This window comes from Brachyistius frenatus, unplaced genomic scaffold (assembly GCF_029030835.1).
Source record: "Brachyistius frenatus isolate BFR_SWC_R1_liver_20210118 unplaced genomic scaffold, ASM2903083v1 Contig_8, whole genome shotgun sequence".
Lineage (NCBI taxonomy): Eukaryota > Metazoa > Chordata > Actinopteri > Embiotocidae > Brachyistius > Brachyistius frenatus.
Window position 1 is genome coordinate 5808704 of NW_027210607.1, and position 142929 is coordinate 5951632.

Here is a 142929-nt window from a genome sequence, read left to right on the forward strand (position 1 = left end):
TGAGGTTTGTGTTTTTTAAAAGGTTGCTTCCTCAGTAGGTTCAAATGGGTTTGAAGGTGAGAGTCAGTGGTGTGGCAAGGTAGATCTGAAAGTATTTTTGTTTGAAGCATTGTTGGGCCGTTGGATTGGTCGACAAGCACAGAAACATGCACGTTGCCAGTCGGACCATTTAAACCTTCATCCGGGCCACATGGAAAAAGAGCAGGTCAGGTTTTTTTTGCTTCAGCCGTTCTTTTGATTTCGATGCAGACAGTGCATCAACATTACACTTCAAAACCATTCTTGTGTCGAATCCTGCGTCTGCTATTCACTATTACGATAAACTATTTATCGTCAATCAGACCATTGTGGGTGCATTCAACCATTTATTGGATGGACTGATGCAGTAAGAGTGAATCATCGCCACCGGTCTTTCTGATAAATTAAAGGAGTACTCCACCAGTTTTAGCATTGCACCCATACAACATTATCAGAGGTAGCTTCTGGTTGTCAAAACCGGATGTCTACATTACCCACAACGCAGCTCTACAGTTTAGTTTAATAGTACGTTCATGAGCAACTGGGAAGTAGGAAAATTCCTCCTGTGGAACTGGGAATATCCCACCGGGTAAGTGGGAGGTTTTTAAGAACTCAGAGAAGCAGGTTTGATGTCACTTGACATTCAGTGTTTGAAGTGAAAGGAAGAAATGAACCTGGTCTGAAACCTCGAGCTCCGGTTTGTCCCCGTGTTGGTTTATATGGATGATGATGAGGTTGTTTGTCACTTTTCATTCGATGTGTTCCAAATGCGTGCTAATGTACGAACACTCGTACGTTCATTCACACTGACAAGCATTGAAATGCTGTGCACTGACTACCCGGAGGATGTACTCAAAACGGTCCACAAATTGAGAGTGAAACGTTGCACACTTTCCACACTCAACGGTCGCCATCCGGTCAGTACAGTACGGCAGTGTGCGTTTGTGACATCACTATCCTGTACCACACAACTAAGAGTACTGACATGTAAGTTTACTGTACGCGAGTGTACTACGGGAAGTACGTCATTTGGAGCACGGCTGTTATTCTGACGGGGCTGCCATGTTTCCTGTTTGTGAACACTCTCAGATAGAAAGTGGGAACTTTCCTCATCTCCACCTGCCTGAAGGATAAGAGTTGGTTGTGCTAATGTAGCCTCTTGTCTTGAGCAGAAATGAGGAGCAGGCTAGAAAAGTTTGGGAAACTCACTTCTTTCTGACTCCACAACCCGATCGTCAGCCTCAAGCCAACGCTAACCCACGTGATGTGACTTGAGAGGATTTGCCAGATTTTGAGCAGCTTCCATCAGGGAAAATACATATAAACACTCATAAACTACCACAATCAGATTACCCACCATTGATTCCAACTGTTTTTCAGCTTCGTTTAGAGGAACCTATTTTGACAGGCGTCACATGAAGCCTCAGCTCTGCTTTGAAGGAGTCACCACCTCTATGTCAGAGTGGATCTACTGTGCACAGCTGGGACTCCCGAGCAGCACCGCTGTGGTAGCCGTGAGGGATGAACCCAGGGGAATTGTGGGCCGCGGTGATTTCTGACCACTTCTGACATCAGCTTTCTACCAATGTGGGTCAGTTTGGGTGCAGAGCTCCTCCTCGTCGACCTGTGAGATGAAGATCTCTGGTTTAAACTCGTTGTTCGCTTCTTCTATAAAACACTCTTGCTGCTCCACCACACTTTTATTATGAAGCAGTACATCATAAAGGCCTCATAAAGAGCGTGTGTCCTCATCAAACAGCACCTGGCTAAATATTGACTTTTGATAACTTCACACTGTTTATATTTGAGGTCAGTCGCAGTGTATTAAAACATCATAATACTGCTACTGTAAACAGAGACTTCTACATTGGCCAGAACTCATCGTTGTTTTTTTACTGCACGATCTGTTCGCCCCATCAAAAGGCCTTTTTTTCCATTCATAAGTTTGCGGTATTTGAAGGGGAAGCTTCTTCAACGCTCGTGCAACCTAAAGGGCCGTGTCATCATCTCATTCGGCAGGCTCCTCGTGTGCTCCGGGAATGATTGCCCTGCAGCCCCGAGGCTGTTCGTTCAGCATTATAGCCGCGCTTGGAAGCCGGCCATACACCATCATCCCTACTCAGCACAACAAAGGCTGCTTACAAGAAAAAAAAATCCTCTTCTTTAAAAAAAAACACAAAAAAAACAACAAAGTGATTATCCCCGACTTGTAATCAGGCTTTGGAAGATGTGTTTCACCTACAAGTTGTCTTTTGTAGCCCGATGTCGCATTGAAATGTTTCAGTTATTTATGAGTCGCGTTGTTCATCAAAATAAACACTAATGCAACTTATGGATACATGTTCAGAACAATGTAAGTGTTTATTTCAAAATAAAAGTAGCTGCACAATTTTTTTTTTAAGACAAAATACAAAACATACAACCAATGTTTTATGATATACCTAAAAAACAAAAAAAGTAAATTAATCCAAACCAGTCAATGACCGAAATGGTTAAGTTAATAGTTTTCAATACAGACCACCAAACTAAGTTCAAACTATGTCAAAATTGCTAAGAGAGCGCAAAGAGCAAATCTAAAAATGAATTTTGAAGCTTTGGTGTATTTTCAGTCCAGCAGCACGTTAAAGAGTGTAATTCATCTGTCAGTCTACTGGACGATACCGTGTCAGTGTCGTGTTTTGCCTAGCCTAGGCGTAGAAAGTCATGTGATAGAGGTCATTTTACAAAGTACAAAAGTCCAGGTATGTAGGTTTTTTTATGGGGATGGATCAAACCTGTGACTTTTAACCCTGGAAACCAGGATTTGAGTTTGTGAAGAAGCCACATGAATATCGTTTAAGGAGTGTTTTCCTAAACCTAACCACGTGTGGGGTTTTTTCACGCTAAGGCAAAGCACAATGTGACACTGACACAGTATGCTGTAGTGGGTACCAAAGTGTGACCCTGGGTTACAGTTTTCATAATAATAATAATATAATTTCTATATGTGAAGGTTTAACCACTAAAGTACTTTTGGGCGATTAGAAACAACAGCAACGTCTGGCGGCCATATTGGAGGTCTTATCGGGCCTTTGAAGAGTAGCTTCCAGCTCTTTGAGTTTTCACCTCGGCTGTGTCCCTATAATGGAAGTGATGTCGTTTATCTGTGTGCTGTTGGTGATTCCTGGTTGGTGACTGAAACATAGTTTGTGCTTTAACCCTCAAGTCACATCACACTGTGAAGAAAGTTGAGGCAAAATAGAATCGGCTTCCATTTTGCCTCAACTTTCTTCTTGATCATATCTGGCATGAACAGTTCTTTCCTCTCAGCTGTGACTGTGATGTGATGTTTTATCACTGAAAATTACACACAATTCAAATCCAATATTAACTCTTATATGTTTAATTCCATGAGTTGATTTTTAATAATTAGATTTTTGGCTTGTAAATACAAGTACTTGTATGTGCTGCGACTATAATCTGGGAAACTATCTTGGCATATTAAAGCATTAATGCTCCAAGTCAAAATAACACCAGGTTTTCTTGCTGATATGCAGCTTACATCAAAAGTGTCAGAAACTCTGGATGTCAGTCTGAACAGACTTTCCATTTTAAATACTGAATAGACATTTGTTTCAACCTCTCCTTTTTTTCCTGTGTTTTATGTGCTGTGTCCTTGTTCTGTTTGTTGTGGTTGCACATTATGTTCGGGCCCACAGCCAGCGCTCGAGTGGAGTCTCACATGATGGTGCGAAAATGACAGCAACACAACCAAAATACTAGTTTCTGTGAACCAGAAAACGATGTGTTTTGTGGTTGTCCTGGTAGCGATCCGTGTCACTGCACGGATCGCCAAGCAGGGAACACGGCACCGGCATCGAGCACAGGTTGAACCGCACGTTACGCTGTGAACTGTCTGTTGCTCGAATGTAAAAAGAGAGTCTGAATAACATCTATCTGACATGCTCAAAGTACAATAGTGTGGGACATAAACAAATTTATAGTGCTTGCTGAAGGCGAAAGGTAAATATTAAGAGAAGTAAAACTATATGAAATTGTTTTCTTGAATGAAGTGAGAAGAGTTTAGATCACATCGTGTCTGAATAGATGTGACTTGTCAGTTTTACTGTCACTTCATCATTTTATGGAAAACAGCGTGTCAGACCCGAATGGAAATGGATCTTAAATGTCACAGCGGATCCATATCGGAGGGGCTTTCACTCAGCTCCACAGCGGCTCTGACAAAAGTCTACGCTTTTGTGAGTAACTGATGTCTGTGGTGTCACTTGGGGGAAACGTTTCTCCTCAGTGAAAACCTTTAAGCACCAAACTCATCGAGCTGTTTTTGACCAGGATGTTTTTTTATGTTGCTGTGAGTAAAGTTTGGTTTTCATAGATCTATGTTAAGTATTAAAAGAGGCACTGGGTTCACCTGTAAAAAAATACTCTTTATATCAGTGCTCAACTTCTCATTATTAGCTCAAATAATGTTCAGAGAATTACTAAATTAATGCTTCAAAGAGGGAAATGTTTTCAGTTATATTATGAATTCGGCATATAAATATAAATATCTACATTTTTGCAAATTCAAAAGTGAAAAAACAATAGGTTCTAAAAAAAACATTGGCAGCAGCTTTATTATTTTCTCTGGATGGTCAATAGTTTTTAATAAACACTTGGCACATCAGATGTGAAGATCCAAATAAGTTTTCATTAAAATCCCCCCTACAAAAAAAAAAAAAAAAAAAAAAGCACTGAAGAAGAACGTGGCTGGAAATAAAGGCAGAGAGGCAACAGACAGTTGGCCTCGTCAGGCGATCCCTTAAATTTAATTAAGGGATCTGACGAGGGAGAGTGTGTCCGTGACAAGAGCGGTCTCTGCGCTCTGATTGAGGGATCACCACGTTCTCATTAATTGCTCAATCAGCCAAAGGAATGTGATCTGCGCTAATTAGAAGGACTCTCCTTCCATCTTGGGGCTGCAGTGTAATTACAATCAGTCTGGGACTAATGACACACACTGTGCAGTACCACTCTTCGTCCTGTGGGGCTCCAGTTCTCTGCACACACCCCGGCTGCAGTCGCATGATAATATAATTACTGCATTTACTTTGATTATGAAAGTAATTAAGCTGTTTATTTGTAATGCAAGAGAAGGCTTTGTTCATGTTCCCACTTTGTGCCGGTTTGGATGCTGTGATTAGTGCCCCGAGTTTTTTCGAAAGTGCTTAAATAGGCTTACTTATTATTTTCTGCAAATATTGTGTCTTTTTTGGGGGTAATTTATAGTGCCATTAATATAAAAGTGCTCTTTGTATGACCTTAATCAGCGTCCAGATATACAGATCAATGGTTTGCCTGTAAACACAGTCATTCATAATTTGACATTTCATTGCTACGCTGAGTTTCCTCTCAGCTGTGTCTCAGGAAATGCAAAACCATCCTTCCAGACGGTGTTACAACGCTGCGAACCATCGATGTGTTATTGAAAGTCAGGTCTTGTCAGTTTTAGTACAAGCGACAACAACATAATAACACTTGTGTTCTCTGAAATATCATTGTGAGGTGTATTGTGAATAATCAGTGACTTATCAGCGACAGATCAATTGCAAAACAGATCCACGGTTCCAGTGATGTGCAGCAGACATACGTAATGGAGACGCATTAGCTGGGAGAAGGTGGCGACGGTACAGCAGCTCGAGCCGAAATCATGCAGAGAGGAAGCCATGCGGGATAACACCGCTTTTTGTCTTTCTTTAGTTTGGGAACTTAATGCGCTGCACTGCTGGATGTTCACTTATAACCGAACTAAACTTCTGGTTTCCACTTTTGTTTTGTGTAAAGGAGGTAATCAGACTGAAGCAGGAGAGGACAGTGGGATGTATTCCTGGTTTAAACTGTATATTGTGTTTGGACAGGATCATTCTAAAGTATTTTAAAAGCAGTGCGTATCAGAGACAGAGAGGCAGATTGATTTGACTGGCTGTGTATGATTGGTAAAAAGACTGTTAGCTGGTTTTGGTCTGACAAGCAGTTGTGACTCTGAATGTCAATGTCGGTCTGTGAATCGATCGGCCCGCATCTCTGGTGCATATTGAAATATCTCAACAACTATTATTTGTCAAATTTGTACAAGACAATCAAAAAGTGAATCATAATGATTTTGACTTTTCCTGCATGAGGTTGACATTTGTGGTTTCGAGTCAAATGTCTCATTAAATATTGGATTATTATTCGGATCGCCAAGACACATAATGAAGACATCAATGTCCCCTTCAGGATGAATTTTGACGACCTCGTGTTATCCCTGACTTTTTATCATTTCACAGTTTTAATTTGGCCAAAAATATTTTTTATGACCAACTAGGGCTTTTCCATCAGCCTCAGCTGTAAATTTGTTTTGGTGAATGTTGACATGTTATTACGATAAACTAAGGTGGTTAATAATGAGGCGGATGTGGAGCAGATGAAATAGAAATAATAATAATTTCATTTTAATAGTGTGTGTGTGTGTGTGTGTGTGTGTGTGTGTGTGTGTGTGTGTGTGTGTGTGTGTGTGTGTGTGTGTGTGTGTGTGTGTGTGTGTGTGTGTGTGTGTGAGAATGGGAGGCACATTGTAAAGTGTTTTGAGTCTGTTAAAGATGCTGTAAAGTAGAAATGAAAATGAGTTTTAAGTTCATCACACCACAGAAGTATGGGTTGTTAACTACCCATCCAAATTTGAATGAAAACAAACACAGACAAGTTTGTTAAATTAGGGTTTGAAATGGTGAGAAAATCAGGAGTCTCTTCTGCTCTGAGACTGGGGGGGCGTGTCCTGAAGGCGCTGAAGCTCCGCCCACTCGCTGGAAGGTGTTCAGTGTTCAGTAGGACAGTCCTGTGGCTGCAGTTCTTTTCCCCACTAAGCGGTCCGTCTGACATCCAACCTCTCGGTGACTTTATGCATGATGTCCCACTGGTACTCTGTCTCTCTGGTGGACGGAGCAGCCTACTTTATGAAAACACAATAGAATTAGAATTTATTTGTCCAAAGAGTGAAACATACAGATGCATATAAATCAAGCTTGTCCCGCTGAGCTGTAACACAGGAGTAAAACTGGACACCAGAGACAGCAGACAGTGAGTCTCCAACTACTTCTAACCGCCTGCATTACAATAGTGGAGATAATAAGAGCGGAGGAGTTGATTTAGTTCTGTAACGACTGCAACATGAACAACGCTGCAGTATATCACATGTCAACTCATTATATCACATGTCAATTCATTGTGTCACATTGACTGTAGACTTTTAGGGCTCCATCTTATAACCAGCGTATGTGTCTTTGCTGCTTTGTGGTCAGGTGCACTGGTGGTGGTGTCTTGAGGCATCAGGAAGTGATTGTCCAAGAAAAATCCAGCCTGAAATCAATGCTGCAGGATTTTATTAAAGGTATATTATTAACATGTGCCTACATAGGTGGGTGTTCAATGTTTGAACACTCTCCTCACAGAGATGTGCAGCAACACACAAACATGCAAAAAGTTACTCTGTGAAGGATTATTATTGTGTTCGTCAATCTTCTCATGAGCAGATCTGTTTCCTCTGCAGAGAAGTGTTCTTTTCTACTACTTGGAAAATCCGCCTTTATAACAGAAATCCCCTGGGGTGCAAGCTCACCTGACTGTAAAGAGGATGAAAGATGACTTTCTGATTGATTTATTTCATGTTACACCCAAAACACCGACAATTAATTAATACCACCCCACTTTGCGGTCAGATTATCTGTTGATAGATTAGCAAAAGTGGATTTGAGGTGCTTAGGTTGTTAAAATAAAGTCCTTGGACTTGTTTCATACTAACTGGAACAGAGGAAAGTATTTGTGTTCCCGGGGTCCTATCTTCCCCAATTAATTGTAACAACAAGTCCTAACTCGAACCCAAACCCTTCCCCAGTTTGACACTTAAACCCATCTTATTTTAAGTGAATACAGAGTTGGGTTCAGGTTCTCATTATGTGCCATATAAGTCTGGGGAACATAGAAGTGACTCCTGGTGAAGAATGAGTTCCCAAACTTTGTGCCCTGCACTCGGTGAGTGTTCTGTCAAATTATTGCATATTTTGTATGAAAAGTGTCCGAATGTGAAACTAAGTAAAGCTGCTGATATTCTATATGTCTGTTCTTGTCAGGAAATCCCATTAAAAGATCAAAACCAACTGGATAGTTAAAACCTGATGTAGTTTATTCCTCCATGTTACCAAATGTGGTATAATCCACGACAGAAAATAGTTCCCAACAAATACACCACATGCTCCTTTTTGAGTGGCATTTGTTCAAATATACTGTCTCCATTTGTTTGGGGAAATTTCTGACTCTTTTTTTAAAAGGTGGAAATATATAATTGTGAGCTGTTTTCAATAGTTTTACATATTTAGAAGGAATGAATGGAGTTGTGGTCTTAATGTCTTTTCACGGTATTTGGTGATGTTAAGAAAAATATTGAATAGCACCAGCCTTATTGTTCCTTTTAAAGTACACAAATCTCAGCAACTGATATTGATCCACAATCCTTTCTGCATATTTTCATTTTACGCTATGAGATGGTTGAAATAATAATGTAATGGTCCCACGTTTAAGACCAAAGCTGACGGGCAGCATGGCGGATTCTTTGCGCTGTATTTTCCCGTGAGAGCGTCAGTGAGTGAGGTGAAGTGGCAGGCAGGAGGTCAGATGGTTCTGTCCTCCACGTATATCACCGAGTCCTCGCCGTCCCTCTGATGCAGCTGCTGCTCTGGTCTTCATCTCCTGCCTCCCATACTGTAACCTCCCACTCAGCTCCCGAGTGGAAACCTGCATTCACATGCAGTCCGGCTCTACTGTAAAATGCACTGTTTGACTTTGAAGAATACAATGTGCAGCTTTTTACCTTGACGGGAAGACGTGTGTTGTAAGTCCCACACATTTATTTGAGTTGGTTAAGTTCTCGCCTTAACGCCGCTCAGTCACGGCAACGAGCTGTGTCGTCCTCCTGCCTGAGGCTGAGGTAACATCAGTGCAGCAGCCACAGGCCAACACGATGAGTTGTAGACAAGCGTGGTGCTTCAGTGCAGAGCTTACAAATGAACATGTGTCTCACGACTCCTCTCCATGTGTTTGTTTTCAGCTGCCTTCACTGTTATCATCATAATAATATCATCAAATAAACAAATCATTACCATCATTTTTTTCAAGTTTTTCCAAAATTATTATTTACTCTTGACAAATAGACAAATGTACAAGAGAAATATAAATGACCATAAATGTAATACAACTATACAAACAACTTTTTATCTTTAACATAAGCGACTGTAATTCTGGGTGCTTAAGTGTAATGAGGTTGAAGTCAAATGTTTTTTTTCTAATTGTAGTTGCAGTGCAGCTGATTGGTTAAAGGCTACTCCAATAGTTTCAAAATTCACCTGAGGTACACCGAGTAGGATGCAACAACTGGAAATGATTCTGTATGGAGGGTGGCAGACCAACATATTCAACCAGTGATGGGTCTGGTACCACCAGGCTCGTAGTCTCTGGCCCCGTTCACGCCTGGCATTAACATTGACGTGACGCTAGGATCGGATTTCCCTTCCCCACTCTACAAGCAAATGAATACGTACTGTACATTTTTGTTTGCAATGAGCAAATGCATTGTTGTTTTTATTAATCGAAAGAAAATCAAAAGAAGTGGAAGAAATCAAAACGAGTGGCTTCTTGTTGTTGCATCGCACTTTAAAATTGCACCGTTGGTGCACGGATGAGTACGCACTTCAACTTACACAGAGGATGTCAATTGAAGAGACTGTCCTTCAATTTGGGATGCACTCACATACTCACATGTTTAGAGTATGAGGCCATATGCGTCCCACACCTCCAGATGTGGTCTGAGCAGATCGGATCGGATGCGTCCCCAATTGGTCTTGAGTGCTTTCACACCTGTTCTTAGAGCTGTCAACATGTGATCGGATCCCCTCAAACACATTTTAATGACAGGTGTGAACAGGGCATGCCAACCTGTTCAATACAAAACAGAATATACACAGTATATTTAAATCTACTTCATCAAACATAACTAGAAATCAGTTAAAATGATATTTAACCCACGACTTTAACACTTTACACAAGATACTTTGTTTAAGGAAGCGACCATATGATTCATGCCATAAAATGAATCCTCTGGTTTACATTTTATTGAATTATTATTATTATTTCTATTCTGATTATTAAAGTAGAGGGATCAGAAAATAATAAAGAGAAATGTAACAGTGGCTTCAGGCTGAAGTTGAACTTATAGGTCACATGACTGATGAAGTACGTATAAGAGAACTGGAAACCAGCTCAGACAGCACTGCAATGAAGGCAAGATTACATTATAAAGAAAGCATGGAGTAGTGGAGAAGCTTTTTAGTAGCTTCAAAAACATCCTGCACATCATTTAAAAAGATAAACAGTCTGTGATTTGATGTTCAATCATACATCTTGAATTGCTGGGATTTTATTGATAAACATCTAATCACATGTGCCCGTCTTTTTTCCTTTGTCTCAACCTTCCAGGTCTCCAAAGCAGCTGCAGACCTGATGGCGTACTGCGACGCCCACATACGCGAGGACCCCCTCATCGTGCCCGTCCCCGCCTCCGAGAACCCTTTCCGGGAGAAGAAGTTCTTCTGCACCATCCTCTGATGACCTGCTGGTAGAGCTGTACAGGCGCAGGCATGGCGTCGCCTGCCTTCTCTGTCTTCACCACACCTGAAGCTACCGGCCGTAGGCATTGAGTTGAGTTTTGCCAGGTGGACACTCTGTTGTTGGTCAGCTCTGTCCTGGTGGCTGAAGGTTTTGGGGGAGTCAGCTTCCAAACTGGCAACCCAGTGAGAGTATCATGTCTTGTTAAATAGGTTTGTTATTGCTTTGTTATTAGAGAACAACCTTGCTAAGTGCTTAATGAGATGAGAGATGTTTTTCTTTCTTTTATTGTGCTAGATCTTAACTTGCCTCAGGAAACAGAAGTTTGCCCAGTGTCTGTGACTTTTTAAAGCATTTATTCCCATCCAGTTTATCCGAATAAAGAAAGCCAAAATGGTTGTATTATCTCCAACATAATTTGAGTTAGTTTCTCTTTGCTGTCACTGCGCCCGTTTGACTATTTGTGGCAACACTCACTGAAAGCACCGCTGAAATTGGACACTTCCCTCAGTAGTGGTTTCTGTTTCAATTTGCTTCCACAGTCACCAACAATTAACCTGCTCATTTTAGTGCTGCAGTATAGCCGGATGCAGATGAGAGCGCAGAAACGGAAACCTTTTCTCACAGTAAATAATTTCAGTCACAATCTGCTCCCGTAATAAGAAGGAGGCGACTGCACTTCAGTTCTGCTACAAATAAATAAATAGACTGTGTTTATTGAAAGATGCAGAGCTAATGTTTCAGCAGTGCGATGACTTCTTCAGGGTTGTCACCGTGCAAACAACCCTTAAGTCTAAAATTATTTATGAATCTGCCACATCCCATCCAGACCCGCTCTAATGCATTCTACCTTTGCTGCTCTGTTTGATTTACTCTTCATGTCCTTCATCCTCTTTGAATCAGACAGACTATCAGTTCATCCTGCAGCCCCCCCCCCCCTTAACTGGAATATTTTTTGCAGTACTTCTTCTCCTCTTCCTTCCTTAACCGTCTCATTCATTTTTTGGGCATGTTTCCTGAGCCTGATTCTTTTTGCCTGTCCTCGAGTGAATGGCAAGGCCTTTGACATTAATGCCAAACCAAAAGGCCTGCATGTTTCTCTGCTCCTTTTCGACTGTCTCCTCTGTTTCCGAGGGACTGTCAGTCTTTTCGAGTGTACAGTATGTTACAGTGCCAACTTCTGTGAGAGTAGTGTGATCTTCACACTGTGATGCCACAGACTTTTCTTTTTTTTCCGTTTTGTTTTGTTTGGGAAAGAAAAAGCACACTGTCAAAAACATTTCCTTTAAATGACAGTTTAACAGCATTTGCTAATTTTTACGATGAATTGTTATGATCATTATTAATATTGTTATTATCAGTAGTATTATTGAATATTTGTTGCACAGCACTGACAGCTACATGACGTGTAGTGCTACTAAGCTTGTATGATACTTAGAAAAAAAACCATTTATAAATCATGCAATTATTGGTACTATCTAAGTATTTTTTAAAAACAATGGTAAGGGTCGTTTACATATTATGATCCTTTTGGTGGTTCAGGCTTTTTGCGTCATCGTTTCTGTAGAAATTGAGAGAAATTTCCTCTTGGTACTTGAATAGCCATCGCATTAGGAATCAAACTCTGATAGTGGACTGTCACAAACTACTCAAATTGTTTTCAGGATAATTATTGTCTTTATTTCCTATCTGAAAACCTGAGGCTGACCTCAGGGCGCTTTCACTGACCTCATCTGAAGGATGGTGCCAAATCTGAAACAAGAAATACACCGGCCAGAGATGAATATTGCATGGATTTATTTCTATCTATAACAGAGAGAACTATTATGATATGAAATATTGCCTCTTCATTGACTTTCTGGGTGCTACTCTGCACATAATGATCTCATTGGAGGCCGGATATGTCAATAATGTGCAGCTGTATTCATGAATGGTATTATCGTTTTGGGAAAAAAAAAATAGCATTTAAATAGCAGGCTTTGTAAATCCTTTGACGGATCAAATGAATTAAAGGAAAACGGTAACCCAAATGTGCCGTGTCTTTAATGTTTCTGCTCCATGCCTCTCATGCTGATAACACAAAAGGCCACTGCAAATCATCCTGGGTCTCACAGAGGAACGTGATATTCTGGTGTGTTGTGGAGACCTCCTGTGGCTGAGCTGAACCACATGCCATCTGGATGCACTGTTCATGTGTTGGGACTTAAAAAAAAAAAAAAACTGATTATAATTCAATTCAGCGTTGTTTGCCTTCTACAGTGCAGATAGAATAAGAGCAATGCACATGCCGACACTGCACTTTGCAAGAAGAATGGCCCCAATAATAATTCCAGGTATCATCCACTGACATCAGCATTCATATTGTCTGTTGTGGCTCTTTCATGTGTCCATCCAATTACAGCCTCAGCTGGGAAAAGACTGAAATTACCACTTTCTGCCAAATTTGGCTGATAGCGGTCATTTATTTTTAACCACTTTTCAGGCGTTATTTCACTGCACTTAAAGGTCTGATGATCATGTCAGAGGCACAATTGCTTTTTTCTTTGGCCAAACAAGTCAGAAAAACAGGGAAATTAACTTTGTGGGTTCCTATCACAGGTCACAGTGAGCTGTAATGAATGTACAAAGTGAAAGGCAGTTTTGATGAATGACATTGATAAAGTTAATCCAGGTATCTCGCTTTGATTTTTCTAAACCGATTCCAAAGGGGAAGGATGTAATTAAAAACAAGCAAAGTTATAAAGGAGGATTTCTTAAACCTCAGGAGCAGCTGTGCAGTGAATTATTATCTACATTTATCTGAAATTAAAGGCCTAGTAAGAAACAGATTTTCTCAATTAACTTCTTACAATGAATGATGAGGTCCTACGTGAATAAACTAATGTCTTCAAAAGTTAGAACAGTTTTGTTTTTTTCACAGATTTCTGTTTTTCTGTTGAATGTTCACTGGTTTAAAGTGGGCAAGAAATTGTGATGTCACAAATGTCCAATCAGGATTTGTTTGGTCACTGTCAATAAAATCTGATCAATCCACATCCACACGTTTTTATGAAGCAAATTACGTACATTTTTTATGGTTATTTCTGTATTAATAATGCAATTCTCCTAACTTAAAATTTTGTTGATTTGGGTTATAGAGAAATACTTTTTACAATATAATGTAATTTATATAACCCAAAATTAAAACTGTATCCCACCGTGCATTGCAGTCTGCAGCACTCTTTCCCCAGACCTTCAGTTTGGATAAGAATAAACCTTTTGTGGAAGGAAACTTTAAGTACTACAGAGAAAAAATATGTTTTATGAACTAAAATCTAAAATTAGGAATACAAGAAATAGGTCTTGGTATTATGTTGCAGGAGGAGCATGGTTCTCAGCTGGGACCTCACTGGATAAAAAGAAATCTATATAGATCTAGAGAAAAGTGCCGTGAGTCCTGAGTGTTTTGGATGCTGCAAAGCAAAAGAAGAAAAAAATACACGTTGGAATATAAATAGTAGGCTGCAACATATAAATAAAAAGTGGAATCAGAGGCATTAACAACAAACTCAGATAGACGAGGTTTGGACAACCACAGTAGAGCAGCATGTTCGGATGTGTTTCAAGAAACCCTGAACATGGTGTGATCAGCCTTTTCCTTTCAAATGAATGTGGTGTTGCAGGGAGAGAACTACATCATTGTGTTAAGTATATCTATGAATATGAGTCCAAAAAGACTTATATAATGCAGAGGAAAGAAATTATCCTTGGGGTAGTAGGTTATCTAATACCAAGAATCTGTGCTGCAGGAGCAAATTTGCAAATTGAGCAGTGACACCCCATATAGTATGAAAAATGCACACAAGAATAGCAATAATTTCTGAGAAGATTATTTATCTGGAAGCACAGCAGGGTGTTCTGTAGCAGTTTCTCAATGATTTCTACTCATAACACTGTCACACAGTATGTTGCATGCCACTGTTTTCCATTACAATATTATTTTCCTCTAAAAGGGGTGGTAAAGTCTCTAAAATGACATTTATGCAACACTGGAATCCCATTAAAATCAATACAAATGAAATGTTTACAAGCATGGCAGTAGGTGTTCTTGGAGGCACAGCCCGCTTGCTCCTTTCTAGGAGAGACACGGGTGCTCTCAGAGTCAAAGCATCCGTCTCAAGCGTCCGTCTCCATGCACAATAGATTCCATTTCAATGATTCATGTGCAGCACTGCGTCATGGGTTAATAAAGTTATGTTCTAATCTTAAAACAAAAACCTGTCACCTGGGTTTTAAAGAGATAAAGTGATTCAGATGTTAATTTTCTATTCTGCTGAGAATGTTTTCCTCGCTTCATTCGAAATTCACATTGTGGAGTACAAAAAAAACAACAAAACCTGGTACTTCCTAACGTGATAAATACAGGAAGGTCCACCTCAGTGTTTTAGTGTTTCAATTTTCCTCTATGGACATCTGATAAACTATTTATTGTGCTTACCATTCTGTTTACTTTAATGTGGTGGAATCTGAAACTGCACTGGGTTGCATTATTTTTAATGGAGACATGTTCAACCCTAAAATGTGTGGTCTGAACCCGCTGTGGTGCTTACGTTTATTTGTGTTATAGGCCTATATAAATCTACAAAGAATATCAAGTAAAGTTAGAGTACATAGAGAGACAGATATACTTTTATTAGGCTAACTGTATTTTATTTAGATGTGTCCAATCAATTTTACTTTTATTTTATTTGATCAAACCCCTTTGAGTGTACATTATGCATCTATCTCGATTACAACCTAATCATCGTAATAACAATTGTATAAGTATGTTTCTTTTTCATCCCGACCATATTACAGCACAATCATATCTAGTTTTCAGGTTTATGCGACTGTACTCAATTGGCTACCAGGTCGAACTCCACCTCCCAGAGTGCATCGCGGCAGGGCTCCTCGTCTCCCATTGGTCCGGCTCTCCGAGCGGCGGAGGCAGACGTGCGGCGGCAGCAGCAGTGAGAGCCCGGCGGAGAGCTGCGGAGCTGAAATGAAGCGCACACACGGAGCGGCTCACACCGTGCAGCGCCGTGCGGCTCAGGAAGAGGCTCCGCGCCGCTAAAGCTGAAGGCTGCTCCGGCTGAATGAAGGGCTCCGTCCATGCGGAGGCTAGCGCTCATTCTGCTGCCCTGTGCTGTCGCCGTCCTGGTGCACTTGTGGTTGGCACAACGACCCTCCTCCACCCCGCTGGACAACAACACTCACTCGGGTACTTTTTTTTTTTTTTTTTTTTTTAGCCACAACCAACCCCCCCGCCGGGCTTCACCTCCAACAAAGCCTCGCTAACTTTTTTTCTTTTTCCATCCGAGCGGCTCGCTAACTTTGCTTTGACCGCCCCGTTGTGGTCCTCGGCTGCGGGTTGTTAGTTTGTGTGAACAGGTAGTTAACCATTTGAAGTGTGCGTCGGGCGCTGCAGAGTGTTTGTTCTTCACAGGGGAATAACGTGAGTGTGACAGTTCAGTAGTGTTGGGCGTTGCTGGGATAGTCTGGCGTCTGAAAACGGACTGAAGTCAGCCGTGCATCTCTGCCGTGTTGCAGCGCAACTACTGTGCCGCCTTCAGACGGATTATCACTGACTATCAGGGCTGTGCTGCAGAGTGAACCCGCTTTATTTGATCAGTTTAACCACCTTTTCATGCACGAAGACGTACATTACCATGAGGTGATTTACGGGGTGCATCACAGTAAGTCACTGCAAACTAAATGTTGGAGGAAACTGGATTTAGGATCACAGGAATGGGAAGCATTAAATCAAGTGAGCCTCAAAGTGTGGGTTTTATTTTTATTTTTTTTGATCTGCTTGTTGGCTTATCACTGTCCCCAACTGTGGGTCATATTTGATCTCTATCCTGACATGCACTGCCTCATCTGTGGGTGTTATTGTTGGAAAGGACTGTCTGTTGTCACCTGTTGTTGTTGTTGTTGTGAGAGCTTGTCGGTCTCATGCCTCTGCCCTGCTTTCTGTTTCCCATACAGATGAACCGTTACCTTTCTATGAAGTTTTGGTGGGAGTGCTGTCAGCGAGACACCATTACGAACTGCGACAAGCAATAAGAGACACCTGGTTGGGCTACCTCCGAGATCACCCCCACTTCCAGCACAGGTCTGTAGGCTGGAGCTGCAACTTCGCCGCTTGTTTTTCAGCCCAAATTTATATAGTGGCAATAAAGCCTGCAGCCGGCAGCCAATCACGGACTGACCCACCAAAGCCTTTTATCTTTATCCGACCAGCGGCCAATATTGTTCTCTCTTTCACGCTTCCTTTTTGTCCATTTCCTTCTCATTCAGCGATCTCGGCACAGATAAGGTGTGATGGCCTTTAAGCAACCCTCCGTAACCATGGCAACGGAGGGTGCCGAGATGGACAAGCTTTAGAAATTTTGTAGCCGAATATTGCACAAAAGGGAAAAAGAAAGATGGATGCAATTGTTTGTGCTTCTTTTTTTTTTTTCAGAGTGGGGGTGAAGTTTATTGTAGGTGAACATGGGTGTCCCCTTCCAGAGGAGGACAGAGAGGATCCTTACTCCTGCTCCCTCCTGAACTTCACCAAGCCAGGTAATTTAAAAAAGAAGAAGAAGAAGAAAGAATTTGTGGTATCTATCTGCAGCATTAATACTGAGAAATGCTCTCTACAATCTGTTGCTTGCATGTGTAATTGTCAGTGGCAAAGCCGAGGTAGAATAACAGCAGAGGCGTTGGAAGAATGAAAAGAATGCATGTTCAGGAGAAAAGTAAAACGCCTTTATTCATGTTCACCCACAGCTCAAGGACAACTTTCTTTCCCTTTCTATAGCCAAGGCCACAGCAGACATGTCTCTCAGTCAACGTAGCTGCTGCTTGGGTAACAACAAGTGCTTCCTGACACTTGAAAAGGAGAGCCATACGAAGCACAGACGCATCGTATATGAAATAATTGAACACGCTCACCGACAGATAGGACGTCTGCAGTAATTGTATGTCTCTCACCTTCACAAAGCCATTCCAATTCAGCCGTTTCACTACTTTTTCCCGGCCGTTTCGGTGCGAGCTGCCTTCATGGAAACATAATTACTGCTCATCAGAACAGCCTTTTTCAGACGGCGGCCTTTAGGGTCACGGCAATGTTTTATTTTTCCAGCCCATTCTCTGCTCTCCACCGTGTTAATTGCCGTAAGTGTTGACGTGATTTGCTTCAGAATCGGAGGCAGGCGACCGCCGATGCGAGATGCTCAGCGTGATTGGAAGAGAGAGACACACTGGCTGCTTTCAAACACAGTTGGGTACCTGACTCAGGATTCAGGTCAAAGCACATGTTAAGCGAATGATTAATTGTGGCTGAAATATGTTTGTTTGTGCTGCATTCATCACAGGGATTTTTCTTTGGGGAAACAATAACGTGAATGCTAATTAGCTTCTCACTTTGTTGAAGTGATCCTGCTCCCAATTCAAAGTGCTTGTGCTGGAAAAGTCCGATTCTGACTGATACGCAGAGACATGAGAGCCCATATAAACAACGTATTACACTGTTTGATTAATCGGTTTGTTGACATGTAACTAGAGTCAAAACAATTAACTAAGGACATGATTTTGGTAAATCGATATTTGTTCTTTTGTTCATTTAGCAAACAATGACACAAAATTCACTATTTACAGCTTCTCCTGTGTGAATATTTGCTGTTTCTCTTTCCAAATTGAACATCTTTTTGACTGATATGGGAAAAACCAAACTATTTGAAAAGGATATTTTGAGCCGTGGGAAAATGTGATGCCTTTTCATTAGTATTTTATGACATTTTATAGATCAAATGTTCTCCTTCTGATCAAGAAAATCACGTTTAAATCAACCAGTAATGATTTTATTTTTGCCCCATTTCATTTTCTATTGAACCGTAAACAATATTGAACATTATTTGTTGCATAGTATTTAAAATAATCCTCACTAAAAACTAAAGAACAGAAAATCGGATGTTAATAATTTTTTATTCATGCCAAGGTTTATTCATGTTTCCACTGAATAAACTAGCATTGTTGAGATGGCCAGTGCAGAGAGAAGCACTGCTGTTATCTGTTTAGACAAGTGTGCACAGGCTAAGCTTTTATATTTAGTCAGCATAGGAATATAAAATATATCCTGCAGCTCAATGCTGTTCTGTCAATGTAAAAAACATTTTAGTTTGATGAACTGCTGCTCTCTTTGTTTTTGATTCTTCGCCGCTGATTGTCTTTATTTTGGGGGAAGCAGCAGAACTCGTGTAGAACATATATAAAGTCAAAACCCTGCTTCTTTTTAACAGCCTTGATCTTTTCATTGATCCCCGGGGTAATAAACTGCTCTTTTGTAATTAAGAGAGCAGCTCACGAGCAGAAGCTCGCTTTGAAGACCGCAGTCCCAAGAAGCAGCTCCTCAAAGTGCTGATGGTATAGCTTTACTTGAGTCTGCCTCCTTCTCTGAGTGCGCTCCCTCTCTCCGTCTTCCCTTTTCTCTGAAAGAGAGACGGTCAGCATGTTGGGGCTCCAATAAATTTCTCGTGCAGTAACTCCCGACTCTCCCTGTGTCCCAGTGACAGGGCAGGATGCAGAGATCGAGATTGTGACAGTGTCCGACCCCTCTGTGCTCGCCCCGTCCGACGTGTCCACCGTCACCCTGGACTTCAAGGTCCTCCACCCGGTGGTGATAACCAGGCTGGGGGTGTTTCCCAGCGGGACCCGGGCCGAGCTTCAGACCAATGTGACAGTGAAGCTACTCCAGCTGGACCAGGAGGTAACAGAGCCTGGACCCGCGAGCATAATGTACCCCGTATGCTGCTTTTCTGTGGAGCAGGTAGATACACTGGAGGACTCCGTGCTGCTGCTGTTTACTGCCTCAGTTACAAACACAAACTCATTTTGGACCCCTGCCAGAGAGATAACAGTGTAGTGTAGGATTCAGCGTCGATGATGGTTACTAGAGTTTGTTTGTGAATTCTTTATGGGTGAAAACTTGTGATGTTTTTGTTGCAGGAGGCTGTAGTTACTGCTCGCTTCAGTTCCATCAGCACAGGGACCATGGTGAACTGGGTGTGGTACAAACCGGTGGAGCAGTTCATCTTGCCTAAGGTCAGTGTCTTAACTATACTAAGAGTTGTCGCCATGCTAGTACAAATGCTGAGGTCCTGACTCAGTAGAAGTCTCCCAGTCTCGAATGTGTTTCAATTATTTTGATACTGTAGCTGTGTTATTATATTTTCTGCAAGTTTTATCTGAGTTGAGCGATTCTTTCAAAGCAATTTCCTGTGAAGGATAAAAATGAAACAAAACTAACGAAGGTATAATCAAAATATTTTTTATAGAAGTTGTTCTGATAATTAGTACCAGATTATAGCACACAGTTCATTGTAGGCATTTCAGGAAAATGTGTAATTAATTAATACCCAAACAGAAAATTAAATGCTAAATGTGATTTCAAATGTGCCTTTAAAGAATCACGTAAAACCAGTTTAAAAAGCAGTGCTTTGCGTCTCTCTCTGGTTGAAAGGTTATTTTACCATCACACTGTTTGGAAAAGTGGACGTAGCGTCCAGGTCTGAAAGGTGAGGCAAATGTGAAAGTGCCTTGTACTGCAATATCACCAAAGGCCACTAGGGGTTGACTCCAAAAAGGCTCTGGCTCCATATAGATAGATAGATAGATAGTTACTTTATTAATCCCCAAGGGGACATTTTTTTTATACTCCCATTCAAGTTCTCTCATGAATTACAAAGTCAATACATTTTTTCCACAAGTCATAATGATGTTATTTGCTATAATGACTCTGTGTAAAATGTCTGTGCATCCTGCAAAGTTAAAGTCTTTTCTGACGTCTAATTGTTTCATTTGTCGAAATTGTGGTGGAGAAATACCAGAATCAGATGAAATAAAACGTGTGTTTTTAACTGTAAAATGTAAACCTGCTAAACGCAAACCATTCTGAGAAGCAGTATTGAGGACATGATGTCGGTGTCCTCAGTGGGTGCAAATACTGCGGTTCAGTTTAAACAGTTGGACAGAACAACACCACAGGTGACCTGTCTGTCTTTTATCCAGGGTTTTGAGGGGACGCTGGTTTGGGAGAGTCTGGACTCCGCTGCTTTGACCACAGTCAACTCCTCCTCCGTGGAGCTCAACGATGGAGGAGGTGTTCTCAAGATCTCCTCTGTACGTGTTCCCAGATGGTGTTAAAAATAAATGTATGAGGAAAATCCTCTCATGTTTTAAAGTGAAGGAAAAGTTTGGGAAGTTAAAAACTTTTTTTTCTTGGAATTGCAGATTGCAGAGGGCATATTGCCTCATAGAAGTGCACTTGGATTCCCTGGTTTGGCTGGAGGCTTCACTTTTTCTATCTACGGTCGGTCCAGCAACAGAATTAACTTTGAGCTTGTTGTGAAAACTCTGAAAACATTGGTCACTCTGGCAGGTTTTGAGATAAACTCCTTTTCACCTCAGGGTTCTTGCCTTTGTGCCAAATGGAAATGTTTGTCGCTCTCCATCCTGCTGTTTGACATCATTGATTTATCTGCATGTGTTTGGATTTGAGTCTGTGAGAATGGATTTGGAGCCATTATGTAGAAAACAAAATTAAATTCATCATTCATCATCTCTGAAAACGGAACCAATGACCCATTCTGTGAAATGTTATCATTTTCTCATTGTTTTGCCAGCCAGTGATTACATTTATAATCCCTGAAAATTGCTTTAATTTAATCGAAATTTGGATGAATAAAAAGTGAAAGTGGCTTTTTTTTTTTTTTTTTTTTTTTTAAACCTCATTCTCTCCCCCCATTTTCCCTAATTTATCGTGTCTCCTGCCTTTGTCCCTCTCTGTTACTCCTCCCTCTCCCCTCCTGTGTGTCAGATGGAGACGGTCTGTCGGGGCTCCTGCGAGGCCGCCCGGCCAGGATGGAGCACCATGCCTCCCGGCTGAGGCGGGAGGACGCCACCTTGCAGGAGGAGAGCCTTAGGCATGGCGACATGGTGTTCGTTGACGTGGTAGACACCTACAGGAATGTGCCTTCCAAACTGCTTCAGTTCTATAAATGGTATGCCAAGTGCTAATGACTCGATTCTGTGTGTCTCCAAATTGCCTGGGCCCTCTGAGGAAATCAGCAACCTGAAATGAAAGTGTGTCGCCGCCTCAAAACGTCTTGCTGTTAGAATCACAATTGCAATCACCCAGTCAGGGAAAAGGAAAGCACTATCATGAGTCATCAGATACCAAAATATAGAGTGGTCGTAAGCTTTGACTTGAAGTATTTTACTTATTTGCACCTCTTGCCCTGCACTTTCTGTGGTATTTGAAAGTAAATCCTCCGGGATATTGCAAAAAAAAGAAAGAAAGAAAAAAAATCAGAGGGTGGGCTTTAATTAAGGTTGCGTATTCCCTCTCTGGCAGGTCTGTGGGAAACGCTGACTTTAATCTACTGCTGAAGACGGATGATGATTGTTACATCGACGTGGACTCGGTATTAATGAAGATTGACCACAAGGGTCTCAAGCGCAGCAATTTCTGGTGGGGGAAGTAAGTACAATTCAGTGTCCGATCCTGTTGACAATGAATATTTCGAGTCCACTCGTGTTTGGAGATAAACTTCAGTGCACCGTCAGCTGAACTTTAGATGAAAGGAACGGGACCGCTCTGCAGAGTAGTCATGGTGAAAGGCAGACAGGATGTTGTGATAATCTTCCTGCCGTCTCTCACTAGTTTCAGGCAGAGTTGGGCAGTGGATCGCATTGGGAAGTGGCAGGAGCTGGAGTACGCGAGTCCGGCCTACCCGGCGTTCGCCTGCGGCTCGGGCTACGTGGTCTCCCGTGACCTGGTCCAGTGGCTCGCCAGCAACGCAGAGAAACTGAAGGCCTACCAGGTAGAGTACCAAGCACTCAGCTCCTGTGACAGTTAATGGTGATGATAATGTGAGCAGTCTCTCCTGGATGTCTCGTTAACAGGGAGAGGATGTGAGCATGGGGATATGGATGGCAGCTGTTGGACCACAGAAATATCAGGTAGGAAATTGCTTGAACGACTTGAACTGCCAAATTCAATGAGGCAAATAATTTGGTTTGGTTTGTTGCTATCATTCTAATACTGCTATAAAATACAACTTATCACACTGCAGTCAGGAATGATTTAGTCCTCCATGTCCCATCATTGTCCCCAGTGTTGTCACAGTAGAAAATCAGATGGGTAATCAGTGTCTGATGTGAAGAAGTATTGGAAAGAGGATCCGGAAAGTAGAGAAATGAATCATGTTTACAATTTATAATTTGTCCAAGTGACAAAACATCCATCTCGGCTTGATAACCTGCTGATGTTGTGAGTGATGAAGATGAAGTCTCAGGCTCAGTTTTGCTCACAAGCTTTATTTATAAAGCACCATTTGTACAACTTAATGCAGATAAACAAAGCAAAACTTTGGGAGACTAACATAGCGTGAAAAAAAATCTGTCTGGCACTCATTTGTGCAGCCTTATGCACAAACGATTGCACAGCACGAACACATTTTCACTGCACATATTTTATGAGCATGTGGCAAAGATAAGCTCTAAAAATTGTACTAGTGGAGTCTGTGAAAGCAGTTTGACCGGCTGGGTTTAATTTTTGCAACTCTGAGTTCATTTACAGTGCATCAAAGGTGGATATTAACAATTTAACCTGAGCAATACCTGCACCAGTGTGTGGCTAATAATCCAACCAGTCTATACACGTCAACACAGCTACTGTCCTGCTCCTTTCCTGTCGCCAGGACTCCGGCTGGCTCTGTGAAAAAGAGTGCTACCTGGACATGCTGTCGTCTCCCCAGCACACGGCCGAGGAGCTGCACGTCCTCTGGGACAGAAAGAGGGTCTGCGGAGACCCCTGCGGCTGTCCCTGGGACCCCTAAATGTGGTTCTCGCCACACGGCGCTGTGGGTAAAATGCACTCAACACCGGCTGTCCATTCAGTTTCTGTGATTTCCTTAAAAACACCTAACTGAGCCATTATCAGTTCTTATTATATGATACAATTGTTAAGATTTTTTTTTAAATGTGGGACTTTCTGTTGGAAAATAATCTTCAAAACTTTGCAGGTACAAACATAATAAACCATTTGCAGCTTCAGAATACGTTCAAACTCGCAGTTTTGCTGTAGCATCCTGTCAGTATTTGTATCATGAACTCAGTTATTCGATTTGAAAAAGTGGAACAGAGAAAATGTGGTAAAGACTGTGGATTAAAAGATGCTTTATTGATGTAACTGTCGGGGATGGACGAGACCCATGTGCAATACCAGTATGTGATGTCATCAGTCATCGCTGTAAGACTTACTCCGCTCATGGTATTGGTACAGATGTAAACTTTTTGGTTTAAAACCAATATATTTGATGGCATTTTAAAGATGATTACTCCACATTGCTATATTTTGTAAATTATTGTCTAAAGCTTTTCATCCCCTTCAATATTTGTAGATTTACGACGAGCTTTCTCACAAACACACACACAGTTTGTACTGTAACCGTTCTTGTGCAAATAGTGATGTGGCCTCACTGTATTTGTTAGGCGTCATACTGTACGTATGTTAACACTTGTGATACCAACACAGACTTTTGGAACCCGACGCAGCAGTCGGATTGACTGTGAAATAGACTCACTCGTTTAACACGGTTTTATGAAACCCTCAAAGGTAATAAAGAACACTTAAGAGAGATTAATGGCTTGTTTGTTTGTTTGTTTGTTTGTTTGTTGGGGACGATGCACACAGTAAACGTCCCGGTGCTGCTGATTCTTGTGTTGAGTGTGAAGCTGTGTTTTAGTTGTTAGTGCTGCTCAGTCAGCCCCAGACACACGCAGTCGGCAAACAGACTTTGTTCAGGCTGTTACAGAAGCCCTTTTTTTTTTTTTTTTTTTACTTAAAAGGGAATGCGAGATCACGTTGGTCTCTGTCAGTGATTGTTTTCCTGAGACGGTGAGCTGGACACCGCTGGAATTTTGATCAGAAAAACCTGCGTTTTTGAGCCCAGACTGATCAGTGTTTTCATGTTAATCAATAGGACCGAACGCATCCAGACAAATGTTGTACGTTTTAAAAAAAAAAATTATGCTTCTTTGAACACATGCTCTTAGGTGCTGCAGTGATTTGTTTGTTTATTGAAGTATAGCCATGTGATTGATGCTGAGTCACCTAAATTAGATTGCCTCGCATTATTTTTTTGTAAATAATGAAAGATGATGCTGAATATTTTACTAATGGAGGATGATGCAAGTCGTTTGTTTTATTTAGGCCCGCCCCACTTGCCAAGAAATCTGTTCCTGCAATTAACCTGACATGGGAGCAGACATGCCTCTCCTTCTGGCCCCCCTCCCTCTCCCGCTCCTTCCTCTCCTTTTCACCTCCTCTGTTTCAGTGAGCTGCATGATAACAAAGTCATATCCGCATCTGTTCCACTCTCCTACATAGATAAGCACGCCGTTTTTCTCCCCATCAGCCTTTCCCACCGATTTGTCTCGAAGCCTTTCATTGTAAACCGAGGGAAGCGTGAAAATGACACACAGATACAAACAAAGAAAAAGAAACCCTCACTTGTACTTTCTGTGCTAGTGCTTCTTTAGAAGATTAGAGTTATTGAATTTGCCAAAATTTTGATGAGGGCTGAAGGGATATTGCCACTCACTGATGTAAAATGTTTAAATTATAATTTATATTTCCTGAGATACGCTCCAAATCCTCTGAATCCTTTATTCCAGTCCCGCTCCCTCATACATACCCACCCAACCAGGAGATCAAATCAGGCGCATCTACCTCTGCCATGATAACTAGAACAAAATTGCACCATGTTAACCTACAAAGTGCTGTTATGTTTTCTCAGTCTCTTCAGGTTTCTCTCTTATAAGAATTTCTTGCCTCATTCCTGCCACCATTAAGTATTTATTCATTAAATAACGTATCATTCGATGTGCTTATATAATGGGAACTCCATAGAGCAGAGAAGGCGCAGGTATTGGCAAAAGCAAGAGTTAGATGGGGTGAAATAATGTTGTGGGGAGGATGAACAGTACTCAAGAATTCCTTTGTTCTCTGAGAGATCAATACTTGTGAACATAAAGTAGTTTCCAAAGCTCGATGCATGAAGACTAAAGAAGCAGAACTGGAAAAGCATTACAACAATGAAGCAGGACGTAATTACAGATCTCAGCTCATCTTACTGACCCAGAATATCCGATTCATCCACATGTTTGATATTAATAGACCCCACACGTCTTGAATATCTATGCTTTTAGGCGTGTGTGGTCTTTTCTAAGTGACGACAAGAGTACAATTCCCTGAACCACTGACTTATTTTCACTCTATTAATATTTTGCCATGAAAGTGCAGTCACCCGTTTAGTCGTGACAAGCACAGCTGTGAGAAAATGGAGAGAACTTGGGCGCTGGAGTTAATTGTATTTATAAAATCCTTTTCGTGTTAAGTCTCACCTCGTCCCAAAACTCATCTTCTCGGGATTGAACACGAGAAAGTGTTGACATTATAATGTGACTCCTATTGTTTTGAGAAGTTTGGCAGACACTTCATTTTACTTCAGTATTTATTTTAGAATTTTTCATACGTGCTCGTTGTTCATTTTGGTGCTTTTGGCATTTTTGCATTCACACTACCACTGAAGGGGCATAAAGGTGGGTGGTTCACTGCTTAGCTCGTGTCTTTTAACTAACTAGTCACGCTTATTTGGTCGTTTTGGCGTGAAGAACCTTTGTAGTTCTAATAAGTTAAATATTTCAACTGTTTACTTTTTACTTTTAAAGTATTTAAAGTGTATATTGAATATGTTAAGCTACTTGTTACTTTTTTTTTTTAATCTTTAGGTGACTGGCTATTTTAACGTTTAATTTTTTTTTTATTAGCTATAGCTTAACTATGTCAGCTATTTGTACATTACTTTTAGCTGACTATTTATGTTAAGCTAACTAGCTATTTCAACTTTTTGTCTGGTACTTTTATCTAACTATTTCAGCAAAAAATTTTAAATAATTTTTTTGTCATTATTAATAAATTTTAGAATTTGAATTAGCTATTCCAACAGTTTATTTGCTACTTTTAGCTAAGTTGACTGTAAACTGTAAATCCATTACATGTAGATAGATGTGTTTTTAAACTGTCGAACAGTATATTAATTTCCTTTGCCATCGGTTAACTGTTTCAGCAGTTCATCGTGCACTATTTTAACTGTTTCTTAAATGTTTAGCCATACGTAAACTCTTTCTTACTTTTATCTGTTGATGCCTAACAATTTAGGTAACAACCAGCTCAGTTGTTTATATGTTCATTTTAAGTTGGCTAACTATTTTCAACTTTCCAGTTTGCTTGTATTTGCAATTGAAACTCGGTGAAAACGGACTCGGGCCGGCGGCGGTTATCGTGGAGCGGTATTCAATTCAGTTCATTTGATCTACTTCATGCCTAATCAAGGGAGTCGGCGTTCATCTGCCTTGACCGGCTGGGGTGAGAGGAGAGGAGAGCAGAGAGAGAAAAGAAAAGCAAAGAGAGACGGCGAACATTAGACATTGGGTTGGTTGGCGGGGCCAGGAACCACCGATCAGAATTGCGCAACTACGAAGCCAGAGATACCTGCAGATACGTGAAGATCAGCGTTACGCTGGTTTGTGATCCTGTTTGGCTATTCATCTTGATTTTAAATATATGTAGAATTTCTTTTGTCAAATTAGTTTCTATCAGTGAAATGGCGCGTTGTAACTGCGGAGATATTGAGGTTGGTAGTATCCCCTGGAGTGTGCCTGCTCCTGGTAGACATTCAGTCTTACTCCATTCAGAATGATCATTTCAACACAATGACACTTTGCAGATTTTATGCATCAGTGAACGCCTGTGTTTTATTTTTACAGCGCTGTGCAAACACACAGTACATTATGGATGAAATGAAAACTTACCTGTGGTGTGAGAGTGAAGGACATGATTGAGATCAGGCACAGGTGTCCCGGATCTTAGGAAGAGGAGCTTTCAGTCTGCTGAGTGCTGTACATCTGCATACCCATTCAAACAACTCCAGAATCTTAGACTCTCCTCGCTGAACATTACACATCGCTGTCAATCAGCCTCCTCTTCCCCAGCAGCCCCCTCTTCTGCCTCCTCTGTGTGCCCTAAAACGAGGAGGAAATCATTTATTCATGACACCTGGCATCCAAAACTAGCATTTCTGACTGATTCTGATTCACAGGAATGAGGAGATATTATTAGACACACAACTATACTCTAATGGGGCAACATTTTCATCCCTGATTTGAGATTGCACCCACAACTCGCTCTCCCTCATTTCCATGGCAGCCAGTGTCTCAGCATGGTGAGGTTACGGCTGTCACTTTTTGCAAACATTTGCAGAACACAGCTGTGAAATGTGCGACTGTCAATTGGTTAGATGACACATTCGGAGGAAGGTCGGCTCTTCGACTGTACACGTAATTACGCACGTCTTTGATAAAAGTGATGAAAAATGAGGAGTGAATCACCGAGTTTCATAAGCCCACTTGACCCCTGCTGCAGTAACATGGCATTGATCATGAGCTCAGTCATTACCGAACCATTACTGACAGTCATTCCGTCTTAAGAGGATCATGAATTAGCTCATCGGGCTGGTGATGGGATTCTTGGAAACCACTTTGATTTGATGTAATATTGATACGACACCATGTATGATATGTCATGATGTTAGCTGAGTGAATAGAGCTGCTCTCAGCTCAGCATTAAAGTGGTGCTCCACTTATTTAGTGCTGCAGGTTGGAAGAGCCCAATTTATTGAAGAAGAGAGGCTGAGATATCCTGACTTTTAGTCCTTTAAAAAAAAAAAAAAAAAATACATTTCCCATAATGCAACTCAAAATAATCTTTTGTTGGACTTCTCCCACCTGGCAAACAGCCACATCTCCTAGACTGTGTGCCCGGGTTTGTAAGACAGAACTTCTGTTGTAAATGATGGCATCATCAAGCTCCCTTCAGAGTCCCAGGCAATAAGACACAACTATATGAATGACTACTATGAATATATATATATATATATATATATATATATATATATATATATATATATATATATATATATATCATATATATATATATATATATATTCATATATATATTAATATATATATCATTATATATATATTCATATATATATATATATATTCGTATTCATATATATATATATTCATCAATATATATATTTATCTATATTAATATATATATAATTCATATATATATATTCATATATTAATATATATTTATTCATATATATATTAATATATATATATATATATATATTGGGTGGAAACAAGTGCCTACTTTGTTGTTGTTTATCCCCAACGGGACACAGAGACGCAGTGAGGGTTTTAAAAACAACTGAGTGCTGGCAGAATTATGCATGAGAACACGTGTTGTTCTGGGAACAGTGACATGAATATGATGATAACTACGCTGACATGAATATCATAAAGTGAAGGAAGCTTTTTATGAAGCCTATGCATCGAGTGACATTAAAGTAGAAGTCTGTTTTTCTTATTTTGAACAAATGCCAATAAAAGAGCAAACCTACAGCAAACTGATCGCAACAACAAGAATTGTCTGTGCATCTGGAGCCCGACTTATTTTTATGATCTCCACTGTTGTCCAGAGTTATTGACAAAACATGAGCGTGCCACTCTGTTGCACTAGGTGACATGTTTTTTTCATTACCATCAACACTCAGTCCTGCCTGCTGTTATTGACTCTCTGCAGTTCACCAAACCTGCAGCTGAATATCGTCCCCGGCATCAAGTAGCCAGCTGGTGTAGAAGTCACGCACCCTTTTCTGAACAACAACAATGAAAAAAACATTTTAAAAAAGAAAAACAAGTGCAGTAATTGGAAAAGTGGCTTTGGGATGTGAGCAACAACCGGGCAGGAGAAGTCAGAAAGGGTTAGGAGAACAAACGCTGATGGTTTTTGTCGTTTCGTGGGATTCGATGACAGTAAAAGTGTTGAATGTTTCCAGCCCTATAAAGAACAAATGATTATGTGCCTCAGACATCTTTCATGGTTACCGTCACGGAACACGTGCGCAGACTGCTTTAAGAAAACACTGAGCAGCGGTGTGGGTGGTTTCCCTCAGAGGTTGTTGTGGAGAAATAAAATGTCCTGTCAGGCACCCCAGTGAAGCAGCTCAGCAGCTCTACACTGAAGGACTGTGGTGGTGCTGCCAGCTGGGAGAGGTACACGTGCCAAAGGAGCGCCTGAAGAAAAAGGCAATCTGATCAACAAAAAAAAAACTAACAAAAATAAAAGCAAAACTTCAAGGTTTCAATTCAGCAGCATCCGTTTACATTCTCATTAACAAGCCTTCTCAAAGTTTTGTTGTTGCCACGAGAATATTTATGAAATATCCATTGGAGTGCTACCAAGCAACACAAATGTGTAACGCGCATCCCAGTGATAAATAATCCAAAGATTGCAGGGGATCGGGCAGACAGTGAGTGAGCTATGTCGCTCCTCGCACAAAAGCTATTCTGTTTTGCTCCCAAACACGAGACGCTGTGGGGGAAGAAAATCAATCTAGTCAAGCCAGAGAGGAGAAATGAGAACCGTGAGGCTTTGATTATTGTGATGGACTCAAGTCAGCTCCGCGTAAGCCACTTCATACGTCTCGTACTGTTTATCAAATCAGAAATGCATTTGCATTGCATTTCCCCGCACTTGTGGCTGCCTGGAAGGAAAATTAGCGGAAGAGCCGCTCCCCGAGATTCTCAAGAATTTGACATTTTGACGAATGGATGTATTTTTGAGAGGAGCCACAATTCAATCCAAAAGACACATAATTAATTGAATTGCAGCTGTCAAGAGCAAGAGCTTCAGTGAGTCAACAGAGCTGTCTGGGACAGATAGCCTTTGTCCACACAGGGAGCGCTTTCATCTCATCAGCGGAGGGAAAAACTCACAACAGTATTAACAGAAGCAGCACAAAGTAGGAGGCTTAGATGACTGGCAGCCAGCGTTTCAGATCAAACCGAGAGTAAACCACAGCCAGTGAAAGTAACCAGTGAGAGCTCCTCAAAACAAATCACACGGCTGGCAATTCTGTTATAAGTTGCACCAGCTGGCTGGACTCGCTGCCTGTGCTGCTCAGCATGTAGCTGTAAAAATATTGCTCACCTCCGAATGTCAACACAGATGTGGTGCAACAGGGTCACGTGTACTATGAATAATGAAGGCTCCCTCTTTAGTCACGATGGGGACATCTGCGTCGGGTGAATACTGTTAAAGAGATGTAAAGTAACAGGGAACGTGCTTCTATAAGGCATCAGATCCAGAGGAGAAGAAATCTGTAACTACTGAAAAAGGCAGAAAGTATCACAAACAACTTGTGTTCAGTTCCACCTGTGCCCTCAGTAGGTGGTGCTGTTATCTTCGCCATGATGAAAATCAAAGCAACCTCCACGCCGCACGGAGATTTGAAAATGTGCTTTTAGAAGTGACGGGAGCCCACACGCTATCTTTGAAGTTTCTTTTATTTAATAAATGCAAACTCATTTTTCAGTGCAGCTTCGTGTCAGCCAACAAATAACAGAATCACGCTAATAGAAATGTGAAGACCTGTGTTGAATTTGAACCAGACACATCAAAACACACAGCTGAGCGTGAGCACTACTTTGCATATAACGCCTGCGTGTTGTATAATAATCAGACTACTGCATTGCAGAGGTCATTTCCATTGGATTGGCACTCTGGCGGCTTAATGATTAAGGATCCTGAAAACACGCATCAAACGCTCGAGACATCCACGTCTTATTTAAACACCGACTCGAGAAAAAACATCCAGCAATTCACTCGGCCCTGAATAAACTATTTTCATTTGGTGGCAAAACAGGGAAAACAGACATTTATATGCATTGTAGTACACATCAGAAGGAAGGCTCTCAAAGCTTTTTGTGCTGTACTGATTATTTTTCATTTTCAGAAAAGCAAAGTAAACCAGAAGTTTTCCTTTTTAAGTCATTCTTTTCACTGGCTGCACAGCTACACTTACATACAAAAAGTTAGACATGAATATTGTTGAAGGATATTGTCAACATTAAAAAAATAGAAAGGCAACAGTTGGGGGTGCTCTGCGGTCTCACAGCTGCTCACTGCAGTCCAGCAGAATTCAGGTGCTCATGATCGGTGCGTTTGTTGTGATTGTAACATCCCGTTGTTTGTTGAACTTTTCAGGAATGTGTTTGTTTGTATCAGTGCAGCCTCTGTGCGTGTCGGGCTCGTGTGTGTGAAAGGTAAAAGAGGCTAGTAGTTTTGGCTGGAGTTAGCCTCACTGCTGGACTCTGCTGTGGCTTCAGCCTTGTGGTGCATTTTGCTGAGGTGTTTGACCAGGCTCTCCAGTTGCGGGTTCCCCCCAAACTCCTTAATGAGCCGGTACGCCTCCACCTCCAGATCCCGCAGAGTGTGACGGGTGTAGGCAAATGAGCCTACCTTCTCCAGGTAGTCCACACAGTACCGTTTGATGTCCATGTTCTCCGTGCGCTGCCTCAGGATGTTCTGCACCTGCGTGCTCTCCGGACGCGACCAGATGGCGTGAATGGTGGGGAAAGAGAACTTGCCTTCGGTCAGGTCCTCGCAGAAGCTCTTGTTCTCGCTGTACTCGCGGGAGCTCAAGTTGGCGTAGTCATCGCGGATCTGGAAAAAGAGGCCCAGCGTGTCCAGGAGCGGTTTCAGGTCCTGTTTCCAGTCTGAGAAGAGCTGCATGAGTCCGACGGCCAGGCCGAAGAGCCCTCCAGTTTTCTGCAGCACCATGTTGCGGTACTCCTGCTCGGTGGGACAGGTGTACGTGTCCCTCCAGTGGATGTCCAGGCCCTGACCGCGGTGCAGCTCCAGCAGCTGACGGGTAAACACTCGTACGGCCTCGGGGTGCTCCAGGATCAGGACCTTCTCCAAGCCCAGGAAGTAGACGTAGTTGGCCGAGTTGATCACGGAGGGAATCCCGTAGATGCTGTGTGCCACGGGGAAGCCTCGACGCAGCTTGGAGCTGTCCTCAATGTCGTCTATGAGCAGGCTGGCATTGTGCAGCATCTCAGTCACCTCGATGATGACCTGAACGGGACACAAACACGTCTGCTCAGTAACATATAATAACGCAGAAATGACCAGGCACATTTTTTTGGTGATTGTGAGAAATATTTTAAACGAAAGAATCTCCTCTTCTCACTTCTTAAAGTACTAACAGGCAGTAAAAGGTTCACTGGAGCTCTCTGTAAATAATGCATTTCAATTTGTGTACAGCAGAGGGTGCCATGTCTACACTCCTGCCAGCACGACTCCACTCCTCAAAGTCTTTATCAGCAGAGAAAATAGTTGGAGCTGAAACAAACCAGGCAATCAGAGAGAGAGCATGAAGACACTGCAGCCTGGAGCGGACTCCGATTCTGATTCCTTGTCTGCTTCGACGCAGATGTTGTGCCCGAGAGAGGGCAACGGTGACTTGATGAATTTATGAAGTGTAGTCACATGGTTTAGCAATTAGAGAGGTCACTGCAGGGCTTGGTGCACTTTCACCTCCTCTGAAGAGAAAATGACAAAGGCTGCGTGCTTTATCTTAACCGTTATGACAAGTTTATGGACAAGCTCCAGCAGCGTCAACACAGTATGACCCTCTATCAACTGTAACACCAATGTACTGCTCTGGTGAGGACAGAGGACAAATTCTAGTCGAGACTTTTCCGCCGGTGCGAGGCAGCACACGACCCGCTACATAATACTCTTGTTTGCTAGAGAAATGATAAATAATGTTAGATCTCATTTATTTACAGCCACAGTGCACCACCTTCCGTACACCAGGAGGAGCCCCGACGCAGAACCGGCTTGGTTTCATGTCCGTGTCTGACACTGAACAGTCAGGCTTGCCATCAGGTGTCCTGAGCTGACCGTGCCGCCTGCTGGAGTGCTCTGCTGATTTAAACGACAAGTGGTGTGGCCTGGTAATGAAAGCTGTTTGTACGCCGCCCGCGAGCACAAAGAGAGACTCAGTGGGTCGGGCAGATGGCCAAGGTTGGGCCAGTTGAGCAGTCTATCCGCCAAACACAACCTTTCCCTCGGCAGGGTCCCGACACTCGCTCACCCTGCAACCTCAGCGAGCCACTTACGAGACGGGGCGGCTGCGGGCGCGGCGACAATGAATGCACACATGAACATGAAAACGGAACAGGATTAGTAAAAAAACGTAATCCCGGATTCAAAGGTTCAGTGCAAACACACTGGCGTCTTTGTGAATTACAATTCCCTGTGAAGGAACAAGGCAAGGTTTGAAAATCACAGCTTCAGAGAGCAGCAGCAGCTATCAAACCCAAACACAAGCTCAGGCCATTTTCACGTTCTGGACTTTAAGTGTCTGAGTTCCCAGAGGAATCTAATTAGTCGGGCTGTCGGTGTATAACGCTGCTCTTTAAGTGCAGAGTGCCATCACTGCTCCGCCGAGACTTCATTGATTATCACCAGACGTTTCTGAAGCAGAAACGCACCGTGTTTTTGTCAAAGCTGCAATCAGTGACCCCTTCAAAACGCAGAGAATCCTTCACAACCAACAAGTGTGCAGAGTTCGATGTATCGAGTAGAAATAATTGAAAAAAGACAAGTCAGTAATGTTGATGGAAAGATTCTTTTATATGATGGAAAGATTCTCTTGTTTTTTTGTTCCTTTTTATGTACATGTTATGTTATACTTTGTATAAACAGGAGGGATATGATGGAAAGGAAAGATTCGTCTCTTCCTCTTGTTTGCATTGTGGCTCCGGAAAGTCTCAGGCCCCGAAAAGTTTCCTTTGCTTTCGGTCTTATTTGCAAGTGATTCTTTCCGCATCTAATTGACGACTATCTTGTGACCTACAACCAACACTGTACTACCATACAAAAGCAGGTAGAAAGGGAATGGGGGTGACGGTTTACTGTTTGTCCCACTGTATAAAAGCTGACCTACGGGGGAGGGAAGGCTCTCTTCTTTGCTGGACACCTCTCTTGGAGGGTGCATGTACGTGTTCCTTCTTGCAAGAATAAATGTCCGATGTGTTTGATTTTGAACCAAGCCTCTTGAGTAATTTCTCTAACAAATGTGCTGGCGTTAACCCGTCTCACTTAGAGGGAATACAGGAGGTGCAAGTACACCTGAGTTAAGACTCAATGCTGCATTGCACAGACAGCAATGCCGAAGGAGGATTTAACGCGATCGTCCCGTGATGACACAACTTATCGGGTCCAGTGAACAAATAAACAACATATTGCAGACGTCCTACCAATTTTTAATGAAACCACAGTATAATCCTAACCTGGGATTTATATGCGTTTAAATCATGTGGCCGTTCTCTTCCTGCTTCATCGATTGCCGTATTGCTGAGGCCAGGCCGTGTATTGGTTTGATGCTGTGCAGTGAAGCCAAAGACAAATTTCCACTATGTGTATATCTGTCAACATCAAGATTTAATACACTTGTAATTAAATAAAACATTAACATTTAAGCCAAAGAGCAGAGGAGCAATCTCACACAGCAAATGTCATATTTAATGAGTGTGGTTATTGTTTACGTTGTCATCTACTGATTCAACTGATCCCAGCTGCGGCTACACTATTTCCTGTGAAAACTGTAAATTACAAACGCATTATCTAGCCTGAGTCAGGCTGCACTGTGATACAATCTGCACCTCCTTATCACCTCCCTGTAATGATAACCCTCCAATGCACTACAGGTAGTATTCAGGCATTTGCAGTGTTTTCCTTAAGTTGGTGAAAGACTTTTTGGGGCTCCTTCTTGAGGCAAATTGTATGTTTTTTCATTTGAATTTTGTTACTTTTGGCCATTACAAGTACCAAATCTGCGCAAAAATGTTCCACAAATTTGAAAAAGCTACAGCTGTATATAAATAAAAACACCCAAAAACATGAGAGAAAAGTCATTTCGTTTATTTGATGTTCTCCACAATGATTCTAGGTGCTGTTTGAAATGGCTCGAGTGCAGGACCTAAGCCAGATAATGGTAAGCCCTGATTTAAAATATAGGCAACTTTGTTATTGCACTGTCCAGCCGTTAAAGGTTGCTCAACATCCAATCTTAAATGTGAATCTGACACTCAGTTCCTGGTTATCTACTCACAGAGGCAGCTGTTATAGACTCAGTGCCATTATAACACCAGGAAACTCCAAGCCCGAGGCAGACATTAACACATGTATTCAAAATAAAAAACGGTATATAAAAACTAACCTTTCCACAATGTCAGGCAGAACAAAAGGAAAGCAGTAAGCGAAAGGTCGCAAGGCAATGATGAACAGGGGGAATTTCCCCAAACAGTTACAACCTGTGCGGTACTGCAAAGCACAGAAGCACATGTGGGCGTTGATTAAAACAAGAAAAAAATAAAAGCACTGGCAAATGAATGAGACAGAGTGCCACTGTCACTGCCTCCATCTATCTGAGGGCACGGTTGTTTCCATGGCGGCGACTTCTTGGCAGCAGTGTGCTAATGATGCCGGGAGGAGTGCTCTCAGTCTGCATGGTGGGTTCAGCAGGAGTTTACAGAGCTGCTGCACAGAGACACAGAAACAGAGGGAGCCATGGAGGGAGACAGGTCTTTAACACGGGAGGTCGATTTAGACCTCAACTCCCCGCTGCACCATAATCGTGAAGAATCATCGAGGGGACCATAAGCAGATCTGGATGCAGTCTGCGTATGGATGTAGGTCACACGAGCAGCCGACAGATCTGCATCAACAGCTGATCAGTCAAAGGGAGATTTAAGTAACACGTCATTTTAGCTTGGAGGGGAACATGAGCTCTCGAAGTGAAAATGCCAGCACTTCATTCAAGAGCCAGAGCTGCATCTAATGTGAATATAATCAAAAACGTCACTTTGAATGTTAAATCGCTCCTCTGATTATTTTTGCAACCTGAATTCATTCATTTGAAGTCATACAAGATGGTGTAATAGCAGCAGAGTGATTAAATAGCTCTCTGCGGTTGCAGAGTGTGAGATGGATGTTGTAGGAGGGGAAGGGCAGACACGACAGGATGAATCTATAATATCCAGTAATTCCTCAGCAGAGACCGACAACTTTATTACTCTTTCATATGTATGCACCCTCTTATTCTGAGGCGTGAAAACAGATGTGACAACTGGGGAGAGTTTTCTTTGTAGACTGGATGGTGAAATGACCACAGGAGACAACAGACTGACCTCTGAGCTTTGCTGCAAAACTATGACTCCTTTGTTTGGACAGGGTTTATAAAAGATTCAGGACAAAAGGAGACCTGTTGAGTAGCAACATAATGAGACCTGACAGTATCAGCATTTAGCATTCTGCACCATGAGAAGCATGTACATCCAGAAAACACAGATTAGATAACGTGTCCATGTCTTTGTCACTACACACAAGACCTATACTGAGTCACTACAATGCTAATGCTATCAGTATAATAAGGTCAATAGGTTGAACTCCCAGAGGGGACAGTGGCGAGGCAGCTGCTCAATGAACCCAATAAATCCTGAATGGCTAATCTGAAATTAATTGAACTGAGGAGAAGCAGGAATGTCAATCAGCCTGCGATCTGTAGAAATGCTTCAATTTTTCTGTTGCAGTCCAATCGGGCAGCATCCAACAACATGTAACGAAACTGTAAAGGATGAGCGGAGACGGAGCTTTTTATCTCGGACTTGAATCGCTCTAATCCTTTTCTCATTAAAAGTGGTCGGGAGCACAAGATGCTGAAAAAGCAGGAGAGTCTCACTGGAGATTCATGCGGGTACAGTATGTCGGAAATACATTAACAATCTCTAAACGCTGCCACACATCTCCTTTAAATATACTGTAGAGAAGAACAAATCGCGACCAGGACCTACACACGTTCAGTCAAAAAAAAACAAAGAAAAGCCTGCAATCACACTGTACCACCACCAGAGCCCTTTCAAACTTAAGTGTGACATGAATTTTATTATACAATTAGCATACCAAAAAAAAAAAGAATATCCTGGTGACTTGCCCCATTAGACTCCCTGCAATACAAACAACAGCTACTTCTACTAACATAATTCCCTACAGAGTGACTAACAACAATTTCTTGTCTTTTTCCTTTTTCCATCCAATGTTAATGACAAATCTGATGCAACTCGGGGGGTGGGGGGGGGGGGGGGGAAAACAAACACACAATGCTTCAGAGTCTTGGAGTCAAACTGATTTCCCAGCAGGTAGCTCAACAACAGCTCACATGTAACAAGTTAAACTGCTTCGGAAATCTAATATAAAAACCACCTCCACTCACACGAAAGTTTAGCTTTCCTCCCTCTAGAAACACCTCTCTCTTCTCAGTTAGAAATGTCTTTCACCATCTTGTTTCCCTGCACTGATCCACTTTAACACAATGTTTGTCCTGTTCAGATGACTTGGAGGAAGAGGAGAATGCATCGGCAGATGACACAAAAATCTGACTTGGCATGAGTGAGTATTGAACTTGCTCATCCAGTCCTCTGAGTCGCAGTAGTAGGAGGGGTGTGGGTTGGGTGTCACGTGACCAGCATGCACTCAAACACAAAAGACAAATACGTGTCCACAACGCAGAGCAGGAAATAGAAACGGAAATGAATGAAAATACAGAGAAGTGGATTCAGTGGATAAAGCCAAACACATTTTGGCAGTAAGGCTTTTATCTACACTGACTGATTGCCACAGGCACATTCACAACCCAAAACTAAAGGAATTATTTTAAGTAGGGATATAATAAAGTGTCAAAACACAACAATCTGTTTGCAGATTCTTGGCATAACCATCGTACGATTAAAAGCAGTCGTGGGAGAGTGTGGAAACCTTTCATCTGGCAACAGGTACACAGTTTTAGTGTGCAGATCTACCATCCTTTTGGATTCACGACAACTTATTTTGAAAGTCTATTAACTGTCTGCTCTATTGCACTTCATTTTGCTGGCATTGTAGCCCACATTGTCATAGTTTCATATATTTCATGAAATCTAGGCTACATTTTTATGTTAATTACTCTTGCTCAAGTTTAACAGGAGCTCCTGTGTGCTGTTCTGGGGGTGGAGGGAGTGCGTCATAAAAATGGTCAAAGAAATGTGTACCCAGCGTAACATGCACTGATCTGACACAGCTTGGTATTGTTATTCACATCAACTTTAGTCTGAACCCACAAAGCCTCATGAATTCCTTTGTTCCTCAAACTGGCTCAACAGCCTTCACCAGAGCAACAGCAGAACTTTTGGAATCACTTTAACAAAATGTGTGATGTCACATCAGAGGTCTGGAAATGAGCTTATTATGATCAAGCCTTCTAGGAGTCAAACCTCACAATCATCTCTTAATACACTTACGGTGTATCAACTGACTACATTAAAAGTAAATGGGGGTCATTACGGAAGCCAAACACACAGCATATTACTGGGTCACCCAACTCTGCAGGTCTACAGAACTTTTTGGCCTCTTTTAGCCTCTTGTTTTGGTTTCAGTTTTACTGTATGAAGGATAAACCCGCAGTTTACAACGTCCCCAGCAACAAACCAAGAACAAATGAGCATCAGCACCATAAGCATTCAATCAGCAATAAGGGAACTAAGGGAGTGTTTTATATATCTATAAATCAAACAAATACAGAAGAGTAGCTGTTTTTGAAAGCATTGCTCCTTTTTCATACCATCCCACTTGAACCTCAGTTACATTAACAAATCATGGCTGCTCTACGTTTGATGAGCGACAACTCGACTAACAAAATACTCTGGCTACTTTGCAAAATAAAATGCCTGTTCCGAGTTAGCACAGCATCATTTCACCTTCCTCGAGCCGTCTGTAACAACTAACAACGGAAGACTTGGTGTGTTAAGACGCTCGAAATGGACGTTTCTCACCTGTAGTTTGTCGTCAGGAACGTTGAGCCAGTGGTTAAACGCTTGGGCCAGTTTTGTCCTCACCTGCTTTCCTGCAGAGAGAATACAAAACAGAATTAAATTGTTTTAATATTCATACTGTGGTATGCAAAGGAAAAAGCTAACCTTTAATTGTGTCCTCCACAATGGCTTGTTGAAAATCATCAGTACGTGCTGCATTAGGAAATGTAGTCTTACTGCAAAGGCGTTGCTGGAATTCAAATGTTTTTCAGTCCTTGTGTCGCTGATCTTTGAGAATGCAGTTTGTTAAAGTCGCCCTCCAGTAAAAATCTAGTTTTTAGCTTTGTTAACATGTACATGGAGGAGTTGTTTTTATATATATATGTTTGAGGACATAATTAGTCAACTAAGCCTTTAACACCATGGCTGAGCATTTCCACTTGATTGACAGTCGGTCTCAAAAACATGGATTCAGACAGCCAGTTTCATATGTCACATAGAGAAGAAACCAATCCATTCAATTTGCTGAATGGGGCTTTCTATATCATTGAGTTGCAGGCAACCAGCGGACGGAGCGGAAACTATTTGCAAATTCACAAATCCGTGCATCCTGAATGAAGGCAAAGGTGTAGAGTTGCACCTAAATGCTTTCAAGTGTTAAGGTATTATAAGATTTGTGGTTGGGAAAAATGTCAAAATACATGATGTTGATGAACAGATGAATCTTAACCCTCGTGTTGTCCTCGGGTCAAAATGACCCGCAGCTGTGTTCAACCAAGTTCTATTTTATTTCTATATTTTTATATTTTTTTGGGATCATTGGTCATCATTCTTTAAAGAAACCCTCACAGCCTCCTTGTCACCAATGATCCCAAAAAATATGAAAATAAAATAGAACTTGGTTGAACACAGCTGCGGGTCATTTTGATCCAAGGACAACACGAGGGTTAATACAGCTGGTGGATGGTAGCTACATATTCCCAGAAAAACTAACCCTTGTGTCTTGTTGTCATAGTTTCAGTCAACATAACTACAGGTAAGCACGCCATACTCACCCTCACTGTTATATAGAACGCTCTGGAAGAAACAACTTTAGTGTTTAGTGTCCAGTGAGGCCAATAAAACATAGCCTCAGACAGATTTATTATATTAAATTAATATTATGTTAACCCCAATTACCAAAAACAGTTAGATGAAGGTCTATGTCTATTGACGTTAGTCCGTCAGCTCTTACAAAGCTACGACCTTCTTGGAACACTAACGAGTTGAAAGCATGAGCAGTCCCGTAGCTGGTCTACATGAAAGACAGTTGCTCAAGGAAGGACAGTTTCTGTTGACTCAAAGACTAAGTTTAAGTTCTTTAAGTCTTTTATTTTCATTGCTTTTTATTTCTTGCTGAAACTCAGCACGTAAATGTAGCATCCAGTATTTTATTTCTAATTTAATCTGCTGATCACAGAGCCTAAAGAGCAAAAAAAAAAAAAAAGGAACTGTAAAAATACTAAAGTTGTTGATTGTATAGTGTCCCAAACTATGACAGTCACACCCAAAGTTGAACTACAGGAACCTTCTAGAAATGGTCCGTTGTAATAAATACATCTCATGAGCCACAATGACACAGTGACACTGCAGTAGAGGAAACATCCCACTTAACTGAGACTCCAAAGCACATGTCCTATTTACCCAAATTACATTCTGATGTTAGGTCAGTCTCTTCTCTACTGACAAAAAGTGACCGTATAAAACAGTGCAAACAAATAAAGACGGTCTCCACAACAGCAGTGAGTGAGTCAGCGCGAGGCCAAGAGAAATTAGGCGAGACAAAAGTGGGATGTTGAACTGTGTTCATTTCTGGATAATAAACACCCAATTTATCAAACAGTTTTATTTTGTTAATACTTAAAGTCATCAAAGTGTGTCATATCCTCACATTAAAGTAAAAGACATCACCAACATGACAAATCAGTTTCTCAAATCATTGTCTCCAGATGCTGCGTACTAAAAGTTACATCTTTAAACTTTTAATGTGTTCTTTTGTATCCAGTTGTTAAACACAAAACCAGTCACTTGTCATAGTTTAGTTTCAAATTCACAATGTGCTAAAACAAAAACATATATTTTGTTAGAAGCAGAACTAAACTAATTGCACCTTATTAGGATTATACTGTACTTATTATAAGACAATCCCCTTTTTGTTTTTCAGAAGCAAAATTCTTCAGAAACATTCATCCTTTTGGGAAGATTTCCCTGAAATACAATTAATCCAAGGAGAAGAGAGTCCTCTTCACTGAGGCCTTTTCGCTCACAAAAAGACTGAACGTGGAATTCGGTAATATATGAAACCCACATTTGTTCATGTGGTCTGTCAGTCAAACTCAGAATCATTTTCTCAGCATTTTTCAGACGGTCTTTTTGAGCTCATCATCCGTGAAAGCCATAATTCTTGTCTGTCAGACAGACTTTGTCCCTGGTTTATTTTCTGAAGTGAAGACATCAGGACGGGCTACGAACTCATTTTCAGCCCTCATGAATTTATTTTGTCCGCTGCAAAACATTTTAAAGAGGCCTTCAGAATTTTCTGTTACACCAAGCGAAAGAAAGGGGCTGACCAACTCTGAAAGTCGCACTATAAATCAGCCGAGCACACTGGCTAGCCTAGCAATCATAATGCAACACCCCCATAACCCATAACGGAACAAGAAACCCCCTTTTTCAAACCTGATTTCCAGAAGAAGAAAAAAAATACTGTCTTCTATTTGAACCAATAAAGCAAATCTTACTGTGCCATTGCATTAAGATACAGTTTCATGAAATCAAACGGTATCCTGTCTTTCTACCGTCATGTTCCAGGGTGACTAACAGGAAGTGAGCAGGTCACAGCTCAGAGCGTAGTTATAGGACTCATCAGCAGCGCATGTGACATCTGATGACATTTCAGCTGCATGTCTGTTAACCCGACCCTGCAGCCACTGACGGAGGAAAAGACTCACCCGGCAGTTGCAACAAGTACTGGTACGGTTCCAGCAAAATTCGGTCAGAGGCGGCTTCCGAGTGACCGTCCATTGCTTCAAGTTTACACGGATCTATATTGGAGGGAAAAGGACACAAAAAAGTAAGAACTAACAAACAGACTGCTGCTGAAGACGAATGTTTTAATTAGTGATTATTTAATTAATTGATTCACGTGAGACGACCGCCGACTAGTTGAGAAGGTTATTTTGGTATTTGAGATTCACTCATCTGGCACCATGAAACAGTAGTTTTCATAGTTTTTAAGAGTTGACGTAGAAAGTGAATTTTGAATTGATGAAATGGTTTCAAAACAATATAGCGAAAATATCATGTAAAATCACATATGGTCTGGTGTAAAAAGTCTGAAATGCATAAACTAAAAAGAGCAAGAGAGATGAAAAGTTTTGAATAGAATAAAGTTGGGACTGCCCATTAAAACTTTAACCTGTGCTTGTTTATTGTCTTATAACAGAAAACAGTTACTTTTCACAAATATGAGTCGTCCAACAGCTGATGACCCCCCCAGTCCCTAAAATAGGAGATTACAAATTTTAGAGATCAGATAACGTAACGAGATTACAGTTGACTTTCTGATCTGATGTAGCAGCAGTTTCAAGCCACAAGCTGTCACCCTCTAGTGTGTTTGTGATTATGCGCTATCTTACAGAAATAATGCTGTACTGACTTCTGAATGATTAAAAAACAACAAGATTGGTCATCTGCTACCGTCACACTAGAGTAGATAAAAGGAGTGAAGACGTGTACACATCTGTATAATGATGCCTGGTGTGTTCGTCTTGGGTTTACCCGCGTGTGCTTTTTCTCAGCACCAAAACATAAAGCAGGCTCTTAACTGACAGACAGCCGTGTTGTGTAGACGTAATCTCAGTACAAGAAATTGCAGAGAGGATTGTGTTGACGTGACAAGAACAATGTCAGACCATCTTGTGGTTGATTTTAGACATAAAACTGAAAAATGCTCCAACACACTCCTTACACAGGAACAGTGTGGTTGTCAGATGACACTTTATCACCACTTACTCTCACCAATCTCAGGCTTGAATTAAAAAAACAAACAAACAAACAGTAAACTACGTGTGTTGTTTGTAAGGCGTGAAAAACATCTTAAACTCTGACGTCACACGCATGTTGACACACAGATCATATGACCGGTAAACAAAAACAAATTACTTCACCGGTAAAAATCACTAAACTGGTGAGGAGTGACTTAGCAACTAAATTCAAGTCTGCCTGTCTGTGATCATCATCATCATCATCAAAACAAAACACAAAACCCACATGATGAAACTATATCCAATAAACCGCCATGAAACATTTGGCAGCACGTTTCCTCATGCTGCTCCATCCCTGGCTGAGACTGTCGACAGTGAACACTGTTGTTTAAACTACGAAGTTTAAACAACAGAGACAAGTTGTGTGTTCTCCACTCCACCCACCTGGGCTGCTGTCTGTCTGTCTGTCCGTCTACCGACTTCCCGGTCCGGTGTTCCGGTTAGCCAGACGGCTAAGTTAGCTACCGTTATGCTAACATAAACGCGCCGGTATACCGCCGATTACTCTCTCTCTATATATATATTTTTATATCTTTCTTTTTCAAAATAAAATCCTCCACTTCCACGCCGGGTCGAGTAAAGGCACACAGTGTGACTTGTCTCATTCACGTTTTCATAATTCACCAGATGCTGCCGCTGCCGCTATGCTATGCTAAGCTAACGCCGTTGAACAGACACTTCTCGAGTCCAACTGCTTTTTTTACCAGCTCCCTATATATGCTTCGGATACGTTACGGCGCATGCGCGGGGTATCTGGGCAACGGAACATGGGCGCCTCGTTACGTTTGTTTGTGTTGCGGATATATTTCACCATCGAGCTTCTCCGACCTTAAAGGATACGAGAATAACCCTTAACACAGCTACCGGGACACCTTGTAACATATATCGAACACACACACGTGTTCCCAAACTTGGGGGTTGTAGTTTTTCAGCCATTTTTTTGGGGGGTTGTATTGTGAAAACCACCCAGTAGGATTACTTCGTCTACTTTACCGTCGATTATTTATTTATTTACTTCCTTCCTCCCGCATCAGCCAATCGCGTGAGACTAAAAGCGTTTCCCCGGTGACTGTCGTCGTCCAATGGGGGCGGACCGTATCTGCGGGAGAGGCGGGGTTAAACGATGCCCCCACGTCGATCATCCGCGGGAGGCGGGGCGAAGGAGCACAGAAAGAGCTAGGCTACGGAGGAGCTAGTCAACAAGGCGAAACAGCAGCTCTGCGAAAACGACTTTTCCTCCATCCAACATCCTCCGACGGACGACGGTTAAAGCCTGTCAGATTTATTCCCACATAAATGTCCCTATGGATTACTAATACACTTTCGTCGAAAAACCGAAGTGTTTCTGAACTTGACAGCATAGGTAAGCCTGCTTTTGTTCGGCAGAAGCCGTCGTTTATTTGGGAACATTTTTTTTTTTTTTTTTTTTTTTTTTTTTTTTTTTTTTAACCAGCTCGCTCGCTTCCTCCTGCTGCTACCGAGCCAACCTTGACGTTAACGAGCCGACTTGTGAACTAAAAAGCTGCGGTGTGTCGAGGCGGGTTTCAGGAGGTGGTGGTGGTGGTGGTGGTGGGGGGGAATGAATGAAATTGGGGCGACTGCACGGTATATAAAAAAAAAAAAAAAAAAAAGCTGACGGCCGAGAATAGAGAAATAAATAAGAGAGAGGAAAAAAAAAAAAAACTTGGGTCAGCTCGATAACAAAGTTATGCTGCAGCCATCCGATTAAAACTGATGAACCGAGTGAAAGGTTGGATAGTTTCAGGGTTGTTGAAGCGGAGGAATCCTCCGGGAGGTTGTCGTCGAGCAGCGCCCGTCAGAAGTGAGATTACACCACAACAGTTGGGACGAGCTGCAGGACGGCGACCCTGAACCGTGTAGTTTAACAGGGTAACAGGTACATTATTGCATCGTCAGGCTTTTTTTGTTTGTTTTTTGGTGCCACCGGGCTCGTTAGATTCTCACGATTGACTTGGTCCGGTGTCGGCTGGGTCCGGATGGGTCACCGTGTACGGAGGAACTCGCCCGTTTGGAGCAGTTCGTGGCCGTAAATCCAGATCCGAGGTGGACTATTTTTCCTCTGCTCGAGAGGACTTGTGTTATCTATCCTCCGTGAGCGAGCGAGCGAGCAGTGTTTTTGTACATTTCCGTAACTGCCGATATGTCAAACTGACTGGGCAGGAATCGTTAGTGAAGAGGGTCTCGACGTGTTTAGTTAACCCCGGTACCAGGCTTAGGGACAGGGGGGAGGAGGAGGAGAGAGAGACGGTTGGTGGTCAGTCGTTTGCAGCGGCTGGTCGAAGCGATCTGGGGCGGATGTGACATTGTGTTATCCTCCGCGATCATCCAGCGCGACGGAGAGCCACAAATGAGGGCTGCGACCTTGGCCTCTCTTACGACAATAAAATGTTGTGTGTGGGGGGATTAACGCGGTGTTTTAAAGCTTGACCTTGTTGCGAACCGCTCCGTCGACTCGTTTCTTTGTCAGAAGCGACCTCACTCATCTGTGAGCAGTCAGCGAAACGCCAGACCAGTCGATACAGACAACATTTTGGTGAAGGCAGAAAAGTGACTTTTAACCGGGCCGCGCCGCTGATTCTCACTTTGTTGAAACTTAACGTTGTTATCGCGGCACGGCTTTGCTTACGACATGCCCGTGAAGGTCTGCCGTGCCTGCCCGTGAAGCGGCGTTATTCGCGCTCCTGTTTCTGCTGGCTCTCTGCGGAGCAGCGCGCCGAGACAAGGGAGAGAAGCGAAAATGAAAATGAACGGCGTCGGAGCAGTTTCCCTGTTAAAAATAAAATAAAATAAAAATAAAGCTAAGACACCCGTCTCCGGGAGAGAAATGGCTCTGACATTGGCAGGTGAATTGCGACTACCGTCCCCGCAATTTCCAGTGTTTGTGCGCCTGAAGTGTTCTCCAGTTTTAGCCGACTGTCAGCCACAGAAATGGCGTCATCCTCTGCTGTAGTGTTGGTACGGTCGGTGCGGTGCAGACGGCTGGCACACACACACACACACACACACACACACCACGCTGCCCGGGAACCGAGCACCGTGCGGCTTTTCTTTTCTTTTTCTTTTTTTTTTACACCGTCGAGCACTTCATCTTTAACGGGTACATTTTCCATGTATTTGTGCACACCGACAGAGGAGGTCGTCTCGTTGGCCAGCGACTAGTTACTCCATGTTTCTGACTGGTGGCTGACTGACAACAGTACACTGGGCATTACATAAACGGCTTTAAAGAGCCCTGCTCGGCCTGCCACGGTTTACTTTGCAACACGGATATATTTGGAAATGGGGCTCTAAAGCGCTCACACACACACACACACACCCATGTCAGTATCTTTAACAAATCACTCCCAGTCTTAATTCAGTGGAATCGTAGAAACAATCCCAAGAAGGATGTTACATGTGCAGACGATGTGGGTCTCTCTTTTTTTTTTTTTTTTTGTGCCAAATCCATGTCAAAGTGTGCGTCTGCCGCCCAGCTTTTTCATGGCATCCATGGCAGAAGAAGTGATGTCATCCTAACATAATTGTGTCTTGTTGTGGCAGACTGGTTGAAGTTGACAGTCTCTGTAATGCCTAACAGCTTCTTCACCCTCTGTTTTCAGCCTCGGATTCGTTACACTGGTCACCTAGAGGACTCATTGAGAGATGAAGGTATGTTCATTCATATTTTTTTTTCATCCCCTCCTTGCATGTGTTCACTGCCACCAGAAACTCTCATTAGCTCACTACTACTCCTGCAGCAGCTCACTCAGCGCTTATGTAAACATATCTTAACCAGGTGAATTCAACACAAACTGTGAAATGTATTTCATATGCATGGCTTCATCCTTTTGTTGAGTTTTGCTAAATGTAAATTTTAGTCTTGTTCAAACACAGAGAGGCAAGTGTGTTGGACGTGGGCCAAAGTAATAGGTTTGTTTGATATGCGTGATATTGAGCTTTCAGTGGCTTCAGCTTTATTTGCAAACACAAATTGGGAACTGTAATTTTTCATGTTATGCTTTGCTATGCAATCTTATTGAATTATATGCCGAGATAGAGGTTGATGTACGTGAATGTGAATTCACATTATAGGTGTGGCGCATACATAAATAAGCAAATAAATAGACTGTGGAATATTCAGGTGTTGTTTTGTTCAGCCTTACTTGATTTCAAAAAGTCACAACTGTCACCATCTGGGAGGATATACTGTGTTGAGAGCTATTTATTTCTTTTCTTATAGTTCCAGTGGATCACAGTTGCGATTGTTGTTATGCCTTCAGGCTTTTTTTTTTTTTTTATCTAAACTTGTCATTTGTTGCTACTTTTAGTGTCATAATCTGCAGAGTTGTTTGTCTTTTAAACTCATTTCTGTGACATCCAGGAGCATTTACCACAGTCAATATTTTTAGTTGCATTTTTATGATATTATTAAGCATAACGGTACCGTGGGAAAAAATTAACAAGTAGGAGATGTGAGCACTTGGACAATCTTGGAGAGTTAGTGGTGGACCCATTAAGTCTGCTCTGGTAACAATTTGTAGTCCGTCACTTGGCCCCTAATGGTGATCTGCTACTTGTGGTTAATCAAACTATACCACCACCCGCTAATAGGCATGTCAACAGCTTACCAAAGTATCTAATTAAAGCAACCAAAAGTACCATGAGATGTTGCTTTACCTTCCATGTAAGATGAGGAAATGATTTTGATCTCGTACGTGGCTTTGCATTTTGCTTTGTGTAGCCCTGCATTCATACTCGTCCTACGAGTCATGCTGGCTCTGAACTACAGGATGGTTTGTTGTGGTTATATAATGAAGTGTTTGTGTCACTGGAAGACAGCAGAATTCTGATTGTCACCAGCAGAAATCGCCTTCAATGAACTGAGGCACAGACAATACAGAGAAACATGGGTTTAGCAGACACAAACTAATTCACATCTTAAATGAACTTTGCTGCTACATGATTTCATATGTCAACATTCATTAAACATGTTGCTATTAGAGGCTGTGAGCCTTTCACAGTTATTGTTGTCACCAGGTGGATTTCTGTCTCTTACATGGTTATTATGTTCACAGTTGCTTATTCACATAACTGCTGAAAGGAATTATGTTTTCGCATTGACATTTTCTGTTTAGCCTGGTTGTATTCATTATTTTCATAGTGCTCTGAGTTGTGTGGCTCTGTTGATGCCGGGAGAGTACTCGCTTACTTTACCGCTGTGTGTAGGAGCATCTGCTCAATGCCTTCCCTCAACTGTAAATTGCTCCGTAACTAGGACAACTTTTCATTATGTTCACTTAGCATTTCATGTCACTCAGACTTACGATCCACCACCTTTCTTCATCAGTTGCACACACTGAGCTAGTACAGTATGCTGGATAAACTACTCTAAATGTTAGACCTTCTACAAGAAGACTCGTGTAGTGGATAGCCGTTTGAATTCTTGAGAGTTGTTCAGCTAATAACTTTGTTCTTACGCTAATGCCTGCGCTGAAACTGGAATGAAGTCCTCACTTTAGCTGAAGTAATGCTGATAGATGCTCTCGACTGTCTTTTTCTCCATAACATTGGTAATTAAATCCAAATCTAATCCAAAACATCGATTCACCATATACACTGTATGACTATGTAATAGCATAGTTAAAGTGGCATTCCACAGGTTTCACAAACAATTTATTTTAATAACAAGAAGCTTATCTCAGCCTGTAAAAGCAGTTGGATAAGCTTTCCATATTTATTTATTTATTAAATAACTGTGACTTGATCTTAAAACTGTACATTTTAACAAAATGCTTAGAAGTGTGGGGCTTTTCAATCGGAGGCAGGGGAAGTGAAATCAAAGATGCTTTGGTGTTGCACCATGGGAAATGTAGGATTTAGGATATCTCTGCTGTCCCTGCCGTTTCAATTTGCACCAATTTGTTTTAATCTGATCTCTTGGAAACTTAAAAAAAATACATAAAGAAATAGTCCTTTAACTACCATTGCTAGTCGAGAGTTTTTCTGTTTTTCAGAACACTAATTGTCCAAACAGCTTTTGATTAAAGCTGTTTTTATAAAATAGCTTTGTTAAAAATAGCTTTGTTAGTGACATGTATTCAGTCAAGTTATTCCTACATTTAGACCAGTTTCAGCTGCCATGGTGATGGCTGAGCATGTGGTGCTGTGGTAATATGGTAAATATTCATGCATTTTGGTGAGGGGCCTCAGCAGGTCTGGTGCATTTGATTTGACATTTAATTTTATTACATTTTATTTGACATCACTTCAGGTGAATGAGAAAATGCTGCAACTCACTCAGAAGTCATATGTTTAAAAAAAAAAAAAAAAAAAAAAAAGTGTATTTGCATCAAGGAGGTTGCCATATGTTTGGTTAGGACATGGGTATCTGTGATTGATAATGACTTGTCTAAATGTGGTTGTAATCACTCCAAATTCAAATGCAGAATTTGATTTAAATTTTTGAAGTTGAAAGTAACTAATTGTTGGTGATCCAGCAGGAAGAGTTGATGTTGACTGCCCCAAACTTGGAGGAATAATTACATAAACAAAAGGCATTAAGTAGTTATTATTTGGAGTTTAAAGGGGCCATGGCATTGCCACGGCAACTCCTGCTGAAGAACCAGTCACTGGAATTGTGGTGACTCTGGTTTGGACAAAGAGGTGATTCACAGCAGGATTATTGAACGTGTACGCCAGGCTGGGAAGGAGCTTAATTCTTTCCTGCATGCCTTTTGCATGTTCCTTTGTTCGACTTACAAGCTTATTCATTATAGCCCAACTTAATGGGTCAAAAACTATTGTTTGTGACTAAATGTTGTTTTTGAAAAGTTGCATTTTTGCATGCAGATGCAGATATACACTATAATTCTCTTAAATAATATAATTGACTAGTTATTTGTTACTCTTGATTCGACTGAGACATATAAGTGTTTCCACGACCTTCATTGGGTACATTAGCTGAATGAAAACCAGTTTGGATTCTTAACATTGTTTTGTATTGTAGTTTAACTTAAACCAACATACATCCTACTTACAGTATGTGTGTCATTTTAGGTTTCAGAGGTGTGTTGTCTTGATTACACGTGTAATGCCAACATTAATGGCCTAAAAACTTCTGTTTAAAACTTTATCTGTGCATTGTGTCTGAGCGCTTTTGATTAGTTGTGGTGGAAGAAATAGTCCGATGCTTTATGTCAATGAGAAGAGCAATGTAAAGATACGGTTCCAAGTAAACATCATGTACTAAAAAAGTGCAGAAGTACTATTAGAGGAAATTTACTTAAAGTATCAAAAGTAAAAGTATCTATTATGCAGAGTGTTTTTATATCAGTGTAATCAGTAGTAATCTATCATATTTTATACAGAGGTCGTATGTATTTAACATCCCAAAGTGCCTCTAACTGGAGACACCTGTGTGCCTGTGGGAAGTGTTTCATTTGCAATGTCACCATGAACTGTAGCTGTGAAATAAATAATGTTGAGTAAAAAAGCACCATGTTTTCCCCTGAGATGTAAAAGTAGAAGTAGCTGCCATCACCATGACTTTCCCAGAAGGTTTGCTGCAAAAAATCTGGTTCTGTCAGACTTGGAGTTGGTCCAACAAAAAGAAAATAGGAGGGGGGTAATGGGTCTGATATATAGTAGATTTTGTGGATATAATGATGATGTGAGGAATCAGAGGCTGTAAATAGTGTACGATGGTGAACAAAACTGAGCTGTAATACATGATCCCTCCACAAACACATCTCCTAACACAAGACTCATTGTCACATCATGGTTAGTGTTGGCTGACTGTGCAAATACAAAGGTTAGAGTTCAGCAAAGATGAACTTTGACTTGTGAATCTGAGGACTGTCACATTGGCTTTAATGGTAGTGAATGAGAGGATGAGTGAACATCTGAAGAGACGGGTGCAAGTTTGTCTTAATGTGTTAACGATGGGTTTCTGCGTGCATCCACGGGACAACATCAGAGGCAGCCCGTGATCTTTTAAGAAGTCCCTGGAGGCTCTCCCTGTTGAATGATATAAAGTGAGGCCACACACCATTGTGAATTATAGTGTACTGTTTACATGTGTCATCCCACTACTGTGCATTGCAGCTTTAACCTTTTGATAGCTGCCAGGAAACTCCTTTTTTTTTTCCCCCTGAGTCGTTGAATGAAAATGCTGTAGTCACTCAGGTTGTCCAAGAAACGCACTACAGCAGCTTATTTCCAACCATGGAGTCGGCTGTTACGTTTTTCATGACCGAAGAGTCTTTATTGAGCAGAAACCGATCTCATTCCGCCGCTGCCACTGTCACTCCGCTATGTTTTTGTTTTTAGTAAAGCTGGAATGATTTCAAAGCTCAGACTTAATGTAGCAGCGTCGCCTGATTTGCTCCCTGACTAGAACGGCTTAAACACAGACTGGGTTTGGGATCACCAGTTGTCAGTGAGTTGTTGGTGCTTTGTTTAAATGTGTGTGTGATTCCACAGCCAGGACACGAGTACTTTGTGTAGCAGCACCGATGCTCCTGAAAGTAGGGACCAAGGTCAGAAACAAGGTTCATTGTTTTTGTTTTTTTTGTGTCGTATGAATTTGATCTGGTTAGTTTAGATTTCACGCTGCAGTTTTGCGAGGGCACTAAAGAATTCCTCGTCGTCATCACCTAAGTGAGCTGCATCTCTCTATACTTCACATGGATTGGTTTGTAGGTGAGCGTGCGTCTGACATCAGTGTTGTGAATCCAGCTGGTAGCCTTTTGTGTTTGAATGGACAAAAATGAAACCAGTTCCTTTTCTTTGCCGCTCTACTATTATTATCATTATGGCACCACTATCAGCACTTATTTTCCTGTCAGAGATTTAGTTGTAAAAATTTGTAATTCTTATGTGTTTTATCAAATTGACTTTTAATTTCTTTGACGGGATAAATTACAATAAAATGTTTTGAAAAGCTGAAGTTTGTTCAAGTCCATGCTAGCCACCAGTGTTTTGTCAGCCCATGCCAAGTCACAGTTGTACGAGTTCAATCAAGCACATGTAATATTTTCCACATCAGTAGCACGAGGTGAATAGCCTGAGAGCTGGTTCTTGATTGTACTACCGCCGTTACTATCGCGTTTACTTTTTGCATGGAGTAGCTGAAGTGGTGCTTGAAGCTTATGATAAACACTGTTCTGCTGGTTTTTATTATGACAGCATCTCATGTGAGAGCAGCTATCGTTGGCGAGAGGACGTTACACATCCCGAAGGCGCTGGTATTCAGCCTCAGAGCCGAGTCATCTTGGTTGGTTGGTCTTCTGAGCGCACTGTCTGTCATTCGGCTCTGGCAGAATCAAGCAAAATAATGAAAAAAGAAGTAGTCAGTGTTTTTCTCCAGACAGCTGTGGGCTTAATGGCAATGGAATCCAAGGAATGGCATTTTCTTTCATAGTTGTAGCTCCATGCAGGGCAAAAACAAACTGTCCTCTATTTGTGTTGGCATGTGAGCATGACAAATGTAATTCAGGCCTTAGGAGTGTGTTATTGCCCCTGCCTTGTTAGGTTGTGAATGTTTGGCTGCCACGGCTGCCAAGATAACCCAAGCTGCCCTCTCTGACTACCAAGCACGGGTCTTATTTTTAAAAGGAGGAAGGAGCCGGCTTGGAGCAGAGGGAGCAGAGGGAGTAGAGGGAGCAGAGGGAGACAAGTATTAGTATGAAAGAGGAGCAGGAACAGTGGTCTGTACGCAGCAGTAGTCCAGCTTTGTGTTGCAGCCATGACTGACAGGAGAGCTGGTCAGCTGCTGGAAATGGCTGCTGCGTCATGTAAACCTGGTGTAGGCCAGGGCAGCTGGTGCTCAGGCCAGACTGCACTGAAGACTAATGAGGTGTTTATCTGAGAGGTGGGGAGGCTGAAGTGCACTGGACTCTGCCCCCGAATACCATCTGTCAGAATCCCAGAGACACCGGTGATGATGCACCCTGTCCTGGTTTCACCAGCTCGTGGCCTTCTTAACACAGAAGATGCAGTTTGTCAGTCTGGAAACAAACATGTTCCTGTACTTCTTTTATATATGCAGAAAATATTAGTTCTTTTTTTTTCTTTTTGAAGGAGGATTTGATTTAGTAGAATTGTTCTTTGGGGCGAGACATTGATACGAGGCAGTTACATCTACAAACGATTTGTCTTCTTTATTGCACTTCTCCGTCCAAGAAGTATATCTTCACTAAGAATTACTGATGATTGTTTCATCAGTAAGAATTACTGATCAGTAAGAATCACGGATGAGACAGTCATTCCTAAGAATTATGTGTACAAAGTGTTTTCATGGTACGAGATGAAAAAAATTGTGAGACACTATTCTCGCCATCATCACAATTATTGTTTCACAGTTAACCAACTGTTCTTATTTATAGTCGTCAGTAAGGTTGTCACCACGATAACATTTGAGGGTTTTTTATTCATTTCATGCCACTTTTTCAGTATAAGCCTAATCATTGTTTAATAACACACACACTGGACAGCTTATAAATATGAAGAGACATATTGGTGTTATATAATAACAATAATTTAATATTAGTCTAGCTCCATTTCCATCCTCATAGCTCAGTTTTTCAGTTATGTTTGTCTGTTGGTATGAAGGTTCAATCATCCACTGGAGGGCGGATCAATCAGGGACCAGTAGGGGTGCCTCAGTGCGATGATATTGAAGTCAAGTGATTGTTCTAAAATGTAAATCCAACAAAGGTGACAGTGGAAGAGTTAGATGAAGCTGTACAAGCATGTGTAGCAACACTGTTATGGCATTGCACTCGCATATTGTCGGGGGGGGGGGGCTCTGTTGCTTAGAGGTTGGTGAGTTTTGGTGCACAACACGTGTCACATGGTGGTCAATGCTGATTGGTTAAAGGGTGCTCCAGTGACTTTAATATTAACCTGAAGTCTAAGCCCATTAGGATCCAACGACTGGGAACAGTTCCCAATGGAGTGTGACCAGGGGGACTGGTAGCACCAGGCTAATTGAATATTGGAACATATAAATAACAATTAGATCTTTTTAAACAAAATTTTGACTACTTAAATATTCAAAAACTATTACTGAAATATAAAGAGAAATTGTTGACAATGACAGATACCAATAACAACTCGATGACATAAATAAAAGAGCGCCAGTCACACCTCAAACAATAAATATTTATACATTTCTGTTAGTTTCATGCAGTTGTTTTTATATGGATACATGGAAAAGATTTGAATGATTATAAAAACAAAAAATGATGGCTTTTAGCTCAAATAATCATGATGAGAAGATTATGTAATTGTTGTTAGAGGCCTGGTGCACAGTGGTGTACCCACTTTGATATCAAGCGGTGCATCCTTTTTGCTTGGCAGCCAAATTGTGGTTTTCCTACATGATGATTTGGCTGACAGTTACTGTAACACCTGTTTGAATATTAGAAAGGGAGTGCTTCCTAGTCAGATCACCAGTCTCCATATATAGATAGCACTCCTCACTGTTTATATCTTATAACTTAATATTATTAGAGAGGTGTTTGGCTCTATGACTCAGAATTGAGAATTAAGCTACAGATAACAAAGAAATGAATGAGGGTTATGAAACCTTATGTGAAGAACTGTGCAGTGGACTTTTAATCATACTGCTGTTTCAATTTATCAGCATTTGGCTCATTGCAGAATTATTAGCATGTCAGTGATGACACGGATGTGAGATGTTCTTATCATTTTTATGTGAACCCAATTCTAGTGGGAGTGTTTTTATGTTCAGTTATCTGCCCGTTGATATTCGACTCCATGATACAGCTCTACAGCTATTTTCCCCACTTAAAAATGTCTATATAATATAATATAATACACCTGACCTCTTATAGCTCATTATTGCCACAGCTTTTCCTAAATTGCTTCCTGTTGTGTTTTCTTATGTCCTTAATGTGCCCAGCTGGAAGGTTTGGGCAGTATTTGAACAGCGTCTGTCCGTACAGCTCAAGAAAATGACACGTTCGAGAGCAGCATTCAACCAGTAGTGTTGAAGAGGCATTGTGCATCTGCAAAATGTTGCAAAGCAGCTGTTTTCCTGTGTTTTTCCCCCAAAGCTGCTGTGCTCGCTTCTTCTGATGCACTCTGTCAATGTGAAACTCTTCTATAAATCTGTTGGCTGCTCTTTATTTATTTATATCACCCCAGGGTTAGTTCACATGCAATATGTAAGAAAAAGGTTCAGGTGTTTCCACAAAGACCAACGGGTTGCAATAAACAAAGAATCTGACTTGGGTTGAGATTTGTACAGTTGATAGGAGCAGATCGGTGTTGGCAAATGAAGTTTTCAGACTTTTACCATGTCGGTTTTAATAGTGCTCGGGTCATGACACAAGTATGTGCCGTCGGAGGAGGCCTACGGCAGCTGGTGTCAGCGATTAGTTCCTCTTCACCGCTCCAAGTACTGCTAACCGCTGGTGTGGGTTTTAGCTGCAACAGCAACCTGTGCACTCTTTGCGACTCCTCCTGGGATCAATGAAGAACTATTATGAACGCCGCCCCCCACAGTCGGAGAGTTATTTTTCTTACCGAGTGTTACAAGTAATCAGCTTGTAGTGTAATATTTAACAGGCACAATTTGTTTGGAGAAATGTTTTTTTACTGTAATGAACTGAACCATCTCTCTGTTATGAATTTTGTGGATAACTTGATGTTAAATTACTTGTTGCTTGTTCGTCCCACTGGGCATTAATACACTTCATTCATTCAGAAAAGAGGATGTGTTTTCTTGTGCAGTGCACTGCACAAGAAAACACAAAAAAAAAGAAAGAAAGAAGCAGCTACGTTTTTAGGTTTGTGCATCAGAGGAGGAGCTCTTGTTTTTCCTAAAGTAGCGCTTGAGTTGAGACCTGCTGTCAGAAGTAGCAGGAAGTGTGTCCCACTTTAGGTCTTATTCTAGAAAGATGTCTAAATATACCTCCGGTAGGTTAGGCCTGTTTCTTAAGTCTTAACGAAACACCCTCTGTAAATCCATCTCCACACTACATGAACTGCAAACATCATCCGTGGGCCCCACAAACAGACAGTTTGTTTCCTCTGTGTAGCCTACCCTCCGCAAATCTGTTGGTGAAGAGGAAGGCTTGATAAACATCCAGTGATGACACAAGATGGTGCTATGTGTTTCGGATAGCTTCTTCTTTGTAGTCATCAAAGCTGTAGTGAAGTGGCCTTTTTGTTTGCTCCCTCAGAGGCTTGTTTTCCAATACCCAGAGCAGATGGTATGTGTTTTCCGTGGATGAATCAGTGAGCCGGGTTGGTTTTGCGTTGCCGGCCTAGTCTATGTTATGCGTGCATGCGGGTCCTCCCGCCGTAGCTGTGACAATACACCTGTGTCAGTGAGCTCTATATGTCAAGAAACTTTGAAGTCACTGGGTTTTTTTTGTGTGTTTGTAATTTTTTTTTCTTATTTCCTCAGACTCTGGAGGAGCCCCCCTACCTGACAGTGGGGACGGATGTGAGTGCCAAGTACCGAGGGGCTTTCTGTGAAGCCAAGATTAAGACTGCCAAGAGGCTAGTCAAGGCCAAGGTAAGTCATATTTCAAAGTGCTTTTGAGACGAAATTAAAAATTAATTGTCTTGAGGTGTGTGAAGCAGAGTGCAGCAGGGCGAAGGGAGGGTCTTGTCTTTGTGTGAAGGGGATGCAATCAAGATCACACAACTCGGCTTTTATTGTACATCCAGAGCAGTTGTTTTGGATGTGACTACATCCAAAATGTTCCTTTAGAGACGGGATTGTTGAGGTGATTAGATATTGGAGTCTCCCACAGTTAAAACCGGTTTAGATGTGCATTCAGTTTGTTTTCTTATTTCCAATGTTGCCGAAAACCCAGCCGTGTTGCTCACACGGCGAAGCGCTACCACCTGGTTTGCATTATTAGTGCTGCTCATATAGTTGAAACACTGATCAGGGGCCCCAGCTGTGACAGATGCAGGGTCTGGCCTCACCCACCAGGAGCCCATCACATCCTCAGGCGTCCCTCTCACCCACGGCTTTGTGGCGGGGACGGCGCGTTTCCCCATTGGTGTTTTTTCTTCTTTTTTATGCCTCGCTGATGAAGGCATCGCACGATACACGTAGTACAGTATCTCATTTCCCAGTGGGGCTGGAGCATCTGGATAATACAATAGAGACAGATCGCTTGTCTCTCGTTCTGCTGGAGTGTGTGGGAGGAACAAAGATTGGATGCTGGCTTTTACACTGTGTCAATGCACCGTAGTTCCTCCTGTAGAGACAAAAGAGCAGTGATGTGCTGCTATTCTGGCACACCAGCTGAAATCATCAAATGACATGCTTTTTTTTATTTCACGGACAGCAACAACCAACATGACACAGTCCACCATGTGATGTTCTTAGTTTAATAATGAGGGCTTAAGTGAAGCTAATGGGACATTCTCAGCTCATAAATGAATTACCATACTAATTGGCTGAGTCTGTGTGGGGTTTGTTTTGCGGTAGCTCTTAACGTAAGCAGGAGCTCTGTTACACAAACGTTGAAACATGGCAATTATTCAGTGGTTGTTGTGAGTCTGAATATTCCACTGTAATGAATTCCTCTTTAGCGCTTTGCTTCATTAATCTCTGTCAGCTTGTTTAACAAAGTCGATGGTTGCAGCGTCTGGCGCTGGCGTCTTTTGAGTGATTTTAAGACCGAGGGCAAAGATCTGTGACATTTCTATTTATGATGATGATCCGCACGAGAGGACCTGCAAGAAGTCAATTAGCACCATGTCAGTATTACTCACTGTGAAAGGTCCAGTACACATAAGATCAGTCAGGACTAACTATGACAGCACAGTAACAAGCACTGTCAAAAAAAATTGTGCTGCGTGAAATTGCCACATATTCATAGTAAATTGTTTTCTACTATAAATGTCAATACAGAATGAAAAAAAATCTCTTTAATGGGAAAAAAAAAAAAGACAGGCTTTTTTTATATTCACAAAATTCAAGGAATTATGTAATGTCTCTAAAAATTGGATGGTTAAATTAAAGAGCAAACAAGCTTGGATGCTTCACATTCTCGAAGTACTTGTGGAGAACAGATCGGCACCAGTTCTCTCTCAAAACGTCTACCAGTACTGTGATGTAGGGCGCAGCAGTATGTCAATATTATAGTAGCATGAGAGAAGAGATCTTTTTTTATTTTTTTTAGGAATACACTTATTCAGAAAAGTGTAAAAAAGTGATGACTAATGTCGTCATTTGAATTCAAAGCATGTCACCAAACTGAACTAAAACTCTTTCTTTCTTTTTTTTTTTTAAATTGAAGTTGTGTTTGTTTGTGCGTCTTTTACTGCCACACCATGTAACTTCAGACGTGCTGTTGTGGTAACATTACCATGTGCTGTCGTGGTCTCTCAGGCAGCAAAAAGCTGCACTTTTACCCCAAAATTGTCTTTGGTGCAGCATTCTTGTCTCCTCCATTGTGTGAACAATTACATGTGAGTTTACTGAGAGGGCAACATAGCTGATCACAACCGTGATTTATACACGTGACCCCAGAGGATGACAAGACATGTCACAGTCATAGACTGTAATCCAATATTTATTTGTTTACCATATTTACACAGATGTTTGAATTTTTTTTAAATTTTTTTTATTATAAACTGATATACTTTAAAACAAATGTAGTGAATGTTGTCATTTAGTTGCAGTATGTTGTGTGACATAGACAAAGTGCTACTTGGAGGCAGTATTGATGCAAACAAAGTCAATATGTGTACAGAGGTGAAGAACAACAGATTCACAGAGGGACAAATTATGAAGGTACATACACACTGGAATTAGAAATATTTCAGTTTAAACTAAAATATGTACTTACTCCAAATTATTTTACATTTTTCATAAGGACAATGAACGTTGACTAAATGTGTCACTGCCAACTAACTAATTTTCAACGGACGTCCTTTAACCACATTACTTAATTTAAACAAGTAAACCAAATGTAAAATCATAACAGTAGAAGGCTTCACTAATGTGAAGAGACGGGAGCAGTGAATACAGAATCAAAAAGTTTAATCTGAGCCGTCGCTGTTGGTAGAAGGAAATCATGTCTTTTGGATATTTATGGCCCAAAATCACAGAATACATAACTGCAGTCAAACGTGACATTTCGTTAGTGTGTCGGGTAGAAAAATGCTCAGTAGCCATTTTGAATTTATTGTAGTTAAACTTCTCGCAGCTGTTTTATTGCTTATTGGAAAAAATACACAGAGGCTTTGAACTCCTGATGAACCTGTTCACATCATATAAATGTGCTGCACTGAGGTTCTGCTTTATCACAAATATAGTTTCATATCTTATTGCAGTGTTTGTTGTCAAGTCTAAGTGGCTGCACAGTTTGTGTGCAGACCTCCAGACGTCCTCTGCAGGAGCCAGGCTCACAGCTCGCAGGTTGTCAGGATGGTCAGGTGTAATCGCCGCTCCCTAGCCGAGGCTTAGGACAGCGAGAGTCACCCTCCCTCTGTCTGGAGAGAGCGGAGCCTCCCGCTCATCCCTGTGAAGAAAGAGATTTCTGTCTTCCACCAGGCAGGAATGTTATTCTCTCCAAAACTGATGAAACGTGGCCTCAGGAAGCTTTTTTTTTCTCCCATTTCTCTTCGCTCTTATTTTATGACCTGACAAGTCAACAGCATCTTACAGTTGTATTTCTTTCATTCATTGTCTTGATTCTGCCTTCACAGCAAGACTTTGATTGTGTGTGTGTGTGTGTGTGTGTGTGTGTGTGTGTGTGTGTGTGTGTGTGTGTGTGTGTGTGTGTGTGTGTGAGAGAGAGAGAGAGAGAGAGAGAGAGAGAGAGGGTGGGGGGGGCAGTTAGTGAAGCCCTAATTTTCACAACAGAAATCCACCACAGTTGCCAACTTGGGGGTCAGTCACTACACAAAGCCAGAAGTGAACCACAGTATTCATATATGTAAAACCCAGCAGTGTTAAAAGGGCCCTGTGTCGTTTATGAAGAGGATGATTGATGTGGGCCGGTCAGGGTCTTTAGGGAAATGTTTGTTTGTTTATTCTCATTGCTGCTGTCCTTTGCCGTTGCCTCCCCCACTTCCTCAGGTGACCTTTAAACCAGATCTGTCCACGGCTGTGGTTCACGATGAAAACATCAAAGGACCTCTAAAGGTAAGGCAGGAAAGACAGAGACTGGTGCATTGTCATTTACTTGCGTATGGCCATTAATAACCCTTAATAATGTTGTTATTCATAGTTTTTTTTATTTGACTCAGATTATTTGTAATGAATCCCTTTTGTTTGAAGTTCAAATAACAGTTTTTAGCTTCCCTTTCTTTTGTATCCAAGCGACACCGACCCCCCCCCCCCAAACTTATTCAGTGAATGTAGTGAAGTGAAGCATTAGCTTTGCAATTTCATTTCAGTCAATTAAGACTCTTGTAGCAGCAATATGGTCGTCTCATTACGAGACAACACATCATTAGATTTAGCACTAGAAAAGAATTGTAATTAGACATGCCGAATAACAGCAGCATATTCGTCCGACAGGTGGGTGCTGTCGTAGAGGTGAAGAATCAGGATGGAGTATACCAGGAAGCCACAATCAATAAGCTGACCGATGCTAGTATATATACTGTTGGTAAGTCAATAACAAACTGCCTGCTTCTCCTCTTCTCTCAAACACTTGTACTCTGCCTACAGTGAGCTTGTAGAGAAATATGTTTGTGCTCAACGATGTGGTTTGCATTTTTGTTTGCCTCAGCGTTATACTGACGGATGTTGCAAGAAGCATCTCCAACAGATTCTTAAAACATGCTGCGGTGAATCACATCTCCAGACAATGGCTGCTGTTTTTGTGATATTTAAAGTGTACAGTACCAATGAATTATTATTATTATTTAAAAAAATATTTGGCTTGGTTTTTCTGAGAAGCTGATTGAGCGAGGCTATCGCACTACCTTATACCACATGAAGAAACAAGTAAGCAGAGCTGGAAGATGCTACATGTAGGAGTGCAACTAAAGCAACCTTTATATCATTATTTAACATAATGGGTCAGTTGTTTAATTCAGTGATTCCCAAACTGTGATACACATACCACCAGTGGTACGCCAGAGCCTTGCTGAAAGGGAACAATTGGACTTTAACGCCTAAATCCATCGCATAATGTCCATATTGGTTTGGCACATTCAGATTCGGACTCTTCATGCATCGTTTGAATTTGAAGCAGTAGTCATATGTTGTTATTATTTTGCATTTCTGAGGTTATTGTATGGTTAAATTAGTGAATTAAATTTTTGGACAAAACTTTTCATATCTGCTGTGGAACAGAGGTACATTGGGAATTTGGTTTGTTCATTGTGGTGCATGGTCTGAAAAGTGAGAAATGCCAATCCCAGTTTCCCAGAGGACAAAGTGATAGCATCAAACAGCCCAAAAACTCCACAGTTTATCTACCAATTAGCTGTGAAAGGCAGCAAATTGCCACATACAGTCCACAGCTCCAGAGTCGGGTAATCCAGAGTACACAGAGTACATAGACTGCTGCTCAGATTTGTCGTCTCACAGCAGCTGCTCGTCACTTAAGAGCACCCGTGGGGTTTTCATTTGTCTTGAAAACACTCATCTTGACATAGTTTTGTTCTTTTCATTCACTGATGGGAAAACAAAAACATGTTGCAGTTACCTCGAGTGTTTGTCACCGAGTACGTTTGAGCAAATGAACAATCTGGGGGTTTGTCTTTGGGAGCTGAGGCTGTTGAGGTCAATGGAAGGTTTCTGGAGGTCATTATTATGGTATTTAATGTTATTTGATATGGGTTAATTGGGTCAATATAAAATCAGTAAATGCTCAAACACTTCACATCTCTTTTATTTTGCTGTGTGTCTATCGGAGTATCTTTGAAGCTCTACTGAAGCTGAGAAAGCAACTCTGTCACCGCCTGCTACAGAATATATCGCAGCCTTAAAAGATGAGCATAATTTGTTTTCAACATATAAAGCAAGAAGACATTTTGTAACTTCAGATGGGAGTATATTTGTGTGTGTGTGTGTGTGTGTGTGTGTGTGTGTGTGTGTGTGTGTGTGTGTGTGTGTGTGTGTGTGTGTGTGTGTGTGTGTGTGTGTGTGCGCGCGCGTGTGCGTGTGTGTGTGTGTTGGTGGACTCCTGGCCTACATACAGCAGCCTAATAGTGGGTCTCTCATCTCTGCAGTGTTCGACGATGGCGATGAGAAGACCCTGAGGCGTTCCTCTCTCTGCCTGAAAGGAGCGCGTCACTTTGCAGAGAGCGAGGCAAGTATTGTGCTGTCCTGCAGTTTTTGTAACAACCTCCTCTCTGAAGCTTTCTAGGGAGACACTGCTCATTATAGACTGGCATCAAGAAGTTCAGGCTGGGAAATATTTCCCGGAAATGTAAAGTTACATCACAGCAGAGTCATCGAAAAAAAAAAAATACTGTGTCTCTGTTGCTGAGTAAATCCATTTGTATCTAATGAAAGCCTATGAAAGAGTATTCAAGGCTCAGGGTAGAATACTGGGTGAATCTTTTGTCTTCCAATTCGGCACCTGACAAGGTGCCACTGAGGCTCTTTGGTGTTGTTTGTCTCCTCCGCAGACACTCGACAGACTCCCTCTCACCAACCCCGAGCACTTCGGCACACCTGTCATCGGTAAGAAGGGCAACCGCGGCCGACGATCAAACCCAATGTGAGTATCATCCTCCGTCTGGGCGCGTCCTGCAGGGCTCGTATCAAACCTAATATATCAGAGGTCGGCGATGCTGGTGGGGAGGGATTTTCTATACCGATCTAAAGTCATCAGTAACCGGCTCCTCTATTCTAAGTATGCTGACAGCAGTTGAAATGAAAGATTTACTCTCATCTCCATCCCCTCATAAAGGGCCCTGAGGCCTGGAAGAGGAGAAGCCTACTCGCCTCCTCCAGCTCCTTAATCATGCCGGGCTCCTGTGTGTGTGTTCGCCTGTGTGCTGGAGAGGCAGTGTGATCACGCCGTGGTCCTGCTGAATGTTATCCCTCCTCCTTTGACTCAACTGTTCCAGTCGGTGTTATCTGCTCTGATGTGCCTCCTCCTGGGAGACGGCAGAGTTTTCATCAGGGAATAGGAACTGCTGAAGGTTTTTTTTTGGGGTGTTGGATATAATTGTGGCTCCTCTCTGTCATAAAGAGGACACTTAAAAGGACACATAATCATATTGTCTGACACCACCTGCTAATGGTACCCAGAGAAAAGTCAATATTACTCCAAACATTGATGCAATATTGACTTAGGATGCTCTCAGCTGCACATTAGCAACTTGGACCTGCTGTCTCCGTTGGTGGGAATAAATCACAAATACTAAAAAAAAGAGCGCAGCTATATTTGTTGTTTCTTTATTTTTTTGGTTAAAGGAATAGTTTGACATTTTGGGGAGTATGCTAATTAGTTTTGTTTTTGCTGAGAGTTTGAGAGACACAACTCTCACATCTGTACCTTAATTATGCAGTTACAGCCAGTTAGCTTAGCGTTAAGAAAGGAAACGGGGGAAACATCTTGCCTGGTCCTGCTGTCCTGTATCAAATTATAACTTGTTTGTTTAACTGTGAGTTTGCCAGACAAGTAGTAGAGACTGTAAGTAGTCATTGCTCCTGGACAAGAAATAGTTCTGCAGATAACCCCTTAAAAAAGCCACGTATCTTTTTACATTTCAGTTTTTGCACATAATAAAGAAACAACATTTAATTTGTTCATTAGTCAGTTTTTGAGGTTGTTCTCTGCAGATTTGTTTTAACCTTTTGGACAGAGTAATGCCAGCTGTTTTCCCCATTTCCCATCTTTGTGCAAAGCTGAGCTAACCCTGCTGCTGGTGTCAGCACTCACATCCCAACCTGCTACATAAAAGCAAATAAACATGTTTCCATTCCTTTAAATCACTGTGTTAGCAGTGTCAAACATGCCCAGCAACAACAGTCATTATATGCTTTTCTAAATGAATGGATGTCTCTCCTTCATCGAGGAGTTGGAGTGCTTTGTTTATGACTTTGATTCACAGCTTAGTTGTAGTTGTTGTTGTTGTAGGAGCAGTCTGGCTGATTTACTGCTCGTGAGTCGTGCCAGACGCTGTGTGTGTGTGTGTGTGTGTGTGTGTGTGTGTGTGTGTGTGTGTGTGTGTGTGTGTGTGTGTGTGTGTGTGTGTGTGTGTGTGTGTGTGTGTGTGTGTGTGTGTGTGTGTGTGTGTGTGTGTGTGTGTGTGTGTGTGTGTGTGTGTGTGTACACACGTGTACGTGTACATAGAGTTGTGCTCATAGCTGGCCTAGTGAGGCATGAAAAGAGGACAGAGGATCTGTTTGCCTGCCGGTGCTGCTTGCATGATCACTCAGAGACACGGCTGTCTGTGTGTCTGCCGGCCGCTCTGCCTGAGCATCAGGATGACTGTCAAACAGCAGAGAAGGAGCCGCCTCGTCAATACACTGATCCTAATGAGTGAGCTCATCAGTGGAGCGAGCCTTACTGTGCGTTTCACTGGGCTACGTAACGATAAGACTAGAAAGAGCGTGGAGGGCTTGTTGAGAGCTGCTGGGTTGTTAGCTGGAGTCTGTTAGAGATATTTTTGTAGCTGAACAGCAGCTAAATGAAAAGATGATTGGTTAGCAAGAAGTCCTCTGCCTGCCAGTAAATGTTTATATACAGTATGAAGCTTTGGTTTGATATGAAATGCCGTTTACTTTGTCGCTTTGTGAGCAAACAGGATATTTTCCTTCTTTTATACAGCAGTTTTAGAGGTGTTCAATTTTAAATCAGTCACTTCCAGCATTTCACTGAGGGTTTTTTGTAATTGTTGCAATCAAAATGTTTGCTTTCACTCTGCATTTTCTCAAGAATTGTGACAGTTTACGGAGCTTTGTGATTTTTGTTGTTGCAGTAAAATTGGTCAACTTGGCAAAACTTGAAAGTTATGGATTTTTTTTGAAATCACCTACAACTGTAGGAGAGGATGAAACTTGTGTATTTTAAGACATGCTGCAAAATTAGACTGATAAATGGAAATGAGAGGATTGGTAGCCCAATTCTTATGATAAAATCACATTTCCCATAAACCCTGTCACTTCCTCTTTTGCCGGCATGTGGTTTGTTTTAATAATAAAAGGTTGAGGAGCCTCGCTGACTGTAAACAAGGAGTTATTTTTGGTGATGAAGCAAGTTTTGTTTGTGCCGTAACATCTTCAGTAGGGCTTTTATTGAAGACCTTCATTGCAGAGAAATTGTAAGAATTTTGCAAAGTTGCATTAATTATTGAAATGGCAAGTTTACTGTCGGGACAGAGAAATCCCATTTTGCATTTCTGCCAATGATAACATGGTTATCAAAATCGAGTCATTTTTTTGACAACTTTCACATAGATTCCTGTACAAAGTTGCATATACATTTAGCTGAATTATATAAATATAATACACACCTTTCCTTGGGGGCAGTCCATTGAGAAAACTGTCCTTTTCCTCCCACAGTCAAGAGGAGGAGCTGTCTTCATCCTCCAGTGAAGAGGAGGAGAGTGATCAGCGGCAGAATGAAGACCTGTTTGGTAAAGTGGTGTGTGTGGAGGGGGTCACCACCGGGGACAAGAAGAAGACAACGTGGTATCCTGCTCTGGTGAGCTCACAGTCTCTCCCCTCCTCTGCTTTCTCTCTGCTGCATCACTGTGAAGAAACAGGCACAACCACTGCCGCTGAGCTTCCGCTCCAGTCACAGCATTTTGCCATTTCATCAAAACGCCTGTTTATGTAACCTCAGAACTCAGCAGGATTATGTTCTTGCCTTAGAATTCACCTACCATGAAATGTTGTAATGTGCATGTTGTTGCAGTCAAATAGCTGATTTATATAAATAAGAACAACTTTTTGCATTAACGGTTGAAGCGTTTCTGAAAGCTAAACAGCACAACTCTTATTTTGAAGGAAATGAAATGTGATTTGTTTTTCCTGATGTGTACAGCAGAACAGCTTAAGCATCAGATCAGTGTTTTCAGTCTTTTCCAATCCAATTCTTTCCACCTGCCCTTAACTCTCAGTCACTGTTAGCACACAATGACATGGTAACAGGCCTTGTTTGTTTGTGTAAGTGTTACAAGTAGAACTGGGAGAATGAGAGGCTGAGGGGGGGAGCGGTCCCTTTAACTGTGTAGTCAGCACAGCCCCACCTCCAGGATTTGTTGTTCTTGGCTTGCTGTTGACTGAGCTCTGTGCTGCCCCCTTGTGACAGCTCAGACAAGTACATTACACAGCAGGCTGTCAAGTGTTTACACTGTGACCTTATGGCAGAGGGGTGGAGCATGTACGCTGGTGGATGCCTCATGCAACAAATGATGCAGCCTGTAAGGAGCCGTTTAAGTGCTAGTTAAATAAAAGTCAGACGAAGCAGTTCTGCATGTGTGAACTGGGTGTCAGACGAATAAATGGGATCACAGTGCAAATTGGGGTCATAATGTTCAAGTAAAAGCAACCACCCTGAAAGCCTGTAGAAAGAGCAGGCAGGGCCCTGGTGAATATCAGGTAATGGCAGTGCTGCCTCCTCTGGGTTAGACCCTGGAAGTGGAGCAGCTCTCACTGTTGTGCTTCTCAACCCCAGTAAACATCAGCAGCACACGCTGCTCGAGGGTGCACACACCCCTCACACATCACTCTTCATCCCTCCGGCTTTGTTTGTTTTCGATTCATAGACAGCATATTCTGCAATCAATCAGTGTGGCCTTTTGCTGAAAGTAATGTACTAATTGCCACCCCACTTCCTCTTCTTCTCTTTACTGTCACAGACACGCTCAGACACGCACCCGCCCTCTTCTGACCTTTTGCCTGTCTCTTGTTTCTGTGTAACAAGGTCATCTCCCCGGACTGCCACGAAGACGTGACTGTGAAGAAGGACAACATCTTCGTCCGCTCTTTCAAGGATGGAAAATTGTGAGTCACCAATAAAGTGCACAAAACCACATTTACAACAAGTTACATCAAACTGGTTTACACCATAATTATCTGTAGATTATCCAACATGCTTATTGATTAATTCTGTTATTATGTGTTGAATAAAAAGTCAAACAGAAGTGAGTGTAGCTCAGTCAGGCCATGGATTCTAGTGGTTGTTGGCCACAAAATGAGGTGTTTCATATAAAGGAAGAACAAGCAATCTTGGCAAACTATTGGCATTTTCATCTTTTGATTAATTATCTCAGTTGTTCTCTGTTCACTCTTGATTAATTTTCTGCAAGCAAGTCAGTCAATTAGTCATTTAGTAGGAGTGTAAAACATCACCATTAGAAGTCTTGAACTGTTTTTTTCATGTGCTGCAGGGAGCCTTTTCAAAAAGAAGCACATGCACTGTTTTGTGTATTGACAAAATGATAGCGTGTGCATGTGTGATGTCTGTTGCCAGAATGACTGTATAATGGAAGTATAATATTTGCCAATGTTTCAGAAAATTGTACTTTCTTGTACTTGTATTGTCTTTTCTTGCCTTTTATATATTTATATCCATTTTAATGTGGCTCAGTTAACATTTGTACGTCTTGACTAATTCATTATGAGTGTTTAGAGGTCTGTGATAGAATGAATATCAGCTCAAGCTTTTAAGATCTTCCCAAAAAGAGAGTGTGCGCTTTCCCTCGCTGTGCTGGTTTGTGTTTTTTTTTTGTCCTAAGGCTGTAACTTCCTGGTGAGGTAAAGTATCGTAGCTTCCCTGCAGCCTGCCCTCGGCATGGAACCACACCGCCAGATTGTTTGTCTGTGGTAGTCTTGAGTGTGCACTCAGCTGGCAGTTTGTTACTGCAGTCTCTCTGTGTGTTTGGTAGAAACACAGCCGACACTCCACGTACATTAATCCGGTGTTTGTCCGCTGTTCCGAAGACTACCTCTCCGTCTGATCCCACCTCTACGACAGAACAGCCTCGATGCACCCTTGGATAGATATCATTTGTTAAGTCACCGGCATGACTCTTAATCTGCAGCTGAAGACATACAAAATTTGCAGCACACGAAGTCTCATCACATGTATTTGGGATACTAGTCAGGTGAAGGGTGGAGATGATGAGAGGGAAAAGATAAAGAAGGATTAATCAGAGATGAGCCTAAAGTGTTTCCTCTCTGACCAGGGCACCCTGTGATGGCTTCTCCTGAAAATATAATCACATTTCAGCAGTTTTCCTTTTTGTTCTGCAGCTGCTTGATTTCACTCATTAAAATCGGCAGCATGTTCAGGGGTGAGTGCAACAAAAAGCAATGTAAGATGTGGGAAAATCTATATTATTGTTAATGAGATTTTCAGGTTTGTTTCCCTCCACTCATTTTGCTGTCATGTGGGTGGAATAACAAAGTTGAAGTTGTACATCATTATTGTTTCTAAAGTCTGATGTGAGTTGTGTCTTCATGCAATGTTTGATCTATCACAGGTTTTTTTAGTGGGAGTGTTCTGTGTGTTTTCGCATAGTCTCCTACACGTAGAGGATGTAGTTGTGGTGGCGGGCAGCGCTTCATGTGACAGATGTCAATGTAGACTTGGAGGGGGAGAGTGTAGCCAGGCTTGTTTTCTGTAGCTACGGTTTACAGATGTTGCTTGAACACCACACATGCAAATATCGCTTGACACTGCCGTTTACAGATGTCTCCTAAATGCCTCACATGCAGACGATCATTACAGTGATATTTTTCAGATGTTTTCGGTACTCCTCTTGTGCAGGCTGTCAGCAGAAGCTACATTTTACAGATGTTCACATAATGCCTCATATGCAGGCTTTTGGTGGACACTACACTTTACAAATGGCCTTTAAACACCTCGTATGCAAACTATCAGTCGACGCAACAATTCTAGATGCCTCCTGAGGGTCTCAAATGTGTCTATCTGCAGACTCCAGTCAGCTGGCTTGGCATAATGAAGCCTCCAGTTACTGCAGTGCACACAATTCAAACAGGTGTGTGGCCTAAAATTAGTTTGAAATTGTGAAATAAGGCGTCCTATTGCAAGGTTTACCTAGTTTGAAATTGAGTGATTATATCTACCTGGGCAGAATGCCCAAGTGGAACCTATGAATGAGAGATGATGATTTCAGAGAATAAACAAAAGCTTTTAACAGAGTCAACCACATATAGTTATTACTGAGAATGCATCCTTTTGCATTTGCTTCAGTGCTGCATCATTTTCTTTGGCTCTTTTGGGGTTCATACTGCTTTAAAGTGCTTCTCCATCATTCTTTTACAACACACACGCCACTTGTCATTGTTTGTTATTCTACTTTTTATCATTTATCAAACTGTGTTATCAGTTATTATATCGAGCTATTCTAACTCGCTGCTTCCTGTGTGGGGTTTTTATTTGAAGAAGAAAAAAGGGTCACATCCACAAGCCATGCGAGCTCTCCGGCACAGCGCCGGGGTCAGTGTGTTCGCTCTCCAGAGGAGAGTGTGGTATTGTTACTGATAACCATTCAACGCGCCTTTCAAAAACAATGGCTGTGGAAAACATTTTTAGGGACAGTAAGGTCACTTCCAGAGGGGAGACAGGAGTTTTCAGGAAGTGGTTATTCTTATTTAGTCAGATTTGGTTACCGTAGTAACAATGGAAAGAGAAGCTGTTTCTATTTTTTTCTTGCTTGGCCAGCCTGCTGACATGTCTGTGCCGTTGATGTACATTGAAGAAGACAGCTTAATCATTGTGAGTAGGTTTTTAAGCCCGACTAAAAAAGAATAACTGTGCTGCAGAATTGAATCAGATCCTGGATATTCTTATTATATTTCCAGCAACTCAGCTGAAATAATATCAGCTATATTTTTACTATAGTTTATACCATATCACTCTTCCATCATCCATCCAATAATTTTTAAAATTAGGTGTATACATTTTTTTTTTTATGTTAATCTCCCTCAACTGTGGGACTTCCCTGATTTCATAAAAAGATTTAGTAAAGCAAATTCAATATGTTGCTGAAATTAAACGAGGTAATAATCTGCTTCACAGTAGCCAGTAAGCACTGATGTCAAACAGCTTCAGCTTTAAGTGATGCAAGAACACTTGATTTAGAATAAATCATAAACTAAAGGGTTATTTTGATCCATAATGGGGGTCCTACAGCTGCACTTCTGTATCAGTCTAGTGACTAAAAGCGGGCAGCATGGTGCTGCAGTCTGCAGAGGCAAGAACTGCTGCTCCGTTCTTTCACAGTAAGAAAGCGTGAAGCTGCCGGCCAGATGGGGCCTCCGTGTGGAGTTTGCATGTTCTTCCCATGTTCTTCCAGTGCCTAGATTTTCTCCGGATGCTCTGGGCTCTTCCCGCAGACCAAAGATATCCATGTGAGGTTCATTTGTGAACGGATTGGGTAGATGACGTTGGTGTGACAGTGAGTGGTTGTCTGTGCCCGGGGTGTGCCCCGCATGTTGCCCAGTGTCAGCTGACATTAGGCTCCTTCGGTGATCCTCTGACTTTTCCGTAAAGCGCCATCTTCAGGTCAAAACTTCTCCTTCGTACAATGCTGTGGTTTAACAGCAAATACCTGCAAAACTAATGTCATTCCCCTCAGCCTCAGTTGGAGGTTTTGTTTACTGCTTATTAACAAATGTTGGCGTCTTACAGTGTCACTCTAATCACTTACCCAGTAAAATGTTATACGTGATGGCATGAAATGTCAGGAAACCAAGCTGCACACTTTCTGCAGTATGAGCTCTTTTAGCTTTATATACTTGCTTCTTTATTATTTCACTACATGACAAATCTAGTTATTGGATCAGCTCAGCTGCCGGCAGACACCCCATCAAATCGTGTCTCTTGCACAACAGCCAAGCCTCCGACTGCTTTCAGCTTACGGGCTCCACTGATCCATCTAGCTGCCAAATCACCATCACTTTGCCCAGCTGCAGTTATGACTGTAATGTCTGCTCGGGTTTTGAGGCTGTGATTGGTGCTTGGCTGTAAGGTTAGATACTTCAAGTGCAGTTTTCCACATGACAGTATTTTTATCACCACGATTACAGGGGTGGGGGGGTTCCTTACTTTTAGCATCTTCACACTTTGTTGTCAGAACCGTTTCAGGAATCTGCTTAGATTTTTAGCAGACTTCTTTGCTGACTTTGGTTTGTCTTCCTGGAGCTGAATCTTGGTGTATCAACACTCAGTGCCGTCCACATGATGTCTTCTCTGTGCACGTTTTAATCAGACTCGCTGTGTTTTGCAGTAACATGGTGCTGCGGAAGGACGTCCGCGAGATGAACAGCGATTGTCCTCCGAAAGCCGACGCAGGGCTCAAACCAGGTGAGTTTAGAGTCGAACTTTAAGAGGTAAATCTTACAGAACTGGTGCATAGCGCATACCGAGACATCTGCTAGTTGGTCTGTCAGCACGGAGTGGGTTTGCAGCCAGGCAGACTGAAGAAAGAGAAGTTTTTGTTTTTGTTCTGCGGAACGCAGTGGTTGGAGAGCTCCTGTCACTGTTGACTCTATTTTTATTTGAAGTCCTCACTAGGCTCTTTATATAGTGCCCCTGTTTTTCTGCTGCAGAGCTCTTACTCTCATAATTACAGTCAGGGAAGAGCTTTGTATTATCCCCGTCTTGGTATTCACAGGTGGTTGACTCACAACTGTGATATTTCCCCGCATCACAAAAGCGTAAAAGCAAGCATCTGCCAAGGTGGTTAGATGCTACTTGGAGACACCTGTGACATTGTGGCTGAATGTTTCTACTGCTTTGCAGCTCTGCAAATACTGACAGATTTTCATGGTCTTCCGAGTCCTTCGAGTCTTTTTATACTGTCCTAGTTTTAATATGGTCTATTATTATCATAATATTATAATTTTAGAGATTAGCTGTAGTTTAAAACACTTTTAAGCAGCATGTGTTTGTAAAGCAGTTCTGATTAGAAGTATTTAAGATGCTCCAGCTTCATTTTAGCTTCTGTATTGTTGCATAGCAGTCTGCTAGATTACAGCATTGATAAGCAGTCCTCACTGGGTGTGGTTGATGTGTGTGTGTGTGTGTGTGTGTGTGTGTGTGTGTGTGTGTGTGTGTGTGTGTGTGTGTGTGTGTGTGTGTGTGTGTGTGTGTGTGTGTGTGTGTGTGTGTGTGTGTTACAGCGCTGGACGCAGCCTTGGAGTTCCAGCAGCAGCTGGTCGTGCCCGGCACCTGGAAGACAGAAGTCAAAGAGGAAAGCTCTAGCAGCGAGGAGGATGATGAGGACGAAGAAGAAGAGCAGGAAGAAGATGCCAGCGGTGAAGAGGAGGAGGTAGAGGCAGAGTCGTTCTCATGCTCTTACCCCCACAACCTCCGAGTAAAAAAAGAATCTCAACAACTGTCTTGTTTCCTGACTGCAGGAGGAGGTGGAGCCGTTCCCAGAGGAGAGAGAGAACTTTCTGCAGCAGCTCTACAAGTTCATGGAAGACAGAGGTGAGTCTGAGGGTGCAAATAGACCTGATGTTTACAGAGTTTCTACAAAACACTGTAGTTATTTTAGATTTTTTTTTTTTTCATTTTCAGGTTAAATTTTACATCTTTAACAAAGTACGGGTTGAGACTGTTTCCTTTGTAATGTCAGATCAAATCAGGGTTAGAAATGTCTATATATCTATATTTTGTCTGTATTGTATACCTATTAATAGAGTGTTTTTATGTCATCTCCCTCTTACAATCCCTGGTCTTTTCTTGTTACTGCATGCGTGTATCCACTACATTTAGAAGAAAATATATTACTTTTTACTCTACTACAATTGCTTGACAGTTTCAGTTACTGGTTACTTCAGAATTACGATTTTGCACAAAGATATTTGATTACCTTAAAAATGTGAATATTGATTAAAGAATTCCAAAGTAAAAAAATTAGTTGCACCTGACTCTACTGTATACCAACATTTATGCGTTAGTATTAAACATTTAATACAATGTAATAGCACAACTCACAGCAAGCATTTTTGGCATTATGGATACTTGTACTTTTATTGTTGTTACATTATGCAAAAAATATTTGCAATATTTCACTTTTCACAAATTTTATAAAAGGAATCTTATTTGTATTTTGTGGAATTGTTCTTTTCCTTAAATGTCACAACTTGTATTTGCAGTGTTGGTTTCTATAAGAAAATATTGTTGTGCCAAAAATCTTCTCAGTATAGTTTTCCATCTTCTCTCTGGAGCTTCTCTCTGGAGCCCGACCAAAACCAGGCTGTTTTGTGTCTGTGTCTTTAAGGCACGTTGATACCAATGACCCTCTCTTCTGATTGGCTGAGTGACACATGCCCGGGCCAATCACAGGTTTTCTTTGGTCTTGTAGCTTCCTGGCTCTGACCGAATGACTGCTTGTTCCTTTCTTGTTCTTTTCTTTTCTCTCTAAAAAGATGGACAGTGGGTTGTGCTCAGGTGGGAATGTGACATGAGTGAGTTTGTGATGTCACAAACATCCAAACAACACAGTTGCTCAGTGGGGTCTGGTGGAATTTCTTTGTAGACTGAGGGTTATGACACTTTCACATTATTTATGTAGCACCTACACCTGCTGTAGACTCGAAATAGAAATGGAAACCTGAATTTATACAATATGGGACCTTGAAGTGAAAGATCACAAAACTCCTGACAACACAGCTGACAGCTGGTTAAAGCTGGGCGGCTGTGGCTCAGATGATAGAGCAGGTGTAAATATGGGAGGCAAACTTTACGACCACCTTTACCTTTTCCTTACCTTCACCTTACTACCTTTACCACCTGTATATCAACCTGTGCCATGTTTCTCCTCTGCAGGAACTCCCATCAACAAGCGGCCTGTTCTGGGCTACAGGAACCTGAACCTGTTCAAGCTCTACAGGCTGGTGCACAAACTGGGAGGCTTTGACAAGGTGAGAGCCCCTTTTAGAGCAGTCTGACTTTGGTCTTACCTGTTTTGTTTGATGTTGACTGATCTGAAATCTACCCTCATCTGTGTCCATTTTTATAACAGATTGAAAGCGGAGCCGTTTGGAAGCTGGTCTATCAGGATCTGGGAATCCCTGTGCTCAACTCCGCCGCTGGCTACAATGTCAAATGTGCTTATCGAAAGTACGTAAAAGCGCTGCCTCCACAGCTCTGAAGCTTTTAAAATGCAGCTTTTGTTTCTTCAGTTTATGTATGTGTGCTGTAGTGTTTCACCTACACTGACAGTCAGATTTAGTTTTTAATTTCCATTTTATACACCTTTGCCTCTTTTTTAAGCAACTCCTTTAAGAAAAACATGAATTTTAATCTTTGCATGAGAGGATCAGTAAAATTAAACACTGGGAATTTTGTTGGATATGTTGACAAAGAACGTCTTCTGATGCAGATACTTGTATGGATTCGAGGAGTACTGCACCTCCTGTGCCATCACATTCAGGATGGACCTCCCGTTGAAGCAGGGTCCCAAGGGGGAGGTGAAGTCTGAGTTGGAGGCAGAAGGAAAAGCTCCCACATCGTCCAGCTCAGAGGAGCAGAAAGCCCAGGTGGATGGAGAGCCTTGCAGTGTACAGTCCGTAGTCTGCAAGGTGCCTTCTCCTGAATACTGTTTGATTAAAATATATAAACAGATCGTTTCCTTCTAGATTAATGCCTCCACTCCTCCCATGTTTCTTATAATATAAGCTTTCCTCTCCCACAGGACGAGAAACCCGACTTGACGCGAAACCAAATGGAGTCGGAACCATCAAAAACGGAGGGAAAGGACAGCGTAAACGATGTCGATGATGAAGAAGACGGTCCCCACAAGGGGGACGCAGACGAGGGGTCATCGACGTCTCGCCTCGGAGCCGACGGCCTGAAGCAGGAGCGTGACGAGGAGCAGGAGAGCAAGGACAACTCTGGGTAGGTGGTCTGACTGGCCGATCCCTCCACCACATGGTAAAATATATGCACATATCCTCATGGCCCAAACACAAAACATCACACATGGCTCCTACATGGTGAAACTATTATTTAATATTTCATCATTTAGAAGTTTCGCCATACAAAAGTACCCGATGCTTTCACTTTTCTTGGTGGCAGTAAAATAGCTAAAATACATTAGCAGATGAAAAGCAGTGATCCTTCTGATCATAATGACACTAATATCCAGTATACCCACAATCCACCTCTACCTGCTAACCAGAGGGAGGAGAGCTCTCCTCTCTCTCTCTCTCTCTCTCTCTAACTAAGCTCTTACCCACTGCCCTGTGTGCTATTATTATTTCTCGTGGCTTAGTCAGCATCAGCTGGCAGAGAGATCTTAGAGCACCAAAGCCTGACTGCTACCTTTCACCTGGCATGTCACGCTGTGCTCTCCTTCTCTCTCTGTTTCTGTCTCTCTCTCTCTGTTCCTCGCTGGGATTGTTTGGACGTGGCGAACCTCCGTCCCTCAGTGCACACAACATGGCTGTGCTCTTCTTGATCTCTGCACTGTCCTGATCTCTGTCTCTCTGCCCCTTTCTTCCTGTCTCTTCTCTCATTTTATGGCTTTTGATGTTCAGCTTTATTAAATGTTCCATGTGTGTGAGTGTTGTCACTGATGCATTAACCCTCCAGTTGCATTAGAGGCAGTTGCTTTTAGAGGAAAGAGGAACTTGGAGCGTTTTGCTGTGGCTGGTTGTATGGTTTGGTCTCAGTAGGTGCATTTCCCCTTATTGTTTCCTGTCCACATTGTTTAGATCGGCGCTCTCTGTGCGCTCTAGGCCTGTGTGTGTTCATCCTCCAGTTGTGTTACGGTTGTTTGGGCTGCACTCAAAGTAGTTTATCGCAGTTTTTATGTCTGATTGAAGGACTGCAAAACTCCCCAACTTGAGGATGTTTGGATCATAAGCTCTCGGTATCCCTCGCCTTGGAGTTTATATCACCTGTGGCCAACGGGCACACTGCAGTGTGATCATGCTGATTGACATCATAGGTGGACTTTCTGACAATCAGAAGGCTCCCTGATCCTTCGACTTTGTCAGGATCAGCGGTCCTCCTCACAGATTACGCGGCAGTGCGAGGGTTTACAGATGCACTCAGCGGACGACCCACCGGCTGATCTGATCTGAGCTCTCCTCATGATGTCAAACCTGTTTGATGTTTACGGCCTGTAATCTGGACGGGACGTGTGTTGCGCGAGGAGCACACTTTCGTTCCAGCAGCAGAGGCTGTGTGTAGCCAGTGGAGGCTCTCTCAGCCAGCGTAAAGGGAAAGTTATGTATTGATTTATTTTAATGACGGTAAATAATTATGGAGAGGGAAACCGCAGGAATTGTTAAACTACTGCCTGAGTGCTGTTTCTCTTTGTGATGAAGCCTGCTCTATTGAAAAGTGTACTGTTCACCTGGATGGACTCTCCCGCCTTTATTTGTCTTTTTTATATAGTAATGTGCAGAGACTGAAGTTGAATTGTGCATATTTTGAGGAAATTATAAGTCTTGACATTTTGGATAATTTGTTAACGGGTGCATTTAATTATTATTTGTATTGTGAATCAATCTGCGACTGATTTTTGATCATTATTTTGAATGTATTGTGTATAAAACAAAAGAAAACAATGAAAAATGCTCATCAAACGTTCCCAGAGCCCAAAGCGATGTCATCAAATGTCCAACCAATCGTCCAAACCAACACAATATTACATTTACTGTAATTTCTGACCAAGAAAAAAAGAACGTTTTCACATTAAAGAGTCTGGAATCAGCGGTCATTCTGCATTTTTTTTTTTTCTATAAAAAGCCCTTGAACTATTAATCTGTTATTAATATATTTTTCTGTCTATTGGGTTCTTGTTGGAGTGAGACATTGTTTTTTTGGATTTTTTTTTTTGGATTTTTTTTTTATCAGAAGTGGAAAAAGAAATTCCTGTGCAGTTTTGTAACGGTTCCTTCCGCTGTCACACTTCACATCGTCATCACTGCGGCTTGTTGAACGTCTGTCTGTCAGCAGACCGTACCGGCTCTGAGCGGTTGGCCTGGTGACAGCCTGCGTGAAGGAGGACCGTGTTGTGGCTGCTCTCTGTGGCAGCAGACCAGATTGGATCTCGCAAGCAGTCGTGCTTCCTCTCAACGCTGTAGTCTCACTTTTAAGTTGCTGCGCTGCCTGCCCAGTTGTGCTTCGCCGCGCTAACCTGCCCCCTGCAGCCTAAAACACTTACTGGCACTCCTGCACCGCCCGTTCACCCTCCAGCTTTCGACATCTCCTGACTGTTTCCCACTAGCTCCTTCTTGTGGCTGCTTTGTTTCTTGCAGTGTACGTGTTGTGTGAGTGTGAGTGAGAATCCCAAGTGTTTTCGTGTGTGGATCTAGGGTTAGATAGCCTAACAGTAGTGCTATTCCCCATGATCATTGACTTTTGCCATGACAGAATGATGTTTTATTTGCTGACACTCTCCATGTACTGTTCTCTGACTGGCTTACTGTTAATGATGCAGCTGTTTATCCTGCAGTTTGCTGTAGGTCACACTGGGCTAGAGCTAAGGCAGAAAAATGGCAAGTGTATGTTTGTTTATTGATAAGGGCCTAGTGTTGTAATGGGACAGGGCAGGCGAGGGTGGAGCAAATTATTTAGAAAACAGGCTTCCTAGCAGCAGGCAGCGAGTTGGGTGGTTGGGTGTGGGTGGGTGTTCACTGTGGTGTTCATCGGGGCAGCCTAGGGCCAGGAAGTGCTGAACTGTTTTTCTTGCAGGGATGACAGCAGTCAGGAGGGGGAGGAAGGGGAGGAGTTTGAGTGTTACCCCCCGGGGATGAAGGTGCAGGTGAGGTATGGGCGAGGCCGCAATCTGAAGACGTACGAGGCCACTGTGAAAGAGGCAGACGTGGAGGGGGGAGAGGTGCTCTACCTGGTGCACTACTGTGGCTGGAACGTCAGGTAAGACAGGACCTGGGGAGAAATCACCTATATTCACCCTTAAAAAAAACCAAACAAAAAAACCCCAAACATTTATTAACTTGCAATTCAGCTCATGGGATCACCGCTACATGGGTGTCCCCCAGCAGCAGTAACAGATACATCCCTTCCTCACAATTCTGCTTCATCTGATCCAGTCCCATGGTCAGTACTCTGATTATGGAGAACACTGGGCCATCTAGTGGCAGAAACAGAACTGAGTATCCTCAGCTCCCTCACTCAGTTTTGACCGAACCCCCTGTCTGTCTGTCTGTCCCCCAGCTGTCTGTCTCTCAGCCAAATCTGCAGACAGGCTGGATTTTTTTTTTTTTTTTTTAACCAATTGAACTCTGGGAATAATCAACCGGTGGTTTTTGGTTAAACCATTTTGTTTTTTTTAGATGCTACAATGTGCTATTTGAATGTGAGCCCCTTTGGATCTGTGAATGGCCAACCAAAGTGCTGCTACACTCACCTCTACCTCTCAACCCTCTCCCCCCTCCCCAGTGGGTCAGGGTTACCGCAGTGTTAAGTAGAGTGTTAGGGTACCATGACACAGAGGTCAACTAGTGCAATCAGCATTTCATTGTCTCAATGTTGTTGTGTGGTCCTCTAGCACTCTATAAAAGACAGTGGGATGTTCTCTGCATTGTGTCTGTTGTGTGTGATGTTGTGAAACTTTTCATTTCCCCTCATACGACCCAAGTAGCCCCCCACCCCCCGTCACCCCCTCTTTGGTACCGTTGGAACTTGATTTGTGTGGTGGTCGCTGTTAATATTGTTTCCTCATTGTAAAAGGTTTGTCTGTTCCCACATTAACACCGTGGGATTTTCTTCTTGTGCTGTCGAGGCTTTATTGTGTCACAGCACCATGTTGGGCTCAGACAGTAGAGGTGTCCGTGTGGTGGGTGGTGTGAGAGAATATTTCTTGGCTCCCTTCAAAGACCTGAATGATGAAATTCTCTCCTGTCTTTCTGTACTTGATTTTTTTTCTTTATTTTAGATATGATGAATGGGTCAAAGCAGACAAGATCGTGCGCCCCGCCAATAAGAACGTACAGAAAATAAAGCATCGCAAAAAAATAAAGGTACGGCTGTGGAGGGTGGTCATTTCTTGAACTTGAACGTGGTTTGATGTCGTGAGAGTGAATCGCTGACTGTGCTGAATTCTGACAGAACAAAGCTGAGAGGGAGCGCGACAGGTTGGAGAGGCTCAACGACAGAGACGTCCTCGGCCCTTCGTCCAACACTAACCGTCTCCCGCGCTCCAAATGTGGCCTGAGTCAGGATGTCTTTTCCAAGATGGACGAGGGTGAGGACAAAGGGACTCAGCAGTCTCCAGTCAAGTCTATAGAAATTACTTCTATCCTCAATGGCCTGCAAGGTAGCACCACTCATTAGCTCGTAGTCCTCATGCACACTCATAGCAGATTAGGACTGTTTCACTCTAAAGTGGTTTATTATGTCTCTCACCGTCCTGCTGAAACTAACAGATATTCTGCTTTGTTTGCCTCAGCCTCTGAGATGTCCACGGACGAAAGCGAGCATGAGGATGAGGAGGGAGAGCATACTGAAGAGGAGCGGCCAGGTTGCCGCGGCACCCTCAGAAAAGGTCCACCAGAGCCGCCGCAGATATCGGAGCGCTGGGAGAGCGGCGCCCCCTCTGAAGGATCCAAACCTTCTCCGGTCTCAGGAAAGAACCAGGAAGTCGGCAATGCAGAGAGCGCGGACGCCGGGAAGCGCAGAAGCCAACCGGAGTTAGAGGGAGAAGCGAGCACCAGGAAGAGGAAGTCTGACGGTGCAGCGGAGAGGACCCCAAAAGGCCAATCCAAAGCTAAGACGAGGAACACCAGGAGTGCTGACTGGTTACCTGGAGGCTCCCCCAGGAAGGTGGAGGAGAGAGCAGCCGGTCCTGGAGAGGAGAGGGGGGCCTCGTCTAGCAGCAGTTCAGATGACGAGAGCGCAGCACTGGCCGAGTCTCAGGCTGAGGAAAGTGAGCGAAGCCGGCCGAAAACCAAAGGTTCACCTTCCAAGAAGTACAACGGGATGAAGGAGAAGACCAAAACTGCCAGACAAGCCGGCTTCTGGGAGATTCCTGAGAAGAGGGCCAAAGTGTCGGGGAATGCAGAGGACAGAGCTGCCGTTCGCCCCAAAGGACAAAAGGACGTGTGGTCCAGCATCCAGGCCCAGTGGCCCAAGAAGACTCTCAAAGAATTGTTCTCCGACTCGGACACAGAAGCCGCCAATTCTCCTCCCCCACCGGTGCCCTCGTGTCTGGAGGAGCCGACGGTCGAACAGGACGCCGGACCCGAGGACGAAGCCTCAGAGGAGCAGATGGAGAACGACAAGCTGCCGGAGTTTCCGAGCAGTGGCAGTAACTCCGTACTCAACACGCCACCGACAACGCCCGAGTCGCCCTCAGGAGGAGGCAGTGCTGTAGAAGACTCTGGTCAAGCGCAGCCTTCCTCCCCGCCACCGTCTATAGCCCCCGCCTTGCCTTCAGAGCCGGTTTCTGACACTCTTCCCCCAGGACCCATTCAGGAGGAAGTGGCAGGCGGGCGCAGCGAGACAGACAGCAGCACGGTGGAGGTGGAGAGTCTGGGTGGGGAGCTGCAAGAACTCCCGCAGGACGAAGGGGCGGGTTCCCCATCGAAGGTGTTTGACGTCAGCCTCTCCTGCAACAGCAGCAGCAGCTGCAGCCTCGAGCTGAGCAGCAGCAGCCAGCAGGAGAGTGAGCAGAAGTCCAAAGGTACAAATACGAGCAGTTCTGCTTCATCAGGTTTCTTTTTCAATGACACAATTCATTATTTTCCTCCAGGAAGGAATCCTGAAGAAACAGGAGCTGACAAGTCATTTCACTGTCTGACTATTCCCTCTCCGTCTTCTTGCAATGTCTTTGTAGCGTCTGCGAGTCAGAAGCGGCAGAAAGAATCACAGACAGGTGGAGCCTCAAAGAAACACAAGCCAAACCGCAAGAGCCTCGGTGTGCCTCCCAAAAAGAACAGGAAAACAGGTATGACAGGTAGACAGAACTACTGACACTTTTATCAGCCAGAGAATTTCTAGTTCCCATTTACTGGTTTCCTGATATCATATTACAGATGCAAGATGTGTCAAAAAAAATTTCCACCTCTGCTGTCCTTTTCCCTCCAGCCAACAGCAGTGACAGCGAGGACCAGTCTGTTGTTGAGGGCACTGCCAAATCAACTGCCTCGAAGAACAACGCATCAGACCTGAAGGCTGCCACTTCGCCCAAGTGTCACGGACGATCTCCCCCCTCGAGCCATAAGTACCACAAGCAAAGTGACGCAGATCACACCCAGCACCGAGACAACCATGGACGATCGCCTCGTGTGTACAAGTGGAGTTTCCAGATGTGTAAGTGTCCAATTCATTTCCTACTGCAGCTGGAAAGTCATTCATTACAGCTGAAGGTATTAAGTTGTCAAAGTCTTCCTCTTCTTTTCTTCTTTTTTTTTTTTTATCAACTTTTCTTGTCCTTTGTGATTTTAATCAAGTAACAAAATAAATGGAGTTTTATGTATGTTTATGTCGACCCGTACGTGCCTGACTGAAGCCTGAAATACATTTCTGTCCGTTTCACTTAGCTGATCTGGAGAAGATGAGCAGCCTGGAGAGAATTTCGTTTCTTCAGGATAAACTGCAGGACATCAGGAACCACTACCTCTCCCTCAAGTCTGAGGTGGCCTCCATCGACAGGCGACGGAAACGCATGAAGAAGAAGGAACGGGAAAGTGAGTCAGCTCTTCACTCACGCATTACCAGGATTAACAATTCTGACGAACTACTCACTAAACTCTAAATAATGATTTACTGAATCTGGATCCACCAATGAATATCATTGGTCATTCAATTTCTGGGAATTATAAAAAGTCTTTTCCAGACGTGTGAAATCAGGGGCATTTTTCTGTATAGAGGTATTTAACTTGTTTCCTGAGTAGTTTTTTTTTCTCCTTCCTGCTTGTCAACAATCACTTCAGTCAGGATGTGTTTTTTCCTGTAGCTGCTGATTTAGTCAAACATGCCAGGAAAATCAACTTTTCAAAAGCTCTGGCTACAAAATGATGGTTCTGGGTCGAGTAGATGACCAAAAAGTCAGATGTAAAGTTTGCAATACTTCTATTGATCTGTTAAAATATGTCAGAGTCATGACAACAGTAAGCAGCGTGCTGCCTCCATCACTGCTCTGCTGCAGCCCGCTGGATGAGAATCTTTAGTCGAGGGATCAACTTTGATCCCATTTAAGAAGAAATATTTTGCTTAGTTTATTGTTTAAGCATTGAATGCCTGAAAAATAGTAAATAGAGCTTAAAAAATTGCTGGGAATAAAATGATGAAGCTATATTTCATCTGATCAGCACAAAGGTAGACAGTTTTTCCTGTTCATTATAGGTCATTGAAATTCATTTTTAGTCAGGGAAAGTCAGGGAACTTGACATTTGACTTGAGTGGGAACCCTGAAAATTTTAAGAAATGTCCAGTAAAGAAGTGCATTCATGGATTGTAGATATCTGTGACAAACTAGAACATAAACAGGAAGTCACTGGAGCATATCTTTCAAACATGACCAACTTTACATGAAGTAAAAGTGACCACAACCAAACAATGTTTCTGCTCTACAGGCGCAGTGGCTGCTTCCTCCTCCTCTTCCTCCTCCTCCTCCTCACCGTCCTCCAGCTCGCTGACTGCGGCGGTCATGCTGACGCTGGCCGACCCTCCGGTATCATCCTCATCCTCCTCATCTCAGAACTCTGGGGTATCAGTGGAGTGCAGGTGACAGGACGAACCAAGGAGCCACCGCACTAAGCACTTAACCAGCACCCTGGGGTGACCGGGCCCCCCCCCCTTCCCTCATTCCCCTCGCAACAGGACGGGCAAGTCAACCCACATACTGTAACTACTGGGGCACAAAAACCAGACCAGAGACAAAAAAAACAAGCACTATTTTTTACTGACAACTGTTTCCTTGGCAAGCTAACGGCACTTAAGTGCACTTTTATGAAGACTGTCGGGGGATGAAATTTGTCAAAAAAAAATATTCAGAATTGTCTTTTGCGCTCTCCTTAATTAAACATTTACAAGAATTGTTTTAGCAAGCAATAATTGTTTCCATTTGATAAAGTTGTCTCGGTAAGGGACTATTTCCAGTGAAGACCCCCCCCTGTGATCTGTCCTCACTGCTCCACGGTGCACACAGCCTGTGCTTGCCACGTTATCACGGGGAACTCGGAGGAACAACTGCCACATTGGCATAAAGGGCATACGAAAAGGTAACTTTGCCAAGTTTCTCTGTCCTCCGTCATTACAAAGGCCTTCATGTGGTGGTTAAACCTGAAGTGGTTGACGACGCTCCTCTGGCGCTCCTCTGGCGTACTGGCCCGCGGTCCTGTAAGTGGTGACGAATTAGGGTTTCAGAGCGTTATTGGTCCACTGACAGCCTCAGTGGATGAATATGGAATGATACTGTAGTGCCTTTTTGTTCTTCTCTACGGGGCACTTTGAGAAAGGACAGCACTTTGGGGTTTTTTTCCTGACCCTCTTCTCAAATCAGAGGGTCGGCTGGAAAAATGTGTCCCTTACAAAACGTCTACGTCTGACAGATAATGATGGACGTTATCAGCGTATTGGATATTTGAAAGAAAAGTACAAGCAGAACTTTCTGTACTGGATAATCTACTACTGAATACTCATCCAGCTTTGGGTATTACTGTTGTAATATGTGCAATGATGGAGGTGGTGAATGCAAAGGTCACATTACTTCAGTTCATCTGCCTTTTTAAAAGCCCATCTGCTTTATAGAATTATGTTTTCGTCACCCGTTCACACCCTCCCCGTCCTATCATCTTCTCTGAAGATCTGGTCATGCACATCTGCTACTGGATCAAGTTGACTTGAAGGCAGCCGTAGGAGATATTTAGAGCATGTACTCAGTACTGCAGAACACACGAGCTCAATCCCACATTTGCAGTCTTTCAAACATCATGAAGTTATTGAATTAAGTATATTTTTGCTTCATACATTAAACGTTTTTTGGCACCTCGGTCTGATTTTACTCATGATCCACATACCCATCATCCCCAACAAAACCTGTTTGGTTCTGTTTCCTGTACTATGACCAGAATAAAGGTAGAGATATTGTAAATGTGCATTTATATCATAAAGTGACGTATGTGTATACATTTCTGAAGACATCTCCAGTGTTTCCTTTGTATAGAGCCCCTACTGTATGATAATAACCTGAAGTTACGTTTTGTTTGGCACTTGTATGTAATTGTATGCTTTTGTTATACATTTGTATATTGAGAAGTGTTTTGAGTCAAGCTATTTAATATCTTGCACTGTTAATAACATGTACTTTTCTGTACAGACAGTTTTAAGGTTTTAACTGTAGTTAGAGTGTAAATACTGAAGGTTACAGCATGTTTGTTCTCTCCCTTTGGCCCCTCTCTTGTCCTTCTGATTTATTTGAATTCATTTGTTGTTCTGTTCTGCTTCTTTCATTAGTTTTAATAGTTTTTTTTTTTTCCTGCTTTGTTTTTTTTTTATTTTTTATTTCATGTTTTGCCTTAGTTTGTATTCCTGTTTTGTTTTTTCTGTAGCTTGTGCTTGTAAGAGATGAATGGTGGTTTTGGATGCGGCGGAACTATTTTCCAACCTGTACATGGCCTGAAGCTAAAGCTGTATGAACCTGTATATGGAAAACAGTCGGCAGCATAGATTAAGAGAACGTAATGGAGCTTATTGAAAAATGCTCAATAGTATTTATTAGGCTCATCTGATGATGGTCATTGTGTAATTTATTGTAAAAATGTAAGCAAAGCAGAAGCCTCTGTTTGAAATAAATGCCATAGTTTGTGAAGTAGTCGTTGTGTCTCTTGTCATCAGTGGTGGAAACGTTGCTGTACTGAAGTACAACTTTGAGCTACTGTGTGCTTAAACATTCATAGATAGATTGATACGTTTAAAAGACATTAAAAAAAAACATACACGTAAAAGTCAGTGGTAATAATGGTTTAAAAACACCACCAATAGATAAATAGGTTAACTTTACTTAATTTCACTGGAAAAAAATTGTACTTTATATTCTTACTCGAGCAAAATATTGTGCTTTACTGTACTACTTTTATTTGACAAATATATTTACATCAAATAGAAATGAAGTGGTTAATTTACAAAAAGGTTTCTACACATTAAAGTTAGATTCATCGTGATCAAACACAATTGTCAAATACAAACACATTAAAGTATTCTGCATTTTAACAAACTTTTTCTGATGCCCACCGTGCATTATTGATGGCAGTACTTAACTTTCAGCCGAGCATTTTATTCTTTGTCCTTTTGGTTTTTATTCAAAGCGTGGTCTGGTAAAGATGTTATGGGCTGTTAAAACTGGCGTGTTAATTATCATGTCTGTCCCCTCTCTGGGCCCACATGGCTATTACAGGCTGTTAATTGGTTTGCAATGGCTGTTTAATTAAAGATGAATTAATTTAGTGATAATGTACTCTAAACACAATATTAGGAGTTACAGAGGTTTTTTTTTTTTTTTTTTTTTGGGGGGGGCAGTTTCCAGTCTTGAAGTAAAGGATCTTTTACCACTTTATCTCAGCAAATCTGTGTTTACTAATGTGTTTCATAAATGTACAGCCCTTTTTACTGCTCTCTATATAATATGTTCAGATAGTTTTCAGTGTTCTTTGTTTTGTTTTTTTTAAAGCAGTCTTTCTGTTCTTTATCTCTTCAGCTGAATCTAAAAAGGGTGTTCGTGTTCGTTTTGTAATGAGTGGATCATATCTGTCATATTTTGCCATCAAAAAAAACCCCACTTTTATTCTCGTGGACGCGACCTTCTTCCGTCAACAGAGCGCGTCGCGTGACGCAAGAGTTGCGTACTTCCTGTCCGCGCTTGCGCAGTAGCGTGCTAGCTGCCAGCCAGCTAGTCCGCTGCGCGCCGCGTCCTCTTCGCGTGACCAGTTTGAGAAATGTTGAGCGGCAGGACGAGCGCGATCCTTGTGGGGCTGAGCGGAGCCCTCTTCGTCGCCTACTGCGTTTACTTTGACAGAAAACGACGGAGTGACCCTCGCTTCAAGGAAAAGCTCCGTGAACGTAAGTGTCGGTTGGACGGACGGAGCGGGAGGGGGAAGTTAGCTTAGCAACGTAGCATCGGCAACACGTTGGCCTCCATGCGGCTCCAGAAAGTCCTCAAATGAACTGTTAACACCAACATGTTGTTGTCGTAAGTAAGTGGTGAACTGTATTAACGTTTACTTAAACGTAGTCTCGTTCCGGGGTGGATATCTCGCGGTAGAAAGCCAGCCCGACTCACCTGTGAACCGACCACGTGTTTTCCTCGTCGGGCATTTTGCAAAAGCTAAAAAAAAACAACTCCGCAGCACATCTTAAGCCGCTTCTTTCTCGCAGGTAGAAGAAAGCAAACGACTTCTAGTGAGAGGTCTGGACTTGAACGGGTAGGAAATGTGGAAACCCGCCGTTTTCAGCTCAGTTTTGTTTTCTCGTTGCGGCCTAAATGTTTAATTTGTGACTCTTTTGCTTGTTGACTGAAGCTGCCTGACTTGAAGGACGCGGAAGCTGTTCAGAAATTCTTCCTGGAGGAAATTCAGCTCGGAGAAGAGCTCCTGGCACAAGGTTGGCCCCCATGTGTGTTGTCTTGTCTGCTCACAACGTGATAATGACGTGTAAGATTTAAAAACACGGACTATCTCGGATAGAAATGATCGTGAAGCTCCGAGATACTTTTACATATTTATGTCCAAAGGTTTCCAAACATTTTATCCGTCTACAACTAACCTGCACTACTTTTTCATAAATTGCTGACCTGTTGTTTAGATGGACCCTTAATCTTTCTCTGAACTCCACCGCAGGTGAGTTTGAGAAAGGTGTTGACCACCTGACCAATGCGATTGCAGTATGCGGTCAACCTCAGCAGCTGCTTCAGGTTCTCCAGCAGACCTTACCTCCTCCGGTCTTCCAAATGCTGCTCACTAAACTCCCCAGCATCAGCCAGGTGAGCATTTCCCTGCATTTCCCATTTGTTAGTTTGGTGGCGGAGCATCCTTAATAAACCCCCCAGTTGCTATTTGTGGTCTCTGGGACAAGAAAGGGTGCGAGATCAATCTTAGAATCATCCAAAGCTGAGAGCCATGTGTCCGTAGCTCTTGGCTATTTCACCTCTAAGACATAAATACCAACGTTATCAAGAGCCACTGATTGATTTGAGTTCATGTGAGTGCCTGTACCTGGCGCTGTAAACTTTAAGGCACAACCTCTGAAAGATTTTTATTTTATTTTATTTTTTTTATTTTTGTCTTTACAGAGGATCATCAGCTCTCAGTCTTTATCAGAAGATGACGTCGAATGAATGTGATGGATAATCTGCTGTCACTATTGTGTGAAGGGATTTCAGGCCCTGATATCAGTGGAGTTTGGTACGTCTGACTGTGTTTGTGTGTGAGTTGTGAGCCTGAATGTGAGATCAGGGGACATCAGACGGTTAGTAATTCTCCTCCATCACGGCAGTTCGAGGTTAGAAACCTCTCGAGCACATTCCTCTTTTTTTTTGTTTTTCCTAACCTTGTTCCCACCACATCTTATGTTTTCTAGCCGTCTGTTTGTATTTATTTCCCCCAGATTACCGTGTGTTGTGTTTTTTGTGGAGGGGGTTGCTGGAATGTAATATCAGATTAAAGAAAACAGGTATGTAGATGATTTGTTACATATTGGTGCGCAGTTGATACTCGTGTGAAAGTCTACACTTAACTCTTGTGTGGAATATTGTCATGAAGTTTCTGAAAGTGTCTGGTTAAATATTATTTTTATATTCCAGTCTTTCGCATTGGAACCTATTTTTCTGTGTAAAATCCTACAATAAAATATGAAAACACACTTTTGAGTCTCTTGAGTTTTCCTCTGCCAGTAGATGGCAGTAGCAATGCACAGGAAAATTTGAAGCATTTACAGTTTTGAAATATGGAGGGTGGGTTGTTTGTGTCTCTTTGGAAAGCTGAGGAATTATTGTGCCTAATCGAAGGTGTTGCGTGCATAAATCAAAAATAAATATTTAAAATATATCCTAGAAATAAATACCAGAAAAAAAAAACGTTAACGAGCAAGGAAGGTAATTTAAGTCCCTCTCACGGGACCTCTTCTTCTTGGTATGTTAAGTGCTGATAATATGCTTGAATCTTGAATTTCAGCATGTAATGTGAAATACAGACAGAAGGCTGACTTGGCACCAGGAGAGTACAGTATTTCTGTTTCCAAGCAGCACGGTGAAACACGAGCCGAGTCCACCGGGCCACAATGACTTTATTGTGAATGGCTGTATTGTGTATGCAGGCGAGCAGAAGTGGAGCAGCTCGTCGGGGAAGGGGAGTAAGGTCTGGTTGGAAGTGTGTCTCTTGGAAGACAAATAGAGCCATAATTATTTTTTATCCCTGTCTGTAGCTGTTTTTCTAAGGACTCTGGCCGGAGCTGCCGGTGCCTCCGGGGTTGCCAGGAAACGAGAGCAGGGAAAAATAGTTTTTCTACATTAGCAATGAAAAATGAACGGCGGCCCAGAAATGTCGAGTGGAGACTAAATGGTGGACACTGTTCCATTTTCCATGAACTCATGCAGCCTCGTCTTCAGCGCTCCTGCTACTTTGGTGGAAAAGGAGAAGCCTGTCGGGGGGCCTCGTGCAGAGTTGTCTGGCACCGAGTGTGTGTGTGTGTGTGTGTGTTTGCGCAGAAGAAGTGACTCGTTGTTAATCCATCCTCTGGGGAGGCACAGGAGAAAAGTAACCGACTGTTTTGGAGGTCAAGCCGGAGCTGTGGTCTGCTGCTGGCGCTGGGGGTAGAAACGGGTTCAGACATCTCTGCACAGCGTTTCTCCTGTAAATAAACACTCAGCTGCTGACCACGTCCTCTGTCCCCTGCAGACTGCAGCGAGCTGAAGGGTCGCTGAAGGATCCCAGACCGGCACGTAAAGCAAACCCAGTCATTTCAACAGATGCTGTTTGATTTCAGGATGACACAGCAAATCTTTCCTCCTTGCAAGATGAAGCACGCGCCATGTGTTCAGCCCCGATTAGGAAGTTAATGTAACTGAGGAGGTGCGTGTTGTAATTCTTTAAAGTGAACGTCATTCTTTTAATTGCATTCCTGCTCTATTTCAGTCTGTGAATGAGTCAGCTCTTTGCATCTGATGAAGCAAGGCAGAGGAAGGAAGAGAAAAAGGGGGGAGGGGGAGATGAGGGGGGCGGAGAAGCTTCTGGTCTTGCAGTAGGGGGCGCTGTTGCTCCAGGTTCTGTGTGCAGACCTCGGTGCTGCTCCACTGAAGGACAACTGAATGGAGAAAGCTCAGAGCATCAAACAGTTCCAGTTGACAGCAATAACAATGGCTGTGCCTGCAGCATAGAGACAGTGTGCTCAGGAGAAGACATTTTTAACAGTTTTTCATCCTTTTTTTTTTTCTTTTTTTTTTCTAGTGTGCACATGGCGACAGATGCACCCAGTTACACCTTCATTACAGGGTACAGGAGCTAACCTTATCTTTAAAACATTAAATTCCCAGTATGAAGGGTGAGAGAGGCACTACAGCAGTGGGACTGCCACTGTAATTTGTTTGTATGGATTCTGATCGCTTGTCAAGTGTTGTATTGGGAATATTGTAATCGCTATAATAATTTGAGCTCCGCAACTCATTACTGGAAATCCTGTCAACAAATTATCCACATCACTAATGACCTTTGCTGTGTTATTGCGGCGTGCGAGTTTGAATGTCAAAGCTCGACTCCTGCTTGCTGTACCGAGTGCCACCTGACCGGCATGTCTGGTTATGTAGGAGCAGCTGTGTTTGGGAGTTTAAAGGCAGCCAGAAATAACCCGGTTGTATGCGGTTGCTATGGCAGCTCCACGTAGCCCTGCAAGAGCAGCAGACTCGGTCTACACTCCTCCCGAGTGTTACCTCTGAGCTGGGAGGTGTTTGCCGCCCGTGGCTTGCCGATCAGTGACTGTTCGGTGGAGGCGTCCTCTGAGGCCCCGGAGTCCTGCAGCGTCTGTGTTGTGGAACATGTTTTCCTCACGATGCTCAAGAGTCTGTTGTGTCCTGCTGCTGATGTCACGGCCGCTGTCCGCAGCACTACTGTACGTTGTCATGGAGAGGGCAGAACATATGAGGCAGGCTGCTGTAAAGACTCTCCTGCACTGCCGCTTGTGTGCACGCAGCAGCAACATGGTATATTAATAATTACCAGGCGCCCGTGGTTTTTTTTTTTTTTGTGTCATTCACCAGTGAGGGGAAAGAAGAAGAAAAAAATTTCCGAGGCACGTCCTAAAAATAAAGCAACACTGTACGTGCTCAGAGTATTAACTTCCACACAGATGACCCATTTTTCCATCTCAAAGGGTCTGTGGATGGGTGGAAAAAAGAGGGGAGGGGCGGGGCGGGAAGGGGGGGGGCAACAGTGGAGCCAATCACGTGAATCTAAAGCAGGCTACAAATCCTGGCGGATTTCTCTTCCTCTGTGGGGTAATGCCTTACTGTCATCTGTTTTTCCATTTCTCTGCTGCTGCTCTCTCCCCGTGGTAATTTCACTTCGCCTGCCTGCCCTTCCTCCATGCCGCAGCTTTCCTCCTCCTTATTTAGCCCGGTTGTTTACATTCCCTGTGAGTGTGAGCTGAAGGGTGTGGACAGCCGCCCGCTCCCCCACAAGGAACCAACCACCCTGGCTGCCTCTCTCTAATGTCAGTTCCACCCCACCCTTCCTCCACCCCCCACCCGGCCTGCAGCCTCCACCTATCTCCTCATCACCGGATCCCCCTGATAAGGCTGAAATTCAATAGCACTTTACTCTGCACTGAGAGAAGTAAGTGCATCACATGACCTGCGAATTCCTGTCAGTGGTTTTCATATTTGGGTCCCAAAACAAAGCCCGGCGTGGAGCTGGATTTGTTATGAAAAGGAGGGACAAACAAACAGCAGCGGAGCATCATGGGAGAAAGAATATGTATCGCTCAGCATCAGCTCGCATCCTGTCATCTGTCATCAGCATTATCTGTGTAGCCGAGGCAAGGGGGTGAAACTAGAAGAGGGGAAGTGACACGTACCGTGAGCAGCAGCAGCGCCAGGGTGAAGAAAGGGTTAACTAAGCAGACTGTGCAGTTACCCTCCTCCCCCCCCCCACCCCCACTCCCCACACACCGCCTGCCCCTCCCTCCTCTGTCTGATCTGTCTTCCTGTCTCACAAGCAGTGCAGTTGCAGAGGCTTTGAACATCATGAGAGAGGCGAACGGGCTTGTTTTGCATACTGTAGGTCTCCTGCATTGACTTGTAACAAATCCTTGCCCTCGGGAGGCACGTCAGAGGGGATTAGTGGGGAGGGCCGGGGGGCCTCACAGAGTTTCCCATTGTCGCAGCCCAGCCCTGCACTGTGTTTTCAGCCCGCAGAGTGAGAAAAGAGCAAGCAGGTGGGGTGGTGGTGGTGGTGGTGATGGAGGTGGGGGGGTGGGGGGGGGTCCAACTTGTGTGTGTGGGTGGGGGTTATACAGTGGTGTTATTTCCCTCTGCCCTGATTCTTTGGAGCTGAGCTGAAGGGGAGGGGAGGAGAGTGTAAATAATGTATTTGGAGCGGCGGGGTAGAGGGAGATGGTGCTTGACCGAGCTCAGGGAAGGGAAGGGAACCGTTGAGCGGCCATGCTGCTGCACAGGAAGCTGGAGGGTGGAGGAGGGTAGGGGGGTGGGGGTTGGGATGGTGCAGGGGGGGGGGGACTGTAGGAGCTACAACAATACTGTTGTGGTGCTCTGGGGAATGTGGGGCCCTGTAAGAATGTGGCAATCCTCCACTTCCGCTCTGCTCTCTCAGTTTCACTGAGACAAATAGACTTCCATTAATAATGCAGTGTTGATAATAAGTGGTAGTAACGTGACATGCTTTTTCACAACAAGCCCGCAGCTGATAAGAATTTATTTATATACCCTGGAAACTGGAAACCTGACCTCCAGTTACAAGACTGGATTCATGTCGAAGTTTAAAAAAAAATAAATAATAATGTTGTATTAATATTTACATTTGACTTTCGTGCTATAAATTAAGAGGATAGAATTGACATGACTAAGTTCTGTAGCTTCAGCCAGCAGTGGGATAACTTAGCACAAAGCCTGGAGACGTGTAGAAAGTCCTGCTGGCTCTGTCGTGAGCTGACATCGCCTTTAAATGTGTGTTCAGACAGAAAGGGAAGCAAACTTTCACTTTGCATCATTCATGTTTATTTAAAAAGCCACCGTAACAACTCTACAGGCGTTAGCTGTGAGCCAGCTAGCGGCGCAGGCACAGACTGTTTGTATTCACACATTTTTCACTAACAGTTGCATCAAGGGGCCAATTCATGCCTCATCAAGTTGTCTTTACTTGACTTGTGCGCGCTGCAGCTAAGATTAATTGTGTGTTCATCCTGCCTGAGCGCGCAGTTAAGCTCACAAATGAAGGTAATAATGTTGGTGATTTTCTTGTAAATACAATTTAAGTCACTATCTATTCATCAAGGTTACACAGTGGTAACTGATCTTGTGCCTCATTGATGGAAGTCTTTACATTTGCAGCATAATGAAGTGAAAGCACTCCACGTCTCTAAATAAATCACTGGCGGTGTGCAGCGAGTGACGTGTTTTCCACCACACACCGGTGGGTTTTCCACCGGAGAGGAGAGGCGGACCTACAGCAGCAGCCTCGCTCTTCAACAGCCAACTGGTGACACTGCTAAGATCTCTGGGAGTGAAGTCCAGAAACGCAGCTGCAATTAGGGCTGGGCGGTCTTGGACTAAATCAAACATCGCTGTGTTTTTGACCGAGTACCTCGATATCGATATCGAAAAGATATTGTGGTGATGACCCCTGGGACTCTTGACAAAAGTATTAATGTAGATTTTGAATGAATAATGATCAGTAAAGGCAAATAATAGAAAAGCTAGAACAGTCTGTTAAGCTTCAGAAAATGCCGATGACGTCACTTTACTTTTAAAATCGGGAACATTAAGATATCCAAAGTCAGAGATGATATCTCGTCCCGGGCCGAGCTGCAATTTCCGCTTTTCGCCACAGGTGAGAGAGAAGAGAAGAAAACGGAGATTTTAATCTTGTTTACAAAAACAAACATGAAAATGACAAACTACCTTTTTTTTTTTTTTTTCCCCATTGAACCCAAACCTCCAACTCCGGCTGCTGATCGGTGGATTTTGCCACCTTTGCACAGCGCCAGTCTGTTTCTGGTCTAAATGCTAAGCTAAGCTAACGGCTGTTGGCTGTAACTTTATGAATGTGGTACAGACATAAGAGCTGCGTTCTTCTTGCTCTCTACATAAAAGCAAATAAGCGTAGTTCCCGAAAAGTTGAATTCCCCCTCCTGCCTCGGTGTGTGTGTGTGATGAAACTGCTCACTTGCACTATTATCCCATCACCCCATTATTTCTCTCCTCCTCCTCCTCCTCCTCCTCCTCCTCATCTCCGTGTTGTGCTCCTCTCACTCTCCCTCGGCGTTCCCTCTCTCTTCTTTCTCCCACACCTGCTCTGTTTTATGGCAACAATGAAAGGGACCTCAACCTTGAAAGATGATAGAGGAACCCCAACTTCTCTCGTATAAGAAAGGTAGTAAAAAAATTTAAAAAAAAAAAAAAATCCCACCTGCTCTCCTTCACACGCGATGTAACCTTGGTGTAACTTTAGTATTTTATCGTCTTTTCTTTGGGCAACTCTGTTGCTGTATCACCCCGTGCAGCTCGGCAGCTACAACCCACTCATTCACCCGAAAACTACAAAGTGGGTTTGACGCCTTGCATCTTGTGTAACCGCGGTCTTTGAAGACTTTGACTTTGAGCTCTGTGTCTCATCAATTCCCTACGCAGAGCTAAATTTGAATCTGAGGCGAGCGCATAAGGGGGTAGCTTATCTGCCCCACTCGTTTAATGTCATTCATTCACGCACGCTATTTTTGTGACAGGCCGTGCACGCCGAACTATTTTACATTATCTGTTGTTTATGTAACCACCTTCGGTTTGTACGTCGATGTGTGTGCACGCTGCGAGATGGCAGTACAGTGGCGTCTTAATTTGACGAGGGACAGAAAGCACTGGTTGCATCAAAAGTGAGGCGCCTTCGCACATTAAAGGCAAAGTTTGTTTATGTTCTGCATGAGAGTTAAACGCTCTCGCAGAGGAATATAGAATAAGGCCAGTCCCGGGTTCTTCTGGGTCACTCTTTGATGTCGGTTCACGCCTCGACACGAGGCGCAGCAGGATAGAGCGAAACAGATATCCCCAACATTCGCAGTCTATGACGGAGCCGCTCCGTAAAGTGAGTGGTATTTATCGCGGCAAATTCCTGACTTATTTGTCATCTGGGTTCCTGGATTTGTCGCATCCAATCTGCTTTTCTCAATGAACTGTGGAGGGAGATTACAGGCTCATCGTCAGTGAGATAATAACGGCGAGTCAGGCTTTGACTCTCAAAATGAAAGTCCTCCAGAGGATGATGTGGAGAATAGAGCCGCGTCGCACGCAATGTTTCATTCTCACGATGCTACTGAGGCTCTTTTTTTTTTTTTTTTTTTGTGCCCCCATCTGGAAATATTATTTCTCTCTGTCCCCAATCCATTTTGAAATACCGGTCAGCCCTGCAATTGTTCGGTGAACCTAAGCCGCAGAGCCACGCCACTCTTTCCTATCCTTCAGCCCCGCAGTGCACTCGCCAGCAAATCCTTCTCAAGGCTGAGCCGATCCACCACGCAGCTGCATTCACATCTCAATGTAAGATATGAAGAAAGCAGTTGTTATTCTGTCCTCTCTGTCTGATCACCTGACGTGTATTTGACTGGACATCTCTCACAGTCTTCTTCAGTCGGCCCTTAGCAAACTTTTTCCTCAATTTTTTCTTTTTGCCGTCTTCTCCACACTTGATTTATTTCGGCTTCGTGTCATGTGAGCTCACAGCAACAGAGTCAACTGAGCTACATGAATATCCTCCATGTGACCTATTTGAACTAAAATCTTGAGCTCCCTCTGTGTTTATTTCCAGTCTATTTGCAGCCACTCTGATAATTTGACATTGTTGCGTGAAGTATGAGCAATTTGTAAGGCTGGTTTTCCAACCAGAGTACTTCTTTCATTAACATATAAAAAGCTTTGTTTGATATCCTTGTCTCGTTTGAGGTGTTTCTCTCCATAAATTATTTCCAAAGCCAAGAGGAGTCTCAGACAGATAAGTTCTTTACTATTTAGTTTCACCCCGAAAGACCACATTCCTGGACTTGATTTGATTTTAATGGACTTGTAGATGATTAATGAATCAATTATTGGATGCGGCATCTGAGCTCCGGGTGGCTGCAGAGGCGACACTGACAGCTTTTCAAATTGAAAGGAGCGCAGTCGCTGTGGAGATTCGCCGGCTGCCAACTCAATGTTGCTCCTGTGATCATAAATGCAAGAAATAATTAACAAACAACTCCACCGCGAGGTTGTTACATGGCGGGTCATTTAGGGTCAGCAGGAAGAGACTGGTGGAAAGCGGAGCGTGCAGCTGATTGCACTTTGTGTGATAGGGACGGTAACGCAGATTGAGTTAATCTTGTAGCGGAAAAATGCACTGAAGGCTTTTAGTCCCGATGACGCTCAGTGTGAGGCGTCTCTCTCACAGAGCTCAGCGAAGAGCTTAGCTGAAGCACTCCCAGCACCACCACCACCACCACCACCTCACCATCCACACCCTGTCTACCCTCCCAACCCCCGCCGCTCCATTCTTCCAGAGAGATGGCTTGTTGACATCCATTAGGAGGTTTCCCAGCATTGAGCCGGGCCAGGAAAGAGAGCTAATGATGTAATTCCCTGAGAGATGACATTAAAATGTCAAAGTGCTGCAGCTGACATCATCCATTTAGCACAAATTTTCCTATAACATACATTTGTCTTCCCTTTTTTTTTTTTTTTTTGCCTCCCCTCAGCTTTCCTTCCTAGAAACTGGAGCTTCCCACCCATCCCAGCACCTCCAGGCTCTTCTTAGGTGTGCAGCCACACTGTGGAGGACAGACTGGAATCAAAGTGTGTCTTCCCCTGCAGCTATAAATGCGCTGCTCCAGAAAGCAGTGTTTTGAACAGCCTATGTTTGTCACGTTTCATTTATCCCTGCTTTTTTTTTTTTTTTTTTTTCTAAGCTTCTGTGACGCTAACTCATCTTGTCTGTACAACAAAGACCCTCACGCCCTACAACGCGCTTTCCTCCACCTCGTTTGCTCTTCTTTAATCCCTAACACATGTGGGAGTGACCTCCGGATGATTTCAGGTTTCCTATCTGAGTTTATCCTCCTTTAAAAAGTCTGATGTGGATTTCATGTTGTGGACTTGTGACAGAATGAAGAGAACGTCTCATGCAAATTGCATTTTCTACCCGCCTCATGCCGCGGCCCCGTGGCGCTCCCGCTGGTCAACAAACAAACACGCTGCTTCTGAGAAAATATAGAACCTGAATTATATTTCTGAGGCAAACTTGACAGCCCCTTATTCTTCAGCCCAGTGAGTGGGCAGGCTCAGACGTCAATAACGGATGCTTGAAGGCAGAGTAAGTAGACGTGAACTGGAAGCAGAGAAGGGGGCTGCGCCTCACTCAATAATGAATCAATTGATCCCCCTGCAGATGATGGATTGGGTTGCTATGACGACAGATGCAGTGTTACCCAGAGCGTGGAGGAGAGGTTTGTTTCCCAGAGCCCGAGAGTGGATCTTGGCTTTGAATGTACGGTGACGCGGGACGTGATTAAAGGAGGTGAAAACAGAAAATATTAAGTAGTACATTAATGCAGCCAGAGGGATATTTTCCAAAGAGGAATTACTGCGCAGTTTCAGCACTCCTTCACATCACACTGTACAACCGCAAATCTGTTTTTCTCTATTTTTACCAAACACACAGATGTAAAGACGTTGCAGGTGCATGAGATTACACTGGCAATCATTCCCGCTCTGATTAATCTGGGCGTTACTCCATCGGTGGATTTTTTATTTTTTTTATCATCGAGTCAGAGCTGAATACACATGTGGGTTTTATTGTGCATGTAGCGCTGGCTTCTTTTAAAAAAAAAAAACAAGAAAACAGCAAAAAAAAAAAAACTGTTTACCGTGTCTGCATGTGTGCGTTCTGTTGCCGTGGCAACGCGGCTGATGCTGGGTCCAGCTGGGACCACGTTGCCAAGTAACAGCTGAGTTATGAGAGTGGAGGAGAGAGGAGCGTGGGCGTTGGGAGGGGGAGGAGGAGGAGGAGGGGGGGGGGTGGGTGGAGGGAAAGCAGCGGATACGAGGACTTCTACAAAGACAGCAGCGAGCAACAAAAACTGGAAGCATGAAGGGGGGGAGGCGGAGGGGGGGAGATATCTCTGAGGGTTAAAAGAAAGAGAGAGCGTGTATTTAGGTTGGGGCTCTGGATTGAAATATAAGGTGGTTTTCATCTCTCTCTCTTTCTCTTTGCGCCTTCCTGCCAGAGAATATTAATACTTGGGTGCATGTCAAAGCAGCTACAGTCTCTGGGAAAAGGCACACAAACAAAGTGTTACGCTCCATGCTAAACAGCAGCACGGCTTCTCTAATAAGTCCTATCACGTACAGAAAATCGAGAGCCCCGGCTGCCCTGCCCCTTCCTCACTAACTGCGCACGGGGCCTCCGGCCTGTAGCGATTTACAAGCAGATATCAGAAACAGTTCGGCTTCAGCTGAAAACCACGGCGTGTCCCTGTAGTCCGGGAGCTGCGAGGAACGGCCCGTCGTCGAGCCAGCACTGGTTTCAGCGTACATGCAGACAGAGAAGGTTACACTGAACTCACTCCTGAGCTCAGCTTGACGGCTGCACGGCGAAGACGTGGCCAGTAAATTACATGAATGGTTAATGGTTTGTGCAAACAGCAGCTGGTCGTGTTTTTCAGCTTCAGACGCCATTTAAACCCCATCTGTGTGTCGGATGATTAAAAACAAAGGACGAAGGTATGTTTTTCGAACCCTCCTCCTCTGACCTGCCCGGTCACACAGATACTCTCATGAATCATCTTCATCTGACCTTAAATCTGCCTCGGACTCCGTCCCCGGTATCGCAACATGATTATGCACTTTTGCTGTCATATCAGTCTCAGGCTTCTGGCTGAAAAGCTTTTGTTCGTGCTCATTAAGAACACATTTTTCTGTCCTTCACTGGTTGAGCAGTCTGATTTGTTGTCATGGAAACTGATCCTGTAGTGCCTTGGTGCTTCATTTGGGACTAATTGTCATCCCCCAAACAAACAACACGCATGCTCTCAGACTCGCGCTCGTCGCTGAAATCACAGCGTTCGTCGCTCTCTTTGTTGCGACATTCTCATGCTCCAGTACTTCGCAACAATAAACCTCCGACACAAGGCCCCCGAAATCCTGCGCAAGAGTGAGTGAAATAGCTGGAAAAAAAAAAAAAACAACCTCTGCAAAACAAAACAGCTATTGAAGTTCCTGGAACCGCTCCCCGGCCGCTTGATCCAAATATTCCTGATGAGTTTTCCACATTTGATGCCTGGTGCTTTGACTGACACATTCGGTCCCCGGCTAAAGGACTGCGTTACATGTCAAAGATCAGACAGCGGATTTGTGCAGTTGAGGAATTGTCAGGTGGGAAAAGGGGGAGAAGCAGAGAAACAAAAACAATGGAGCCAACGTGGCCCCACACTTTATATAACAGTGCTTGCCTGTGGCGATTGTGCAATGCGGTGCAGTTGTCTGGGCTGATGTAAACAGAGCCTTAGTGCCTCTGGAGGCTCAGCCATGTGCCTTGATGCAGCAGTTATGGGCACATGCCCTACTTTCATAAATCAGAGCTGAAAAAGAAAAAAGGAAACAGCCTGATGGGGAAGGGAGGGGTGAGAGGGGATGCCGAGTGAGCAGGCGAGGGAGGGAGAAAGAGAGTTTTAGAGGGAAGGAGGGAGGGGGGAGGCTGAACAAGGCTCATATTGATGTTCCAAACACAGCTGCAAGCGTCAGCTGACTCGCTGGCCTGGAAGCAGCCCCAAGCTCTGCCTCCTGCCTTTATCAGCTTACACTGCGACCTTTCTCTCTCTACTGGAATAGATTCACCCCCCCCCCCCCCCCCCTCCTCCCCCCCTCGCCCTCTCCTCTCCCCATATCTGGCCCTTTACCACACACTGTCCACATGGCCCCTGATGAGTCCAGACCCTGTATGTCCTCTCTGACTTTGACATCTGACTTCTGCTGGGTGGGGGGGTTTCTGTATCTGCATGCCTTCAGAAACACTGGCTCTCTTTTGGGCGCATCAGCACTTTCGTTTGTCTCGCATGGCTCGGTTTTCAAGCCTTACCCCCACGCTCTTACACAACTCACCATGAAGTCACTCTTACTCCTCACGTCCGCACCCGGTGGCGCAGAATAAGGAGCGAGCGGTGATGAAGGGCTCAGTTACTTTGCAAATACCTGCCGGTGCACCAGGGTCGTGAGGCAATGTGCAGTTCTCGTGTGTCAGATTTTTGCAAGGCTCCCCCCGGAGACAAAGGCACAGAGAGGAGGATTTAGATACTATGCTTAAGGTGACAACTCAGGACTGGACATATTTAGTGAACCTGAAGTTAGCAATAGTTCAGGGGGAGGTTGAAGCAGCAGCAGCTGTTGTCAGGAGTGTGTCCCTGAGGGGCAGTAATCAGCAAAGTTAGCTGTCTATCACAGGTCCGCCGGGCCTCATGGGCTTTTTCTCAGAACGACGCCTCCTCCGTGCTCACACACAGCACACCTCCCCTTGATGACGCTCTTCAAGTGTTACTGGATAATGTTTCTATGGGAGCTGTCCACCCACGCGCACGCACACACACACACACACACACACACACACACACACACACATCACTGCCCCCCCTCCCAACTGTTTGCAGGAAACACTCATCCTTCTCTGGAGATGTCGCTTGCGGCGGCTCATGCACTCATAAATCCCGGGCTCCTTTCTGGGAAATGAAGGGCTTGAAAGATACATGCATACATACACACACTGGGAAAGGGAAAGAGTGGAGGGAGCGGGGTTCAAAACACAGCTTGCCAAGTATATCTCAGTCGCCTTTTTGACAGTGAAGAGGCTGGATTGAGTGTCTGCCTTCTGTGGGAGGCAAATAAGGAGCAAATTCGGCGCTTCCCCGGTTACTGTGTGAGAATCCGAGTCACTGCGGTATCTAGGCAGACCTCAGCAACACCCAAAACATCGCAGGAATGAGAAGTGTTTGGCAGCGGAGGACAAAGAGGGGACGGGATCGAGGGAGCAAATAAGAAGGAAGGCGAGAGAAAGAATAGAAGCTTTTAAAGGCAACCATTGCTGACTTCAAATGTCAGTCGATTCCCGGTTAGACAATGGAAGACAGCTGTCGCAAGGCTTTGAACTGCAGCTGTCGGCCTGTTTTTGGCATTATTTGCGTGTACATGCGGTTACTGGTTGTGTTTGAACATGGGGCAGCTATAAAGTGTTAGAGGAAGATTAGTGCGTACGATATTCAAATGGTAGCGGGTGGAAAGAGATCACGGGGAGCTGCATAGAGAGTGAGGTGGCGAGTACTGTATGTCAGATGTTCCTGATTTAGAAACCCTCGAGCAAGCAGCAGAGTTGAGGCGGGGTGGCAGAGAGGCTGCCGTGTCTGGAGTGGGCTCTAGTGCTTTGGGGTTTGAGGGTCAAAGAGAAGGGAGAGAGATGAAGGACGAGACTGTGAAGGACATCTCACTCGGAAAAAAAAAAAAATAAAAAAAGAAAAGAAATTCATTTTCGATTGGCGGGTTCGTGACTAAAACGGCCGTAGTGTCCGTAACGCCTGAAAACTCGTCCCGAGTGCCTCTTTATTGGTGTCATCCGCGGATCATCGGAGAACATCGCTTCCTCATCCCTGCTGCTGCTTTGATCCTCCTCCAGACAATGCGCCATTAGGCCTGGGCTGATTTGCTAAAGCACAGCTCAATTACTTAAGGGGAGACTCATTAATATATCAGAAAGTCCAGGCATGACTCTGCAAATAACAGAACACATTAGATCCCCCAACAATATGTTTCAATTATTCATATCATGTAAGAGCGAGCGGATAGAACCGAGTCACACTTTTGATTTGCATTCAGCTGAAGAAATTAGGACTTTTTTTTTTGGAGCACACCGGCTCGCACTTTGGAAGTTGCACTTGAGCCGGTGGTGTGCGTTTTGTGCTGGCTCTGACACGCACGCAGTCAGATAAGTGGCCTGACAATACACTTGGGCATCAATGTGGCTTAAATGTCACTTTTCAAGCTACGCCATTTTGTCACGGTAGTTAAGAGTGCCGCTCCAGGTGCCTCGTCAGCAGCTGCTCAACTGCACGAGGCGGGGCGCCGCAATTATTCACAAGAAGGAACACGCACGCGTATTCTCACTGTGCATGTGTGCGTCTGCAGAAAGATAATAGCATTCACCAGAAATGATCCTTCTTGTTCTTGCGTCCTCGCCAAACCGAGGTGATGAAATAACAATGAAAATGTCAGTCAATGCCCTTCATCCCCAAACTGCTCTCAGCAGCCATCATGATAAATGAAGGCCCCCTCAGCGTGTGGGGATCTGATGAGTCAGCACTATTTTACAGGAATGTGGAAGTAGGGAAGGAGCCAGTGTGTGGGGTCCCTCTTGTTTTTCGGTGCGAGGTCGGAGGATGAAGCATGGCAAACTTCACTTGGGAGTAGAGAGGGAATTTCCCTGAATAATATATCGGCCCTTTTGATTCAACCTTACTATTTTTTTTTTGCATGCATGAGTAAATTCCTCTGCGTGCCCTTCTTGTTTTAGCGGTGACATGCTGCAGTGTGCCGTGCCGTGCCGTGCAGTTCAGCGCAGGGCTCTGCGTCGCCGCTGCTGCTGCCGTGCATACGGAATGTGTGAATATGTGTGTGTGAGTGCGTCAGCCGCTGACGTTGTGTTCATTCCACAGTAAATTGATCTGGCTGCTCACTAGACTGGATGGAAAAGGGCCCCGGGCGAGAAGTGCACACTGCATCAGCAGATGGGAGAGCCCACTGTGTTGCCATCACACGGCATTCCTGCTCACTGGGCATGCTCAGAGGGCCACGCCCCACGTACCACCCCCCCCCCCCACACACACACACACACACACACACACACATCCCCCCCCCTCCCCCACACTTCCTCTCAGGCCTGTTTGAACCAGTCAGTAGGAGGTGCTTTCTCTTTCTCTTGTTTCTCTTCTGACCTTCAGAGCCAGGCATGGGGACAGTAGGTTTGACGGGGGTGGGAGGGAGGAGGCCTGTTTTTCTAACAGCTCTTTGGGTAGCAGGGCTGATATGTCACTCATTATTTCCACTCAGTGCTTTTGCTCTGTCACATGGGACAACCCAATGGCTCCCTCCCACACAGGGCCAGCAGAGGCAACACAAGAAGATACCAAACTCTTAGATTGTGTTCAATTAGATAACCTAATCGAACACAATCTGTCACCGTCGGCTTTTACTATTAACTCATGGCTGTGTGATTATTAACCATCAGCTGGTATTGATTCTCTTATATTTGTATCTCTTCACAACTATGTCAGAAAATACTTTAAATACACAAACAGATGTAAAAAGGGAACTTAGTGTAGTGTTGACCCAGAGGGGTGAATTTACAAGGATAGGAAATCATGTTAGTCACTGTGCTTCACTTACGTAATTCGTGAGTTGTGCAACCTGATAAAAATAAAAACAGGAATGAATTTAAATCACTTTAACTGAAGTTTAGCACAAACGCCAGAAAAAGAAGCGTACAATAAGAGGTGCAATCCTTTTCTAAAAAAAAAAAGAAGAAAAGTGTGAATTTATTCAGGAGCTATAAAGTCACAGCAGCAGTCTAATATTTCAGATCTACATTTTTAAAGTTAAACATGTTGGATGCAAAGATAAATAAAATTAGAGTTAATGTTTTATGAAATTATATGATGTAAACATTTAAAGGTGTAAAACCAATACAGCCCCAGAATGATTGCTGTCACATGGTTATGGTGTGAATTGCATCATTTCGCGGTCTGCTGCCTTCCTATTACCAATACAAACACACCATACTCTACACATCATCACCATTATCATTGCACACATCCTGCTGACATTGCAGAGAACTGAATCACGGGCTGAATTCCACCGTGAATCACATGGTTGCAAACAGAGAGACTGTTTTTTTTCCGCTCTCAAATCTAATTCCCTCAGGCTTTTACACATTGTCTCTTTGTTTTGCCACCACGTTCTGCTCGTCTCTCGTCCTTCCGTCTTTGTTCGCTCCCCTCTCTGACTCGCACGACCAGCTTCCTGTTTATGTCAGGCGAGCATCAAGCCAATCAGCTGTGAAGGCTGTGATCCTCCTCGTAGCTATTTACTACCCTGTGGTCTGTTTAAAAAAAGACTGAACGCAAGCTGAGCTCGGTGCAGGCTGCTGAGTAAGCAGACACGCAAAGCTCCAATCAGTCCACAACTGACCTATATACATGTCAGCCTTTCTGCTTTTTGAAAGTGCGTGTATCCGAGCTATAGTATTTTTCCTATATGAAATGTGCTTCGCGTTCACTCGGTGAACTGTTCAGTTATTTGCTTGTGTTTCTCACAGCGCAGCAGGATCTGCATGCTGACATTATATTTTGTCGATGCTGAGGGCTGAGGGAATGTGCTGGTTTGGAGATAACAAAGCAGCACGAGGCGGCTGCGTGTAAACTTTGGATGAGGTCACGGTCCGCCAACACAGCACGCCGTGACATGAGAGGGGATTTTGTTCTGGATTCTCCCTCGGTGGTGTCATACCTTTGCTCCATCTTTCTGTTGCCTTGTTTGCTCTGTGCAGATTCAGATTGCAATTGCAGGTTATCAAAACTGCCAGCCCTGGCAACCGGCTGTTATTATATGGTTGGAGTAAAGTGCAGACTGCATTTGAAAACAACAAGAATAGACTTTGTAGAGTGTGCAGGGACCTGTCCCTGAGCCCAGTACTGTGCCAGCTTTCTCTTGGAGTTCACAGTGTACTATAAATCTGTTAGACAGAGAGAAAATATAATCAGGGCTTTGCTGGGGCAGTTGAGTTCACTGCAGGCATTACATGAGTACTAATGCCTGATTCAACACTGGCTCTGGCAAACATGCCTGACATTCAGTGTTTACACCCCTCTATGAAAGCTGCTAGTCAGACAGTCTGATAGCTCGGCCTGGAATTAGATTCAGGAAGTCATGAGATTTCCAGGTGGCTCAGCTTTCCTAGAATTGTTAAGCGGGGATTTTTCAAAGCGTTGCCAACACACATTACACTGAGGATACTCTTCTGTAAAGAATTACACCGATACGTTTCTTGCGCTTTCACATGCTGACGTCTAAATCCAAGAAACAAACACCAAACACTTGTTAATGTGCAGCCTCACTGAATGCATCAATAAATGAAGCTCCTCTCCAATGATGGTACGCTATATTTGAAAAAGGGAAAAATACAACCGAGTGAAAATAAGGGGAAAGGAAATGCAAGTGCTTGGGCCTATTTTCAGAGAGAAAAAGCTCCACGGTGTGCCATAGTTTGGTAGACACAAATGCATGAATAATGAATCTGTGCTGAACTCCTGCTGAACCCTCTGCACCAGCACCAAGCCAGAGATCCACACCACATGACATCCAGCACACACACACACACACACACACACACACACACACACACACACACACACACACACACACACAAGCACCCGGTGACCTCTGTAAAGCTCCCAACATAGGAGGCAGTCTGCTGCGGAGTCTGTGTGAATCATTGCACTGTAGTACACATGGCTGCAGTTAGACAGGACGACTTCTCCTTTGATAAACCTGACAACCGTTGGGAGGTGGCGGAGGACACGGCCAGCCAAAGTCGAAAGATAAATACAAACCGGTGCTGCAGCAGTTAAAGCTCCCGCCCTTCTGGCAGCTGAAGTGTGTGTGTGTGTGTGTGTGTGTGTGTGTGTGTGTGTGTGTGTGTGTGTGTGTGTGTGTGTGTGTGTGTGTGTGTGTGTGTGTGTGTGTGTGTGCGCGCGCGCGCGGTTCAATGTTTAACCCTTGTGTCAACAGCCTGTATGTGTCACAACAGCATTCCTGTGAGGCCTTGTCTTGTGACAGAGCGGTTTCATAATGGGAGCGCTGCTCTCACTGCCCGCATGCATTGTTAGCTGTTAGGAAGACTGAGCTTTGTCTCGTTGAGGAATGACTCGTAGCGTGACAAGTTTCATGTGCCTGCATGTTGGGCGTTAATGAGCAAGTGAGGTGAGGTAGTAGAAAGCCAGGTTAACCAGTTCAGACTGCAAACACAGCGCCTTGTTTACCCAGAATAGGCTGCGTCTCTCACTCTCCTTCCTCCCTGCTGTAAATGGTTAACTTGGCAGAGGATCCTGAAAGAGCTTGAAAGCTGTTTTTGAGTACACAGGAGGCGAACTTTGCTCACGTCGTTGTTAGGCAATAGCATTTTTGATCAGTGATTTTTAATAGAGGAGAAAGCGAGGCAAGAGCACCTCGGGAAGGAAGACAGAACAGAGCGCTCTGCAAAGATGTTTCTGGATGAACAATATGTACATGTGAAAATAAAAGTGGAGGAAGGGGGGGGGTGTTGTCCTTGAGGGCAACCCTGGGTGTAGCTAGACTTGTCAGTGGAGTGTGAGACCGTTTCCTCTTCAAGGCTGTCTGACTCCTCCCTCACATTGTGTGGCAACCAAGGCAGCGTAGGTGAACTTTATCCCTGTTTGGTGAGAGAAAGAGCTTTGAAATGATTTGCATAGAGCGAGATCAGGTTACACGTCTGTGTGCCTGCTGAACAATGTGGATCCCATCACTCAACAGGAGGTGGAGGGAAGTAATCACAACCTTTCAGATGTTAAAACAGTTTGAAAACAGCCTCTGCCTGAACCTGCACAACTGCCACACACACACACACACACACACACACAAACACACAGCGCTACACTACCATCACAAACTGAATTCACACAGATAACATTCACCACACCCAGCTCCACATGCCCTTTGGACAGGCAAGTTTTCTGCAAACACATGGTGCAAGACTGTCTCTCTATCAGCAGTGGCGGCTTGTAGTCGTTACAAATTTGCACAACACAAACACACGCAGGCTTCATATCACCTTGGGCCTATCAGGCTCCTTCAAGGGCAGTGAACTTTCCCACAGCTCTCTGCCTGCTCTGTCCTCTTGTGTTCCTTTGGGACTTTACTGTTGCGTCAAGGCTCTTACAGTCATCCCATGTGCTTCCCAGCGTATTACTGTAGCTCCTCAGCTGAGCCCGCTGTGGTGACTATGACTAAACTCTCCACTATGTGCCCGTGAGAAATAATGATTGGCTGTATGACAACATCTGGAGTCGCTGTCTGCTGCAAAACTAGTTTGTCATAGAAGTTCACAGTTAGTGTGATGTGATCTTAAGTTACCCAAACAAAGGCTGTCACCTTTCATTTCAATGACAAATATTTTTAATGAATGTCTTTATGGTTATTTCTAGTATATATTGACTTTAGTCTCATTAATGTAGTTTGGACTGTCTTTCTTATTAGTGATCATAAAATGTTACTCAACCAGAGCTCTCACTTTTTCAAAGAAAAATATAGGTTGAACAAATTGCACTGATAATTTGCTTTTTAATGGATTCAAATGCAACGTACTTATAAAAGTGTTGCAGATTAAATGCTGTCCTCTTGAATGACAAGCTAATATTATTAAGTACAACGTCAGACAACAGCCTTACTTGTGTTTCTGGGATTTGTCCATATAGGGTATTGAATCCAAGTTGCTTTTTTACATATTTTCTCAGCTGGTTTGTCGTCATAATTATATGTTCAGCAGGACTTTTGCTATTGCAAGGACAACAATATCCGAGATATTTATAGGGCAGGTCATACAACAGGTCAGGCAGATTGTGCAGTTGCTGGAGTTCGTAAAGTAAGATCTTTTGTACTCGCTATACTTGTGATTACAAACTGTTGTCCTGTGTGATGACAATAACAGATTATCTCTGACATTTCAACTACTCGCACTTCCTTTTTGACCTTCAAATAAAATCACATGATCTGAAGAAGAAAAAATTCTCGCAATGTCATTGCTCCAGATTTAAGCAACTCCATTTATGAGGACAATATTATTAGACTAAACAGAATTAATGTTTAAAACTATGAAAATAGGCCCCAAACTGTAATAATATCCTCTTCAGACAAATTAAAGGTGCAATATATGAGATTTTAGTCCAGTCTTGTAATACCAATTTGTAAATTAAGAGGTAATAAAGACTCATGGTACGGTCCAGTCTACTATCAGTCTGACTCGTAGAGTTTCACTTGTTTGCTGTGAGTTAGTAGTTAGCTGGTTTTGACCGAGCAGCAACCAACTGTGACGTTACCCATTTGTTTGTGAACCGACTTTTTGAAGCCTCGAGCTTGCTCTTTTGGCCGCCGCCATCTTGCTATTTTCGAGCCAGAAGTGATCATATTTGGCAAAGCTGGAGAGGAGCAATTTGACTTGATCTCATTACGCCCACCCACCTACAGCAGAAACTTGACTTGACTCCACAGGCCTGTCAATCAAACTGAAACGCCCCCAAACATACCGCTTACCTAATATCTTTTTAATAATGGGGTTATTTTCAGATGGACCGGCAGAAAACTAATAAGAGGGTAACAACACTGTAATGACTTGTGAAATGTTTTCATGGACCTCATATTTCACGAGAAGTTCAATGAGAGTCTATGGAGCAAGAGGCTTTTTGGAGCCAACTCCTCGTGGCCCTCGGTGGTATTGGGAGTTTAAGGCACTTCTGCCTTAGCCTCACTTTTCAGACCCAGAAGCTATGTTCACTTTTAGAGACAGTCAGTGGTTTTGACACGGGCTTAGCAACTTCCTAGAAACTTCCTAGACTTCTCGAGGTGATTGAGCAAACTTGCTAAATAACACATTCGGACATTGGCACCAATAAAAAAGGGCTCTTGTGTCGGTTACTTGCCAACTATGTTGGCTAGCTCGGCACTCAAGTTTGCGTCACTTTTTGTCTTGTGAATCCAGGATTTGTATGTTTTTTAAAAAAAATTTTTTAAAGCTGTTCTTTCTCCGTTAGCATTGCATGTATTACGACCTGACATTAGTGAACAGCTCGGCTGCTGGTTTGTATTGAAAATCTGATTTTTGTGTTATATCTACAGAGGCAGCTGTTGCTGTTGCTCAGTTGTTGTTGCTTTAAACGTCCTTGAATTCATACATGCCCTTGTACTTGTCGTCAGAACTCTATTTTCTATTTCGGCTCCTCACAGCGAGCTGTTTTCTGAGACAAGGCTTTGAAGTGGATGAAGGAGGAGAGGTATGGTGTGCCCAGATGCCCAGACACTGTGGCTGAGGGGTCTTTATCACACAGACAGTGGGACTTTACTCATCTCCTGCCCTTCTATCTTCCACTGCGGAGGGAGGCTGAATGTGACAGCCAGTGCTCCCCAGCTGCTCAGGGACCGGCCAACAAAACCACAGGCGGATAATGAATGCCACACCATCATGACAACTTGCACTTTTATGGAAAGGGGAGGAAGGACACTTCTGGCACGGACTCTCGCTGTGTACGGCGAAGCATCCGCCATAAACCAGACAATCAAAGAGAGGGCAGCGAGGCATCGGAGGAATCTGTAGCGGGGAAACTCGGCTGATTTACTTTACGACCAAAACTGAAAAAGAAGGCCTCTTTCCAAGTGGACGTGTAGAAATGTTGCTTTCAAAATTTAACCACAACATCTGTAAACGGTGCGTTGCATTTGCATTGTCCCTGATCTTCCCCACGTGCTATCTATTTCCTCCAAAATTAAGAGACTTGAGGGTTTCCAAATGGGTCAGCCTTTACTATTCTTGGTTTGCCTTATTCTCACAGTTATTTGTATTCTATACATCACAGAAATGACTGCGTATATCCTTTTGCTTTCAAGGCAAATGTTACTAGAAGAGGAGCAGCTTTGATCTCTTTCCAACAGCAACACCGAAATATCTTCTAAATAAAGGGGTTATAAATATGTATGTGCACACATTCTTTTAAGGATTATTCACTAATGTTTTATGCAACTTTAGCTGAAAGACTGAATATATGCAAAGAAGCACATGCAGATCAGTTGTGTGCCCTACCTAATAACAACAACAACAACAACAACAACAAAAAGGATGGCAGAAATGTGGAAATGATGCCCGCACTCCACTGACTATATGACATCCTCTGCCATGTGCCAGCTGAGCCTGAGCAATGCCTTAACTGCTGCACTGGGATTGTCAGAGTCCATTTTCTCTCAAGGCAGTTCAAAAATAGACAGGAGCTACTGTGATTAATAAGCCTACTTTGGGAAAGTTTTATTTTGGCTCAGAGGGCGAGGTTACATAACACGTGAAATACTCTTCATTCTTCTCGGTTCAACTGGAGGAAAGGAAAGAAATAGCGCCTTTGTCGAGTAAAAACAAAAAAAGTCCAAATATAAACACCCATCTAACGTAGATACACACAGAGGCTTGCTGTACACGCACACAATGTACTACAAAGATCCTTATGATGTGTCAAGTCCCTCTGGAGTTTGCATGATCATCCAAGAAGGTGTATGAACAAACCAGGTGCACAGAAACTACTGCGGTGCTGCTGTTGGACTGACCGTGACTGATGTTGTTCTTCTGGAAATGGAAATTATAAACGTGTGTGTGTGTGTGTGTGTGTGTGTGTGTGTGTGTGTGTGTGTGTGTGTGTGTGTGTGTGTGTGTGTGTGTGTGTGTGTGTGTGTGTGTGTGTGTGTGTGTGTGTGTTGAGTGTATGAGATACTGTACAAACATTTTGTCAGAGTAAGTCATAACACTGATGACTGTACTGTGGTAGTTATTAAACATAACGTGAGTCAGGCTTGAAACTTCCTTTTAAGGGCAATCAATAGGAAACTACTCTCAGTTGGATCATCTATCCTCAAATATACAAGTGCTAGAGATGAATAACGGTTTAATGAGTTCAAAGTATGTGTGGATCTTGCTCAATCAAAGGCCAGGGAGAGGTTGTTTACATCAATGTCTGGTTGGGGCTGAAAATACACCGGGGGTTTCCACTGGACAGGAAATGATGTCGTCAGCTAAGATGCATGCAAGCTTACAGAAGCAAAGTTCAGGCCTTGCTGTTCCTGGTTGCCAAAATTGAATCTGCACCTCCACAGCCACTGAAACTACCCTCTGGTTTAAAAATGGATGTGAAAACAATGATGTTCATTTACATCATTTTGCTCAGGGGATTTTAAGTTTTTTTTTTCCTTCTACTTCCCCCCCCCCTTCAATAGTTACTAAGTTGTCTGTCCCCTGAAAAGCCCGGCAGATTAAGGGGATATGTTACCATCTTGTTTTTTTTCTAAATGGATACACATGTGGCACATCTGGGTTCAAGCCTGACTCATTACTCACTTTTTTATGTTCCATTCTCTGCAGCCATGGCAACTGCTGCATGTTTGGCAGAAAGCTTTTGAAGGCAGTGGAAAAAGAGAGAGAGAGCCCAGGGAGGGAGCCTAAAGGGAGAGCGAGGGAGGGAGGGAGGGAGGGAGGGAGGGAGAGTGAGCTCTCAGTAGTTGGCCTACATCCAGTGTAATCATGCCATGGAGCTGAAATGAGGCCTTTGGCAGCACACCAGGTTTCTGAGAACAAAGATGTGAGCTTCTAATGTTGGCGGTGGGGCCTGCTTGGCATCCTTTGCCATTTCCCAGCAGCCCTTGCCTTGGCCGACTGCCAGCCCCCTCCCCCTTCCTCCCCTCTCCTCCCCCACCTACCCCCCTTCCCCTGCTGGGACTGCAAAGAGGATCAGAATAAAGAGAGAGACTTGTTTTTCACTCGCCTCTTGCTCTGGCCCAATGACATCACCTCTGCAGCCTCCAGCCCCCAGATTCCAGCCGCCCAGCACATTTTTCCCTTTCGCCGTCGACCCTCCATTTTATTTGAACTCCACCATTTTATACCTATATCAAAGACGGCTCCTTTAAGGGCCTAATTTTATTTAAAAAAAAAAAAAAAAAAAAAAAAAAATTATTATTGTGAATTTGCACATGCAGCCAGGTTTAAAGATGAATCTTTTCATAAAAATCAATTAAACCAAATCAAACTAACACTGTTGAAAATAGGAAGTAGCTAATGTGGCAGATGGATGCTCATTACCCAAATTTTTATCAGCACTCTAATCCTTGCTGCTACACCGTGGCTAAAAATAGCACCGTAAACAGGATATTTATGCTCATCAGGGGTACTGTGATATTCTCCATGGTTTCCACTCATGGTTACTCATACAGGAACTCTGTAAAGCGTGCACACTGGTCATTACATTTACTCTCCTTATATTTTCCAGCCACTCTGGTAGCTATTCATTTCCAAGATAAAGTCACCAGCTGCTTAGCTTAAGTCCTCCCACTGTCCTGTTGTAACCTCCTTTTGAGTCTGTGCAACACTTTACGTCGCCTCAGCAGTTGTTCTAAAAAGGTTATACAACCTAAATATTGGTGGGGAGAAACAGGAAAAAGAAAAGAAAAAGGAAAGGAAACATCCAGCACAGTGCTCCGCTTAGGCAGAAAACTTCAGAGAGAATTTGTAATGATTCGCCTCCATGAATAAAAGATGCCTGATATAAAATGTAACGGGCTCAGAAAGCCATAAAACAAAAATAACGTCATCTCATCGGGCCTGCGAGGCTGCCACATGTTGGGTATTCCCCTGGCCATCACCTACCTCTCACTCTTTATTTAGCTACCTCATGACTCAATTTACATACTGCTCAAAAAAAAGAAGTTCGAAACTGAGTCGTACAGCAACTCCATCTGGTTTAGTGTCCTGTCTTAAATGAGAAGGCCCCCATTCAGGTCACAGTGTAGTGATTTTACTGTATACATGGTTAATATTGCCAATCAGAGCCATCTGTGCATGTCTGGCTTCCTCAGAACTTTGTTGCCTCTGTTCAGAACAACTCTGCCTTTTTGCTTTGTGGCCACTACAGATTTTTCTTTTTCTTTTTTTACCCTTTTTAAATCAGTGCATTTTCTTATTATAGAATCAAGTCATTTAGTATTCAATTGAATCTCAGCATGCCTCTTGCATAATAGCTATTTGGCCGTGCGGCTACTTGCGTTACACAAACATCGACTGAGTGGAAACCAAAGGATCAAAGCATTAGGCAACGATTTCCCACCAATCTCAGGGAAAAAAAACTTTTCCACTCACAACAGTCATTTCCTCACCGTGTCCTAAAGCCCAAAAACACTTCCTAGTGTTGTTCGCCTAACAAGGAGAGAGATTTGAGAGAAAGCAGTGATGGGAAACGGCCTGGTAATACAGTAGTTTACAGTCAGAGTAGCACTAAAGCCTTGACCATGTTCTGAAGGAAATGTTGTGTAGCTCTGCTAAGTGTGCTCATTCAACTGCTGGCAGCTTTACACCAAGAACCGTCATAAAAAATCATTTAAAAAAAAATCATAAGGAAACTGCTCTGTAATTATACTGTACGTGCTAAACAGATCAGCAGCACAAGTGCCTTGTTTTGTTTATGGGGAGCTTCTGAAGAAAAAAAAAAAAAGCTTCATACCACAGTGCATGATCATGGCCTCAAGGCAGGGAGCCAAAATGGCCTGATATTCAGTCCATGGGTGAGGCGGATGAGGGTACGTGACTAAACATCTTGCTTCCTCTTTCCAACGTCACATGGACTTGCACAAACATATCCTGCTTTGTGTCTGCAGGTTTCAGACGCATTGCCTCACCCACAGCCCAAGGCTAAGCTGCAGTGAGTTGGAATGAGCCCAGATGAGAGGGAGGAATCTGAACTACTGGGACACTCCTCCAGTAGTTCAAACCTACACTTTTACTTCAGGGGATTTTGGCTGGGTTTCTGGTATATGACCTGTTACTAGTAACATGCTTTTTTTTTTTCTTCTTCTTCTTTTTTTTTTTTCCCTCCCCCTTCGTGTACAACACAACAGTCATCAATCTCATAAAACCTGTCAGACTGAGCTGTTTGATTGTTACCTTGGATAGCTGATTCACTCCAGTGTCATTTCACTTAGTGGTGGCAGTTTTGGACCGCTCAGTTGCACGAGAAGAAAATGTGGGCTGAGCTACAGTACATTAGGCTCTAACCCCAATCCATTCAAGTTTACAACAGGCTGGAAATCCCCACCTCATGACAGAGCTTCCTGGTTACTGGCTAATGGAGGCGCCTTTTCTTTCTTTTTTTTTTTTTTTAATTTTTTTTTTTTAAGGTTCTTTGTGTGTTAACAAGCCAGGAAAATATTCTCTAACCATGACAAAATGCCTAAATTCAAGTGATCTGACATAAAAATGAGCACATAGAGTAAAAAAAAATTTAAAAAAATAAATCCCTCTCATAATCCTAAAATAGGACCTACACATTTTGCCCCTGTGCTGCAACAAGAAAACAAAACAAAATGATGTTGCTGCACATTTTATTTTATTCTATAAATCTATTTCTTAGAATTGCCATTGGATTGCAGTAGTTGTTTTTCTTCGGGTCGACCCACCTCATTCATTGCACAGCAGTAGTAGTAGCAGATCGTTGCGTCGCGGCGCTGTGCATTGAGAAAAACAAGCTGCAGAAGGGAGCGTTTTTCATCCTCCACCGGATAATGCTCGGAATTTAGGACAACCGGAGGAGCTTGAAAGTCTCTTTTTATTGCCCCCCCCCCCTCCACCCTCCACCCTCCACCACTGGAGGTCTACGGCTAACCTACAGCCACATTTTTTTTTTAAATTTTAAAAATATCAAAATCTATTCTCGTCGCACCCAGGCGGACTCGCAGTCGTATTATTATTATTATTTTATTTTTTTATGATGATAAAGCGGGTTATTCCCTTCGCTCGGACGCGGCGGCGAGGCTGGACTGGGTGCAGTGTTTTTTTTGGCAAGTGATTAAATTAAAATTAAAAAAAAAACAACCCCCCCAAAAAAAAAAAAAAAAAACCGGTGAGTGACAGAGGCTGCAGTAAAGTGGGGGAGAGGGGGGGGAGGAGGAGGAGGAGGTGGTGGTGGTGGTGGTGGTGGGGGGTCTGTCGAAGAAATCAAGTCAATAGAAACTGAAGTGGAAGCAGGCGTTTAGAGCTCCGTGGTGACGTCACTGCTCCACATTGAGCCAGTAGTAGAGAGTCAGTGGAGATAGATAGAGGAGCGCCGTAGTAAAGTACACACCGACATGAACTTCTCCCTCTAAAACTTCAACCTTGTTGCTCTAAAAGTCGGGAGAGGACGAGTTTCCAGCTTTTTTTTTTCGACGAACGGAACTTGCTCTTTATTCGCTTTTGAACGGAGCTCGGAGGAAAAGCGGGAGAAGAAGACGCATTTTGGGTTTTCTTTTCGGGGGGTCGACGACGAGCGCTATGTCGTCCGCGGCGGTAGCTGCTTCTTCCAGGAGGCAGTCGTGTTATTTATGCGACTTGCCCCGCATGCCCTGGGCCATGATCTGGGATTTTACCGAGCCCGTCTGCAGGGGATGTGTCAACTACGAAGGAGCAGACCGCATTGAGTTTGTCATCGAGACGGCCCGGCAGCTCAAGAGGGCTCACGGGTTTCAGGAGGGCAGGTCTCCCGGGCCGGGGAAGTCGCAGCTCTCCGGTAAGGAGATCCAGGCGATCAACCACGCTGCGCCGGGAGACCCCGGCTCCCGGCCGCCGCAGCCTCTGGACCGCTACCCGCTCTCCTCCGACCGCCCGCCCCGGCTGGGTCCAGAGTACCAGCCCGGCCGGCAGGCGAACGGCATTCCGGTCCCTAATGGATTTCCTAAACCCGACGAGCCGCCTGAGTTGAACCGCCAGAGCCCCAACCCGCGCAGGAATAGCACGGTGCCCCCGAATCTAGTGCCTTTGGTTAACGGGAACATGCCCTCGGTGCACGCCGTCAACGGCAGACCGGGCCAGATGGGGCTTCCCTCCGCGCTGGCGGCCGGTAGTCCCGCCGACCTGGGCAAGAGACCCGCCTCGGTCTCCAGCACCGAGCACGACAGAGAGGTGAAGGAGAAACACAGACCGGACAGCCTCACGCCGGACATCTCGGAGAGCCACAAAAACAGGGCAGACCCGGAGTGGATGGGAAAGGGCAAAACGGTGAGGGACCTGATGGCTCTGCACACTTTCGACAACAGGTTCAAGAAGGACCATGCGGCCATGCAACAAAGGGTTATGGGCTACGAGGCCAGCGCCACGGCTTCAAAGTCAGGTAAGCACCAGGCAGCGTTTAAAACCGAGCATATTATGTCTATATTGTGCATTTTTCATTTTTCTACTTCCTTTCACCAACACATTCGAGCTTAGGAAGGAACGGGTTAATGACCAAGAGATAAATAAAGCACAATGTTTAAAAATATAAAGTTGTGTAAATGCATATTTTGCGCGTTTCTCGTGTTTGTTATTGTTTTGTAGCCTGTGGTGCAGCAGGGAGCAGGGGGGGAAAAAAAAAAAAGAAAAAATGCACGTTTCCCTTCCAGTGTAATTGTTGAGCCTCGTATGAGCTGTGAAACTCAACTCTTCTGTTTAACCCTTTCCCACCTCCAGACAGAGGAAAACATCCCCGCAGCATGAAGAGAAAAGCGTCACCTGAACCAGAGGGAGAGGGGACAGCAGCCAAGCTCAATGGAGAAGGACAGCAGTGGTTACCACCGCCTACTGACGGACTGAAAATGCCTCCAGTTCCCCCGCCAAGCTTCGCCTCTCCCCCCTCCACAATATCCCCCCACTCCCGCACCACCCCACCTGAGGCGGCCCAGAACGGCCAGTCCCCCATGGCGGCGCTCATCATGGCGGCAGACAATGCAGGTGGGAACAGCTCCCCCAAGGACGCCAACCAGGTCCACTCCACCACCCGGAGGAACAGCAGCAGCCCCCTGTCGCCGTCCTCCATGAATCAGAGGCGGCTGGCGCAGAGAGAGGCGTCTGGTGCAGGCACCCCCCACGTGCCAGGCATGGACCAAGTGCACCCCCAGAGCATTCCGGACTCCTCAGTACCCGGCAGCATACCCCTGTGCTGCACGCTGTGCCACGAGCGTTTGGAGGACACGCACTTTGTTCAGTGCCCGTCCGTGCCCTCTCACAAGTTCTGCTTCCCGTGCTCGAGGGAAAGCATAAAGCAGCAAGGTGCCACGGGTGAAGTGTACTGTCCGAGCGGAGAGAAATGTCCCCTGGTTGGCTCGAACGTACCGTGGGCTTTCATGCAAGGAGAAATCGCCACCATCCTTGCAGGAGATGTCAAAGTAAAAAAGGAGAGGGACCCTTGATTTTGTTTGAACACTTCTTTGGGGAGGGGAAGCAAAAATATGAGTATAAATATATAAATATCACATACATACCATTCAAACAAACTAACGGACTTGTACATATTGGACCCAAGGGAAGAGTATACTTCGTAAACATGGTTGTATAATTTTTGATTTTTGAATACATTGTGTTTCTATATTTTTGAAGATAAAGGTATGTACTCATTATAATGAACTACGTTCCTCTTTGTTGATGTTTAACAAAATTCTTGATGTACTTCTAGGTCTGGTGGCAGTTCCTGTTTAACGTAGAATGTGACTAATGCTACTCTACGAGCACTTGGCAAAACTAAAATGCTTTTAGCTGTACTTGTATGCACTTGTTTAAAAATTGCCAAATACAATTTCTGATCTTGTATGAACTGATTGTCTGAGCTTGCTTCATTTGAGTGAATAAGCTGCACAGGGCTGTGGACAGATGCAGGGCTCTGATACGCAGGCTTGTTGTGACGGCTCAGGAGACTTGATTTACGCTGCACAACACAAGTAGGCTACTGTTTCAAGCTTCAGGACGACGGCAGCGTCTCTGCACACATGCCTTTTCGTGATTCACGGAAAAGACTTGAGGGGCTGAGGGGAGGGGTAAAAAACAACAACAACAACAAAAAAACAACAAGACATATTGTCCCAATTTTGCTCCAGTTTGTGCATCACTGTAACTGATTGCAGCGTACGGAAATAGGTGCCAAGTCATGTTCAGTCAGCTGGAATCTGTTGAGTCAGTAATGAGAAAGTGCATGAATGTCAACAGGATACCAGAGTGCAGCCGCGTTGTGGAACCACAAATTTGGACGTTTTGCTGAAATGACCCACTCTGAATAACGTTGTTGGGTTTTATAGTGGCGCCGGATATTTTCAAGCTTGTATGCACATTGTGTCTGACGTTAAAAGATGGTGTTTGGTTTTCATTATTTTAGGCAAACCTGTCAAATCAGCAAATCGCTGGATTCAATCAGCAGCTGACAAATCACAGATTATGAATAAAATTAGCATCCAAACTATCTCCCAAGCATGGATGAGGTACATTAGCACATCAGCAACGACCCATTTACTTTCAATCAGAGCACATGGTGTGCTACGTTGTGCCTCTCTATCGCTGATCCTCCAACATTCTTCCACATGCCTCAGTCCTTTCAGAGGAAACGTTGCCGCACAACTTCGCTCTCTATGTCTTCAAATGCAAATTTAACTGTTGCAAGTTCGTGGCAGCCATAAAAAAAAACAAAAAAAACAGCAATCCTGTCTCCGTAATGGAGAGTAAAGCACCCAGAGTCATCTCCACTTGCAATGAGTGGCTTATGGAGCCGTTTGGTGAAGAGCTGCACCGACTGCGTCTGCACAAGAGACACAATCTTGAGACTTTTTTCTTTTTTTTTGTTGGGCTCTCTCAGACAAAGAAGTCTCCGTGAGTGCGTGTAGCTGACACTGCACCAAACGGACCCTGACATGGAGGATAATGCCGAGCAGGAGGACGTGCTGTAGTAGGCAGTTGCGTAATTATTTGAGACATAATCTGCTTCTAGCTAATGTTTTATCGAGCAGCCCCTGAGCTTCAGCAAGAGCACGCGTCCAAAAGCAGATTGTTTTTTAATTAAAGGCCCATAAACAGCTCCTCCATTGTTGCTTTGCTGGTTTAGTTCACTTGGTGCCTCTGAATCGGTTTTGTGACCTCAGACGTGCTTTAAATGTATTATCTAAGGCACCTTGGTAACTTCAGCAGTGACTCACCTCTCCTTAATAAGGTGCATGATGTCCTACTTAACTGATTGATTCATGATGTTGAATGAAAACACAGCTTTTGCACTCTACTATTTCACCAACTAAGAAGGGCAGGGATAATTATTGTCCCCGAACTGAGACGACTTAAAGGGAGGGCCATGGACATAAATAACTCCTAACAAAACATTTAAAGCAAACAGCAGCGTTTATAATGCGATCTGAAGCAGGATATCTTTCGCCCGGCAGAAACCTGTTTTTCCTGAGTGTGCATTTCTGTTTGTTTATGTGTCCTTTTCCATTCTTTGGAAAGTTATCAGTTGGACTTTAAAGCCAGAGCGGCAACCCACTTTGATAAAGGCTCACACTTTACTGTGCTCATCAACCACACACCCACTCCATCTCACATAGGCTACTGTTCCCTGAGATAATTTTTTTTTTTTTTTTTTAATTATTGGTAGTCGCTTTGACCCACTTGTTCCTTATCACAGTGGACTGGCAGCCAAATTCAAATAGACCCTTCTGGGAATATCAAATACCAGAGCCAGGTTTCCATAATCTGCCTTGCAGTATGATGCAATGAGACATAAAATAACTTTTTTTCCTTTTACCCTCTCTCTTCCAGTAAAGAGTTATGGTAGCAGACCTGTTTGTTCAGTGGTGACTAAAATAGCCTGTACCGTATCTTAATACAGTGATAATGTGTCCCTGGAAGTGGGGCTGTCATAACAGTGCTCTGGCGTTGCGTAGCTACCGGTGGAGCCAGTGCACAGCAAATGCTCCGGTGCAGCCTGTCGATTCATATGCAGGAGGGAACATTGTGGGGAGATTTCAGTAAACAACCTGCGTGTTGAGGACAAGGTCACGCAGAGTTAATGGCAACGAAATCCAGCTAGCATTTTTATGATAATATATTTTTTTTGTTTATACTACTACTGAAGTGAATCATCTCCTCTGTTTTCAGTATAATCATGCCGGAGCCATTTGTGGTTAATGACTCACAGGTTTTCATTTTGTTTACTTGCAAGAGCCTTCAGGGATTTTCAGTGTTTAAGCTCCCGCTTATGAGACAAACATTGTTTGACTTTGATGTCGTCCCAGCCTCAAACTATTTCATAGAAAACCTGGTAAGACATTTTGTTTGAGGCTGTGCCAGGTGAAACATTGGGCAAAGATTAATTTCGACTCCTTCCGCTGCTTGATGATAGTAGCTTTTGTCTAAAGTGCAGCTAAACCGCCAGTCGTGTAGTTTGCAGGATTAGAGTCGTCTGAAATAGCCCCGCAACCTTTTTTTTTTTCTTTATCAGGCTGCTGCAAAACACAGCCTAATCAATGGTCATAAAATCCTTCATTGACTATTTGATTGATTTGCTTGACACGGTTGTGGTAATCAAGCTAAGTGAAAGGCAATAACAAATAGGGAAAGTCTGCTGCCTCCCCTTGTAATGGTTAACTCAACAGTAGGCTGGTATGCAGCGTTATGCAAATATGTTGACGTGGTAAAGCCATAACTTCATATTTGTTGTCTTTAGAGCACAAAGGGTGTTGTTTTTTTTCTCAAATAGATGTGTATGTGTGTTTCTCCTTCAATTGCACCATCTTAATATTTAAAGAAATACTCCAAAATAACACCAGACAATAATCACATTAATTTTTTTGCCACAGAGAGAAGCCAACCATAACACGAATGCTGACAGCCTGTTCCATGAAAAACACTATAAATTCTAGTCCTTGGGCACTTCCTTTACATTCAGAAGTTGAATTTGGTCCAGTGGGTGGGTGGAGGGGAGGGAAGGCCTTTGTGGGAGACAGCAAAGCGCTCAGTGTAGCCAGCTGTTTCACTAATGAATCTATGTTTAGCACAATAAATCAAAAGGCATGCTCGTGCTGCTGTAATCCCCCTGAAAGCGAGCAGAGACAGGGACCAGCCAAAAGGAGAATCTGGTCTACATTTCTCCAGTCCCAGTATAACTGATCCGCTCAGTTAATTTTAGACCTGTCAGGGAAAACAAGGTCACAGCAAATGTTGTATCGAGGACACGCTCAGATCTGCCTCTTTTTCTTTTCATCAATCAAAGTTTCCCTTTGGAGCTGGGCTCGGGCTCCACTGAGACTGGTAATGACGGTTTTTCTTCTCAGCACCGGGGGAGAAGCTGGAGCTCCAACCAGCAATTAGGAGGAGCAAGGCTGAATCCGCAGGATGTGTAAAATTTCCCTTCTGATTCTTGGCTCGGTCCATAGAGGGGGGTTTACATCTCACTGGCCTGTTTACCATGAAGGCCTGTGAAGTTAGGATGATTACAATGCTGAGGGCCAAATGTGTTACTGCTCAGACTGGTATGAGACCCAGTTTCTGTAAATGGCAGATGAACTATTCAGTGTTTTCCAGTTTGGATGTTTTCGTTCTGTTTTACAGTTCAACTATTTTCTATGTAGAAGTCTGAATAGAAACAAAAACAGTCTCACAAACACAATGTTTTATTTCCATTTATATTGTTTTCAATATATTTTGGGAACAATTTTTGTCCTTTTCCCCTCCCTGTCTTTTATGTTTGTCTCTGCATTTCTTATATACACCATCATTTTGTGAACCTAATTTTCAATTTTTTTTCTTGAGCTGAGCTGAGCTGCCTTATCTTTCCTTCCTTCCTTTTCTCTTTGACTGGTGCTTACACTCAACCTCTCCATATTCCTGTATTCTTCCTTTCTGCTGTGAATCAAGTCTGTGAAATGGAAATGAGGACTCTCTCCCTCTCACTCTCAGTCTCCCCCTCTTTCCAGACATCAGAACGAGGCTATGCCTCCAATGTTTTTCTCAGATCTTGGAGTGCTGCCAAATCTTATAAGTGGAGCAGAGAGAGAGGGAGAGAGGTGGAGGAAGAGAGTGAGCAGAATGCAGAGGAAGGAGAGGAGGCGTAGGACAAAAAGATGAGAGGAGAGAGGATGAAAAAAAGGAAAGAGGCAACGTGAGAGATGAGGACAAAGCATGGGACTGATCCAAGAGCATTTGGGCTTTTTCTCGTATTATAGCCGAGCCCAGCACAATTCCTCCTTTTTCTGCTGAGCAACTACTCCTAGCTTCTGGCTCCGGATCAGCTGATAACATGGCGTGCTGCTACTACGCCAAATGAAAAATAGGAGGCGAGTGAGGGGTGTTATCTTCTGCAATCGAGAATATTCAGTCCCTGACAATATGGCTGTAGAGTAGAGCCCACACGGTCTGTAAATCTGCTCCATTTGTAGAATTTGTTATGTAAAAATAACCTGATGAAGCCATAACTTCCATTTTTCTCCAGCTAGCTGAACTCTACCTTCCAGGCATATATTTTGGGCCTCTCAGAGGCTCATGCCAGTCACAGTAGTAAGATGCTTGTTGCCACCTTTGACATGCTGAGCTAAAGTTAGATGTAGCTGTCAATATCAGCCATGCTAAAAGTAAACATGTGAGCAGCTATAGCACAGCTTTGGTCTCAAAGGACCCTCAACCAGCTGCCCTGCTGCAGACTTGAAGTGCTTCGGAGTTCATCAACATGTACTCTGAAAGACAAGCAACCAGACCTTTTCAAAAACACTGATGCAATCACAGTGATTGACTGTCTGTAGGTGTGTTGCTCAAAAGTGTGCTGTCTTCTGCTGTGCTGCTGGTGACTGAGTATTCGGCGGTGGTGCTGTCAGCTTCGCGGTGGTTATAGTGTGTGTGTTTGTGTAAAGGCATGGGGAGGGGTAGCATGTGACTGTCTGTGTCTCTGCACCACAGAGATGCTTGTTTAGTCAGCTGAGAGCCTGGATTTGAATGGATGTAATGGCTTGTGAGGGCCATCTGTGCAGAGCTGAATAACGAGGTAGATTGGGCCTGGGGTCACGGTGAAGAGGTTAAACAGACTGGTGTAGATATAAAGGAAACACAACAGCTACAGTTATATGATATGATATGATATGATATGATATGATATGATATGATATGATATGATATGATATGATATGATATGATATGATATGATATGATATGATATGATACAGTAGAAATGTTTCGGCTGACCATCTGAAAATGTAAGCTGTCTTTGCTTTGCTGGTCTGCAGCCGAACATCCTGACGAGAGGACGGGCTGGTGGTCTGATGAATTACTGGGTTTCTGGGGTGTCAGCAGATCTGCGGTGATGTATTACGGGGTGCTCATTTCCTGCTGTCCCTTTCTGTTCCTCTCTCTCTAGGGCTACGGCCGTGGACAATTATCGCCAGTTCAAGCTGGGACACAGAGCTCAGTGTCTGCACGCAATAACATCAGCTGCCTCCACCACAACCGCACAATTAAACTTTCACCATCACGTTGCCAAACAACAAAGCGCCACAAAAAATGTCAGACACGACTTTTTATGCGCTGCATAAAATCCAGGATCCCTGAGATCCTCAGTGCTTCGTACATCACCTTTCATTTCCTTTAGGCATACAGTTGTCAGAAGATAAGAGCAACACACTTAGATATCCTGTCAGTTTTGTTTTTATCTGGGAATACGTCACAAGGAGCCCCCTTCCCCCCCCCACACACACACACATAGCACACACATAGCACCCGTCCACAAACTCAATGTAGTTTCTTTATATGTTACATAACTGTGAGTGGGAGCTATTTCTCCTCTGAGTGCTAATGTTGTTGTCAATCAAGGCTTATAGTGGCAGCCACTGTACAATCTCTACAGCGGCAGAATAAAGCTTTTATCGCCTTTGTTCAGTCTCCCTTGCCACTCAAACATATTCTATTCTCTCACTTTCACCTCCACCTCTCTTTGTTTTCTGTGTTTGTTGGAAATAATTTGCTGCAGAATTGTTTATGTTGTCTCGCAGCCATGGAACATTTGAGTTGGAGTTAAGGAGCTGGAGAGGAGGTCAGGTCAGCGGAGAGAACAAGCAGGGCCTGTGTTTGACAGGTGTTTTCTATTATTGGAGCCGGTGACTTCGAGTGTGTTACACAACTGTGTCGCTGGGACAGGTTTATTTAGACCGCTGGCAGAGCCCTCGGAGTATCTGATAACTTGGGCAGAGTATGTCACAACAGGTGTCGGGGGGGGGGGGGGGGATAATGGTACAGTAAATAAGAGGAGGGTTTTTATAGCTCCAAGGTTGATAGATCGAAATTCGGAGCGCTTGCAGAAAGCATTCCCGATTTTAATTCTGCGGTACTGGCACAAAGGCAATCCAGCTATTTGGATCCAACAAAAGTGCACTTGTATATAGCCATCATGAAATAAAGTATGCTAATGACAGGTTGTGCTTGATATACTGTATACATGTCTGCTGCTCTGTAATGATATAATCACAGAGTAGAAACAGCAGCCGCTCCCCTCCCTTGTCCTCCTCTTTGGCTGGAATGTGCGGGGGGGGGGGGGATGATCCAATGTCATCCGGAGTGATGGAAGCTTCTCTGTTGAGCCAGAGGGATATGTTCAGGAGAGAGAGGGGGGGGATCGGATATTTCTGGTTGAGTGTGAGTTTGAGTAAGTCCGGGCACGGAGCCAAGCATGCTGAGGGAGGGGAAGGGAGGGGCGGGAGGGGTTTTGGAAAAAGAAAGGAGAGAGATAGAAACCCTTTTGGGCTGGAGCACTGTCAGCTCCACTAGCACACAGCTGCTTCTGGAAAATTCTGCACCCTGAACCTACTAAACCACCAGGCATGACATGAATAACAAGAATGGCCTGGCCATCAACAGCGGATACTTTTTCTTTTGACGTGGGCCTAACAGACTGGTACAAATGCCCTGGCCTTGCACATAGTGGAAAAATCAACAATGAAGGGGACACCGGGGCACAATGTGGAAATGAAATCCCGGGTTTAGAAGGCTTTGTCTGGACAAGGACGCGGTTGACACAGACCCTGAGGGCTTTGCAAAAGGCCGTGCAACAAAATGCCAACTGATGTGTTTTGATGGGGTTACTTGTTCACCAGCCAGTCACTAATTGGAGAGTAGGAACCCACTATATTGCTCAGAGTCAGCATGGAGGGTTTTTTGTGTGCAAATTTACTCTCCAGCCTGCGTGTGTCATTTACTCCGTTTGAAGATGGTAGCAGCAAAAACAAAGCCTGCACCCGAAAGAGCCGGTAGCCATTTTTCTAACACGGCCAGTCAACACTTGTCCCAGATTCAAGCAGCCTCATCACCAGCGGTGTGTGTGAGTGCTGCTCTGCAGACACGCAAGCCATGCACAACCCTGTCAGGTGTTGACATTTCCCTGCCCAGCCCATGTGAACACGTAGGCCACGGAGGCTGCCTGTATCCATGGCTGATAAAGAGGTGAGTCAGCCACTCATCTATCCCTCTCTCCTCCTCCTCTGCCTGGCACTACTCCTACCCTTAACCCCGTCATCCTCGCTCACAAGGCCTTATGTGTACATTCAGCACATGGTGGATTGTATAAATAGCAGCGACCTCGTGGACCTCGTGGCTCGCCGCCGCTGACACCTGACATTTTCATGCCCCAGCAAGCCGTTGATACATTTGGCTCTTGGCACCCATTCTTCTCCAGGGTTTATCCATCTGTTGATGTAGAGCCCAACCCCCCCCCCCCAAGCCACTACTATGTTCTTGTAATATAACAAGGCTCGTCTTTCCCTCTATTCATCTTAACATGCAAGCACTGCATGGCACAGACTTCACCCCCTCCCTCCTCCATGTTTTCCTCTGGCTCTTACTGGCTTCTCCCTCCCCATCACACTGTCTTTCTTTTCCTCCCTCTGCCCAACGAACACACACACACTGACACCGTCCATCCACCCTGGTCATTAGTCTGGCGTTCAGCTGGTCTCAGAAACCAACCAAAAATTGGGGGGGGGGAAACAAAAAAAGTGAGATGGGGAATTGGGAGAAGCTGGAGTGATGGTGCTGGCAAAAATGTGAGATTGTGAGAAGGCAGGGTGCTTCCTGGCTGCCTGCCAACATCCAGCAACAGCAGCAGCACTGCAGCATGTCAATATGTCCGTTGCCAGGGAAACAGGGAGAGCACACACAGCAACACAGTGCACAGAAAACCTTAATCGCTACGCTTCCCCCTCCCTTTTTTTTTTTTTTTTTTTTAAATTTAAAATGCTCAATAAAACTGAACTACTCTCCTTCTCTGTCCAGCGAAGGGCGTCGCCAGGAGGGCGTGATGAACCAACCGTCCTCTGCACGCAGCTTCAGGGTCGGAAAAATGAGGCCTATGTGGAACTGCAATACCAGAGCCCGGCGCGAGGGGTTGTCTCCAAAAACGAGTCCGTAGACTGCCATTCAACGTCACTCACCAAATACGAAACCAATCATTTAGTTCCTCTTGTTATTTGGGTTTTGCCAGCTAAAGTCCCTCCTTATTCGTTTTCTGGCGGTCCATCTGGAAATAATCTCGTTATTAATTAGATATTAGGTCGAAAAGCCATCTCTTTGGGGGGGGGGTATCTGTTTGATTGACAGGCCTGTAGTGTAGTCAAGTTTCTGCTGTTGGTGGGCGGGGCATAGTGTCCTCGGGTTATTATGGCCAAATATGGTCACTTCTGGTTTCAAAATAGCAAGATAGCAAGGGCCAAAACCCGAACTCATAACAGCAGTTCACAAACGAGTGGATGACGTCACTGTTGGTCGCTGCTTGGTACACGAGGTATTTTTAGCCACCTGCGTGAGAAATACTTAAAAAGAAATAAATACGGCTTACAGGAGGAAATACGAGAAGTGTTGGCACGGTGATAAGTTCATATATTCATAGAAAATTATATACATTAAGTAAATGTCATTTTCAAATTTAAACGTAGTCTTTTTATGATTCAAAACAAGCAGACTTGGTAGGGTGCGATTCTCCGTGTCCTCCTTGCACATGCCATGAGGTGGGTGATTGTACCCTGCAGCGAGCAGCGCGGCTGTGAGTTATTGCTGGCAGTCCTATACTCCTCCATCAGGCATTGTGAAAGAATGACCTCAAATATATCAGGCAGCGCAGTGGTTCTGTTGCAAAGTCACAACTTGCAACATAAGTCTTGTGTTGTTGAGCCACGAAGTGCCACAGCAACCTAATCAGCCCATCTCAAGCTGTGACCTTGATCAAAGCTCCCTTCTCTGTCTCTTCGCAGACGCCAGAACGCCTTTTTTTTTTTCCATCTACAAGTGATGAAGTAAAAAAATCTGTTTTTCTCTTTGTGTTGTTGTTTTTTTTTGTTTTTTTTGTGTGCTTTCAACACGCTGCTCTGGAACAGCCTGTATTGTCCTCTGCTTAACGCATATACTTTGTAACACAAGCTGTCTAAAGTGACCACAGCAAGAAATGGCCTCCCCTTTATCTCTGTGCTTGTTCTCAGCTCTGTCTGTTTTGTCGCTTTTTTATTATCATAACCTGCTGTGATTTACAAAGGAATGTACAATGAGTTTAACTGTGTACGTCGTAGGCGTACATTGTAAAAATGAGACTATGTTTGACCGTAAGGCCTTAAATGCGACAGATTAACTCACACGTTAACAGTCTGATGCTACGACGATGGCAAATTTGTTTTCATGCGTATATATTACACTGTCTTTTTCATTATGGGGATTTTTTTCTGTGGCACTGAAGGACAGCTAAAGGGCAACTCTGTCAGCCACACCTAGCTTGGCACTCTTATCCAAGTCTGGCTCCGTCTGCGCTCGTATCACTGGAGGGGGAGAAGGGGGTGTGCCAACTATAGTGCCTGAGCACTTTTCCGAACTCTATCTGGGCTTGCGAGTGGTCTAACAGCTGCTGCTGCTGCAGTGTCTGAGCTTGCTTGGGGATGCAGATGAAAGTGCTGATGTGTCCTGTTATTTTGGGTTGTGCGGTGCCCTGGGGGCCAAGAAATGTTTGGAGGAGACCAGGCAAGATTGTTGGAGGGTGGAATGGCAGGTGGGGGTAGAGTGGTGGTGGTGGTGGTGGTGGTGGTGGGGGGGGGGGGATTGTGTGCCCAGAGGGGGATTTTAGCAGAGTTTCTCCCAGAATGCAATGTGACCCTCATTGCCACATGGCGCTGCGGGAATCCTGAGGGGGAGTGGAACTGCTGACAGTACCGGGCTGAACGATGGGCACAGACAGGAGCACAAAGGCTGGACGTGCTCTCTGTCTCTGATGATTGGCGGTATTTCTGGCTGCCTTTTGTATGCGAAGGGAGGGGCCGTTGATGGCCTGTCACGCTCCAAGTTTTACAATGTTTGATCGAAACTCCACTCTCTCCACTTATCTGGAGTTTCAAAGCTCACGCCTGACTCTGAAAACAAATCTTTCTGACCTAAAAACCCGTCTGGTTGTCCATTTAACACATTATCTTCATCGGCAGATCGAGTTTGAACTTTGAAACCGAGTTTGTTGAAAGCTCCAGATCGCTCCTAGACAGCCACAAAGTGGACATAGAGATGAGATTGTTTCGTCAACTACAGTTTATCTTTGAAACTCATATTAGTCATCTAATTATGCTAAAATACTCTATATTTATTTACTCTATAACACCTAATAATAATTAATAATTATTAAACTGCAGTTCCATTTTTAATCAGGTGCGGAGTCATTCATAATAATATTCAGGTGCAAAAAATACACAATAAAAAACAATAACGACATAAAAATACCTAATGTACAATAATTACCAGTGCTAATGTAAAATCTACTTAGTCAATAGTGAAACAACACAGTGACAGACCTTTTTTAATCTGCACCAAACTCTGGGAATTACTATTGTTAATTTGAATAGTGTCACCATTATTTTTGATAAAATAATTCACTGCGTTATACATTATTTATTTCTTCAGGTGGGTAAGTCTTTAATTGGGCTATTTTTTGTATGAGTTTTTAACGTTCTTCTTATTGTATCTGCACTTTCACCTGCTGACTCCTCGACTTGTTCCTGTTGATAAATCTTTAAAAATGTCATCATCACAGAGCACTGACTTCAGCAGCACCTCGTGTTGACTTGGACTTCGTAGGTGATAGAGGAACTTAAACTCACTCTACTCAATGCCAATTTGCTGTGCATCCGTTTGAAGCCCCGCTGCACGTCAGCAGCGGCAACATGCCTGTAATGTTAATGTCGGCCATCACACTGCCATTAACACTCTCTGCTGGCTGCAAATGTTATCATAGATCTTTGCACAGACATAACACTCCCATTTCCATTCGACTCACACATGGCAGTAATATTACAGCCCGTCGGGCTCGGCGCATGAGAGAAAGATGCCATGTCATTTACTTAATTACACGTCCCCTGCGGCTCACACCTTGAAAACTACTTGATTTATTTGGTTGCCACTTGCTGAAAACGGGCCAGAATTCCCAGTGTCTTCTTGTTTTGTACTTCATCAGAGAAGCCTAGACCATGTATAATATGACACTATATTAATTAAGAAGGATACTCGCAGATTGCTCCATAAATCATTTTCGCTCACTTTTTCATGCTTGGTCTAACGTTGCAATTTGCATCTTGTTCCCCTCATAACAGCGAAGAGGCCGGAGACAGAAGACTTGAACGGCTTCATTGTCATGTTACCCTCAGAGGAGTTTGTCTGTAACCTTAGAGGGTTGGATAACTGTGCTGACTCACTGATGTGGTTATCCTCAACGTCTGGGACATGAAACAGGGAGTAATGCCGGATTGAAAAATGAAAGTCATGATGCAAATTTCTGCCTTTTTTTGATGTATTTTTTGCACCAATAAAATGCACTAATGAGTAACTTTAAAAGAAAACATCTATTTTACTCCTTCATTAGAGCCTCCCTGACCCATATGTAAGGGGCTATATGTGAGTCTGTTTGAGGAGAATAGGACCCGTGTGCATTAAACGCATTACACATTGAGATTTCAGCAGACCTCTCTGGAATATACAGCCTAATTTTCTCCATCAGTCAGATGACAAAGCTTGGTGTGCTACATCCGTTGTCACAGTAATGCCTATTATATTATGCATCAACGTTAGTTCAGTTCTTTGTAGATCTGAATCACATGAATGTGTGTAGACAAAGACCCAAATCAGACTGCTTTGTTATTTCAGCCGCTCATGTGATAAGCACTCAACACCAAAGAGCTAACCCGCCCCCCTCCCTCCCTCCCTCCGGCCCTCTGCAGACCGACAGAGAGAGTCTGTTACCAGAGAAACAAAGGTCAGTGTACTGTGTCGTCACATTTTCAACTCACAGGACAAATCCTGAAAGAGAAAAAAAGGGCAGCGAACAAACATCCTTTGTTTCGACTGTAACAAGGCCGCATTTGTTGTTGTGCTCTGGGCTGTGATGTCATCGTCATGGTTCATCCTCTCCGTGACCTCTGGGGCCGACGATTCTCAAATAGCTTCATCAGGAGGTGCACACCAATTAGAGCATTGATTTTGTTTCGTTGTCACACCCACGCACTCGCCCCCCCTTGCACAAACACAAACATGCATGCATTCATCTGATAACACAAAAATAGAGTACAGTGAGTTCAATGTTCTCTGAATCTGGGCATTTTCCCCAGTGGGAAGCTCCGGAGCTCCACAAAACTCAGTGATCTGTGCTGTATTGTCTGAGTATCATTATTATCCGAGGCAGAAAAAAGGCTGAGAGGCACACAAATTATTATATTTCACAGTTAACTCTTAAAATCACAGCATGCCTGAAAACCACAAGGACTCTTGCACACAGTAAACTGTGAACACCTCATTTGCCCTACCTTTGATGATGTAAGTGATGTAATTCTTGTGATAGATGCGTCAGGCTTTGGCCTTAGGCTGCTCTTAATGTTCTACTCCCTAAAGGCCTGGCGGGCTAAACGGGCCAAAGCAGCCGCCATCAATACATGACCAAGCAAAGCTCTAGATCACCTCAAGTGCTGCAATTAATCTTGGCCTTGTAACCAGCTGACAGGCCTTTATTCAAACAACAAACACAACAGGCACATTACTGCCTGATGACGATGGCGGGGGCCAGATGTTAATTTGGCGGCTGCTCTGCTGTTATCATCCTAATAAGCGAGGCAGCATGCTGCCTTTACCTGAGATTAAAAATTCAAATGCAGAGTGATCAAAGTGGGATTACTGTGCTAAACTCGCTGTAACAAAAGAAGAGGTGGAATATGAAGCTTGGAAAAATTATGTTTTTCACACCTTTTCTGCGATGCTTGTTAATGTGATTTATACAGAAGATGTTTTTTTTTAGTTGACCTTATTACCATGCTAGTCAGTTTTAATTTACATCACATTTGAGGTGCAGAAAGATGGTTTTAACATCACATTCACGGTATAAAACTGACTTTTCTTTTCCTGGAGGATTAGTCAGATATTTTGGGAAGTAGGTTGGTTTACTTTCTTGTGTAGAGTTATAAAGAAAGGGTTGTGATTGCTCTCTTGCATATACATTGAATATGAAGCAGGAGATGTTTGATGCTGGCCCCACATCAGAGGAAACCAGAGCAGAAAGGAAATATTGAGCAGAGACCTGCATTAGCCAATGAGAGCGAGATAATCGTCACCCACCTTGTACAAGCGGGGGAAGAGCGAGCGGTGTATCTGACTCGATCTGATTGGGAACCCGATAACACAACGCCCACCCACTGATACCGGAAACCTGACTGCTCTGCAGGCCTGTCAATCAAACGGACACGTCCCCAAACATACTGCTTTTTGAGGCCTAGTATCTCATTAACGATAGGATTATTTTCAGATAGACCTACAGAAAAGTAATGAGAGGGAATGATTTTAGCTAATGACACCATAATGAGTTGTGAAAAAAAGTTTTGATTGTATTTCATGAGAGAAGTTGAATGTGATCTCTATGGAGCCACAGCCTTTTTGGAGCCAACCCCCAGTGGTCTTCAGTGGTATTGCACATTATGGCACTTCTGCATTGGAAGCCACATGCACTTTTATATATATATATATATATATATATATATAATATATGAGCCATGTTGATTCTGTCTTCTCAGCCATGACTTTTTCATCCATATAGTTTTTCTCCTATTTTGTTTTTCAATGCAAATGTTTGTTCTGTCCTGAAGTCATGTTTGATCTCACAAGTTTCTCAGAGATCTCAAGTCTCTTGAATCTCCACTCTGAAAAAGTTTATTATAAATGCAGTGTGTGGTCCTACTTCTTGACTTAATCGTCTGGTGTGTGCATTCTTATAAGTAGAGAATCAAAAACCAGTTAAATCTGTCATTTCTGATCTCGGTTAAGATTTGAAAATCCTCTTGTGTGCACCAGGCATAACTTAGCTCAGCAAAAGACTCATAGCACGTGCAGCTATTATGTGCCTACCAGTGCCTCTAAAGCTCACACAATTTTGCTAAAATTGCATAATCCACAAATCTTGTGGTTTTCACTATGTTTATTTCTTGACAGGAAGCAGCACATTTCTTGAGTGTGGTTTTAGTTTGGAACAGGGAGGCTTTTAGTCCATATGCTAAACTAAGCTAAGCTAACCATCTCCTACTTCCAGCTTTATATTTAACGTACATATATCAGGGTGGCATCACTTTCCTCATCTAACTTTTGGAAATAAAGCAAAGAAGTGTATTTTTCTAAATGTCAAACTATTTTGTGAAGTCTTCAAATTGACTTCCAGCTTTGAGTGAGATGGAGATTGAGAAGTATATTCTTTATGTAATATTCAGGATTTCGCATGACTTTGCAGCCTTAACTCAAAGTGTATAATTTTAAATATTGTAAAGTATTTAATTGACACAGTCAAATGCTGCTGACAAAGACTTGGAGCAGCCAGACCTTAATGGCTGACAGCAGCAGCTGTAGGTGACATGCCCTAAAATATATACTTCAGCATGTGTAAAAGCAAAGTTGAGCCGTGTCAGCTGAAGGATTGCATGACTTTGAAAAGTCACACTTGCTGAAGTAGACTGCGTGATTTTAAGCAACCCTTCCAGTTTTATGTATATCAGATTTTTAAATTAGCTCCCACAATGAGCTGCCGTCTGACTGGAGGACGATGGTGACCCGCTTTGAGGACAATACACAATGCGGTGCTAAGCAGGTTAAGAGTTACATAATCGTGCATTGTTTCCTGGATTCATACTATGTTTTGAGCTCATTAAAATGTGATTTGCCTTAATGGGTGCCATGTCTTGTGAATAATCAGCTGAGTACACCACGATTCAAGAGATTGCATAACCTCTATATTTCCTCGGTGTTGCGTCATTCTTGTGTGTGTTTACAGGAGAAACGTATGAGGAATGCAGCTGTGAGTCAGCATGCAGCGAAAGTCAGTATTAGACAGAGGCCAGATTTTACAAGTTGATGTTGATGAAAGAAAAACTCACCATCATCAGCCCATCGTGTTCAGAAAAAATTCAAATGTATAACTCAAGTCAGTTTTTATTGTGACTCAAACTTTTCATGGCTTGTCTTCTCGCAGCTTTGTTCTTTTGTCATAAGGGAGCTGTGTTGATTTGCTCCATTTGACCATGTCTACTGTTGATACATTGTAAATAGGAAAATAAATAATAGCTTTCCTGCAAACAGGCATTTAAGGAGCCTGACAACATCCTCGGGAGCAGTCTGATGGATTTTATTATGTAGCCATAAATGGGTTCGCAGCTTGTAATGCTAAAGCTACGCAACATTGATTTGATCTGTGGTGGATGAGGCAGATCAAAAGCAGTAGAACAGAAAAGCAAACTCTGTGTGAGGATGAAGACCATTTCATACAGCTGAAAGCTCCTGATAGAAACTTGAGTTTGGATTGTTTTGTCAAACTGCTGTTTCCAAAGTCAAGACTTCCTCAATTGCTTTGATTTTGCTGCAGTTGGAAGTAAGAGTGATGCGATTTAACCTTTCTACTCTAAATTACAACAATATACTGTTTACATTTTGTGTCCCTCTTCTTCTGTGGTGATATAAAAGGACCACTGCAATATAATGGGCTTGTTTTGTTGTTAAAATTGATTCACAGGCTTTTAGGGGATCTGCAAATGTGTACAAATATATTACATTTCTCTGCTGTTTTCTGGACTGTTAATATGGCTATTACTTGGTTAATATGGGATAAACTTAAATACATTGTAGAAAAAGATCTCTGTAAAACAGATTTTTATGATGCTGGACTACCGGACATACATACAGGACAGATGGAAAGAACTTGTCCTGTGAGACTGTTGTAACCAGCAGGCTACAGTGGAGCCACATCAAAACACAAACACAGAAAGCTTATCATCAACTTGCTGCCCCGAACACGACAAAATAGTGTTATGTCAGCGGAGCAGAGAAATAGCAGTAAATTGGGAAGCAGAGAGGTACAAAGAGGTGTGGAGGGAGGGCTGGAGAGATGTGAGGAGAAGAAGGGGGGGGGGGTGCCTGAGATTCAGGCTGTACCTGAGGCATGGAGGGGTACATCATTATTCAGAGCAGCGCTTTGATGTTGAGGCTGGGTGGATCTCAGGGAGCAGGCAAGAAGCAGTTCTAATTAAAACAGTAACAATGCAGCCTGAGTTGCCCTGCAGAAACGGGGCTTTGAAGAGTCACTGAATGCCCCATTTAGAGCCAGCTGTCCACAGATAACAGCAGATATTACGTTGACGGACTCTAAGGCCTTTGTCGCAAAATGTGTATTTTTTGCCACAATTTATGAAACATTTTTCTCAGTGTGTGTGTGTGTGTGTGTGTGTGTGTGTGTGTGTGTGTGTGTGTGTGTGTGTGTGTGTGTGTGTGTGAGTGTGTGAGTGTGTGTGTGTTTGAGTGTGTGTGATGAGTTCTCAGTGTCCTACTTTCTGGGTTCTTTGGTGGCGTTGTGGGCCTGACAGGAGTGACAGATTGAGATGGGCTGTGGGTATTCAGAGGCCAGGCAAAGACAGCAAAGCCTGGGGGATCTTGGCATGACAGGTAGACAGAGGAGAGACAGAACTTCATTATAACTGCTGCAGAGAGGAGCTCTGAATATCAAATTAGTGCCCCAAATCAACACAAGAAGACTTGTGCTTTTATATTTTTTAATTCTCATACATTTTACCTCTAAAAAAAACACAAATTCAGATACAAAAAGGCAAAGTATAATGCAAAATTCCCTTTATAGCGTTGATATAGCTGTTGCTCGACTTGTATAACACAGATTTTCCCCTTGTCCGCCAAGCTTGTTTACGTCTCTCCTCATATCTACTGAGGCATATTGCACTAAAAGGCACAAGTGGGCTGCAGAGAGAGCTGAGTGATGCTCTGAGACAGTAGCAGTTCAAAGAGACTGTCTGCATAGAGAGAAGGGTCTAATTTTAACTTGGAGACAGAGGGGCTCATGAAACAGCTCCCTGCCTGACTACAGCTCAATTATTCATCAACACAAGAAGTCTCTCAACTAAAAAGCCTGACACGTTATTCACCTCCCCCCGCCTTCTTCTCCCATGCTGTTTCATTCAGACACAAAACCAGCCGCCCACACACAAACCAAAGGTACCCACCATACCCTCATCTTGAACCATACAGTGCCCTGCAGAAATGCAGGCATGCTTTGGTGAGGATGAGTCAAAAATACACATAATGAGGTGTACACAGTGCTGAGGAATTTTACAAAATCCTGTTTTCCAAATGCAAAAGCAAGGGTTCAGCAGGGTGAACGGTTATTTAAAAAATAAATAAATCATAATATCTTTTAACTGTAAATAAATATTTGCTTTTGAAAACTGTGTTATATTTGGAGCAAGTTTCAACTGCAGCCACAGATTTATTTCTATTGTGGTTCACTGTGACTCAAGGCATTAATACTGATCTCTTAGTAAATTTAAAAGCATGTAGATCTTCTTGCTGAAAACTATAAACAAATTATCACAATGCAAAACCAGAGCTCAGGACTTGGATGCTTCGCCTGATGACTCAGTTTCTGTTTTGAACAAGCTGCTGCAGGCCTCAACTCCAACAGATGACCAGTCATGTGACACGACTCTGACTCCACCGTAGCTGATCACGTAACAGGAGGAACTTGCACGATAAAGCAGAGTTTGTATAGTTTCCAGTCACACTGTCTTTTTTTCCAGAGTCCTTAGAACGAGCGCTCCGACCACCATAAATCTTCTGTTGCTACTGCAGTAGTGACACTCTGGAGGATACAGCTAGGCAGTATTTTCTCGACTCCGTGACAACAAATCAACAGAAAAGCCATAAAACATTTCACTATTGTAATTTTTCTTCCTCTGTGCAGCTTTAAAAAACAAAACAAAATCCACCGAGCCTCAGACCAGGTTTCCTTCCTTCGTTGTTGACTTCACAGAGGCCACAGAAAACCCTGCAGACTTAATTCTAATTATTCAGCATGTAGGTTAAAAGCATCAACTACTCCAAGTCCTATGACTGCAGCTGCACATAAGCCCTATGTGACTGAGCTGTGACTGATTTAGAAGCAACTCACTAACCTTCACTTAGACCGCTACAGATTCCTGGTCAGCACAAGCAACAGCTCGTTGCTAAGCCCTCTGACTGATGTGCGGATGCACCAGCCTGAACCTGTTGAATGTTTGTAATACGTTTATGGCTTTGGATGTCGCTGGGTGGTCTTAGGTAAGCAGTGCAACCTCAGGCAATCTGGGAGAGGATTTGTGCCTGCTGTGATAATGACAGCAGTTTAAGACCCATCCAGACAAGCGGACAAACGGATGCTGAGGTCGTGTTTTTATGTTGACTAGCGACTGCCAGCCCAACACAGATAAACATGTGAATCTGCCTGTTGGACGGACAGCGACAGTATGATGATGTGTGTGATTTTAGGTTTCATTTTGAGAGCTAATATCAAACCCACTGAGAACTAAAAGAGGCTTTGTGTAAATATATCTCTCACTATGCCTGACACATCTTATTTGTTTTTAGACACAGACAAAAAAAACAAAAAAAAATCCAAGTGTGGGTGCATAAATCCACAGGATCAATACAGAAAATACAATAATGCATCCTGCAGTAAGTACTTCCCTGAACATTTTTCATGATGAAAACTGAGATTTATCATCGATTTTCCTGCCACAACACATAATGCCGCTGAACTTTGTGGTGTGTTTGCGTTGATGCGGACATCTTGGCTGGATATATTTTGGGCTGAGTCTATCTGTGACAGGCAGCAGGTGCTGTATATCATGTAGAGAGGCAGATAGTGTGAGCTAAAGACAGTCTGGTGTGGTGCTGTTTGTAGATAAGACTATAGAGGCTAACTTTAGCATCTGACATGGGAAAAGAAAAGCTGTGATTGCTGTGACTCTTGGCACATTGGAGATGGAGGTGATTTCCTCAACAAATCCTTTCTGGATGTAAAGTATGTCAGCTTTAGACAGGAGGTAAAAATGTGAGGAAAACATACCTCTGACCACTTGTTGAAGTCCTTGTCATGTAGCCATTGTCATATAGCTTAGCAACTAATCCTGGCAGGCCTGTAAAGCTTTGGATTTCTCCACTTGTTGGAGTGGTGTATGTGGTATTTGTTTGGTGGCTTTCCAAAACCATGTAAAGCATGTAAAATGTGTTCAATTAAACAGTATTTGCTCTATCGTGGTGACAACCTTAACCACATGTTTAATATCGTTATGAAGATCTCGCCTGTCGCTGGATCTGTCCAATGGTCATTGAGATGGCCTCTTCAGCCTACTAGTAGGTATAGTAGGCCTCCACTAGCCCATATATTTTGGACACAAATGTGGGATAATAATCGCCTTTTCAATAGTATGATAACAGTCAAACAGGTGAAAACTATAGTGACATAAGCAGTCAAACAGGGCATGTTGAATAAAAATAGTCTGCTATTAGGTTTGTTTTCATCATACCTCGAATACCAGCACGAACAAAACAGTACAGGAACAATGTGATTTCCTCATTTACATGTGTTCAGCTGGCATGTGGCCTTTGCTTCAGTCATTTATAATAATGGTATGATAGATAGAATTGTAGAATTTAAGTACATTTTTAAGATTGTTTGAGTGAGCTGGAAACATCAAAAAAGCAGCAAGAGACGCTGCTTTTAACCAACCTACAGAGCTGATAGTAGCCTAATGAGCTAAAATCCCCATTTGTTGCAGAGAAATGACGAGGCTGCTTTTGTCTCTCTCTGAAATCAGAGACTAGTAGTTTTAAAATGTACTTTTTTTTTAATGTGTGGGAAATCTGCCCACCGTCATTGCAAACAGTGGCAGGAGATGGACTGCAGGACCCACAGACAGACACCTTGACGGGAACTGACCACAGGACGCGGCAGAGTTTCCTGTCTGCATGGAAACAACAGGGCACCCCCTCTCTTCCCAGCTCCGAGCCGCTATCTGCTGTCTGTCTGCCTGATGGTCCGGATAAATGTGTCAGAGCAAGATTCTGCCAACACCCCTCGGTCTCATATCCACCTCCACCTACCAAACTGTGTGTTCTCCTGACAAGAAAATATCATCTCACATGCTAATGACATGATTTAGCCTCCCAGATATTAGTGTTCTAGTGCATCGTAAAAATTGCTTTGATGTCTCCCTCCCATTTTCAGCGCTATAGGAGTTCATCCGGAGTTTTATTCCCGCACAAGTTTGTTTTTCCTGTGTCGAATCTTATGTGATGGTTTGGCAAAAAAAAAAAGCTCTCTGAGCAATGCATCATCCCTTTAGAAGCTGAACGCGGTGCCAGGCAAGCTAAGTGTTTGGCTGCAGGCGATGAAGGCAAGAAACTTCTTTTTTGCTTAGTGAAATAAGCAAACCCAAAAGACACAGCATTAATTATTCAACCTCCCTGAACCAGTCTGACATTCTGATTATGACTGGAGGTGGTTCCAGGGTATCAGTACGGCTGCAGAGTAGGCATGACAAGGATTCAAACTCTAATATGTTTGCTGCCAAGAAATACAGGCCTGTGTGATGTGTAAGCCGCCCGCGGGGCATCTCAATGAATGGTAATAATTCATCTGGAGAGAATGCTGCCTATTTCTTGAGCTACTCCTCTATAAGGAAAGACAAAGAAATTACTAGTCTTGTTGTTTTGTAAATGACATTGCCGGTCATTTTGTTTCCCCGACTTAAAATAGGCAGTGCAGGAGGGATTATTGGGTACAGCTGGAAATAGTTTGTGTACTTATGTTAGCAGTAGAGAGGCTTACAGAGATAGATGCTGATACTTGAAAGAGGGGTGTTGGCTCTTTTTGTTTGATTACAGGTGAGAGGGTTTGTCATTGTTTGCCAAAGCAAAGTCTCTGCCAAAGCAAGCCGCCTTAAACTGCTGAGGGCTGGGCTTGGAAAGCTACCAGTTACTGTGTAACTGTGCTACCGGGGTGGTTTCTGGGCCAGCCCAACACAGTCATCTTCGTTTGGATAAACATACCATTGTACGCTTGTCACATTATTGCTGCTGTCTTTGTGTAGCATCAGAATACGATCCGGTTCAAACAGCTGTTTGTGCAGGGCAGAGAGTTAACTCACTCCGCAGCCAAGGTGGAGCTGATTGAATTATAAAAGCTATTTACAGCCTTCAGTTACACAAGCAGCCTCTGGCGACTATCTACCATCTCACTGCTGGCGGAAGTATATTTTGTAAAAGATCCACATCCTGATGGTGAAGTGTTGCAGCACCACTTCCAGCAGCATCAGTGCAAGTCTTTCCTGTGGTGTGGAAGTTGAACTGAAGTGTAGTCTTGGCAGGCCTGCACAGAGAGGGGTGTGCTGTGAAAACCGGCATGTTGACGCTTTCATGCCACCGTCACGCTGTTCACAAGGTGCCCTGGAGGAGTGTCACAACGCATTCTTCTCACTTAGTAGAGCATGTCCCTGTCACACTCCGGGTTGCCGTAGTCAGACGGCATTCCTCTCCTGCCATCTGTCTCTGGTATTATAGTCGCATGTGATAGTTATTCAGATCACCTCGGTTCAAGCTTTTGTCTGAGGTGTGGCTACGTGCTACACTGTGATATGCTGATGCCGCAAAAACAATGGCAATCTTCTTTTTAATCTTGAATGTGTTTGACCAATTAATGCCAGAAGCATGTGTCCAAATTACCTCTGGTTTTAACTCAATCCTTTAAACATCCTGAAAGTGGTTATGCTAACAACAACAACAAAAAAAGCTGGCTGGAAATCATAATAAGAAACACAAACAAGTTCCAGCATTTGATGGTCTCTGAGCACCAACCTAACAATCAGCATGAGTTCAAAAACTCGCGTTCATTTCTGTCGCTCTCCGACCGTCAATATGTTTTGTTATTAACGCTCGCTGAGCAAACAGGAACACAACCTACACGCCCCGGCCTCCAGTTAAAGTACAAAGAGGAACTCCTATAGAAGTTTATGTGTGAAACGACTACCCCTCACTAACTGAGTCTTTCCTGCCTGGCCCCGGCTGGTGTGACACTGTTACTAGTACATCATTTGTCATGTTGCGGTTTCCTAACCCCTTCCCCCACCACCCCCATGTCTTCCAACAGTCTCCGAAGCTGTTGAGAAGGCACCACATGCTCACACACTCAAACTGCACACAGCACATGGTTTTGGTTACAATCAGTCTGCACCCCAGTTTTCAGCAGACCAGTGTGCACGGCTTCTGCGAGGCCAAATAATCAGCATAAGCACCAAGTATGAAATCCCTGCATATTTTACACCAGGTTTGCATGTGTGTGCTTTTGCAAATGCTTGTTTGTAGTTGTGTCTGCTAATGTGACCACGGTTACCAGAGTCACAGGAAGTGGGTCAAAGGTGAGATGTAGTGCTAAAATGTTTAATTACCATACAATCATTATGTACAGTGTGTTTTGATGATAACAGCTAACTGAAACTGAAACTAATCTGAAAATGTGTTAATTTCATGGCATGCTAATTACCAAGAAACTACATCGTTACATTTCAGACATATAAATATCAGCTCACGTGAGACCAATTTTTGCTTCATTTCATTTCTCTTGCACAGACAGCGAGCTATTTTTACTCATGTTATGATTCTTTTCTGTTCAAATGAACCTCCGGTTTTCTCGGCCTGTCACAGCTGCTGCAGCAGAACATTGGTTAGCTGTATACACCAGAGATGAAAGTGAACCATATATACAGCACCTAATTGCAATCAGGACTTAAAAGGCTGCAGCTCAGAGTAGATGTTGGAATATATGATGTGATGAGCGCATAAATCAGAGATAGAGAAAATATATTATGCATAGTTCAGATAAGATGGACATCATTTGTCTACTTCCATTCGGAGTCCAGGCACTCAAGGCAATTTCACCGCAGTGTTTCTCTTCAGACGAGATCCATTAGTTATTGGCAGAATAGTTCAAGGCCAATAAAACACATTGACTTCCACCTTTACATCCTATTTCCTCTCCTGTCTGAGCCCTTTCATGGTTAAAGTTATCCCATTACATTTCAGGAGACACATTTTATTTCCACGATAGATGTGTTCGGCGGGGGTTTTGGTAGTCTGTAAAGCAAACACACGCCACGTTTGAGAGTAAGCGTTGAATGGCTTTTGAAAGGTAAAAAAAAATAATAATGTGACGTGTCACCTTGGAGATGGCAGCTGACAGCTGTTCCGTGCACAAGCCGGGCTTAATTGGTGGGGAAATTAGCCTGACCTTGACTGCGGCGGCGCGGCCGATGAGCCGCCGCCGCCGCCGCTGCCTGCCACTTGAAATGACATTGTTGTAATTTTCAAAAGCATCCAGCAAACACTCTGAGCATTAATTATACGGGGGAATGTGCCTTGGTGCAACAGACGCACACAGTGAATACTTATGTAAGCTGTCGCTCCAGTCTCCATAGTAACCTGCAGCATTCTAGCACATGCCTCCTCCGATCTACCTCCCCTGAAGTGGGCTGTTTCCATGGAAACCAGGCAGCTGCCTTTGATGATAGCTCTCATGAAATGACACCCGCTGATAACGCTGGCTCCTCCGAGTCTCCGAGAGGGAGGATGGATGGATGGATGGATGGGTGGACGGGTGGACGGGTGGCGGTGGAGGGGTTGCAGACAGAAATTATGGAGAAAGAGAAAGCGAAAGGCAATTATTCCTCGCAGAAACTGAGTCATGCATCTTTTCCCAGCTGCAGTGGTTTACCTGGCGCCAAAACAGGTAGCGACAGGAACATTGTGAACCAGATGAGGCGTAGTGGAGACGGCTCTCAGCCACATCAGGTCCGGCATGATTCACATGCCTCATGTTGATTCATGTGTCATAAAAAAAAAAAGTGTCATCAAATTTGTGTGCCTTGGCAGCGAGGGTAAGAGAAATGTTGAGGAGAGGTTCATGATCCACCATCTGCCGCACTCTTTTATCTACTTCTTCAAACAGAAAAGTGTCAAAGTGTCAGAATATTTCCATTTTCTCATCTGCATTCGTGCATCTCTTTCAGCGACCATTTCGTGGTGGCAAGTTGTATTTTCCACTGCAACTCTCTGTGTCAGCTCTTTGACCTTCCTCTCATATCAGAGCACCTATCACGTGTAAGATCCTGTTGCATCAGGAGCAAACTGTTTGTGGTTAGAAGCAACTGTTATTCATTGCTGTTGTGCAACATCCTCAAATAACCAGATACCGGTCTTGGCAATCCTAACTGAAATTGGCTCTGAGTCGACTGCCGCCTCCTGCTAGCTGTAAGGCGGCGTGCAGCGAGGGGGGGGGTTGTTTAGTAGATGCATTGTGGGTGTCAGTAGGCAGATCTAACCTGAATGTGTGTCTCCTGTCTGTGGGCTAATGCAGCCTGCACAGATGCTGGATGGAGAAAATAGCTTTGGCACTGGCAAGCAGATCAAAGTGATCAGACAAGTAATCCCCCATGAGTCAGAAGGGAACCAGCAGCTGGGGGTAGGAGAAGTATGTGTGTGTGTGTCTGTGCGAATGTGTGGGGGGAAGGCCAGAGCAGCTTTATATTTCATCACTCTCCCTTATTTACATAGATACTATACATAGGTATGTGTGTGTGTTTGTCTGTGAAAGGGTTCAAACACGAGGTCCTCCTCCAGTGTTTCAATTCGATCTTCCTGTAAGGTAACTGAAGTTAAAGGGTATTTTCGCTCTGACTGAATCAGAAAATCACCCTCTGAACACTGTAATTTCCCCTTGTGAGTAGATCCAGCTGGGGCATATTTAGCAAGTAAGTTACGCTTTTGCATCAGACACATATCTAATCCCCCAATGGCTTTGTTTCTGAAACTGAGATGCATCACTCTCACAAGCCAAATGATCTAACCGCAGTGACACAGACGTTGCCAGTTTGTGGTAATGCATCACAATGGGGATCGAATGTACAGAGCATGAAGGGGAAAAAAAAAAAAATCTAAGGATGTAACAAGAGCATCCACTCACAGAAAGAAAAGATGTGATTTATGTTTAGGCTGGGCTCGTCGGTCAGTCCAACTTTCATTAACGGCTTCCGGTTGACAGCAGCACTCAGCGCTTCCCTCTCGCCTGATATTTAAGATGTCGAGCCT

The 142929-nt window shown here is 43.4% G+C and overlaps 6 protein-coding genes and 1 non-coding gene across 11 annotated transcripts in view; 6 read left to right on the forward strand and 1 right to left on the reverse strand.

Moving 5' to 3' along the window:
• Nucleotides 1-12722, forward strand: part of LOC138616062 (guanine nucleotide-binding protein G(I)/G(S)/G(O) subunit gamma-4) — a 15368-nt gene extending 2646 nt beyond the window's left edge. Inside the window, exon 3 of the mRNA XM_069690082.1 lies at nucleotides 10564-12722. Coding sequence (XP_069546183.1) covers nucleotides 10564-10692 — 129 coding nt within the window. The 3' untranslated portion in view covers nucleotides 10693-12722. The remainder of the gene's footprint in view (nucleotides 1-10563) is intronic.
• Nucleotides 12723-15688: 2966 nt separating this feature from the next.
• On the forward strand, nucleotides 15689-24391 carry b3galnt2 (beta-1,3-N-acetylgalactosaminyltransferase 2). The gene is made up of 12 exons (XM_069690083.1): nucleotides 15689-15931; nucleotides 16699-16825; nucleotides 17177-17277; nucleotides 19263-19462; nucleotides 19702-19797; nucleotides 20764-20874; nucleotides 20986-21064; nucleotides 21572-21755; nucleotides 22109-22234; nucleotides 22418-22577; nucleotides 22660-22716; nucleotides 23457-24391. The coding sequence occupies exons 1-12, from the start codon at nucleotides 15823-15825 to the stop codon at nucleotides 23592-23594; spliced, it is 1488 nt and encodes a 495-aa protein (XP_069546184.1). The 5' UTR covers nucleotides 15689-15822; the 3' UTR covers nucleotides 23595-24391.
• A 6837-nt stretch (nucleotides 24392-31228) lies between these two features.
• ggps1 (geranylgeranyl diphosphate synthase 1) lies at nucleotides 31229-44597 on the reverse strand. Of its 2 annotated transcripts, XM_069690084.1 has the most exons (4): nucleotides 44058-44597; nucleotides 42579-42671; nucleotides 39610-39680; nucleotides 31229-32809 (listed from the first exon to the last, which is right to left on the reverse strand). In XM_069690084.1, exons 2-4 carry the CDS (start codon nucleotides 42649-42651, stop codon nucleotides 32006-32008), a joined length of 948 nt encoding a protein of 315 aa, XP_069546185.1. In that variant the 5' UTR covers nucleotides 42652-42671; nucleotides 44058-44597; the 3' UTR covers nucleotides 31229-32005. The 2 variants fall into 2 exon arrangements, with proteins under 2 accessions (XP_069546185.1, XP_069546186.1); XM_069690085.1 differs by lacking the exons at nucleotides 42579-42671; nucleotides 44058-44597 and adding an exon at nucleotides 39754-39826.
• A 231-nt stretch (nucleotides 44598-44828) lies between these two features.
• Nucleotides 44829-85361, forward strand: arid4b (AT-rich interaction domain 4B). Of its 4 annotated transcripts, none has more exons than XM_069690087.1 (24): nucleotides 44829-45036; nucleotides 47294-47342; nucleotides 57112-57222; nucleotides 60754-60819; nucleotides 61198-61288; nucleotides 62862-62941; nucleotides 63264-63355; nucleotides 66151-66292; nucleotides 67517-67596; nucleotides 71850-71926; nucleotides 72745-72893; nucleotides 72982-73054; nucleotides 74399-74493; nucleotides 74595-74692; nucleotides 74955-75111; nucleotides 75267-75469; nucleotides 78278-78460; nucleotides 79482-79566; nucleotides 79655-79862; nucleotides 79995-81227; nucleotides 81381-81491; nucleotides 81632-81856; nucleotides 82087-82233; nucleotides 83122-85361. In XM_069690087.1, exons 2-24 carry the CDS (start codon nucleotides 47337-47339, stop codon nucleotides 83274-83276), a joined length of 3867 nt encoding a protein of 1288 aa, XP_069546188.1. In that variant the 5' UTR covers nucleotides 44829-45036; nucleotides 47294-47336; the 3' UTR covers nucleotides 83277-85361. The 4 variants fall into 4 exon arrangements, with proteins under 4 accessions (XP_069546188.1, XP_069546187.1, XP_069546189.1 ...); XM_069690086.1 differs by having other exon boundaries at nucleotides 44830-45036; nucleotides 74955-75153; XM_069690088.1 differs by having other exon boundaries at nucleotides 44830-45036; nucleotides 74955-75153; nucleotides 79655-79790.
• Nucleotides 85362-86420: 1059 nt separating this feature from the next.
• On the forward strand, nucleotides 86421-88402 carry tomm20a (translocase of outer mitochondrial membrane 20). The gene is made up of 5 exons (XM_069690090.1): nucleotides 86421-86605; nucleotides 86921-86967; nucleotides 87064-87145; nucleotides 87382-87524; nucleotides 87834-88402. The coding sequence occupies exons 1-5, from the start codon at nucleotides 86482-86484 to the stop codon at nucleotides 87876-87878; spliced, it is 441 nt and encodes a 146-aa protein (XP_069546191.1). The 5' UTR covers nucleotides 86421-86481; the 3' UTR covers nucleotides 87879-88402.
• LOC138616143 (small nucleolar RNA SNORA14) lies at nucleotides 87567-87701 on the forward strand. Its single transcript, XR_011310582.1, has one exon. It is a non-coding gene; the product is annotated as a small nucleolar RNA SNORA14 (small nucleolar RNA).
• A 26222-nt stretch (nucleotides 88403-114624) lies between the features above and the next one.
• irf2bp2a (interferon regulatory factor 2 binding protein 2a) lies at nucleotides 114625-117235 on the forward strand. Its single transcript, XM_069690092.1, has 2 exons — nucleotides 114625-115780; nucleotides 116116-117235. Exons 1-2 carry the CDS (start codon nucleotides 114946-114948, stop codon nucleotides 116832-116834), a joined length of 1554 nt encoding a protein of 517 aa, XP_069546193.1. The 5' UTR covers nucleotides 114625-114945; the 3' UTR covers nucleotides 116835-117235.
• The last annotated feature ends 25694 nt before the right edge of the window (nucleotides 117236-142929 follow it).

Coding starts and splice junctions, on each gene's coding strand:
- b3galnt2 (XM_069690083.1), top strand. CDS start 15,823: ATGCGGAGGCTAGCGCTCATTCTGCTGCCCTGTGCTGTCGCCGTCCTG. Junction 22,235..22,417: donor AGCAATTTCTGGTGGGGGAA/GTAAGTACAATT, acceptor GTCTCTCACTAG/TTTCAGGCAGAGTTGGGCAG. Junction 22,578..22,659: donor AGAAACTGAAGGCCTACCAG/GTAGAGTACCAA, acceptor TCTCGTTAACAG/GGAGAGGATGTGAGCATGGG.
- ggps1 (XM_069690084.1), bottom strand. CDS start 42,651: ATGGACGGTCACTCGGAAGCCGCCTCTGACCGAATTTTGCTGGAACCG. Junction 39,681..42,578: donor GTACTTGTTGCAACTGCCGG/GTGAGTCTTTTC, acceptor TTCTCTCTGCAG/GAAAGCAGGTGAGGACAAAA. Junction 32,810..39,609: donor TTCCTGACGACAAACTACAG/GTGAGAAACGTC, acceptor TGTCCCGTTCAG/GTCATCATCGAGGTGACTGA.
- arid4b (XM_069690086.1), top strand. Junction 60,820..61,197: donor ACATCAAAGGACCTCTAAAG/GTAAGGCAGGAA, acceptor TTCGTCCGACAG/GTGGGTGCTGTCGTAGAGGT. Junction 75,470..78,277: donor GAGAGCAAGGACAACTCTGG/GTAGGTGGTCTG, acceptor TTTTTCTTGCAG/GGATGACAGCAGTCAGGAGG.
- tomm20a (XM_069690090.1), top strand. CDS start 86,482: ATGTTGAGCGGCAGGACGAGCGCGATCCTTGTGGGGCTGAGCGGAGCC. Junction 86,968..87,063: donor AGAGGTCTGGACTTGAACGG/GTAGGAAATGTG, acceptor TGTTGACTGAAG/CTGCCTGACTTGAAGGACGC. Junction 87,525..87,833: donor AACTCCCCAGCATCAGCCAG/GTGAGCATTTCC, acceptor TTGTCTTTACAG/AGGATCATCAGCTCTCAGTC.
- irf2bp2a (XM_069690092.1), top strand. CDS start 114,946: ATGTCGTCCGCGGCGGTAGCTGCTTCTTCCAGGAGGCAGTCGTGTTAT. Junction 115,781..116,115: donor CGCCACGGCTTCAAAGTCAG/GTAAGCACCAGG, acceptor TCCCACCTCCAG/ACAGAGGAAAACATCCCCGC.